Genomic DNA, 120,129 nt, shown 5'->3' on the forward strand with positions numbered 1-120,129 from the left:
ATTTCACAATCAAATATCTCACACCAACCAAATATTTATGAATCTCACTGTCACTTTAATTAATATTTTATTTTTATTTAAATAAAATCATTTCATCACTTTAATTATTTTTATCTATTATTTATTTAATATTATATTATTTATTGAAATATAAAATTAAAAAATTTAATAATTACATATAATTAAATAAAAGTGAAAAAATAAAAAAAAAAAGCTGGACCCTACTAAGAGCTTGGGTCGAGCAAACTCTTCACTTGGGTCGTGCTCGAAAAAAAAAAAAAAAAAACACGACCCAAAAAAGACTCGACCCACCTCGACTCACCTCGACCCAAAAAATAAGCGTCTCAATCACATCACGCTGTCTTCAAGATATTTTTAAAAAAATAGCAATACCCGATTACAAATTTGTAACCGGATATTGTCGTGGTACACAAATCAATGGTGTGCAGTGGTGAATACTTAGATGGAGAGGATATTTAAATGAGATTGATTGGATTATATTCACCACTGTGGATGCCCTAATAATGAAACAAGACGAGCGCATCCAACATGTGTGACCTCACGGGCCATTCTTTAACTTAAATTTAGGGTTTATTGCAACTACACACGCGGTATGCATCATACGTGTGTGTGTTTCTTTTATCCTTAATTTGGAGAGATGATTTTGTCAAGCATTATTTCCCAGTTCAAGATTTATAAATGAAAATATGCACAAAATATAATATTTGAAATTTTGAATTATCATGTGTTTTAAGATTTGTTCTGAAGTCTCAATTTCCTTTAGTGCAAATATAGATAGATTATATATATAAAAAAATATCAGTTAAATTTTATTAATACAAGTACACTGAGTCCAAGCCCACAACCCCTATCACTATCAGGAATCCGAGCCCATCAAGAGGTCGAGAATTCCGAGCTCTGACGCGACTGAAAGATATGAAGATATTCTCGTTAATAGATCAAGGTCCCAATATACAAGATTCGGGTAAATCAAATCAAGATAAGGTAAGAGTCGTAGTCGTCATTGAGATAGAGTCCTAGTGTTTGAAGTCTCATATCTCGGGTAGGACTCTATCTCAGCATGAGTCCTACTCTAACAAGGTAACTAATTAATCTCTTCCTTATATAAATACCATGTATGTCTACGTTTTTACGCTCTCACATTCGCTGCCTACTTCACATTAATATATTTCTCTCCTCCTTAAGTTTACTCCTCGGACTGACTTAAGTATCGGAGGGGTCACGCCAAAAAACTCTGGCGTCCTCTAACCCTATTTATGTCTGTGTAGAGCCCAGAATTTCAACCCGGCCCAATCAGCTATACAGATTTGAAGATCCGTTCTCCAGATCGACTCGAGGTAAAATTTTGGTATCATCATATTTTATTGGTTTTTATTTTTATTTAAATAATTATTTACAAAAACTATTCCGTTGATCAAGACATGCACTTTTATTATTTTAAATAATCACACATTATTGATTAATGATTGCAAACAATTAAAAAACGTGTGAGTTCCATTTTCTAATGTTATTTATTATTCTTTACTATGAAAGTATATATTCTTCAACCTTTTTTCTTGCATCGATCCTTGTCTCGAAAAAACATAATTTAGTGGCAATCATTGGTGCAAACAAATTAAATAACATATAATTAAAGGTCATCACATGCATGCTGCACGAGATAGTTTAAATCTACCTGTTCATACATACAACTTGGTGAGTTGGTATTTGTTTGCTATTAACACACTCGAGTATGTATCCAACCTTAAAATTTAAGGGTCATTATATATATATATATATATATATTATTTATCTATCAATCGTAGTTCACTTTTATGCTCATCTTTATTTTAAAAAAACGGTCACATGTGTTCGAGTTTGATTTACGGTTGTCTCTACCAAATATGTGTGTGCCATATATTCAAAAAGAATTTTGAGTAGGGGTGATGCAGGGGTCAGATTCAAGTAGTCATAGTCAAGTATCCGACATATTTGGTGGGAAAAAAATTACCATAATCAAGTATACGGATCGACTTGGTCCATAATTAAATAAAGTCGAGGAGGACATTTGTATCACAAAATTGACATGTGAGACAGTCTCATGAAAATTTATATATATCCAGTTTATCTCCACACACATATATATTTATATTTCTCGGGTAGGGGGCATCAATAATGCCGATTTTATTGCTAATTTAATGATTTGAAGAACTTGAGTTCGAAAGAGGCGACTAAAGATATACAATACATAAGTGATATTTATAACTTTAATTGCAAATGTTTTCATTGCCAAATTTGGAGTGATCTGCATCTGGGTATGTGCGTTGAGACTGTGGTAAAGGTTTCCCCAGTTGTCCACTAGATTGAAGTGGACACTACCAAGTTAGTGTGTTTCCAGAGTGGTAAGTAGTTGTTTGAGAATAAATCTTGTAGAATCACTGCTTTAGAGACCACTCATTATGATAGATTTGCCGATGTCCTTTTCGGTAACAAAGCTTCAACTTTTGTGTCACCATTTTGATTTCCGGTCGTTAACACTGTACTTTGGATTTTGATAGTGATGTTGCTGAAATCCGATATAGTAGTTGGGAGGTCAGATTTTTATTTGGGGAGCTCGAATCGGACTTTCGAAATCTGGAAGCACAAACAAGAACGTTAGAAGAGGGCGAAAGGTTGTTCCGACGTAGCCCCTCCGACGCTCAAATCAGAGAATAAAAAACAGAGATAATAATGTGTGTAGAGTGAGTGAGTATATGAATGAATAAACAATGAATGAATCATTGTATTTAAAGGAGAAGAATAAAGTCCTGATTTGGCAGGTCTAGATTCTCAGAATCTCGGACAAGATTAGATTAAACCTTTGTGGGCGAGCTTTATTTCTGTGAGCTACTCGTTAATGTCTAAGTAGAAGCTCTCCTAGGCAGGAGCCCGTCTATAGTTTGGATCCTGTGGTAGCTCGGCTCGGCAGCTCGGCCGAGACATTTCCAATCAACACATTACCATAACCTGGAAGGTCGACTCGGTTCATGATGGGAGGTCGGCCACCTCTTTCTGATTGACGAGATTACGGGCGTTTGGGAGGTTGGCCTAGATGACCTCCCACAAGCTTCGCGTGAATGAGGTGATCTCCTGACGGGCTCTGTCATTAAGATGACCTTCTGGGACTTTCTGAATACCTTTGCGGGCTTCGCCTTTTTGGGCTTTCGAGAGTTGACCGAGCCTATCCCCTGGGGTATCAGACAGTCTTGTGTGTGTGATAGGTCTTGAATTTAAGTATTACATGATGGAACTTTGTGTTTAGTCCGGTTATTTTTTTGTAACTTGGGAACAACTTTTGAACATATATTATTGTCTTGGCATAAATCTGGCTGCTGTAAACTTTATGCAGTTCCCTGATATTTTGTTGTTTTTGTTGAGATATCAGAAAAATAAACGAGTTAACATCAGAGAAGAACATAATAAGTAATATCAACAATTGAATAAGATTGACACTAAACCTCTCAAGGATATCATTTATTTATTAATAATAACAAAAAAGACAAGATAATTGAGAATACAAAGTATTTCATTCAGAACACTCTAATTTTAACACTTATTTTCTCTCTACTAATCATAAAACACTACTTAAGAATTCTCACATTAAATCCTCTATTTCACTTCTATACTTGTGATAGTATATGAGAGGATTTCGTATTTTGGTGTGATTTTGAAATGAAAAATAGATGGGTATTTATAGGTGTAGTTTAAGAAAGAAAACAAAAAATAAAACAGCATTACTTACGTAATCAAACCAACCATTTTTTACTAACTTAAATCAATGTGTTAATTATTTGTCAAAGTATTTAGTTGAATTTCATAATGGCTTGAACATTAACAGTTCTCCCCCTCGAAACACAATTTGCGAATTGATCAGATCTAGATGCAGCTTTGCAGTATTCCGACTTCCATTTTGGCAATGAATTGGTCATCATATCATATCTGTTTTCATCTCTATGAATCTTCTCAAGCTTTAAAAACTTTTTATCCAATACATCGTGTATCCAATAATAGCGACATCAATATGTTTTGATCTTGAATGCATTGAAGTATTCCTTCCAAGATAAATTGCACTCTGACCATCAAAGAACAACTCATGTCGATCTTGCGCAAAACTTAATTCCTCTTGGTGCCAAGAATCGATCTTCTCGCTGTTTCCCCAACTGCCACTGCAGGGAGGAGATGATGCGACTAAATCCTCTCCGTTTGTCACGGTATTTGACAAGATCATGCATATACCTCCTGCATCTTTCACCACTTGACCCTTTTGGACTCGGGGACTGATGCCGCGGTCACAAATCACAATTTTCCTGGCCACAGAGAGGATTCATGGTCCCTTCCAAGCACATTGAGCTTGGTGTAAGATTGCTGCTGGAATTACTCCCATAGTATATGAGAGGATACTGCCTTTCCGCAGAAAGGCTTTTTAGTCCTTTGTAGAGCGATGTTCCAGTGAAAAATCTCTATCCATTTTGCTGGTTCGAAACACAGACGACCTTTCTCTACGAGCCCAAGAGTGAGCACATGCAATTAACAATGCAACACTACAAAATTCGCAAAAGCCTAATTCTCATGCCCATTGAGGGCTAATGTAGATATCAGGGCCATCCACGCGAATACGTCCCTCTTCGGCATTGCCTTGATAACGTCGAACGCTCTTTCAATGCATCCACATTTGCAATACATGTCCACAAAAGCTGTCCCAATTACCATATCACATTCAATTACCACTTTTCGCACATTCCTTCAGCACGTAAGGGAACGTAATACAATCAGGCAATAAATCATCGCGCAGCAAGGCTTAATACAAAATCCAGGATTCACACACACCATAAGGTGTTCTTTATTTTCACCGAATTTGCTCTGATCATCGCATTGTACATAAAAAGACTCGGTTTTGGCCCGAGATTGAAGATTTTCTTAGCATAGAGGAGAGAGTGAAGTGCATTGGAGACGGTGCAGAAGAAGAAGAGGAGGCGAGAGACGAGGAAAGATCGATTGGGGGTAAATTCCACGATATTACGATCTATGAAAGGATTTGATTGATTTTCTTACGTGGTCAAATGTTAGTCTCGGACATCGTGTTCTTGAGATCCAGCAGTTGGGATTGGATCAATTGACGCCAATCATTTTGCACAGATTTAATAGAGGTGATAACATTGGACTTTTGAACTTGATAAAAGAAACAAATTAATCATTTATGTACACACTTGATGATACCCTCGGGATAGCCCGGGTTGTGCCCGAGTCATGGACGATTCTTGTGCCCGGGGCATGGACGACCCAGGATACTGGACGGATGGCCAGAATCAGGACAAGTCGGCAGTAAGGGTTCATCAGGAGCCGGGCGGTTGAACTCCTGGGACGTCTCCTCCCCGGGCCACCGGACGCCCGGGCTCTCGTTCAAGCTCCCGGGAACTTTCTACCCGGGCCACCTCGATATGAGCATCGCACTCGAGTATACTAGCAGAATAGGATGTGGGCGACTGTCCCATCTCTGACATCAGGCCGATGGGTTGACAAAATCAGATGGGCTGGATGTGACCAGTATGAGATTTGACATGTCAGAATATAGGGTGTGCTCAGCCGTCCTACTATAATTAGTATGTAGCACGGAGAACGAGATCATCATTACTTCTCCTACTATAAATATCAGGTTTTCTCTTTAGATTTATATTCATTCATTTATTCATTCACACCAATATCACAACCATCACTTGGTTACATTGGTTCTTGACTTGAATCATTCACTGACTTAAGCATCGGAGTGGCCACGCCGGACACCCCTCCGGCGCCCATTCACGTGGTTACCTTATTGAGTGCAGGAAATCCTCTCCGCCAGGGAATGAAGCTTCTGTTTCAGATATCTACATTGCTCTTATTTTCTTCATCATTTTGATAGCAGATCCGGTGGAGCACCCGACCTGCTCACTCATTTCGCCCGGATCGCATCATTGGCTCCGTCTGTGAGAAATTGAGCTCAAGACGTAGATATGGTTTCCATTCAAAAATAAGCCCAACTCTGCTTGGCAAACATACAAGTCCGACCAGCTCGGCACTCAGATTTTACTATGTGGATTTCATATGGGCTCAAAGCTCAGCAGCTATCCCGGATTGGCAAGAAGAGCATTTGCTATGCACTCAGTAGCATACAGCTATATTAGTCACCTAATTTAGCTCAACCAGAGAAGTTTCAGTCTACAGAAAATAAATTCGGATTCAATATTTTCAGGTTAGTGATTTGATTTTTAATAAAACTAATATAGCAGGTGGAACAAAAAAGTTAAAAGCCCGGGAGGTATGATGCCCCGGCACATTCTCTAAAGTCCGGGAGGTACGAGGCCCCGACACATTCTCTTAAACCCGTAACGTACGAGGCTCCGGCACATTATCTTAAGTCTAGGAGGTATGAGGCCCCGGCACATTCTTGAAAGCCCGGGAGGTACAAGGCCCCGGCACATTATCTTAAGTCCGGGAGGTATGAGGCCCCGGCACGTTATCTTAAGTCCGGGAGGTACGAGGCCCCGGCACATTATCTTAAATCCGGGAGGTATAAGACCCCGGCACATTCTTGAAAGCCCGGGAGGTACGAGGTCCCGGCACATTATCTTAAGTCCGGGAGGTATGAGGCCCCGGCACATTCTCTTAAGCCCGGGACGTACGAGGCCCCGGCACATTATCTTAAGTCCGGGAGGTACGAGGCCCCGGCACATTCTTGAAAGCCCGAGAGGTACGACTGTACGAGACCCCGGCACATTATCTTAAGTCCGGGAGGTATGAGGCCCCGACACATTCTCTTAAGCCCGGGACGTACGAGGCCCCAGGCACATTATCTAAGCCCAGGGTTCTCAAACCTGGCTCGAGGCTCCGCACATCGGCCACTCCCAAGTCCCGAGACATGCTCCCTGGCCCAAGGCTCCGCAACTTGGTTATTCATAAGCTCAGGGTTCTCAAACCTGGCTCGGGGCTCCGCACCTCGACTACTCCCAAGTCCCGGGACATGCTCCCCGGCTCAAGGCTCCGCACCTTGGTTATTCATAAGCCCAGGATTCTCAAACCTGGCTCGGGGCTCCGCACCTCGACCACTCCCAAGTCCCAGGACATGCTCCCCGGCCCAAGCCTCCGCATCTTGGTTATTCATAAGCCCAAGGTTCTCAAACCTGGCTCGGGGCTCCGCACCTCGACCACTCCCAAGTCCCGGGACATGCTCCCTGGCCCAAGGCTCCGCACTTTGGTTATTCATAAGCCCAGGGTTCTCAAACCTGGCTCGGGGCTCCGCACCTCGACAACTCCCAAGTCTCGGGACATGCTCTCCGGCCCAAGGCTCCGCACCTTGGTAATTAATAATCCCAGGATTCTCAAACCTGGCTCGGGGCTCCGCACCTCGACCACTCTCAAGTCCCGGGACATGCTCCCCGGCCCAAGGCTCTGCACCTTGGTTATTCATAAGCCCAGGGTTCTCAAACATGGCTCGGGGCTCCGCACCTCGACCACTCCCAAGTCCCGGGACATGCTCCCTGGCCCAAGGCTCCGCACCTTGGTTATTCATAAGCCCAGGGTTTTTAAACCTGGCTCAGGGCTCCGCACCTCGACCACTCTCAAGTTTCGGGACATGCTCCCCGGCCCAAGGCTCCGCACCTTGGTTATTCATAAGCCCAGGGTTCTCAAACCTGGCTTGGGACTCCGCACTTCGACCATTCCTAAGTCCAGGTGATATGAGGCTCCAACAATCTATTTTAAAGCCCGGGAGACATGAGGTCCCGCCATTTTATCTCAAGTCCATAAGACACGAGACTCCGGCATTTCATCCCATCTCTGGGATACATGAAGCCCCCGATTCTTTTACAGACAAACTAAATATTTTCCATGATCGGGCACACAAGACTAATCGGAACAGCGAGTGTGACTCTAGCCCGACTATTTAAGGAGGGAGTGATGATACCCTCGGGATAGCCCAGGGTTGTGTCCGAGTCATGGACGATTCTTGTGCCCGGGGCATGGACGACCCAGGATACTGGATGGATGGCCAGAAACAGGACAAGTCGGCAGGAAGGGTTCATCAGGAGCCGGGCGGGTGAACTCCCGGGACGTCTCCTCCCCGAGCCACCGGACGCCCGGGCTCTCGTTCAAGCTCCCGGGAACTTTCTACCCGGGCCACCTCGATATGAGCATCGCACTCGAGTATACTAGCAGAATAGGATGTGGGCGAGTGTCCCATCTCTGACACCAGGCCGATGGGTTGACAAAATCAGATGGGCTGGATGTGATCAGTATGAGATTTGACATGTCAGAATATATTGTGTGCTCAGCCGTCCTACTATAATTAGTAGGTAGCACGGAGAACGAGGTCATCATTATTTCTCCTACTATAAATATCAGGTTCTCTCTTTACATTTATTCATTCATTCATTCACACCAATATCACAACCATCACTTGGTTACATTGGTTCTTGGCTTGAATCATTCACTGACTTAAGCATCGGAGTGGCCACGCCGGACACCCCTCCGACGCCCATTCACGTGGTTACCTTATTGAGTGCAGGAAATCCTCTCCGCCCGGGAAAAAAGCTTCTAGTATATATATCTACGTTGTTCTTATTTCCTTCATCATTTTGATAGCAGATCCGATGGAGCACCCGACCCTGCTCACTCATTTCGCCCGGATCGCATCAACACTGAAAAAATCTCATGTTTCCCAATAACATATTTGCATTTTGGCTGTCTTAACTTCTTTCCTCACTCTATTATGTAAGTTTCAAATTCACCCTGATAGTTCATATTGGTTTGTGGACAACAACACATATCTTGATGCTCCATGCTCGATCAAAAGTCATCAACATTAGATTATCTAATTAATACTATGTCTCACGTTAATTTCCTGCACTACTGGCGCCTAAGATCGAGGAAAAACAACCAAATTATGAATTATGATTTTTTAACCTCCGGGATGTCTCATCTCACATTAATTCCACCCTGGAGCCAAAAAGATTGGTAAAACCTAGTACAACAAAAAAAAAAGGAGAGAGGAAAAACTGTAAGCCCCTTCAATAGAACATAAAACTAAATGAATCGTCAACACCCGGGCATTGTTTAGATCTCCAATATTCTGATTATAGTACGACGCAGAACCGATAATTGATGTCTATCCATCGTAATCTCCCTGGGAAAACTTATCCTCAGGGAAAAACGTCGCAACGACAAAATTCGTATCAAATTTTCTCCCATTCAACCCCTGTCGAGCTCTTGCAGCACTTTCAATGTCTTCATACTCCAAGAACACCTACACAGAAGAAAATTAACCGTGACAGAGGACAATAACCAGGTAGTGAACCATATCTATCACGCTGGAGTCAGAAAAATTTAGGAGCTGGTGGGGAGATATAATACAGTTTAACAATAATAGAAATGGCCGCTAAAATTTGGAACTTCCAACAGACATCTAAAATTTGCAAATATTTTACGTGGGGCTGAATAAACCCTCAAGTCTCCCCAAGATCCACCCATGTTCACATGTGAAAAATAAATATACATCAACGTTAAAGAAATATTTACCGACGAACAAACAGTAATAACTAACCTACCTTTCCCACACCTGATGGCTCCATATTGGGGAGCGGACGAGGGATGATAACATTAACCAATGTTCCTGTACAAGTAATGTCAAAAGCTGATACCAATATTGACAATAAAAGGTTTTTGGTATGTAAGCATGATATATTTTATAATCAGAAACCAGAGATTTCTGTATCTATGTGCTTCTCGCAAATAGATTGACAGTGCGGCAAAAAATGTAATTAATAGAAATTCAAAGTAATTACCAAACTTTCCACATTCATTTCTCATGTCATATACTATATCTTCATAGTCATCATCATTCTTGAGCTCGTCTGGACTAACCGCTTCTGTTAGGCACACAACCTTGGAAGGTACTAGAGTTGGTTGTAACATGAGTCTCTGTAGAGAAGTTGGAAATTGATAAGAATCACAAGGTTAATCTAGGACTGCAGTTTTAGCAGATAGAAAAATCATAATCATATCAACAATAACAATAACAAAGGAATAACTTAGGCAAGTCATTTAATATGAATTCAATCCTTTAAATGAATGAAATTTGAAAATGATTGTGTCAAATAGCGATGCTAAACAATGGGGTATATAATGAAAGTTCATACCTGCAATGCTATTTGTTGTTGGGCATGCAACAACACACTTTCCTGCTCAGGTTTCAGTTGTGTCGTACCCTGGTTAGCACGCCTAACAGTAAGTGTTTTGTCGCCCATTTTGATCCCGTTAAGAGCAGCACAAGCGATATCTGTCACTGACAAATCCTGATAAACACAAAATGCATATCCTTTAGAGTTCCCTGTTTCTCTATCTTTCACAAGATCAAAACCCCGAAGCGGTCCAAAGGACTCCAGCAGCTCCCTGATCTGTGATTCTGTGAAATAATATGGTAAACCACCAACAAATACTCGGTCAGGACCCTCGAGCCCACCAGCTGATCCTGGTATCAACCCTACAGCCGCAAGATTCAGATTGGGATTAGGTTGACTCGGGCCAAGAGTGGCAGCCATGGAGGGGTTGTAATCACTAGATCTCCTCACTTTAAGTGGTGCTCCCTTAACAAAAACACAAAAAAAAAAATGTTACTTTTAGGCTGCTGATGCAGCAAAGTACAACACGTCATAAAAAAGGATAGGGACGTGGAACCGCTAACGGTAGATTTATATGGTCATAGACACTGAAATCCCAGTAATTTCGCAGTCATAACATCTTGAAAAGTTCAGAGCATATCCATCACCTCAAAAATAATGCCATCCAAAGCCATCGCATTACTAGCCTCTTCAACAGATCTCATCTCCACAAAAGCAAATTTCTTTTCATAGTTAATGTAAACATTCACAACAGCATCTCCTGAAATCAGAAGAGGATAGTGAGAATGCCTTCATCATGTTTCCTCTCAGCATAATTGAGTATAATCGTGTGTTGGTTGACCTGGACCAGCAGCATTGCCTCCAATAGCTGACATAACATGATTAAAGAAGGTTCCTACAGTCTGCCATTATAGAAATATAAGTATGAGAAGGAAAAATATGCAGATGAGCATCAGAAGGGGATGAAAGGTGACTAAAAGGTTAAAGAAATCTAATTACTTACTAATAATTCAAATGACAGAAATATATGAAGTAACATTCCATTTTCTCGTGCTTAAAAATGTGCAGCAAAAATTGATATACTCAAATGATTGCATTTTGATAAATACTATTAGAAGTTTTACAAATCAGACAAAAGTGATAAAAATTAAAAATTGAAGATAAGAGCTGGAATCATCTGCTATAGTGAGGTCCAAATCCAATCACTGAATGACAAACGATAATGTTATGGTGGTGGAACCATAATACCTGTTCATTAGCATAAGGGGGCAGCCCTCCAACATAGACACGCCGAGCATGTCTGGTAGCCTGAAAACATATCATTTAGGAAATGTCTTTGACAACAAAAATAACAAGAATCAAAACAAATGAATAGAGTAATCAACCTGCTGAGTCATTGCCTGAACAGGCATCATAGGGAGTGCTCCAAACTGCCATGAAATCTAGAATGTCAATCTTTCGAAGATAAGTCGCAAAGAAGGAATATGGGAAAAGGTTAAAGAACCTGTCCAGACATCAAAGGTAACATGTTTGGAAACATTCCAGGAATAGCAGAGGTTGTCCCGGGAATTTGAGCTGTGAAGGATGAGACAAGTTACTTTCACACATTAACACAACCTCCTCTTTTCTTCTTATATACATGATACAAGCAAGACGTATCCATTTTATAATATCTTATGTTCAATGATTAATCACACTTTTGGCAGATCAGTAACACAACCAAAGAAGCTATAATTGAAAGAAAAGAATTTTCCAATGACTATCAAAAATGCAAATCCTGATAGAAGATGAACGACCTGAATTTTTCTTCCTTGTACATATAAGCTACAGTAGCCGGCTCATTGTCAGCAGAGTGGGGCTAGAAGCCCGACATTGCCTTCTTAGAACATAACATAGTCCATACAAAACAACAAAAAAACACCAAACACAACAAGAAAACCAGAAAACCACTCAGATTCAATCACTAAGAAATTAATTAAATTGGAAAATAAGAACAGCCAATAAAGGGACAATTCCCAAAATTGTGATGTTGGAATTGAAGGACTAAGTAGGCTTACCAAAATGAAACCATGTATTTTGTACCAACTTTCAACACTATATCAATTGAAAATGGATGTTATCACAATAACAAAATTGTAAAACAGTAGCTTGTGTGTACCTGCTATGGCAGAAGAGACGGCGGAGACATTTGGAAGCAATGAGCCAGGAGGTGCCATGTCGAACCCACTCGTCCTTTTGCTGTAAAGTGGTATAATAAATGGCAACAAACAAGTAAGAGAATGACATTAATTAATGGTTGAGCAAGATTTTTAGACATAAAAGTACCAACAGTTCTTGTTTATCTAGCATGTAATACCATAGAAAATATAACAGAACAAAATACGATGGAAAATTGGAATCTAGTGGGTATTAACTAATGATGTCATTCATCATTCTTCACATTCAACACGATCACAAACTGGTCACTCAAAAAAGTCCGTGATTGGCTCTTGCAACCAACTGAAGCATTCCACACCACAAAACTTAAACAATGACCAGTGAGGCTTAGGGATCTTGACAAATTGGACCTAAAAACTAGTATCAATATGAAATCAGATTAGTATGAGATGACACTCTCTTTCAAAAAATATGAAGTTTCAGACAAGTAACAAAGACCTGAAGAAAAGGTGCCTCAGAAAAGCACCACTACCTCATGATTAAAGTAGCAACAATTATAGTGATACCATCCAATACTGAAAACTCTAATTCCCTGCTCTTAGTGATATAAATCTTCTGTTTTATTTGAAGCAACCATGTCTGTACCAACTGAAAAGGAATACAATCCACTATATAGCCTATTCCAACAAACAAATTCCTTAACCAGACACTTTCACTAAAATAGTTGAATATATCATCACATACCTCAATGTCAAAAAGATAAAACAGTGAATCATGGATGTCATCTTGTCAGAAAGTAAAGGTTAGCTTAGCTCTATATTTTCAATAAAAAGAGTTTGTAGCACACTCTAAGTTTTCAGCATGCTTTGTATCTGCTGTACTTTCATTGTGCCAAAGACTCAACAAATTTAGTGACTCACTAAGAAACAAGATAAATTTCTATAATAAACTACCTTTTCGAGCGTGAGCGAGATCGCGACCTTGATCTTTGCTCAGATCTAGACTTTGAACGAGACCTGGACTTGTGACTGTGTTTATCGTCCCTATCCCCGTCATAGTCTCTTCTCCTGGAAGCTCTAAAGTTATTTAAGAATCAGAAAATAATACCATCCGAATTTCAACCGATAACAAGCTAGGATACTGAGAGCTTGACACAATTCAAGATAAAGTGAATATGAGATGAGATGCAGCAAAGATGGATGGTGGCTAGCCATCAAACATTACTAATTTACCATATTACAAAAATGTGAAATAAACATAAGAAAACCATGATAAAGGATACACAATTTCCCATGCTTAAAGTTAGGATAAGATAATAAATAATGGGATGCTGTCGTGAATTCACAATATAAAAAAATAGACAAGAAACAGTTCACCGGTCATGGTCTCGCCTTCTATAATAGTCATCATCACCATCACCATCCCGAACTCTGGTCCTCTCCCTTCTCTCACTATGGTCCACATGGTGATCTCTATGATGTCGACCTCCATCCCTCTCTTTATCTCTATCCTTATCCCGATCTCTTTCCCTAGTTCCTTCTCTGTCTCGCTCCCTGTCCCTGTGCCGATGTTTATCGTGACCTCTTTCTCTTTCTTTATCTATGCTTCGGGAATGTTCCCCTCTCAAAGTCATTCTGATGGTTGTGTGATTTATGCTGCAAAAAGGGTAGCAAGAGAGAATGTAGAAACAGAAAAAAATAAAGTAAAATATTTTTTAGAAAAAATAGAAAAAAAAATTAGAAAAAATAAGGTTAAACAGTAGTTATTATATTAGCCCAACATAAAATTTAAACAAATGCTTAATAAACTAATAGAAAAAAACCACAATTATGTAAGCAGTTTCTCACATGACTATAGAGCCCCAAGGAGTAATAGGCTGCATAAGTGCCATAAAACTCATGCACTACACGCGAGACAATGCACAGGACTTGCAAAGGGAAGGTGGGAAGGTGCCCTAAAGCATAATACACTAAAATCTAAATATTTGGAAAGAAAATTGTCAAATAACATCATATTTGTATTTTACAAAGTACAGCACGATAGTGAGTGACATCAAATAACTTTTGTTGCATTTTACATCTGACTCGCCATTTCTTCATTAAAGATGTGCTATAGGTATGTTCTTGAGCCTTTAAAAGGGTTACCAAGACTCGTGCTTCATGGCCAAGGGCCTCAATAATATGACTATGCCTATGAGCAATTATCGTGGTTAAAACAAGGGCATTGGAAGACATTTGAAGTAAATTTAAGTGCAAGACAAATGATATTAAGAGTGACTAAATAATTCCGAGGTTTAGATGTAATTGAATATCTACACTTATTTTCAGTTTCGGGACTGGTTGTAATGCTTGTCTTAGTATTAGTGGGCTGCGCACTTTTTTTAGGTAATTTTTGTATTATTAGAGGGTGGCCCATTTAAATGACCAAATTGGCTTTAGTTTAAGCCCATTAGAGCTAGCTATGTTAGGGAGTTCATAAATAGGTTATGACTTGGACAATTATCATAATATTGAACCATTTTTTCCTCCAATATTCAAGTGTTTCTTGCCTTGTGAGCATTCCTCACGTTTTTTTCCTCTAATGAACTTAGTTATATTCTTGAGCATTTAAAGGGTACAAAGACTCGAGCTTCATGGTGAAGGGCCTCACTAATATGGTCTTAATCATGCCTACGACCAATTTATCATGGGTAGAACAAGGGCATTGGAAGACATTGGACATAATTTTAAGTGCAAAAGTGATGATATTAAGAGTGACTCATTCATTTTAAGGTCTAGATGTAGTTTAATTTCTATACTGATTTTCAATAACGGGACGGGTTGTAATGCGTGTCTTAGAATTAGTGCGTGCGTACTTTTTTATGCTTTTTTTTTCAATTATTATACGGTGGCCCATTTAAATGACCGAATTGGCTTTAGTTTAAGCCCAATAAACTAGCTATGTCGAGGAGTCCATAAATAGATCACGACTTAGTCAACTTTCATAATATTGAACAATTTTTTCCTCCAATATTCAAGTGTTTCTTGCCTTGTGAGCGTTCCTCGCGTTTCTTTATCCTCATAGATAGATAAAATTAATGAACTTACTAAGGAATTTCATTCCTTGTCACATTCACAGCCAGATGCTGTAGGTTTGTGTCTTGGTCGTGGGCATCGGATCTAGGTTATTTTGTGATACCATGGTTCGTGAATCTTCATAAGCAGCATTTTCAGGTACGAATGTAATTCAAGGTTTGCTGCTTTCAGTTGATAATATTTCGCTTGAAAAATTTGTTAATATGGCACGTTTTTAATATATTAAACCATTCTTGTACATAACTCTTATTGTGTCTTTCTCAAAACACATTTCCATCATTTTAAACCGAGATAGATATCTACCTATATACTATCAAATGCCACATCTCATATCTGTTCTGCTATGCTTTCGATGGCATGAAATTCAGAATCTAACGTAACAGTTGTCAGCTTTAACAGGAAAATGGAAATAAGCAACATTCTGATTCCAAAATTTTGGGATAATAGTTTTCCTCGTACGTTCTATCATTCAATCAAATGGCCATGCAGTGTCATCAACAATCAACATCTAAAAAATTTCAATCCAATTCCAGCGTTGCTGACCTGTTTGGAGCCTGAACTTGATGAGTGGTACACGCCTGCTGCTTCTAGTGATTCTGCATGTGATGGAGGATTTGAATTTCCATCAATTTCATGACTTGACATCTGCTAACGTAAAAAGATCAAAGAATAATTACTCAGCTATATTGGCATAATTAAAATTTCAGTATAAAGACAAGCAAAATTAAGGTGAAGAAAAGCTAATGTAATATGCTTAAATGTACTAAGTTTCTACTTCAATCAGAACACAACCTCTGACCACGTGGAAGCTATAATTCACTCCAAATAACTAGTAATTAAAAAGTCGATAGAAGTTCTTCAGGGGGGAAAGAAAAGTTAATCGAAGTAAACAGGTAGAAATGACCAATTAACCGACTTTCGTTGCTAAATTAGGACTCCGAATTCCAAAATAAGCTCCAAACTAAGAAGATGCGAAGTGACAGTCGCGGATGCATGTGATATTGCGCGGATTTCATCCCCGAAATGGTTTAAAAAATCAGTTCACATGGAAAAAAATAACAAAAATCACATTGATTAATCATAAACTAACAGTGATACACAAATCCACAAATCGAATGAGAAATAACAGCGTGAAGATAAAAGGGAAACAGAGAACGAGGAAGGTAGTACCTTCGCGAAGAATAACTCGCTGGGAGTGATTGAAAGCTAAGCGCTATACTATTTCCCAAAACCCTAATTTGGTGAAATCAGAACGATGGTAACGGCATAGTTAACCGAAACGATAAACGGAAAAATATAGCCCCCAGAACCATATACCAATTAAATATAAGAATGCTACATGTATCATTTTTTTTATACGTACTCGTTGCGTGCTTGTATAATATTTTTTATAATTTATTTGATTTATATTTAAATGAGAATCAAAATATAATTATAAGAAATAGTAAGGAGCTACAGTGTACTTTTGATATATAAATTAAAAAATAAAATAAAAATAAAAAAATGACCTCAACGAGAATTGAATTTATAACCTAAACCCAAAAAAATAATGATTTTATCCATTAAACCACATATAACTTGCATTAAAGTTTTAACATTTTATTAATATATATAATTACTAAAACAGACCATGACACCAAAGTTAGTTACTCTAAGTGTCTCAAACTTAATAAAGTAGTATTCGGGTCGTTACGGGCAGGATTCTTTAAGGCACGTCTCCATCTCTATACCCAAAAATCATCATATTCGATTACTCATATATTTAATCAGATAAAAAATTCTCTTCGTATCCTATTTTATTCGGGTCGGATATCGGATTTCTAATCGGATTCGGAGAAAATTAACGTCTCTAAATGAGGTTTATAAATTGGATTAAAAATGTGTTTGAGATGACAATTATCATTTCATTTTATTTGAAAAACACTTTCGAAATGGATTTAAGATGGTTTTGTTATTTCAAATGTATTTTGTAATCTTATATGCAACTAACATTGTACATGTAACATGACCTTTAAATTAATTATTTATTTTTATAAACTATGAACACTTATATTACCAATACTTGTTGTAGGTACGTGTGTAATAAATAAATAATTAAAAATTTCTTAAATAATTTAGTCAAATGTTGCCTAAAAAGAAGTTAGAACGTACTTGAACCTACATTCACATAGCACTTAATTTTTTTAAAATAGTTCAATCAAAAAAATTAAGTTTAACTAATTCTTGTAGGCAGACACCTACAATGACAATGAAATCGTGTAATTGAACTAAAATCACCTGCCCAAATATAGGAGAAATATTTTAAAAAAAAAACAAAGAAGAAGATATCTTATCGAAAAAAAATAAAATTGGTAGCGGATATTGAACTAATTAAACTATCTATCCAATGATGGCATAACGATAAAATTGAAAGAAAAACTTGATGTGATTGTCGGTTATAATATAGTAAAATAGTAAAGATTTGTAATTACTTTGTTATAATTGATAGTTATTGTTTCAATCATGTATAATCAATGGAGTTGTTCGATATCTTCATATGGATGAAGGATAAGCAGAGCAAAATGGATAGACTGAACGATTCAAACTCGTACAAAACCAAAGAAGCCGCGGAAAAGGGACTTAAAGTGAATTGGAGTGAGGCATTGTTACGAGACTTCCAAGAGGCCCAACGATCGAGCATGGTGTCTGAGCAAAATGATAATTCATGGAACTCACCGAAGACATGGACGGCACTATAGGTTAATGAGTTAAGACCGGATGTTGGTTCATCTTATAATAAAAATCTGAACAAGTTTGTTATAATAAGAGTGGTATGAAAGCATGAGGGCCAACCAATGATAGTTTTTGGGAAGAAAATTTGGAAGCCTCCCTCAGTCGTCTATAGAGAACTGACTGTCATTGATATAGGAATGGAGATCACACGAGAACATAATCTCTTTATCAACTAAATCACATCGGACTCTCTATCAGCAGTGCATGCAGTCACTCAACTAGAAGAGGAACTTAGTTATGTTGGCACATATGCTTTATATGTCAGACGATCTTTGAGTCAACTCAACATAGTGAAACCACTTTAAACCATATTCGGTGTACGACGAACTCCGTTGCAAATTCATTGACGTATTTTGCTATTTCTCACCTAACTTTATACTATCTAAACTAAATTGCAAAAAAAAATTTATGACATAAAACACATATATTAAAATGAAATAAAATTATAAACGATAAATAATTTTAGATGATTTTAAAAATAAGTATACTGTCAATTTTCATTTCAATAGGGAAAAAAAAAAAAACAGAAGATAACTTTTCAATTATAATACTCTCAACTCCCCTACATCGAAAGTCTGGATTTGTACCACAAGTATATATATCATGTAATTGAGGGACGAACAATTTTATTGGATTTAAAGAATTTCTATTGTGGCCTCGCCTGTTTCATCTCCCGACATTTTCACACATATTCGAGATTGTGATTCGTGTATGGCGTGGATGAAGAAAGTTTTTCGGATAAAATATCTTTCGTCTCGGTTTCTTTCTGTTGCCCTATATTTATTTTTCTTTTTATGTGCACATGCATCATGGCAGCGGCCACCACCGAACAGAGAAGGGCCAAACTCAAAATTTTGTCTCAATTTTTCAAAGCACCTGCATTTTCAGGCTGGCCACCATGAAAGTCTAAAAAGACGAGCCACGCTTGATAAAATATAGACAATACATTACAAATTTTGATAATAATATTAATATAACAAGAAACCTAATCTGAATGAGAATGTAAGCAACCTGCAGCACGCTACCAGTCACCACACACCTACAAAACAATCATGCGCAATGGATCAAATTTTAAGTTACGGATCTTTTGTTTACTTTTACAACATTTGATCCATTCCTGCGTGAATTACATAATTACTTTGTAACCTCGAAGTACAAATCTAGCAAAAACTGAGAGCCCTGATGCGTGCCCATCATATTATTTTCACATGGAAACATGGTTTTAGCCCGTGGAATGTACAAAAATTATGTCACGATATACAGATCAGGGATAAGAATCAAGACCATCCTCACAGATCTGGAACAAGATTTAAATACAGAGTCCGCTGATGTAATATGATTGAGTTTAAATCGAATGCCGAGTTTCAAGGCAATATAAAATGACTTCGAAAGTTAACAAGAACCTTGTGAAATCAAGAATTCATTACGGTTCTGAAACATGGATTTCGCATGCATCTCCCTTTCAAACCTCCAAATGTAATTCAGACCGACCAACAGCTCAGTTATGGCAGCTTCAGTCTTTTCTTGATTTGCAAAATACAGAGTTTGCAGCAAAAGAACGTTAGTTTTCAGAACTGAATTCTGCTGCTCAAAGCTCCTTTCACTCTGCCATTTGGTCATGTTGTGTGCCAATGGTGATAGCCATTTCAACACCTTCTGCAATGCGTCTCGCCACTCGGCTGCAAGAACCGGATCGCTAGCCGAAAACCCCACCCCTTTTAGTCTAGCCCGTAACAAAAATCGAATGCTATCAGGCAGCATTGAATAGAGATCATCTCGAGCATCGGCACCTACTAGTTGTGGTGACTTGATCATCTTTTCCATCACTATGATCACGTTTGCATAGTGCAGAGCCAGTGCAGCTGCCCCTAACGTGGTGGATGGTGGTTTCAAAATCTTGGAATTGGACACGAAAAATCCGCGAGCTTCGTGAGTATTTGGTGGGTATTTTGCCAAAGGACCAGATACAAGCGGAAACAAATTGGAATTTTCGAAAGGATACACTAATGCTGAGGTAGAAAGACTACGAGGTAACGAAGACGTATTGTACCCATGGCCATGGCCAACTCCAAAAACAAGCTTGATTCTCGCAAGAACAGTGAAAATTGATCTTGCCAGCAATTTAGTGACAGTGTCGAAGCTTCTGCACCATAAAGATTTCTCCTTTAGGTACTTAACTTCCTGCCTCTGCCACAAAATCTTCTGCCGAAAATCAATGATTTTCTGCTCTTTAATTCCCGCGTCGTGATCTTTACTGTGCAATGATTTCTGCAATCCATTTTCAAGACCCACAAGTTCATCCATTTCTCTATGCAAAGTGGCGGTAATTGTGACAAATCGTTCCATTTCCTTGATCTTGGACGTCAATTCTTTCGATCCCATAAGCCATCTATGAGGATCATTACCCGAGTTCGCAAACTCATCGAATAAGCGATCAAAGCATCCGAGGCTCGTGTCCTGGCACTTCTTGCTCACACTCGATACAGATTTCGCGATAATCCTCAGGTTTTCAAACATCTCCGCACATACAAGGCCCAATAAGAAGACATCGTCGTTCGATACAATTTTACGAACACCTTCGAGGCATATAGACTCACTGCGGAATCTAGCTGTATTCTCATCCGACAGAGACTCCCATAAATGGAGGATCTTTGACATGATACCCGCAACCTCAAAGGCCAAAACCCCAACGCTAGATTTCTTCATCACGAGCTTGCTTTTCAACGGTGGGGCGACGCGCGCTGAATCAAGGCTATAGGACAGTGTCTTCTTCACCTTGATTAACCATGTTTCAAGAGCCATTAAACCTTATAGCTTAAGCGATATGAACAAACAAAACAAAAAAAAAAAGATTAGAAATTTACAGTAGTATTTCTCCAAGTGGGACAATGGATTTTAGAAGACGAAGAAAGAAAATGATATGAATTTGGAAGGTGCAGAAGAAAAGATAAGATAATGGAAGAGGAGTTTGGTGAGGTGCATGCAGTGTAAGCATTATGGGATGTTGGCAATCAAAGAAATCTTATCAGAGGAGTTCTCCTCTGAACTGCTTAAAAAAAGTAATCGATCTATAAAAAATAATTTTTTTAAAACAAACAATTTTCCAATCAAATATTTGTGACGCATTTGTGTTAAAATACATCTTTAAACATTTTTTATAACACAGAAAATTTTGTGAGACAGTTTCATGAGTCAATTTGATGAAACTGATCTTCTATTTGAGTCACTCATAAAAAAAAATTATTTTTATGTCAAAAATATTATTTTTTATTTTAAATATGAGTAAAGATAACTTGTCTCACGAATAAAGATACGTGAGACTGTCTCGTAAAGACCTACTTTTCTTATAAACACATAGGTTAAATACTTAAACACATTATTGTCATAATTTGGCTTAAAATATTTAATTAAATACTTATAGTAAAATAATAATTTCTCAAATTTTAAAGAGAAAGAAAAGCCAAAAAGAATTTGATGTTCCTCCACTGCAAAAGAAACGTATAATTAATTATCATGAAAAGATAAATACAATTTCTTTAAAAAAAAAAACATATAACTTGCCTCCACCTCTCATGGAAAGTAGGGATATTTATCTTTTTAAATAAAACATTAAAATTTCGGATTGTATTTTATTTATATATGACAAATTACATCTCAAGAAAAAGAAAAAAAAATCTTTTTATTAAATAAATAAAGAATAGATCACATATCTTTATTCGTGAGATCAACACTGTCATTTTACAATAAAAAATACTACTTTTGACGTAAAAAATAATATTTTTCACGAATGACCCAAATAAAATATTCATCTCACAAAATTGACTCATATATCTGTTTGCTCTTTATTGATAAATTAACGTATTCATTCGTTTTTAAAAAAATGAATCAACTAGTCTGAAAGAGAAAGCAATGCCAGAAGACCACATGCACGCTGATGCATTTTCAAGAAATGGGAAATTTTGTCGGATTATTATATTTATGCTGAATCTGTGTGCACTATGCTCAAGTAGTTTTATTATTTTTTATTATCATATTAGAATAAATTGACAGATTTGATACATTATTTAAAAGTTAGTTGAATAAGTTATCCTGATAAGTCAAATTGATTATTTTTAAGAGTATGGTAGTATTTTGATGCATGAATTGTATTTAATATTCATGTAAAGAAATATTTTAGAAATATTAAATTTAACACTGCATAATGATCTAGAAATAAGAAAATCATAGTTAAATTTAACAAAAATACTAATATTTAAATCTTGACCATATTTCATATATTGAATGAATCATAGTTAAATTTAACAAAAATACTAATATTTAAATCTTGACCATATTTCATATATTGAATGAATCATAGTTAAATTTAACAAAAATACTAATATTTAAATCTTGACCATATTTCATATATTGAATGAATGAGCATTCAAATTGAGATGATAACAAGTGCTAAATAACAATAGATCTAAACAAGTAAGAGACGGTCTTACAGATCGACCTGATTGATATGTATTGTTGGGTGCAATAATTGTCCCTGTTTGGTATAGCGATCGAACCGTGGTGCTTGAGCTGCTATGCGGTTTAAAAGATTTGAGTTGCACAATTACTACTAGCGGTAGCTTTTGATAAAGCGGCAAGCGTTCGGTCATACATGTGCAGTGAAAAATAATATTTTAATTAGAAGTATTTTCTATTATCACTTTTTTCATGTAAGTTAGGAAATATATTTGCCCCGTTGCGTTGAATATTAAGTTAATTAGGTAAATGCTTTGATAAAGTTTTCACATTCTTTGGGTAAAAAAAATTAGGAAATATATTTATCGATAAAAATAGGAAAAATATGGTGTATACATATACACGCATATATATAATGTTTACGTGATTTATTTATTTTTTAAAAAATTGATCAGTCCATGATTTTAGAAATACAAATTATTGCAATGGTACTTGTGATGATATTAGTTAATAAAATTTATTATGAATAGGTCTCTTTTGATACGATCTCGCAAATATTTATTCATGAGACATGTTAAATATGTTCATATTTACAATAAAAAGTAATACTTTTAACATAAAAATAAATAATTTTCACGAATAACTTAAATAAAATATTTATCTCATAAAATTATTTCGTGAGATCGTCTCACGTACATTTCTTTTAATTATTATAGGGGCGCATTGCGATGGAATGAAAAAATTATAAGAATATGTTACGTGGATATAATTTATGTCTTTCTACGGGTATCGGTAAAAGGAACTTAAAAAATTACGTACGGATGTTTGTGGAAATAAATTTGGATATTCTAACAAAGATTAGGTGTGGTGGTGGTCCAAATTTAGGCGTATATTCAAGTACATACATACATATATATATATATATATATATATATATATATATTAAATATTTAATTTAATTGATTAAAAATATGAGTATGTCTTTTGTGAGACGGGTCAACCCTACCGATATTCACAATAAAAAATAATACTATTAGCATAAAAAGTAATAATTTTCATGGATGACCCAAATAAGAGATCCGTCTCATAAAATACGATCCGTGAGATCGTCTCACACAAGTTTTTGTCTAAAAATATTGATTCAATTTATAGCACAACCCACACCATCTAGAAAATTACATACAAAATCTTTTATGAATTTGCGGGACAAAAACTATATCCCAAGAAATCTCGCTTTTTATGATTAATAATTGAACAATAAATAATATTTTAAATGTATATATCTTATTTATATACAAATTAATTACATATAATAGAATAAATTTCAAACGAATCAATTATTAAATTAATTTAAAATCAATTGTAATGAATATAAACATACATATATTTTACATCTACTCGTTATTAATTTGATGGTCAACATCAAACAAAGTGCAATCTTATAAAAAAAAAAAAAAAAAAAAAACCCACTAGAATACGACACATGCAAATTGCAATGTTACGCAACAACAATAGTCCATAAAATTGATGGTGTGTTTGAATGGAAAGATTTGAAGACGGGGTCTAGATACATGGATACTTTTATAGATTCGATGGATTTAATTTTCTTCCATCCTATTTCGAACATATTTATTCATCAATGCGATAGATTTCAAATTCTACATAAATCGAGTTATTTGGGAAAAAAAATTATCCATCAAGATCATCCGAATCACTCGATCCAAATACGATCATAAAATTACAGAATGGGTGTTTTTTGTTCGAGTAGACTAATAACATGCAATACTTATTGCTCCATTTCAACCCGGGATGGAAATGGTATATAGTTCAAACCGCATAAAAGTGACCCGTTTTTCCTTGGTGTATAGGAATAAAATGAGATTGTCTTTTGACCTTCTATGGCATTTGAATAAATGTGAGGCTCAATTTAATGTCAAAATCACAATCAATTTCCCCGTGGAATCTTCTTATCTCGCACTCTTTGCCTTGATGGGAACCCATGTAGAGTAAGTGTTCATTACTAGGATCCCACTTCAAAAGGCACTTTCTTGAAAGAATTTTACAACTCCAATGTCCAAGATGTGCTTTGGCACCAGATAATATCATTTCCCTTTTTTTCGGGGTTTTTTTTTTTTTTTTGAGAAATGTATATATACAAAAATATAGATATGAATATTGATTTTGGAATCAGAAAAATCACGCGAGTATGGTGAGTTAATGTTTTTGAATGAAGATGTATTTTTCAAAAAACATTTTATATAAGCTTTATTGTTTATACTCGGGAAGCGATTTGGATCCGCCTTGAGGATCGATAAACCATGTGCCTCTCTATATGTTCCACCACAAGTGAAGGTTGGTTGATCTACCATTACAAGACAACTTGTCCCAAATATTTAGAATTGGAGTTAGAATCATGGAAAGATAAAGATGGTGCATTGAAATCTTTATTGTCACCTGTCGATTAATTGCACGCATCCGTCATCATTTTGGTACAAGGTAAAATTATAAGATGATCCGAACGATCAGTAATTCCATCAAGATAGAATTTATTAGAAAAAAACAATGTTTTTTTTTTTAAAAAAAATAATTGGTATCCAAACAAGATTTGTTCGATAATATACTTATAATAGTACTTTAACAAGAGTCACAATAGACGTGTGAGAACTTACATCGCATCATATTAAAAAAAAAAAAAATTGACGACTCTTTGTCAATGGTGATATCGTGGTGAGGGCTCGGGTCATTCTTGGACTCGGGCGGAAAGAGAACTTACACGAGTCAAATTCCAATTTGATGCAAAGAGAGGAGCGTGGGTAAAATTTAGACAGGGTACTCCAGCCCGACCAAGGTAACCAGGGTACTCCAGGCCCATCAAGGTGACCAGGGTACTCAAGCCCGACCAGGGTACTCCAGCCCGACCAGGGTACTTTCGCCAGGGTTCAGGTAACCCGACCAGTATGGGTCACCATGCATCATTAGCACGATAATCAGTGCCCATGACAAGACCTGAACAGTATGGGTCGACATGCCTACTAACAGATGAAAAGAAATGGGCAGTTGTTAGAGTACAGGGCATGGGCAGTTGTCAGATGACAAAGCATGTGCAGAGCTATCAGAGGACAGGGTATGGGCAGCTGTCTAATCAGGAACAGTGTCCATGCACTATAATCGAGGTCATATTCTCCCCTATAAATACACATGTTTGCTCATTTAAACAGAGATTGCAATCTACTGCATTAAATAAATTCTCTCTCTACTTGGTGAACCTTGTACTTACTTGAGCGTTGGAGTAGCTACGCCGGAAATCCTTCCGGCGCCCCACTGACATTATCTTGTTGAGTGTATGTAGATTGTCTGACCCGGACAAACCAGGCCAGAGGGCCCGGGCAGCCCAGTCCAGAGCATCCGGGCAACCCAGGAGAGAGCACCCGGACAGATCAGGCCAGAGTACCCGGGTAGCCCAGTCTAGAGCACCCGGGCATTCCAGGACAGAGCACCCGGGCAGACCAAGACGGAGCACCTGGGAGACCAAGCCAGACCACCCGGGATCATCCCATCAGGCCAGGTCATACTCATCTTATCATATCACAATAATTTACAGGGAAATCACTCTTCTCTGCTCGGGTAGATTGCCCACCCCAGCTCATCCAATCTACCCGGACATCATCAGTCAACATTGGATGAAATGTTGGCTTATTGATAAGTGCAAGTTTCACACTTAAATTACCTAAGAAAGTGACATGAAAGTTTGCTAAAATCGAGCAGATTTACGTGTACTTGTTTATGTCGTTTGCAAGAATCAAACATGAGTTCATAACTTGTGACCAACGAGGAACTGTGGGACAGAAGCAGACGAGGATCAGCGTACTGCGCGTGGGCTGATCACGCTAGGCGGGCAGAGAATTGAAACAGCGCTGGCCGCGCACAAGCTTAGGAGATGCAGAAAACAGAAACCGTGCAGCGACAGCGCGGAAGTTCGCGCACTTGCGACCGACGCACACCTACAGGGCCAAAATCCTAAATTTTATGGGCCTTTCACGTGTATAAAAAAGGCGAATCCCTATCCACAACAGATAGAGGAGAGAGCCGCAAACACACGAAAGAATACAGAAACATCACAAAGGATACTAGGTTAACAACCATCGACAATTTTGAAGCTAAAATAAATAATAGTGTTTATATTGAAAGATTTAAAATAAAAAGTTTTGAATTTTGAATGGAAGGGAAAAAAATCCGGAGGGAGTTATTCGATATAAGAGGATCTGAAAAACGAATTTCAAATAATATATGTACATATACAATTTCAAATTCATCACAATTATCATTACATTTATATAGATCAAAAAATGATTGGTTTTTAAATTACCCAACATAAAATCATCAAACCAATCAAATAAATTCGAAATACATAGTTTCAAAATAAAATATCTAAAATTTATATTGATTCTATCCAACAATCTAAAATAAATAAGAGTGTACAATTGTACGCACGAAAACATACTAGGTTAACAACTTTGACAATTGTAAAGAACAAATATATTACAATAATCATTACATTACACATAGATTAACAAACAAATGAACATAAAATCATCAAATCAGTCAAATAAATTTAAAATAAACAGTTTCAGAATAAAAAATATATAAAATTTATATTGATTAAATTTATTCAAAATATAATATCCATCTATTAATCCAAATACAACCTAATAACATATTTTAAAATGTCATTTACTCTTCAATCACCATTTGTGAGCTGTAACAGTAACAGTAACAGTAACAGTAACCTGGCTAAGGTCAACCGACAATTATTATTTTCCTTATTAAATCACTTTTGCCTTCAAATTTTTGAAAATCTCTTCTTTCCCACCTTAATATAAATTTTTTTTAAAAAAAAGAAACCCATCTCCCTTACACCTACAACGGTCAGATATCTTGAAACTCCACCACCCTGACTCCATTCTCCAGAATTGTGGCAATTCAAGAATTTTAATCGCTCCCCTAGTTTAATTTTAAGGTAAGCTGTTGAATCTGTGTTTAGTTCCTGTTTTTTTTTTTTAATGTCGTTTTTGTTCTGCTGGGAAAAGGAAAAAATTAACGAATGCTGCAAACACGTTAATTTTCGCATAATTTGAAATTTTAGTATTAATTTTTATGAATTAATTCAGAAGGGGGTAGTTTAGGGTACGGAGAAGGCCAAGGGTTCATGGTGGTGAATATATGATTTTTGACCTGGAAAAAATTGAGCTTTAGTTTGTTGAGTAATCAAATTTCACCAGATGCTTTACAGTCGTTAATTTGAGATGAACTGGGGTAGATAGTCTTTGGTAACATACGTTCTTCTATTAGTGAAATTATCTAGGGCTTTTAATTTAACTTTGAATCATATATATCTGCTTTTGACTCAAGACAAACAGGGTCTAACTTTTTATTAATTTTTACTTGAGTAAATGCCAGCTGAGCAATTGTCACTTCTAACTCACGTTATTCTTGTTTTCATTTTTCTGTTAATTGTCCAGATGAAGGGAATTGGGAGATTATTAAAAAAAAAAAACCAACTAACTATCATCATGCATTTTTTGGTTTCACAACATGGTACATATGATCAAGGCAATTTCAGTTTGCTACTTACATTGCATGGCTTATCAAGGAAATCGTCAAAGAATATTAAGCATTTGGAAATTCATTGGATCAATAAACTCCGATGCTCATCATCATCTAATTGATGGATTAAAGATTACACAATTCAATTGCATAGAAAATCCTCCAAGCCCAAAAGCACTGTTATATGATTGATAGTGATATGGTATGATATCTATTGTGCTTATGACCTACTAATATATGGCTTATGCGGGCAGGTATAACCCCTTTAAAATGTCTATGGGTCAAAGTAATATACTTTCGCAAATGGAAACATCATGTGGAACTCTTCTAAAAGAATTGCAGGTTTACTCGCTGTTAATTTCTCACTTACTTATGGTTCCCATCCTTCCTAATTTCCTTTTATTTACGCGAAATACTGAATTGCCTGCACTTGAGTATTATTATTCAATATGTTTCTGGTAAACTATTCAGATAATATGGGATGAGGTTGGCAAATCTGATTCTGAAAGGGACATAATGTTGCTTCAACTTGAACAAGAATGTTTGGAGGTGTACCGAAGAAAAGTAGATCTGGCTAACAAAGATAGATCTCAGCTGAGGCAGGCGATTGCTGATGCTGAAGCTGAGCTTGCTGCAATTTGCTCTGCAATGGGAGAGAGGCCAGTGCACACTAGGCAGGTAAGGCGGCTGAGAACTTGTAAGCTCTGGGTCATTCGTGTCATTATTTTTTAATGTCATTGAAACAGTGCATATTTGTTCCTTTGGTTGTGAATGTACGAACAGAGTGATTTAGATGTGTGTGTTACAAGTAATCAGTTTCAACTGTCGAATCGCTATTACAAGCAGTCTATAGTATGAGCCCAAATTGACCTCAACCATGAAATATTGTGACTTGAAAATCATTTCCTGAAAACTAGCTCTTAAGACAGACATGGATATGTTACCCCCGCAAAGAATAGGTAACTACAGAAAAAAGAATAAAATTTTGACCCGGGATATTTATCTTACCATTATCTAATGTCTTTTGTTCAGGCTGATCAAAACCCTAGAAGCCTGAAAGCTGAACTTGGAGCCATCCTTCCGCAGATAGAGGAGATGCAGAAAAAGAAATGTGAGAGGAAGAATCAATTTATAGCGGCCTTAGAGGAGCTACATATGATAAAAAATGATATCTGCGGGTCAGAACGGTATACTTTGTGTAATACAGATGTAGATGAAACAGATTTGTGTTCTAGAAAGCTCGAAGAACTGCACAGAGAGCTTAAAGCGCTGCAAGAAGAAAAGGTGTCCTTTATAAATACCTTCATCATTTGACATGGTTTTCTTGTTCTCCTCTGATACTTTTTTGTGCGCGCGCTATTTCTATGTATGTCCTTTGGTTTCAGAGCGCACGTTTGAATCAGATTTCGGACCATTTGAACCTTCTATATAGCTTGTGCTCAGTACTTGGTTTAGATTTTAAACAAACTGTGAATGAGATTCACCCAAGTTTAAGAGATTCGGAGAGCGCAAAAAGTATTAGCAATCATACCTTGCAGCAGTTGGAAACTGCTACACAGAGACTGCAAGAACTTAAAACACAGAGACTTCAGCAGGTTTTTGTATTTTTGCTTAGCGTTATCCCTTGGAGTTATAGTCTACATCATAGTTTGAAACAATTAGTTGACTGCGTGAAACTAACAGTTAAAAGATCTCGCAACTTCATTACTGGAGCTCTGGAACTTGATGGACACACCCATTGAAGAGCAACAGATATTTCAAAACGTCACTTGTAACATAGTTGCTGCAGAAGAGGAGATAACAGAGCCCGAGATTCTTTCAGTCGACTTTATAAATCATGTGAGTCAAGGTTTTTTATTTGGGATTTGTATAAATTAGTATTATTTTCATGGTTACCTTTATTTTCTATTGAGGGTTGAACTGTATGTTGGTTCTGAAAGTAATTCAATTTTGATTGAGTCAGGTCAAGGAAGAAATTTCTCGGTTGGAAGAGTTGAAAGCAAGAATATTAACGAATCTTATTTTGAAAAAGAAAGCAGAGCTAGAGGATATTCATAGAAAGGCACATCTTATTCAAGAAACAGATGAAGCGATGGATACTGTAATTGAGTCTGGTATTTGTTTTTATGTGCAACACAATTGTAAATTTTTCCTTCAGAAGTATGTTTGCATCCTCATCGTTTAGTTTCTTGATCAATGGAAGGAGCAGTTGATGCCGCTTGTGTACTAGAAAAAATTGAGCTTCAAATATTTAGGGCCAAAGAGGAAGCTCTCAGCAGGAAAGAGATCCTAGAAAAGGTTGAGAAGTGGATTGCTGCATGTGAGGAGGAGAGCTGGCTTGAGGAGTATAATAGGGTTTGTTTCTACAACTTGCTGTTGGTTACAAGATGATTTATGACCATTCACTTTCTGAAAATAACTCTTAATTTTGTTCTTCATAGGATGATAACCGCTATAATGCTGGGAGGGGTGCTCATCTTACTTTAAGACGCGCTGAAAAAGCTCGTGTGTTGATCAACAAACTTCCAGGTATAGTTGCACCATGCATTTGTAGAAGAGCCTTCTGTTCTCAGTAGCCCGTAAAGTGAAAAGTGTGGGAAATGCATTTTTGAATTTGATATTGTATTTACAATCGTAGTTTGGTGGAATAGGAATGGTGGATACATTGGCCTCAAAGACCGTAGAATGGGAAAATGAGAAAGGATTAGATTTTATTTATGATGGTGTAAGTATTATCTTTCATCACCCGTAATTTACCCATCCATCTTTAGATTTGTTTAGGCAAAATTTACCTTGGTGTTGTCATTTGCTGTCTAGGTTCGACTTCTTTCTATGCTTGAAGGATATATGGTTCTACGGCAAGAAAAAGAATTAGAGCAAAAAAGACTGAGGGTATGCTTAAACCTTTTAAATATTTAATTTATAGCTAAACACCAAAAGTAATTCATGACTTCTCAAGTAAAAGGACGTTATTAATTTATTACCCGTTCACCATCCTTTTTCATCTCCATTACTAAATCTCTCTCACACTGTATTTGTGTCTATCAATTTTTTCACATCAGGACCAGAGGAAACTTCAAGGGCAGTTGCTGACAGAGCAGGAGGCTCTTTACGGTTCAAAACCAAGCCCCGTGAAGAACCAAACTGCAAAAAAAGGATCTAGATTGTCTTATGGGGGCCCAAGCAATAGAAGACTTTCTCTTGGAGGGCCAATGCCACAGACGCATAAACCTGATCTGCCCCCTGCGAAAGCTACTCCTATTGCTGCACGCACTTCCAAAAATAATGAACGTATAAACCTGGACCGTTTTAGAGACAATGGATTTGCAGCTCTGTCTTCCGGTAAAAAAATTCCTCTGTTTTCAGGTTGTTTCTCCTTTCAGTTCACATCATGGTATTGTCTTAAAACGTCAAGATGTGGGAATAAGGTTTTTGAAACTTGGCAAAAAGTTCTACAGGGCATTTAGCTCGTGTATGGATGAAATGTATTTGTCAAAGACGAAATTCACACGGAGTGTAAATATTTGTTTATTTTTTGATCTCAGGGAGTAGAGGTTTGGACATAGCTGGACTTCCCCTGAAGCTTCATCCTTTCGAAGTATTAAATGCTTGTGAACTTGAGTCACCCATAACACGAAAACCATTCTCTCCCATTTCTTCCACGGATTCATCAAACTCCAATGCAACAAATATGTTGGAAGATCTACACAAAAAACATAGTGAAATGTTGCAGAAAACTCTTCTTACAAGCAACAACACACAGTTCAGTACCCCTCCCAAGATTCTTGCCGCAACTCAGGAAGATAATAGAACTCCCAAAACAATGCCAATCCCTGTACCTTTCACACCCTCAACAGTGTCCATACCAATGCAGACGGGTTTAACACCAGCTCTCAAAAACAAATATATTGGAGAAGAGATTGAATATTCGTTTGAGGAGAGGAGAGCGGGATTCGTACTGCCCAGACCATTACAACCTATGCCTGTGACACAAGTATGAATTATTGAATGTGATACCGTAAACCATTAAGATCGTGCTCATTCTGCATTCGATTGTGTCTTGAATCATGTGGTGTTAGGTCATTTATGTCGTCTTTACGCCACTGTAATAGTCTGTGCAAATGAGCATGGACTAACACGTTGAATTTGCTCTACTTCTATATCCAAAAAGAGTTATTTCAAAAGTTATTGGTCTTTGGATTTTTGGAGAATGCATGTATCTTGTATGTTACAGTGCATGGTAAGATTATATTTACTGTAGAAAAAATTCTTATATATTTTTCGTACGTTAACTACCTATACACATTTGTAAGTTCATAGGTATTGATTTTTTTTAAGGAAAATAAGTATTTTGATTACGATTATATCTAAGTATTTTGATGAGAACCAAAACCAAAAAAAAAAAAAAAAAAAAATTATGTAAAAAATTGAAATGCTTGAAATATGATTTTGTTCACTAAAAAAATTGTTATCTTTGTGAACTATAAAATCTTCTTTTCTGCTGATGCAAAGTGTATAACTACTTCCAGATTTTATTAACGAGCAAGATAAGCTATGCGTGTGTGGATGATCTGGACTAAAATAAAAGATTAGGTTTCTTGTGAGAGGGTCTCACGAATTTTTATCTGTGAGACGAGTCAATCCTACTGATATTCACAATAAAAATTAATACTCTTAGCATAAAAATTAATACTTTTTCATGGATGACCAAATAAGATATACGTCTCACAAAATGCGACATGTGAGACCGTCTCATATAAGTTTTTGCCAAAAATAAAAGATGTTCATAAGTGAAATCATTTAATACAATATGGATTGATTATAAAATAATCGATGAGGTGTGAGAAAAAGGTTGTTGGTTGAAAGGTTTTGGAACCACCCATTACATACACAAGTATCTCTATTTCGTGTAACAATGTCACGTATGTTTTTTTTTTTTGTAAAGCGGACCAACATAATCCACCATAAAAGTGGGGATCGAGTTAATAAAATTTTCATCACCAAATGGAGTTGTTTTATGAAAGATTGAATCTATTTTTTTATTTCTTTTTCGAATTTTCCATAACGATACCACTTATCAGAAACAAACTTATGTATTGGACTCCGGTTAAACCCAGTTCTGATTGGACCAAAGGCCCATTTAGGTATAATGGACTAAAGTTTCCAGTAAGAGGGCCAATACCAAAACCCACACTAATAATTTATTTCCCATCTAGTCCTGGACTTTTCGTTAATTCATAACAACCCCTCAATTTGAAATACTAAATCCACCAAACAGATGGAAACCAGCGAAGAAAATTACGTTCAATTACTTTTCAAAAAAATATTACGTTCGATTAGGGAGAATTGACGATGGGCAAAGATCTGAACGATGTTCGCGAATCTTCAATGAAGGAAGCCTTCACGCTGTTCGATACAGACGGCGACGGCAAGATTGCGCCGTCGGAGCTGGGGATCTTGATGCGATCGCTCGGTGGAAACCCAACGCAAGCCCAGCTGAAGGCTATAATTTCGGGGGAGAAGCTCAATTCTCCGTTTGAATTCCCTAGATTCCTCGACCTCATGTCCAAGCATTTAAAGCCCGAGCCGTTCGATCGCCAGCTTCGCGACACGTTCAAAGTGCTCGACAAGGACGGCACTGGGTACGTCGTCATCTCTGATCTCAGGCACATTTTGACCAATATCGGGGAGAAGCTGGAACCCGCGGAGTTCGATGAGTGGATTCGCGAGGTGGATGTTGGTTCCGACGGTAAGCTTCGGTACGAGGAATTCATCGCTCGGATGATCGCCAAGTGAAGAGGTCCCGTCCCCTTCTTGCAGTATGCCCGATTTCATGATAGCCATTGCTGTTCCTTCTTTGTTTATTCTGTTTTTCGCTTGATTTTTAAGCTGCTAATCAAATTGTTACATGTTCTAGACCAATTTATGCGTTCCTTTCTGGGTGAAAAATTGTTTTCGCATGGTTGTGTTAAAAGCATGAAAAGTGATTCCGATTCCTCTTGGTCGAGTTGATTTTACGTGTAAAAAATGGCGTCTTTTTGCATTCACTTTAAATTTTGTGGAAAATAATTTGTACAGATCAAAGACAGATTTACAAGCATTTTAAAGCCTTTGTTTTTCAGTAGATTTCAGAAGTAGAAGTGCTTAAACTTATATTATTATCCTATGAATTTTTTTCATTATATATAATTATTTAATTATTTTTTGCAGATATATTAATGTGACCATGCCTAAGATTTTGATTATATTTTTTTATTTATTATGCTAGTTTTCAAATAGCATTTTAGTATAATAATTTTTAAATTTACTTTACGTGTATATGATTTAGTGATGTAAATTTTTTTGGCTTTCTTTTAACAAGTTCTTGTGTTCAAAGAATCAAATCCTTTTAAATGTATTAGTAATAAAATTTTATTTATCAACTCAACAAATGAGTCCAAATCGAGCTTGAGCTCATGATCCCTATAGAAGAGCAAGCCCGACTTTTGTTTCCCAGGTACTAACACATGGGATAGGTTAGAGCTCCGAGTTCAGAAACGGGCGATTGACCTTTTCAGCTCCCCAGACGTTGGTAAGCAGATAACTTCAATCGGTATAGAACCTGGTGTACAGGTTGCGGTTATAATAGCTGATTCTTAGACATTCATTCACATGTACTGTATTTCTGCAGTCCTGGTAAAATTCAACACGAAGCTTCATCACAATTCAAGAATTCATGTTTTATAGTAATTCTTGTGTTATGTCTACCTTTCTAAATCTGTAAATCCAAGCTGCACCAAAACTTTATCATCTGAACTTTCGAGCAGTTGTTTATTCATTTGTATGGACTTAAGCGATCTGTCTCTTGACGCCTGAAAAGTTCAACAAGCTTCGGACTTTAAGAATTTATTTGTGCGAGTGTCTGTCTGCTGGACGTAGGTTATATGTGTAATCTTGTATACTATGGCAATTAGCTCATTGTACCCCGGTCACCTGGGCGTACTCAAGAATTCAGAAAAATACCAGACAATTTGCCTTGCCTGGGATTACTCCTCACTCCTTAGATTTCAAGTTTTGAACGTGTTTGTTTAGCAATGAAATGGATTTTGGTGGAAATTTTTCAAAAATAAATTGTGCAATTTTGCTAAACAAATCAAACCAATAAATTTGAATTCAAGGCATATTATTTTTGACAAATAGTTAACACATGTTTTGTGTTAGTAAAAAATGGTTGGTTTAATTATGTAAGCGATGATGTTTTATTTGTTGTTTTCTTCCATAAACTTCAACATATTAATATTCATTCATTCTTCATTTCAAAATCACACCAAAACACAAAATATCTCATCTACAATCATAGTGTAGAAGTGATATAAAACATTTAGCGTGAGATTTTAAAAAGTGTTTATCTTTGAAAGGAATAAGATTTATGGAGAGAAAATGATGATTAAAATCATGGTGTTCTTAGTAAAATACTTTGTTTTCGTGATTCTCTTTATCTTCTTTGTTATTAATAAAGAAGTAGTCTCATTGGGAAGTTTAGAGTGGATGTAGTCTAATTTTGAGATGAACCACTATAAATATTGGTGTATATCTTATCCATTGTTGATATTACTTATGATGTTCCACTGCGATGTTACTTCGTTTATTTACCTGATATATCAACAAGTGGTATCAGAGTGAGGTTCTCAAATATTATAAGATGTCATCGTATGCTCCGTGGTTGCAGCTTAGTCTGAACTTCCACATCATAAAAGATTTTCTAGAGAGTATTAAGGAAGTGGTTATTTTGTATTCAGGCTTTGATGATTAACTAGTTGGTAGTGGTCACAAAAGATGGAGGTACGCGCAAACATGATGATTAACCTTAATAGCTCTAATTATCAACTTTGGAATGTAAGATGAAATATCTTCTATTCGTCACAAAGATGCACTTAACGGTGTTCAGCGAGTCTAAACCAGACAATAAATCAGATGTCGAATGGAACTTTTGAGCATGAGCAAGTCTGTGGGTATATCCGACATTTTGTCAACGACAATGTGTACAATTATTTTGTAACTATACACATACTCATACATTTTGGACGGAGTTGGTGACACTATATGCCTCCAATAGTGGCAACAACAAACTATTCTATTTGAGCAAGTTATTCTAGGTTCAATAAAAAAAAAAGAACTCTGGTCGTAGATCATCTTAACGAGATTCAAGGACTGGTGGAGCAGTTACCAAGTATGATAATAAAACTTGATGACGAGGTGATGGTTCTGATTGTGCTATCTTCATTAGCAGAGTCTTGGGAGACTCTGAAGGTATCACTCACGAACACAGATCCAGGAAGAGTCGTGAGTATGGATTTATCAAGAGTGACATCTTGAATGAAGTGATGAAGTAGAGATCTCAAGGAGTCTTTACCTCACAATCAGATGTTTTGGCTGCTGAGTCAAGGGAGAGAAGCAAGATTAAGAAAAAAATAAATCAGAAGCCAAGAAGAAGCGACTCCTCGGGTAGATATGCCAACATAAAGTGTTATAGTTGTGGAGAAAACATACATATTAAAAAAAATTGTCGGCAACCGAAAAAACATGAAACCGACGATGATCAAACAAATGTCATTGACAAATTCAATGTTGTTCACGAACTAGAGCAGGAGTCGGTAAATTTGAAAACTCAAGTAACTAGTTGGGTGATCGATAATGGAGCAAATAGTCCACGTCACATCTCGAAGAGAATGCTTTACATCTTACACACAAGGGGACTTTGTTGTTGTCAGGATGGGGAATAGCGACTTATCCAGAGTCCTGGGAAAGGGAGATGCGAGCTTGACTATCGTAGATGGCTCTGCACTGATCCTGAAAAACTCCAGGCATGTGTCAGATATGCGTATAAGTCTGATATCAGTCAAAAGACTCGATGAAGAAGATTTTCGCACAACCTTTCGAAACTGGGTGCGTAAGATTTCAAGAGGATCACTTGTGGTCACAAAGGGATTAAAGATTTCGAAGCTGTATGTAGTTCAAGAAAATCATTTTGAAGGTGTGAAACACGCGGATATCGAAAACTCAATAGAGTTGTGGCACCTACGTCTTGGCCACATAAGTGAAAACAATCTTACACACCTTGTGAGCAAGCAAGTTCTGTCTGGCATAAAGCAGGTTCATATGAAACATGGCACGAACTGCTTAGACGAAAAACAAAACATGATATCATTCAAAAGTTCACCTCCTAGCAGAGCCGATAAAATTATAGATTTGATGCACTCTGATCTATGTGGTCCGATGCCGTTGTCGCTCGAAGGAACAAGGTACTGAGTAACTTTTATCGATGATCATTCTCGAAAAATTTGGGTGTGAAACAGTAAAACCAAGGACCAAGTTGCGGAAGCATTCAACAATTTTCTAAACGTTGTTGAATGACAAACAAGCATAAAACTCAAATGTATTTGATCAGATAATGAAGGATAATACATTGGAACATTTGATGAGATATGCAAAAAGAACCGAATTCAAACATCAAACGATGCCACCAAAGACACCACAACTCAATAGATTAGCTGAGAGAATGAGTAGAACGTTGGCAGAAAGAGACAGAAGCATGCTCTCACATGCAAAGACGACTAAGGAATTTTGGGAACTGTTGCATATATATTGAATCACTCACCATGTGTTCCTCTCAATTACGATGTCTGAAGCTAGTGTGGCAAGGTAAAGAAGTTTCCTATAATTATTTATGAGTATTTATGTGTGTTGAATGACAAACAAACATAATTTATATCATCGTCATCATATCACATTTCCACTAGTTGCGATATCGACTACATGAATATTAGTTTTCCAAACTAGTCCATTTTATAACTTGTCATGTCTTAAACCAAAATATAAGATATCATCTTTAATAACATTTATCCAAGTTTTCAATGATCTACATCTCTTTCTACTCATTTTATTAACATGTCAATATAAGATATGTTGGATTGAGGCCGTGTTTGATCTCATATTCACATGACCAAACTATGTTACATGCATCTTCTTAATCTTATATTCTATAGGAGCTACATCTAAATAGTTCATTATCATTTCATTCATAATTCCATCATTGCGCGTTTATATATAGGTATAAACTTTGATTAATGATAGCAACTTGAACTCCTGCGTAAGTCTATAACTTATAGTTCACCTGAGACTAAAATTTCATATTTAAAATGAGATATTGGATTCGAGTCTAAGTTGTAACACTCTTTTTTACCAATTCAAAAAAAAAAAAGAAAAAAAAAGAAAAAAAAAAAGAGAAACATGATGACAACATTAGTAAAAAGTGTCGATTTGAAGTAAAATGGTGTGACCCCTCAGACCTGAAAACGAAAGCCTCATCCTCTTGTCTACTTATATTTCTCCAAATTCCAGCCGTGTTTGCTGCTAATTTGAACTTTAATTCAATGTAAAAGGTGAAAATGGATCTATATCGACTTATATTATAATGGAAGAATAGATTAGCCCTTGTCTTGGAATGAAAATTCAACTTGAAAACACGCTTTTGGTTTAATCGATTGAGCAATTGTTGGTTGAATAAGTAGTTAATTTCGAGTACTAATTATGATATTTGATTAAATAAGGGATTATTTCATCTAATTTTGATATACTTTAATCTGATATTGTTCTTATAGAAAGTTCATTATAAGTGTGTGTTTTCCAAAATCGCGAGCAATTTTCTCGCTCCCCTTCTGAGCACTACAATTCAGAAACCCGGCGGCGGGCGATCCCGTGTCGCTGCTCGAAGATCTCGAAAAGTGCTTCCTACTCCTATTTTTCTGTTAAAAGATTGATGGGTATCATAAGGAGGAGCTTCTTCTTCATAGCTGGAACTGCTTGCGGAATCTACCTTGCCCAGAATTACGACGTTCCCAATATCAAGAAGGTCGTCAATGATACCCTTTTCACTGCTAAGAAAGTGGAGGAAAAGTACCGGAAGCCCGGGAAACCCGGCGATGACGCCGTTTAAACAACCCCTACATAGGTTTACATGGGTTTGAGAGATTTGATTACATGATCCACTGGATGATTCTTTTATGAAGAAAAAAAAAATAGTCTTGTTTTGTGATTCTGTTTTATGAATTTGATTGACTTCAGCTGTGTCTTGAGTTGTAGGAATGGTAACTGAAGAGAAATTGTTTTGAGTTATTGTTCAAATTGGTTACCCGATAAATCGACAAAAGGTTGATGCCATGAATTTTTATCAGCTATATGTGTATATGGAAGAAACTCCTGTAATACACTAACATGATCTTATGATGCGACCTTGCATAATGTGTTGATGAAATGGCACCATGATTTGCAATTGTGTGATGCAAGTGAAAAGTGATGACCATTTTCTAGATTTCTTGGGATAGTCGCTGGTTTTGGTAACATTTAGAATACGTGTATAATTTATCCTGTGGGCCAAATGGCCATGTGATCTTCGTCTGCACAATGCAACGAAAAGAGTTTGCCTTTTTCTTGATTTGTATAGTTATTGGTTTTACAGGTAATGTTTAGAAATCTTGTATAATACACTTGCACTCTATATATTGTTTTTTGTCAAATGGCCAGTATGGTTTGAATTCGTTTAATGCAATTGCCATTTGTTCATTTATTTGGATAGTGGCCAGTTTTATTGGCACACTCTTATATTAAGTCACACCACCTTCATTAATTATCATCTTTTTGCAGGTTTGTCTCCGGCTAAACTCTATCAATTTAGGTATTATTTATCAGTTTTGATGTGCCTTTTAGACTCTATATTTTATTGGATTCATAGTAATGGAAGTCTACTTGATTTGATGAAATGCATCCTGATTAATATTTAAGTTCGCCAGAGTGCATAGAATAATAGAGGAAATGATTTCGAGTTGAATATTTTGTTCCCTCTAATCTTCTTATTTTGCTTGTGTAAATTAGTATAGGGTGGGATTTATTGTAGAAAGGATGTGTTTGACATATTAAGGTTCATCTGATGAGAGCAAAGAGAAATTACCGGTGGTGGACATAGATTTTAAGGTTTTCATTCACCTTAAACAGAGTTGTTAGGAATCCACAAGGTGTACATCTAAACTCTAGGCCGACGGAGGCTCGGTCTTTGTGTTTAGATGCAAGCCAAGGTGCAGTTTTCTTTAAAGCGCATGCCTTGGCCGTGAAATACAAGCGTCGGCCTGCTCTGATCCGACACAAACTTTTTAAAATTCTCTCTCTCAACTGAGTTCACGGAGGGGAAAAAATCTAAGTTCATTGGATCTTCCCAGAGGCTGATCTGAGACAAATTACTCATGGTTTCGAATGCCAACAACCTTATTGAATCAAGATGGAGAGAACGTCGCGTGTTTTGAACTGAAGTTTGTGAATAAAATTTATCTTCATGTTACCAACAATTCAAATCCTTTTTTCCGTGTCTTAAATAATTAGACAACACTGGATATTCCGGAGATGTTCCTTCTTAAAAATAGCCGAATGTTTGAGAATTTGATATTGATATTAGTTAAGAGCGCACACAATATTTCTGTGCATCCCAGTCATGTCGCTGATAAAACCATTTTTCTCATTAACATTTTGATATCATAATGATATAAATTCAGGCAGAATAGAGATGAATTCTGGAATTTTTGTAACTGTGTTTTAAGTTTTATGTCAAAAATTTTAGTTTAAGAGCACATATGTAAATTTGTAAACTACCGGAAGAGAGCAAATAATTTATATTGTATGTTCTCCTTATATTATGTATTGTAATCATTTTATAAACTACCATACGAAAGGAACCAAGTAAATTCTATAGCATGTATATTTGTGGGTTGAAAAGAAATTATGTCTTTCATTTTCCTCCCAAGTTTTCTTTTGTTCTATGAAAATAGCGTAAAACTTGTTTTTCCTCGAATCTAATATAATACATGGGTACATGTAGTGGACATCGGTTAATTTCAACATATTTTTTTGATTTAATTGGACTACTTCAATCGGGCAGATCTTGAATCAGCTTGCAAATACATTCTCAAGGCTGTAGATGCAAGGCATTTAGGTGCACTTTATCTCACTTGCATCATCCTAATTTTGAATGATGATGACAAGTTAAAGACAAGGGCATTTAAATGATTCGTAACATGCAAAAGTCAACATGGCTGCGACGAAGATTGACCTTCGTATCATAAAAGTTTGATTGGATGTTTGAGCCGAATGTGGGTGAAGAATACCAGTTTGAATCAGCAGCCCATCTTTTGCCGAACCTGGGTTTATCCAACATTTCGGGTAGCTAAATAACTCAGTTTTGGGAAGGGATTTTGGAGCCAAAAACGTGAGATTTGAGGCATAATTGGACATGATTTGACTACCCCATTTAACTCCCTTCCCTCCACCTATAAATAGGTCATCACCCCTAGTCATTCCTCACACCAAATTTTCGAATTCCCTTGCTGAAAATCTTGAAATTCCAGCAGCTATCGTAGCCAAAACTCTGCCCAAAAATCGTACCAAAGTAAGGCCAAAAGTCGAGCCGAAGTGCAGCCCAAGTGAAAAGCAAAAAGTAATCCAAGTCTAGCATCGTGCACCTATGTTCTTAGCATCAATATATACTGTACATGGGCTTTTTTAAAGTTTACATTTTCGGATTATGCATGTGTTCGGTTTTCGAAAATAGTCGAGTACAAACTCTGTTTTTTTCTTCTTTCTTGTGATTGTCATATGATTTTGAGCACTGTGAGAAGTCGATTGTATATAAGTGGGAATCCCAACCATGACATGACCCTTACGCGGTGGGGATTTAACCGTTATATGGCCTCGTCCCTTTAGATGAGTAAAAATTAGGGACTGATATCAATAAACCATAGAAAGTAGATAAATCTCAGTGCCTGATAAATGTTACGTATGTGTTATGAATTATATATGAAAGTCACGTGTTTCAAAATTTATGCATGTTTTGATATTGTGCTCGATACGCCTCCACTTGCTGAGTATTTTCCAAAATAATCACCTCCTTACAATCTTTTCCCAAATAAACCTGACTAATAACTCGAGGAGGAAGAGACTGAACAATTCTGGGGATGATGAATGATTAAAAATTTAGATTAAGTTTAAAGTTTATTATGATTATTCGGTTTTATATTTCCGCGTTCAACTCAATCATTTTGATTACAGGATTGAAAAAACAATTGTTATTTTATTTGAATCAACCCTGAGTTTCGGGACTGTGACAATGTGTTTTAACTTACTAAGGTTCATTCGCATGGAGGCTCAGTATTGTGCTAAGATGAAAGCCAAGGTGCAGACCCCAATCACTCAAAATCATATTAAATCGCAACTAAGTTCAAGTGAATTTCTTAGGAAGGAATCAAAATTGTTGTACCATCTTCATATTTTCACTAAACATTCAAATGTTTGTTTCGGCCAGCAAGTGATAGATTGTCCGCAAATACATGGAGAATTAGGATTGAAATTAGATTTACACAAATGAACATTTATCAAACAAACGAAAGCAGATTCACACAAAAAGTAGAGAAAAAGCAATTTGCATTCATAGTTTCACAAACAACATTCACTTGTGATATATTATTATTTATTTATGGCTCACTCAACATTCACATTGAAAACATCAACTCTCTCCTCTTCTTTAATCTTGGGCAGGAAAATCTTGAGAACCCCATTTTTCATCTCGGCTTTGATCTCATTTGTCTTGTACAGTTTCTCAGGAAGATCGATTCTGCTACTGTACCTCTGCATAGTCTCTTCGTCTTCGGACTCTTTCTTGCCCTCGCCTTTGATGACCAGAGTATTCTGCTCCACCGAGACTTTGACCTCCTCCTTGCTCAGACCAGGCATGTCCACACGCAGTTGAAGACCGTCAGCTGTTTCTTTAACGTCCCAGTTCCTTCTTAAGCTAGAAGTTACAGGGGATTCCATAAATTGATCCATCATGTTCAGGATTTGGCTCAGGCTGCTGCGTGGTGAGAATGGGCTGAAAAAGTCTGCATGTGTAGATGGTGGTTGTATTAATTTGATTCCAACGAACACAAGCAAATAAACAGTACCTCACAAACAAACTCAATCACTCGTATAATTCAAAAGCTTACTCTATCCACAACAGCTCGTTCCGTCAAATCGACAGAGGATAACATAGGTTTCATTATACCTCCAACTCAATAAAATTAACCACATAATACCTAGAAATGCAGTTCCGCCGAAATCAAGTAAATGAGGCAATAACAAGACAAAAAAAAGTAACACGAAACAGAGCTTCGAATACACGTAAAGAGCTCCTCACATGGCAGAAGAAGGCATAATTACCTGTAAAGGGCGAGAACACGCGGCGATCTAGTCGACGGTCAACATCCAAGTCACGTTCATCGCTGTCGTACTCACGTACAGCGTTGGTGCTGAAGAATCGTGAGGAGGCGGGCTGAGCCACCGCACACACTGGACGGAGTGACCTCGATAGGATACCGGAAGAAACGAGCTTCTTCAAGGCTAGCGAAGACGCCATCGCCTATGCGGTTGAAAACTTGGAGAAGAAGAAAACTTGCAAAACAGGATAGCCCGAAACAAAGCGAGTGTAGTGCGTGAAGTGAGAGAAGGGCAATGATGGTCATTTATAGGATGGATGGGAATTGTGTGGAAGTTACCAGGTGCGGGAATTCGTCGAGATGGTTCTGGACTCTAGACTGGATAATTTATGGGCCCATCAACTGTTTAATGGGCCTGTAACTGACGAAGGCCTATTGGGCTTTATTGTTGTCAGATATCTGATATGGTTGGACTTTTCCAGGATTTCAACTTTGAAGGCTCTTGGATATTTCAGTGATATCTTTTTCAATTTACGATTAAATCTGTGGTTATTTATAATTCACTAGCAATCTGCAGAGTAGTTTAGGTTAGGGGAATCGAACACATTTTTCTATAAAAAAAACTTAGAACGTCCTGTTAAATATTGAACATTTGTTTCTATTATTTGAAGGAGATATAACTTTGTCACGTGAACTCAAAATAAATACTAAAACCTTCGTATCTTTCCCCGCCAAGGAAACCCCGAAACCCCTTTCCATTGAGATTATGGATAGATATCTGGCAACACAAAAGGTTTCACGCTCAATTTTGTAAAATAAATCTTTCACTCAACCCAATTCATGAATAAATATTGCCAAAAAATATTACTTTTTGTTTTAAATATATATCAAATTGACCATCATCACAAAAATATATATGAAAGATACCTACTATTCCACTAAAATAACTTAGAAAATGTTGGAATTCAAATTTTAAAATGATATAACCATAATAATGATAATATATGTTATCAAACTTGCATTCAATGAGTTGGACTACTACAATTCAATTAACCACTTCGTTTTCATCATTTTTTGTGCCACGCGCTACAGACATTATTTGCTCAACTTTAAGCCAAGATTATTACCTCAGTTGGCACGACTTCTCCGATGCAAGAACCAGTACGGTGCCTTTTCCCCACCAATGTATCGATGTGAGGATATATAATTCAATGAATAAATAACAGGTAGAGGTTTGCAGTATGAGATTAACTACTAAAAGGGCAAAACAACATTGAAAACCGAAAAAGAGATCTTAATACACTTCCATTTCCATGTGTCGCATCAAGGGACAAAGGCTAACGAAAGCCGAATCTGATGCTTGGTGAATCAACAAACAATCGAGGGAGTATCACACTTTTGTAGAGCACAAACTGCTCGAAACAAGCAGATGTTGCTCTGAGTCAAATAAAAAAACTTAGGTTCTATGCATAAAACACACACACACACACACAGGTATCATTATAAAGCTATCCCTACAGAACCCTACTTTTCAACCGCAAGAAAACAAATGTTACCAACTGCAGCCCTCTCAACATCCTTGCTCCATAAAAAAGGTCAATAGTAGAATGGATTTTCCGTTTTCTAACATTCTTAAATAGGAGTATGCTCTCATCCTGGTGGCCTGAATGTAGCTTCTGCTATGAAGAACCCATGTATAAATAATAAATAACCTTATAAATTTTTAGAGACACACCGGAGGTGCAGGAAATGAACTCGGAGGAATATGAAGTGTACTTGACCGCAACCTGTTGAGTGCCCATCTCAGTAAACTAGAAGTTACTCACAATTGCCGACTAATACTTTCATCGATGTTAGGCCATGTATCAGCACGGCTGAACTAATTAAGTCCATGACCAATAAGTGAAAAACAAGCCAATAAGTGAAAAACAAGTCAGGTAAGAAAAGTTTACCACAGGTGTCCAAGTAAGCAACTATCACAAACAAGTGTTTTGATTGAATAACCAGAGTTACCAAATAGATCGGACTCGAATTTGCACCAGAGCATCTAAATAAACAAAATAGAAAAAGCCAAAATCGTGATAATTAGCATATATTTAACACGGTAAATAAACCGGCAGGTTACCTCAGTCCTCACTTTCGTAAAAACAATTGTTCTTCACAGCAGCAGTACTATGAACGAACACATGTTATCTGTTCTTTAAACTACTTGAGATGAGATCAGTTGATCCCATTCCAAAAAGACAATAACAAGCCATGTTTTGAGAGGAAACCATGTAAACTAAATGGATCAATCGACCCAAAGTGCAACAAAAATAGTCATGACAATAAAGTAATACCTACCTCATTTTTCTCCTCTAATTATATTGATGAAAGGGACACGGTATAGTCTCAATAGAGCTGTGAGAACAAAAAACAAGTTCACTCATAATGACAACCGGAATTTGAGACTTCAAATACATACATGTAATTTGGGGGGCATAAAAATGGCTACCTCTTCAGCATTCAGATTTAGAAAATTATCACTACAATCTTTTAACGGACGCGAATAGGACTCCTGGATGACCTCCTGTTACCATGCCCGATGGGAGAACGAGACCTGCTTCTGTCACGGTCTCTATATCTATCTCTGCTTCCTTCCCTTCCATTCCTCGAACTATTGGACTTAAAATCAAATACTCTTCCCCCATCCCGGCTTCCTCTGCCGTTTCTTTCACGAGATCTCTCACGATAACGATCCCGTTCTCGTAGACGATCCCTCTCCCTGTCTCGGTTCCTGTCCCTGTCAGATGAGTCAGTTTTGTGTCTGCTCTCGTATCCTCTCTCTCGTTTCTTCCTCCGTTCTTCAACTTCTTTCTCCTTTGCCAATCTTTCCTCTTCTCTTGCCTTCTCCCTGGTTCCCTGTTGATTGTACACATTCACAAAGTGTATGGTTATGTCTATGTAACTTTTTTGTGTAAGTTGAAACATGACTTGTATCATACGCACCTTATGCTCAGCCAGAAAATCACGAACCATGCCGTAGCCCATATGCTGCTTACCCGTAACATGTGACTGAGTTCTCTCTGCAGCATCATTTGCCACCAGAAAGGAACCACATATCTCACATAGAGCCATTTTTTTCTCCTGTGCAGCCAGTAACAGTTTATCCTGCTGTGGTTGCTGAGTCAAAACTGTCTTCTCAATATTCAGTATCTCGACCTGAAAAGCATGGCAATCAAAGTCAGCAGGTTTAGACCAGAAACTCTTTTAAAACTGAAGAGGAAACAGCACATAATAAAGAGATAAACTTAAAAAGCACCTTTCTCATGAGCGCCTCAGCTTCATCAACCTTCCCTTCCTCACCAAGAGATTCGACTTGTTCAAGTAGGTTTTTTATCTTCTCTTCCAGTATAGACAACTGGTCAGATTTTTCAGCAGAAATCGGAGGTGGAGGAAGGACTTCAACATCTTGTTCAAGGCGTTCACGACCACGTCTAACTCTTCTATCTAAGTCTGAAACCTAAAAGATAGTATTGATTATGGTAACATCTTGTGAATCTATTGGAACATTGAACTTCACAAGTGTTAAATTGGAAACTTACCAGTCTTTCACAAAAGTGGGCAAGTTCAGCTTCAAATTTGGACGCATATGAATCATGTCTTGGGGAGTTCTCAAAGCTAATAAGAGAGAAACACGTCTCATCACAATTGTGGAATAAGACCATATGCATGACTAATAAGAAACATAAAAAGAATAACACCAATGCCCATGTATCCAATGTTTCAGAGTCATCAAGTTAACAGATTAAAGTTGTATCAAAGCATCCATGGACCATCAAACTGCCTCAATAAGTAGTTTGAAATGGAAGTGCTGACCATAGTTGTCAAAGGCGAGCGCCTCTCGCCTTGAGGCGAGAGGGGCCACCAAGCGCGGGCGTTGCGCCTGGGATTGTCCCAGGCGCAACAATTTACAAAGGCGAGCGCCTCTCGCCTTGAGGCAAGAGGGGCCACCAAGCGCGGGCGTTGCGCCTGGGATTGTCCCAGGCGCAACAATTTACAAAGGCGAGCCCAGGCGCGATGAGATTGCTTTTTTCTAAAAAAATTCAGTAACAGAGAAGTTGCATTTTGAAAATGCAACTTCTCTGTTTTTTTTTTTAATATTAACTTAAAATGTAAAAGGCCCAACCCAAACCCTAGCAGCCCAGTTAACAAATTAAATAACAGAAGGCGACAAGAGATGTGCAAACTGCAACAGAATTACAGAAGCCAACAACGTGACAACGTGTTACTTATTATTATGAACTTATTAATTATTTGTTGTTTTGTGTGACATTGTGACTTAATTATTTCATATTTTAATATATTATTCTAAGATAAATATATTTTTTAAAAAAAATTAAAAATGTGCGCCTTGCGCCTCAGGCTCCAGAGCCCTTGTGCGCCTCGATGTGCCTTGCGCCCTTGACAACTATGGTGCTGACATAATTACGGCTACAAACACTGAGAAATAACATAGACGCACTGAGAAATACAATTACGCCTAGGACACAAAAATAAACATACGAAGTCTTGAGAACTCATCCACATATTTTTGCAAATAATCCTTGGGTTCAGGTTTGTGAAGATAGTAAAATAATAAATTCCAACAAGCAGCTAATATTATTCTTCCTGAATACGGCAACATTTTGTGAAATAATTTATCAACTAAGATAACAACAATTAAAAAAAATCAAAGAGAGAGACAAGGTAAGAACTGCACAATGATCTCCAGGTTGTTTATGGTAACCAGTTAATATGCATGATTTTACATTTAGAAAAAAATCAAACGGACATTTAATTCGTTTGAAATGTCAACATGAAGAGGTTCAATATCGAACTATTTTCAAGCTATTCTCCAACTTCCTCAAGTAAATCTTAAAACTAAGCAAGAGCGTAACTGGAAAATCATCATACAAAATATTCTAGATCAATAACCGTTCCTTACCTTTCCTTCAATTTTGGATCATGAATCTTTGGGCACACCCCTGTTGCAAAAGAAATAAAAATGACTTGTAAGAATACTATGGAACTGAATATAAAAATACAAGTGTAGAATAGTTGCAGAAATAAAAGGAAAATCTTCGGTTTATTCACCAAGAATGATAAACAATTCAAATAAAAAATAAAGTATTTTGAACAATATTCAACAGAATTTCCAACTAAAAATTGACATAAAGGGCACGAGGAAATGTTAGAGACTGCACCTAGATCACTCCGAGTGTTGACGAACAAATCATGAGGGCAAAATCGAACCATATAGAATCCACAAACTTCCTTGTCGTCCCAGTTAATTTCTCGGTAATCTTTTCTCTCCTCATCGGTCAAATTACGAGCTGCAAAAACCATGGGAAATTCTTGAACTATCAAAAACCATTCAATTTAGCAACCAGAAGTACAGGATAAATTGAAATGGAACATCTAAAAAAAAGCACAGTAAAATGTTAGCGTTCTGAAAAAACATGGAATCTGTTTAATGAATATAAGTGGGCTAAAAACAAAGCAACTATGAACCAGACAATCAAGATTCAAATATGTCTACTTAATTAGGAAAATATCGATTCACATTCACGAGAATTCCAAACGTAACGCTCCAATTTGGTTCCTTCGTACGCAACCTATGCTCTTCAAAAATAATTGAACAAAAAATGTAACAAATTTATCAAAAAAAAAAGAAAAGAAAAGAAAAAGATGCTAGAAGCAAAAACTATCAAGATAAAGCCACGTCGAATCGAGATTAGAAACATTAGGGTTTTAAATGAAGTTGCATCAAACCTGCGCCCATGAGTTCATCAAGCAAAGCTCTCTGAGCATCCATCGTTGGGATTGGAGAAGTTGAGACTTGAAATGCTAAAAGAAGCAGCAATAATCGAGAAGATCTACAGAAGGACCCAATCTGAAAACCTAAAATCTTCCGAGGTCGATTGAGGAAAGGAGTGTGCTGCGAGATAGGATTTCTTCTAACGAATTTCAGCTTAGGTTTTGTTTGATTCCAGTAACTCCGTACAAGACACGTGTTAGGAATATGTTTTATTTTTTCTTGTGGTGTATGTTTTATTATATAGCGTGTTTATACAATATTTTATCTAATTTATTTGATTTATAATTATAAAAAAATAGTAAAAAATTATATTGTAATTTTGATATATAAATAAAAAATAATAAAAAAAATAATTCAAGTAAAAATTGAATATATAATTTAATATTTAGAAAACAAAGACTCTATCCGCTGAAATATATATAATTTGTATTTAAATTTTAACATTTTATTTATACATATAATTATTTCAAGATATCATGATATCAAAAATTAATTAATCTAAGTGTTTCAAATTTGTTCTGATCATATATCTTTATCTCAATAGTTAGGCCAACACAAAAAAAATTTATGCATTCAATGGGTTCACTTGTGTTTTTCGAATGAAATTCGATGTAAAACATAAAAAACAGTCGGAATTTTAAGTTTTATGTTTTCATTAGAAGGGTTTTTCTTGACTTTCTGAGGGTTTATTTCGATAAACTAGTCTGGACGTTTTTGTTTTTCGATCCACTAATAGAGTTTCTTAGTGTTTTCTTCCCTGGTTTAGGGTTTGATACACTCAAACAGTATGTCAAATATGTCTTTCTATACAAGGAGACGTCAGTTGTAATATAGGATCTCCATGCCCAAAACCAACTTTTCCACTACAGGATTAATTTAGTCGATCACATCCACTCATCTTCGAAATTTTTTGTAAATGTTCTTTAATCTAAGGTAAAAATTTGTGTTAGACAATCTCACGGGTCATATTTGTGAGACGGATATTTTGTTTCGGTCATCCATGAAAAAATATTACTTTTTATGCTAAGAGTATTACTTTTTTATTGTGAATATCGATAGGATTGACCTGTCTCCCAGATAAAGATTTATGAGATCATCTCATGAGTACTCTAAATCTAAATAAAATATTTATGTACTCGTCCACTATCTTTAAGTTCATTCACCGATATATTTTTATTTAAATAATTAAATTACGCCTCAATAACAATTCTTTCATTTTTATAATAATTTTACAAATAAGAATAATAAATAAACAAAGAACTGGACGGTGAACACCATGATGAATCTGAAAAAGCTGAGATCTCTTCCTTCGTAAAACCCACCAATCATCAACCATTTGGACAAGTAAAATAACAATAATAATAATAATAATGACCTAACAAAAATCTCTTTAAAGATGGCGGTTTGTTTCATCCTACCCGTGCAGGCAGTGTCTGCACGGGCAATGAACGGTCCGGATCACTCCACATGAGTGATCCGGGCCCACCTCCATGTAAAAAAAAAAAAAAAAAATTGGCTCGAAAAAATCCGAGCCGTTGGATCGACCCCTGCAGGCAGTGCCCGCAGGGGTAGGGTCGACCGAACCAAAGATGGCCTATGATTTTCCTTCTCCCACTTCAGTAACTTTCTTTTCATCGCTACTGTTCTCATGAATATTTAGCATTTCAAGCAGCTTCTGGTGTTCTTCACTCTCTTGAGCTATTACTTCTTTCGCGGGTTTATATTTGCTGCTAGTAGATTGTTGATACAAAATGCCCCCAACCATGCAAATCAACAACCCGAGTGTTCCCACAAAGGTTGAGTGTTTATCCCAAATAACAAGATTTATCACAACTGTCAGCAGTTTGTTCACTATGCCAAGAACAGTGAACCCCGTAGCTGATATGGCTCTGCGACAAGAGAACCCAAAAAAGGAGATGGCTAAACCAAACAGACACGATAATCCTACAGGCAAAACCACCTGAAAAGAATGCCACTCTGGCTCATCTGAAATTTCATGCTCTATCTTCTTCAATTCTCCCATTATAAGCAACTCCACAGGAAACAACAGCAAGGCTTCAAGATTATTGTACAGCACAAGACCCCAAGTGTCCAAACCAATTGTCATAACCACATGTTTAATGTAAACAAAATCTATCGACATGCTCACCAAATACGCTAATGCCCAGCTATAAGCCATTAAAGTGAACTGATAATCTGTTATGACATAGAGCACACTGCCACCAAATATAGTCCCAAGGGATAACCACGTTTTCAACAAAGGCCAAGGCTGGTGCAAGTAGAGGGTTTCACCAATGGCAACAAATATCGGGACAACCGAGCGAAAAACAATGAATGTGTCGACATTAGCATGTAGAAGAAGTTCACTATTTGTGAATAGGGACAAATAAAATATAAATGCAGCAGGCAAAAAGCGCCACATTGTAAGAAGATTGAGCTTATCGTGTTCTATTAACTTGAGCCAGCCACATATCAATACTCCAGCAGCACTGGTCAAGTACTGCAGCGCTGTTAGAGCTCCAGGGTAAGGAAATTTCATCACAGCCCATTTATTTATTATGGATAACAACGAAGCAGAAATGCAATACCCCGCAGCAATTCCATAAACCGATACTTGCTGCAGCAGGCTGGAATACCAAGTGGATAGAGTTTCAGGAGGAACTGATCGCGCATCTGAAGTGTTTCCATCTTTAGGATTTTCCACATCATTAGTCATTTAATCGGAAGATGTAGAGAATGAAAAGAACCTCCTAATTAACTATAAGCTTGAAATTTATCAACGATTACCCCCAGAATCACATATCCGCAGGAATTTCATCCTCCATTTTTGTGAATATCGTAAAATGAGATTAAAAGCAATTTATCCAGCAATCCTTCAATATTCATCCAAAACATCAATTCAGTCCCCGGCCCATCTCTCTAGTTATTTCAGAGTCCGCTAACAATCATCTTAAACTGAGTTCTGAATCAATTCACTCCAATATTTCTTTCCAATTCAGTCCATTTCCATTCAGTTTGAGCTATAGATCACAATTAAAGAAGAAAGTGTACCTCAAGAGCCGCAACGAAAATGTATTCAGTATCACGCGCCGCCAAACGTCAATGACTCCGTCACCGGAAAAAGGAAACTTGGACGTTGGATCTTCCAGTCAGATGGTGCGCCAAAGTTTTTGGGCAACTGCTGGATCTGGTTTATTTACAACAAACCGTCTCAACTACTCCTCATTTCCATTTTACCCCCATACACCCTTAAATTTGCAATTAAATCCCTCCAGTTATATTGCTTCAAGCAAAGGCCAAAACCCTCGTGTTAATTGCTCTCTCACTATTAAAAATAGTTAGTATAATTTATATTCACTTTAATAATAATTTTGTGTGTAACATATGCTCTTGACATGAACAAAATCTTATCTATTTATATGAATTATACAAATATTATATATTCAGTTAATCAAGTTATTTTTTACAAAATATTTAATCATTGGTATTTTCGATGGGAAATAAATAAAAACAAACTTAAATATTTTTTAAAAAATTAATGTAAAGATGGCTGGATACAAAATAAATACCTTTTGAATGTTCAAATTGAACTACACAAAAACTCATGTGAGATGGTCTCACAGATAAATTGTGTGAGACAAATATTTTATTTGGGTCATCTATGAAAAATGCCATTTTTTATGCCAAAATTAAGGTTTTTTTATCGTAAATATGGACAAAGTCTATCATCTCATGAATAAATATATGTGAGATCATCTCATAAAAAAAACCTTCACATTGAACTATAATGTGTTTGTCGAGCTTTAATTATAACTAGTATATGCGATTATTTTGCTTTGGTAGAGAAGATGTGCGGTTAAGAAGCGATAATAGCTAGAGATCAATCCATGGAATAAGTGATAACTCCATGAAACAAGAAACTCTTGTTGATTAAGATAAACGAGTTAATAAGTGAGAATAGAGAATCAGTTAAAATATATGGAAGAAAATCCACCAATTTACGTCTTCTTTCCCTTGAATATTGTAAAGATCAATCCATCAACACCGACTGCAAATATAGAGTAGCATTTGTTCGTGTGTAGATTGAAAAATCTGAAGTTCTAACAAAGATATCCGTTCGCAATATTTCTTAAAGAAGTGTAAATACCAATCTTGCATCAAAGAAAACGAGTATATATATAAGAAAACAAGGAATTTGCGCATCGGCTTTTTCAAGAATATGAAGTTCTAGGCAACAGGCGAAGATTTCCAATCACAGGATCTCTTGAACATTCTGTAAGGGACACTGATAAGGCCAAATCTTACAAAGATTTTAGGGATTTGATTTGATAATATTTGCCCTTATCTAGACTTTTTATCCTAATTATGAGCTTAATTTAATTAATAATTGTAGATTTGAATAAAAAGTGAAAAGTGTTTAAATTGATAGAGAATATAAATTTACTAGATTTCAAAGGGAACAAAATATCAGAAAAAAGGAAATTAAATGCTCTTATATTCTATTCCTTGATGATATTGAAATCTTGGAAAAATCTATGTAAATCTTTATAAATATCTTATTTACACTTTCTTTACTGGACATGGGCTTAAAAAGGAAAGGAATGAGGAGGCCCATTAAGAAGAATAAAAGGGCAGAAGCGTACAAAAGAAGAGAGGGTTGCCATAACAGAAGCACAGAAGGAGACGAAATAGCAGAACAGCGCGGAAGAAAGAAAAGAAGGGAGGAAGAAGGAAGGCAAAACCAGCGATGAATTCCTCACACACGCTACAAATCACAGAGAATCTCTTTCCATTCCTTCTTAATCATGTTTTCTCCATTGACTTTAAACAGAGACTTACACTTTTATTTTAAGTTTATGGAGTAGATTTTTATAGACTAAGACCAGGATAGGGCCGAGACATATTATTTTTTGATGTTTTGAGTTTAATTCAATTAGATTATTTATTTTATTCATTGATTGATGTCGTTTATCACGTGTTCTTTTAATCTGGCCAATTAAATAGAATATTTGTTGGTTAATCTAAAACCGGAAGGCGATAGATTAATATTTGCTTCGCACATCAATCAACACATGGTTAAATTGACTAGAAATAGTATTCGATTTCAGTGTGCGACTTTAGGTTGAAAAACTGGAATTTCACAGCAATCTAATGCGGTTGAATCTAATTAAATTCAGTTAGAAATAATTGGACTGTTAGATTTAATTAGGTTTATTAATTCGAAGAATCGTTTAATAAATAATTTTGGGAATTACGTCGTGAATTAAATAATTAATTTATTGAATATGAATTTGACACGTAGATTATAAATTGTCTCGGTACCGTCGTGCGCCTTAGTCGTTTTTAAATAATTTGAATTTTCGTCTAAATTAATAGTTTGGATTAGTTTTGCTTTAGTTAATTTATTTAAATCGTGTTATTTAGTTTTAATTAATTTATCTCTCATCATTTGAATTTTATTAGCCTGAATTAGGAAAAATAATTCATATTCTAGTAATTAAACATCGATCTCTGTGGGTACGATACCTGGACTCATCTCCAAATACTATTACTTGACCTAGTCCGCTTGCTAGATTTATTCCCAACCGAAATCGTCGGTCAAGTTTTTGGCGCCGTTGCCGGGGATTGAATTGTTTAATATTAGGATTTATTATTTTCTTGAGATTAGGTTTTTATTTTATTTTGTCGATTCTACGCATATTAGTACGTTTGAAGTTTGTTATTTATTTTCAGGGATTATCTTACTGTGCATGAGCCGTGCTAAAGGAAGAACAGAATTGGAGCCATTTGATCCAGAGATTGAGAATACTTTTCGATGGAGACGTAAAGCACAAAGGGAGAAATCCTCAGACTTTGACGTGGAAGAACAATTAAAACAAGAGGAGAAAGTTGAAACAGCAGGGATGGAAGTAATGGACAACGAGGAAGATGATCGCACTGTCTATGATCTTACTAGACAAACTACTGGAGGTTATGGTTCTAGTATCACTCGCCCTACTGTGGAAGCAAATAATTTTGAGTTGAAGCCATCCATCATTCAAATGATACAATATCAAGTGAGATTTGGAGGATCGCAGACCGAGGATCCTAATGCACATCTGGAGGGATTTCTATCTATCTGTGACACAATCAAGTTCAATGGAGTGAGCACAGATGCCATAAGATTGAGACTATTCCCCTTCTCTTTGCATGGTGAAGCAGCAGAATGGCTTAGAGATCTACCAGCTGGTTCTATTACTACATGGAATGGTTTGGTGGAAATGTTCATGAATCAATATTTTCTACCCACCAAGCTAGCACAACTGCGTATGGATATATCATCTTTTCGCCAGAAGGATGGGGAGACATTACATACAGCTTGGGGAAGATTTAGAAAGATGTTGAGGAGGTGTCCTCAACATGGTTTCTCTTCATCTGAACAAGTTCAGATTTTCTATAACGGAGTAGATCCTTCTGTGCGTTCCATGCTAGATGCGGCAGCCAATGGTAGCTTATACAAGAAGACTCCACGAGTTGCACTTGAAATAATTTCAAGTATGGCTGAAAATAGTGCGGGTTGGACAGATATTAAACGAGAAAAGAAGGCTGGAGTTCTTGAAATGGATGTGTTGAATGCACTTACTGCTAAGATTGATGGGTTGGCCCATCAATTCTCTCAGCTGAAATCAAATCAAGCAAATCAGGTCCAAGGAATAGTCATCGAGGAACAACCCATTTTTGATGAAGAAGCAGTGAATTTTGTGGGGAATCAATGGAGACATCAATCAAATCCATACAGTTTCACATACAATCCAGGATGGAAGCATCACCCTAATTTGTCTTGGAAGAATACGGAGAATTCCCTTAATCCAACAAATATTCCTCCACTGCCCATTCCTCAACAAGTGAGACAACAAGGATTATTGGTACCTGCAGCACCTCCAGGATTCAAGCAAGAAGATCAACGACCAATTTATGAGGATTTTATGATGAAACATATTGTGGGAATGGAGACGAGACTGCAGAATCATGATGCTATCTTACGAAGGTAAGATGCTCAAATGGGTCAAATAGCCAATCAATTAGCAAATCGACCCCTTGGAACACTACCAAGTGATACTGAGAAAAATCCGAAAGGAGTGAATGCAGTGAGTACAGTGATCAAGGCCGAGGAAGAGGAGCCAAAGAGGCAGAATTCTACAGATATGGAGGCAAAGAATGATGGAGGAATGAAACCAAAAATGGAAGATGCTAAGGAACAGAACACTCAGACTACACGGAAGACAGGTAAGAAAGGTAAGGATTTTGATTCTAATGATAATATTGATATTAATACACTTCATTTCCCTCAAAGAGCAAGACAACTACAATTGGATCAACAATTTTCAAAATTTCTTGAAGTTTTTAAGAAATTGCACATAAATATTCCTTTTGTAGAGGATTTGGCTCAAATGCCTTCTTATGCTAAATTCTTGAAAGATATTTTGACTAAAAAGAGGAAACTTGTTGATTTTGAAACTGTTAAGCTTTCTGAGGAATGTTCAGCTATTTTGCAAAATAAATTACCTCCAAAGCTTAAGGATCCAGGTAGTTTCTCCATTCCTTGCACTATAGGAAATTCTAATTTTAACAAGGCATTGTGTGGTCTTGGTGCTAGCATAAATATTATGCCTTATTCCTGCTTTGAGAAATTGGGGATTGGAGAAGTTAAACCAACCACTATTTCCCTTCAACTTGCTGATAGGTCTATTAAATATCCTAGAGGGGTTATAGAGGATGTTTTGGTTAAGGTTGATAAATTTATATTTTCAGTTGACTTTGTTGTGCTAGACATGGAGGAGGATCGTGAGATCCCCCTAATTTTAGGTCGTCCTTTCTTAGCTACTGGAAGAGCTCTCATAGATGTGCAAAAAGGTGAGTTATTTTTGAGGTTGAATGATGAGAAGGTAACTTTTAATGTTTTTCGTAGTATGAAATATCCTGGATCTTCTGATTGTTATAGAATATATGCTATTGATGATATTGTTGAGTGTAGTATGCAGGATACTTTGATTGAAGACCCACTGGAAAAGCTTTTGGTTAGCCCAAAGTCCACGGAATCCAGCAGAGAAGAAGTGGAGGAATGTATGAACTACTTGGAGGGATCAAAGCCTTTGCCAAGATCGGTGAATTCGAAGATTGGGGAGCTTGTACATATTCCAAAATCACTTAAATCTTCCATAGAAGAACCCCCATTCCTCGAACTCAAACCACTTCCTCCTCATTTAAAATATTTATTTTTGAAGGAAGAACATAAACTGCCAGTAATTGTTTCGTCTTCCTTGACAGGTAATGAGGAAGATAAGCTCTTGAGAGTGCTGAAGGATCACATATATGCCATTGGATGGAGCATAGCTGACATCAAGGGAATAAATCCATCCATGTGCATGCACAAAATTTTAATGGAGAAAGAGCACTCTCCCACCACTCAACCTCAAAGGAGATTGAATCCAGCTATGCAAGAGGTCGTCAAAAAGGAGGTAATCAAACTCCTTGATGCAGGTATGATCTTTCCTATATCCGATAGCAAGTGGGTAAGTCCTGTGCAGGTTGTTCCTAAGAAAGGGGGAATCACTGTTGTTGAAAATGAAAATAACGAATTAATCCCCACTAGAACTGTGACTGGGTGGCGTGTTTGTATTGATTATCGCAAATTGAATGATGCCACAAGAAAAGATCACTTCCCCTTACCTTTTGTTGATCAAATGTTAGAGCGTTTGGCAGGTCATGCTTTCTATTGTTTTTTAGATGGTTATTCTGGATATATGCAAATCCCCATAGACCCCGAAGATCAAGATAAGACCACTTTTACTTGTCTCTATGGTACATTTGCTTATAAAAGAATGCCATTTGGTTTGTGTAATGCTCCTGCTACTTTTCAACGTTGTATGATGTCGATTTTTCATGATATGGTTGAAAAGCATATTGAGGTCTTCATGGATGACTTTTATGTTTTTGGTTCTTCCTTCGACTCTTGTTTGATTAATTTGTCAAAAGTGCTAAAGAGATGTGAAGAAACGAATCTTGTACTTAACTGGGAGAAATGTCATTTCATGGTAAAGGAAGGAATTGTCCTTGGTCACAAAATTTCTGAAAAAGGTATTGAAGTGGATAGAGCTAAGGTAGAAATCATAGAAAAGCTTCCTCCTCCCACTAATGTCAAAGGAATTCGTAGCTTTATTGGGCATGCAGGTTTTTATAGGCGATTTATCAAGGATTTCTCGAGTATTACTAAGCCTTTAACTAATTTGCTAATGAAAGATGTTCTTTTTGTTTTTTCTGAAGATTGTTTACAAGCTTTTCAGGTATTAAAGCAAAAGTTGACCACCACGCCAATCATTGTCGCACCAAATTAGAATCTACCTTTTGAACTCATGTGTGACGCAAGTGATATTGCTTTAGGGGGTGTTTTGGGGCAAAAGAGAGACAAATTCTTGCATGTAATCTACTATGCAAGCATGACACTTTCAGGAGCTCAATTGAACTACTCCACCACAGAAAAAGAGTTGCTGGCTGTTGTTTTTTCTTTGGACAAGTTTCGGCCATACCTTGTAGGGAGTAAAGTGATAGTCCACACGGATCATTCAGCTTTGAAGTATCTCTTAAACAAGAAGGATGCCAAGCCAAGATTGATAAGATGGATCCTTCTACTGCAAGAATTTGACATAGAGATCGTGGATCGCAAGGGGACTGAAAACCAAGTTGCTGATCATCTATCGAGATTGGAGAAGCCCAAGGAAGGTAAGTATGTAATTAGAGATGAATTCCCTGACGAGAAACTTTATGGCATCTCTAATTTACCATGGTATGCTGATTTTGTTAATTATTTGTCATGCAAATTTATTCCTTCTCATCTTACATATCAGCAGAAAAAGAAGTTCTTTTCAGATTTAAAATATTATCTTTGGGAAGATCCTTTTTTGTTTAGAATTTGTGCAGATGGCATTATTCGTAGGTGTATTCCAGCGGAAGAGGTAAGTTTTATACTTTCTCATTGTCATAGTGGTCCAACTGGAGGACATTTTGGGGCAAGTAAAACGGCCACAAAAATCCTTCAAGCTGGATTCTACTGGCCTACACTGTTCAAGGATGCACACACTTATGTTTTGAATTGTAATGAATCCCAACGTGTTGGTAATATTTCAAGGAGACACAAAATGCCATTGAATAATATTTTAGTCTGTGAATTGTTTGATGTGTGGGGAATTGATTTCATGGGGCCATTTCCAGATTCCTTAGGAAATAAATATATTTTGGTGGCTGTGGATTACGTATCCAAGTGGGTGGAAGCAAGTGCTTGTAGAACCAATGACTCTAAGGTTGTGATCCAATTTTTAAAGAAAAATATTTTTGCAAGATTTGGCACACCTAGAGCCATTATTAGCGATGGGGGAACACATTTTTGTAATCGCAATTTTGAATCTCTTTTGGCTAAATATGGGGTCACGCACAAGGTGGCAACACCTTATCATCCTCAAACCAGTGGTCAAGTAGAAGTGTCAAATAGGGAGATTAAGAAAATTCTTGAGAAGACCGTTGGATCTTCGAGGAAGGAATGGGCTAGTAAATTGGATGATGCGTTGTGGGCATATAGAACAGCATTCAAAACCCCTATAGGAACTTCCCCTTTTCGTTTGGTCTATGGAAAAGCTTGTCACCTTCCTGTTGAATTAGAGCATAGGACATTATGGGCTACTAAATTTTTGAACTTTGATGTGCAAGCTACAGGTTATCAGCGTCTTCTACAACTCAATGAGCTGGAGGAATTTCGTCTTGATGCATATGAGAATGCAAAAATCTACAAGGAAAAGACAAAGAAGTGGCATGATGCAAGGATTGTGCACAGGGAATTTGAGTCTGGACAAAAAGTTATTCTTTATAACTCTCGTTTGAAACTCATGCCAGGTAAACTTCGCTCCAAATGGTCCGGGCCTTTTACTGTTACTGAAGTTTTTCCCTTTGGTGTTGTAGAAATCCGTGGAGATTCTGGAAATCCCTTTAAGGTGAATGGACATCGACTGAAAATTTTTCATGGAGGAAATGTGGAGCAAGAAGAGCCGAGTACTCCTTTGCACGATCCAACCTAATCCATAAAGGGAGTTGTCTAGCTATAGACAAGAAATTCAGCGCTTGCTGGGAGGCAACCCAGTGATTTATTTTATTTCGTTTCATTTTATTTTTTTATTTTTTACTCTATTAGGTTAATTCTCTGTGATTTTGGTGTGTGTAGGGAATATTGGAATGAAGGAATATGATTTAGATTCTGGAAAAGCTAAACTGTTGAAATAAAAATTTCCAGCACTGAGGAATTCTACCATCCCCATGTAACAGTCCATGGAATTTAAAGCAACACTGTCAAGGAAGTGTTCTCTTGCTATTCTGCATCCAACTTTTATCTTTTTGAATGACATGACACTGAGGCAGTGTAAATCTAAAGTGTGTGTGTGTGTGTGTGTGTGTGTGTGTGTGTGTGGGGGGGGGGGGGGATTTGATTTGTGTTTGTTTCACGTCACCACACTTAGCATGTGCTTCAATGTTTAATCCTCGAGCATGAAATTTTTTTTTTTGGTTATTCTTTGAGAAACCTCATTTGTGATTACATGACACACTAATTGACTTCCTAGATTTTTTATCACTCGAGAGATTGAATCACACCTAGAATTGATTCAGATGAGCTGTAGTTGTAGCCGAAGGATTTGAGCACAAACTAGTTTTGTATCATGTTTTGAGACATCATCTATGCACTTTGAGTCATACTTATATGAATTAATTGTGAATTAGCAAGAGGTGAGCTCATGAAAGAAAAAAAGAGAAATAAAAGAAACAATCTAGAACTTGTCTGATTATCTTTCGAGGCGAAAATATGGAGGAGAATGACTTAGGGATGATTTAGGCGATCCTTGGACCGTTTGAGCCTTTCGAGCCTACCCAATGTATCATTTATATCCCTAGTACCCCATTTTGAGCCTATAAAAAATCGAATGAAGTGTGTCAAAGACATACAGTTTGCCCCATTCATATTCCTTCAAAATCCCACATCAACTACCCAATTTTAGCTCATACACTATTCCTCTACCTTAATTTTGAGAGAAATAAACTCTTTAGCGCTTTAAAATTTTCAATAACTCTCATGTGTTGATTGATAAGAAAAATTGGAGGAGTTTGAAAAAATCATGAAAAATGAGAAAGTGATTGATGAAAAGATATATATAAAAGAAAAAGGAGGAGGAATGAATGTTGTATGATGTGGTGATTGAAAAACCTAAAAGGGAATGTTGTTGAAGATCGAAAAAAATATGGGGGAATATGAATGAAAGTACAAGGAAGATGAAAATGTTAGGTGGATGAATGGGGAAATTCCATAAGGGAAGGAAGATAAGAGATGAAGGAGTGCGCTGTATGATTAAATTGTTTATTTTCTCCCATTTTGAATCTCCCTACCTTTATTGTAGCCGTGAGCCGTGGCCTAACGTTATAAGCTTAAAAAGACCTATTGACCGGGTCATATTCCTCCAACATTTAGTGGAGAAAGGTATGAAAGACAAGTTTATGGAGAGTTTCTTTATATAAAAAAAAATTCAGAAAATATGAGCATTCCTTGAACTAAAACACCTTTGAGGAATATGAGTTTTGACCTCCACACTACACACGTCTCATTATCTTGATCTTTTCTAGTGAATGCTTGAGTTTTAAAGTTGCAATGAAAGTGAATTTTATGATTTTTGACGTGTGATCTTTTGATTGAGTGTGACGGAATTTAGTAGGTTGAAAAGTATTGATTAGTGTCAATTTTGTGGTGAATCATTGAATATTCCTCGATTATATTTTTATTCTCTGATTTGCTCGAGGACGAACAAAGGCTTAAGTGTGGGGGGATTGATAAGACCAAATCTTACAAAGATTTTAGGGATTTGATTTGATAATATTTGCCCTTATCTAGACTTTTTATCCTAATTATGTGCTTAATTTAATTAATAATTGTAGATTTGAATAAAAAGTGAAAAGTGTTTAAATTGATAGAGAATATAAATTTACTAGATTTCAAAGGGAACAAAATATCAAAAAAAAAGGAAATTAAATGCTCTTATATTCTATTCCTTGATGATATTGAAATCTTGGAAAAATCTATGTAAATCTTTATAAATATCTTATTTACACTTTCTTTACTGGACATGGGCTTAAAAAGGAAAGGAATGAGGAGGCCCATTAAGAAGAATAAAAGGGCAAAAGCGTACAAAAGAAGAGAGGGCTGCCATAACAGAAGCACAGAAGGAGACGAAATAACAGAACAGCGCGGAAGAAAGAAAAGAAGGGAGGAAGAAGGAAGGCAAAACCAGCGAGCAATTCCTCACACACGCTACAAATCACAGAGAATCTCTTTCCATTCCTTCTTAATCATGTTTTCTCCATTGACTTTAAACAGAGACTTACACTTTTATTTTAGGTTTATGGAGTAGATTTTTATAGACTAAGGCCATGATAGGGCCGAGACATATTATTTTTTGATGTTTTGAGTTTAATTCAATTAGATTATTTATTTTATTCATTGATTGATGTCGTTTATCACGTGTTCTTTTAATCTGGCCAATTAAATAGAATATTTGTTGGTTAATCTAAAACCGGAAGGCGATAGATTAATATTTGCTTCACACATCAATCAACACATGGTTAAATTGACTAGAAATAGTATTCGATTTCAGTGTGCGACTTTAGGTTGAAAAACTGGACAGTAATCTAATGCGGTTGAGTCTAATTAAATTCAGTTAGAAATAATTGGACTGTTAGATTTAATTAGGTTTATTAATTCGAGGAATCGTTTAATAAATAATTTTGGGAATTCCGTCGTGAATTAAATAATTAATTTATTGAATATGAATTTGACACGTAGATTATAAATTGTCTCGGTACCGTTGTGCGCCTTAGTCGTTTTTAAATAATTTGAATTTTCGTCTAAATTAATAGTTTGGATTAGTTTTGCTTTATTTAATTTATTTAAATCGTGTTATTTAGTTTTAATTAATTTATCTCTCATCATTTGAATTTTATTAGCCTGAATTAGGAAAAATAATTCATATTCTAGTAATTAAACATCGATCTCTGTGGGTACGAGACCTGGACTCATCTCCAAATACTATTACTTGACCTAGTCCGCTTGCTAGATTTATTCCCAACCGAAATCGTCGGTCAGGCACCCACATTGGTATTCAAACTCGTTGATTTGAACACCAATGTGGTGTTAATAACAATGTGACACCCACCCACTTGTGCATTGTAATGTGGGCGTTCAAATGTTGACCGTCCACATTATTTTTTTATATATATTATTTTATTATTAATTTTTAAAAAGAGTGAATGGGATGAGCCAAGCATTAATTAAATTTATTAATATTATATATATGTATAATATTTAGTTTAATAATGTATGTTAATAATTAAATAAAGATTATTTAATTTTAAAAATATTAATAAAAACATATTATTATTTATATAAAATAATAATAATTTAAATTTTGTAAATAATTTGAAATTGAATCTATGTAATGTAAAATAAGAATGAGATAAATGATGACAGCGAGACTTATAAATAATGAATTTTAATATTAAAATGAATGTGATATAATAGATGTATTAATATAATGTGTAAGTGGCATGTGGACCCTACGATTTTTGCTGAGATGGTGAGTGTTGTAACAGTAACGAATGCGGATACCCTAATAAATCAAAGCCTCAAGACATGTAAACCTGCCTCCGTATTGGGCTCCACCAACTTCTTCACCCCTTTCAAAGTGATATAATATACCAAGGCCTCGTTTGGTTTGTGTGATTGGATAACTGATTAAAAAAAATTTAAATGATTATTTATACAAATATAATGATAGTTGATGTAATGTGATTAAATATACAGTGTTTGGTATGAATAATTAGAAAAGTGGGATAATTAATTTAGTGTTTGGTGTGATTGATTATAAAAGTAAAAAATTTACAAATATACCTTAATTTCCAAAAATACCCTCATTTAAACCTTCTTCTCATATCTACTCACAAGAAACTAAAATACCCTCATTTAAACCTTCTTCCCATACCTTGGCTGATTGTGAGGTGGAAATTAAAGCGGCAGTAAGCTCTCTTGGAAAAGGTAATGTATTTGCTTTTGCATCTCATCATTCTGCCCCTAATATGTTAGGTGATGGTATAGGGAAGGTGGATATAAACATTGCACAAGGGAAGATAAATATGAATGTTCAATCTTCGAAGACAATGAAACGCAAGTTGAATGGTTTAATGACCAACAAAAAGAAGCGGCTTCAAATTCCAGACGGTAACAACACATCGTTTGAACAGTGTAGCTCCCAGTCATCTTCTTCCCCTCTTAAAATTTTTAGGCAAAAGTACACGTGAACTAAGTATGTATTAGTGTTTTGAACCTCGCTTTTGGCTTTCATATGGCTTTGTAATGTAGCCCTATCTATGTATTTTGGAAGTGTGGTCAGGTTTGTAATATATGTATGTTGTTTTTGTATGCCTCAGTGCATAAGAAGCTACTGCCCCTGTTAGAGGTTCAAAACAAAAATGGAATGCTTCACCTACTGTTGCAGTTAAATCGTTGTGGAAGCATTGCTATTGTGCCTTCAATCCTTTATTTCATTATTGTTTTCTTTGTATGAAGCCTATGTCTTTACGGCTCTCAAGATTTGCTTTGCACATGTAATCTTGGTGACATGAAACACCGACAAAGGATTAAAATCGAATAATACGAAACAAATCATGGGTAGTTGCACACCATACGTCATTCACACCGACAAATGATTAAAATCCAAGAACATGAAACAAATCATGGGTATTTGTTCTTGAATCCCGTTCTTCAAATATTGCAGAAAAATTACATGTGCAATGAAGATCAAAATAAATAGTATGGAATATAATAAAATCCTATACATATTTTTAACACACAAAAATACAGAGACATGAAGATCAAAATAAATAGTATGCTACTACTTTTCCACTAAATAAATCATGCCTGAGGAAGATGGAATCAATCATCGAGATTCATGGCTTTCAATTCTAAAAAAGCACAACTAAAACCAAGCATATATTTATAAATAAATATGAAAACAATATATATATATAAAAGAGTTAAATGAAGACACAAGAGAACAACAAATTGCAAACAAAATACTTACATTCAAGAGTGGCACAAAAATACAATATTGTGTATTTCCAAAACTACATGGTTTGTTCAACATAATACATTCACAATCACAATATTGTGCAGTTTCAAAACATTACTACCTGCAAACCTTACCAAAATACCATGTCATACTGAGCCGCTGAAAAACTTTGCGAATATCATTGCATGGTGGAAGAGCAGTTATCAAAAGGCTGTCATGAGCAATTACAAATCAGACATTGTTGAGAAGCCAACACAGCAAAGAAATTCTGGCCTCATCTGGAAGACTAAAGAATAGCTCTAAGTAGTTTGGTCTGTCAACTAACATTGCTGCAGCTACAACTCTTTCGTTCATTGCGAGTTCAGGAATCCTCCCCAAGGCATCAAACACCTCCTTATTTCCATTTGACTTCCCATCATCTCGGCCACCTCGCTGTCCTAACTCGGATAGTTTGTCAACCAATTTCTCTGTGAAATAATTAATGGCATCAACAAACTGATCTTCGCTTTGTGATTGGCGCTTGCGTTTCTTGCCGCTTACCTTTTTGCTACCAAAATCATTGACCGATGGATGGTTGGTTGCAGAAATAGATTCTGCAGCTTTTTCAATCCCATGACACATATTTTCCATGATAGTATCCATTTGAGGTGGGTCAATTTGCAGTGGTGGGTTGGTACTCATGTTCAAAACAGCTTGTACAGCAGCTGTAAATCCGACGGATCGCTCTCCAGTGGCACGATCATTACCAAAAATCTCACACCAGTCATTAAAATACGGCCATGACTTGTATCGCATCGTACGGGTATTGTTATCACTCTGTATGAAAAAAAAACAAAATGTTACTGATCAAATAACTACATTTCATGTATGAAATTACGATGCATCAAATATCATATGTAAACTTAAATAAACTTGTATTCTTCAATTGCAGAATGTCAGAAACAAATTGCATATAAGAGTTTGTAAGATTAGTGTCATTTGATTGGAAATAAACACATAATATTCACATTTACATATATACAATAACCTTCACAAAGACGTCCCATGCTTCGTCAGTCGCATCAATCGTTTTTTCTGTTTCATTCCACCCAACTCCACTTCGGCTAAGCATAGTCACTAGAGTACCATAAGTTTTTTTCCACACATGGATTTTTGAATTTATGTGGGGGTTGCCTCGTAAATCAGTGTTGGGAAACACTTTTCTCATAGCTTCCTCAAGAAAAACCAAGTGCCCAGCTCGAAAACCATTTTCACTTTTAAATCCTCCTTTCATTGCATCTTTCAAAGATTGAATAAAGACTTCCTCTTCACGGCTACTCCACACACGCCTACTTTTGTCTGATTTCTTCCCTTTTCCAGGTCCAATGTTGCTAGATGCTCCAAACTCCATGACTCTGTACAATATTAGTCAATACTCTGCAATGAGAACAGAAATGTTTGTCTTATTTTTGTTTGGAATACATTTAACTAACTCATGCATTTGATATTCAGTATAACAAAAATAACATAAAAAACTGAATAATGTCAAATAAAATCACATTATGTCTTGTACAACAAAAAGCAAACCAAAAAGTATCTCACAACCATTCATCAATTCTTCACAGAAGAAATCAAACAACATGTTCATAATTATGGCATTCGTTAATTGTGATACATCGACATGGCCAAGTTATCTCTCCACATATCCCAAGCTGCTGAAGACTCCATGTTTTCAATGAACTCATCTTCTATTTCTTCATTAGAAGCTCCCGATTCATCTTCAAATTCTTCGAGTGGATCGTCGGGCATTTCAGATCGAATAAAATTATGTAGTATCATGCAGGCCAAAATCATATGGTTTTGAACCTGAAGAGGGTAAAATGTGGGACTCCGAAGAACAGCCCATCGTTTTTTCATTAAACCAAAAGCCCTCTCAATAACATTGCGTGCACGACAATGCTTGGAGTTGAAATATTCCTTATAATTTTGTGGTCCACTATTAGAATTCACCCAATCATTAATATGATAACGGGTTCTTCTATATGGGGTTAAGAATCCTTCTACGTTTCCGTATCCATTGTCACATAGATAATAGCAACCTGTCATCATTGTAAACAATGAGATTGGGATCAATGTTATTCAAAAAAAATAATAATTAAATTTGAAGTTATTGACAAGAACATAATTTTTAAATTTTTATTTGTATCATAATATTATTGATGTATTGATGGTACAAGCAAAGATCACATTTTGAATATTACCTCTCGGAATCTTCAAACCATCTTGTCGATTCATAGAATCTCGGAGAACCCTCGCATCTGCTGCTGAACCTTCCCATCCAGTTAATGCATACACAAACTTCATATCACGATCACAAACACCCAAAACATTAACTGCTATCGTCCCTTACCTTGTTCTATATTTTGGCTTATCCATGATTGGTACATGAACATTGATATATGTACCATCCAGAGCGCCTAGACAACCCTGGTAACAATGCAAATAAAATTCGCTCCAAGGTATATCGATGTAAAACCTAAATAGAATGTCTTTGAATAATAGCATACATACCTTGAACCATTTCCATGTTTCGTTCGAGCAAGTCTCATCCACAGGAACCGGCTTCGCAAGAAGTATTGTGTGTAGCATTAGAATTGCTTTAAGTACTTCATGGAAGTGAGTGCTTACAGTGTGGCCACTTCGTAAATAGTCGTGTCCAATTATCCTATTCTTTTTATGATGTGCTAAAATAGACAAGAACATCGCAACCTTCTCCTCGACTCGGACATATCGAGAATCTAAAATCCCACTGACATGCCTTACCAAGTAACATAGCCTTCCGAATGCGTTTCGACACATCCTTAAGTTCACAACACACTGCACATCACTGGCTTCAATAATCCTATGCAAGTGGTTTACTTGAGTACATATTCTTTCTGCCACATTGTATGAAATATCTGTTCGGACACACCTACGCTTACGTCGTGCTATGAGCTTCTGGTAATACCGTGTTACAAGACTCAAGAACACAAATGAGCATCACTGTTTGATATAAAAGTAAAGCATCTTGGATATAATAATCTTCTCCATCCATGGCAGAAGCAGCATAAATGTTTCTGCCATATGATTAGTAAATGGAATACAAATTGAATGAACTTGGGTACAACGCGTAAACACTTAGGCCATTTATTTCCTTTAAACTTATAATAATCCCTTCACACTTTGTTTCTGGAAAATTATATATCATGTCGCATTGGTATACATGTAGATTGTTGTTTGAGACTATAGGATTTGAACATAATGCAAAAGCACTGAATCTTTAACCATTCAACCAACAAAATTTATCCACTTCCTTAAATTAATTTTAACTTACTGCGATAAGAAAATATAATCTAACAAAAAAAAGAAGGATTTGTAATAAAAGGGCGAGGGAGAGGATAATACCGTGTGTATTTAGATAAACAAACACCATACCATCAAAATATACAATATCCTAAAATAAATTTAGATAAACAACGTCAATAACTGAACTTTGAAACAAAAAAATATTACATCAAAGCACAGAAAAACAGTTCTTATGTTTGCCCAACATGGTGTATCGACAAATCAGAGAAAACACAAACAAAAATTTTGAGCATTTTTTCGAAAAAGAGGTTATTGACAGCAAATGTTTCGAAAAAAAGATGGACAAATTAATTATTCTTCATCTTCGGATAATTAATTGTTGGTCGGTATTCATAACAACAAACTTCAAAACAAATAATGGTTAAAATTCTTGAACAAACTAAGCATTGTCATGAAGATCGACACACTTACCTTGGTCGATGCTCGCTACAGTGGTGGTGGGAGGAAGAGGGAAAATACCGCCTTTTTTCCCTGCTGAAAATTTCTTGCCGCTACTGACTCTGGAATATTGGGAGAAGGGTATTTATGTAAAGCTATTTTGTCTCATCTGTAATATTGTTGACTAGGATACTAATCAGTTGGCTGGGCTGGGATGTCTTCTCCTTCAAAATTATGTATTTATCACAAGCCCAAAGATAAAAATGGGCCGGTCAATCAGTGAGAAGAACAAATGATCACAAATGATTATGAGACAATCCACTTGTTATCTGGCAAACCAAACGAAGCGCAAATGTTAAGAATCTTATGAGATTGTATCCATAAAAAAAATGATTTTTGTTAGATGGATTTTGTGTAAAAACAATTTCTTCATCTAGAAAATCAACTTTCGATACAGTTTATTAAATACTTTAGCTTTTGCGATTCAAAGATACATTTTTTTATACTACGAAGTAATGGTAACGCATCATTCTGAGTCCATTAATTTCCCACCTCACGCTGAAAAGTGTAAGAGTTGTTATTTTAACAAAAATTGTATTCTCTTAATTGTTTTAATGAAGAAACAAGTTCAGACAAACCATGAAGAAGAAACAAGTAAAAGACAAACCATAAAGCAAAAAGGAACACAAGTAGGGGCAATAACAGCACGGGGAGACTGCCCTCTTAAATAATTTCCAAATTTATTGAGTTTTTGTAAAAATCAAGTTTAGAATTCTAATAAATAAATAAAGTCGTCTTTTCTTCAGTTTTCCGGACCTACCAATTGATAAAATATCCGAAATTTGGTATGTTAGTCCCGACATGAAATTTGAGACACTATGTAAACTACGGCTCAGAACATAACAAAGCAGCCAAATGACAATTATCCGCGAGGCGCTGCCATCTGCTGTTTCTTTATCCTTTCATCGTGTTTCACCATGCTGAATCGAAAAAACAGTAATTAGACTATGTCTCCATAATAACGGCAGCAATAAAACCATGCACGGTCTTCTACTCGATCAAAAAGGTTTTTTCCTAGGTAGTTTGTTACCTGATGTCATGAGGAGTAATAAATATCCACTGGGATCCTTGTGCCAAAGCAAAATCCAGAATAGCATCTAGACTGATTTTTCTGCTGACAGCATCCTGTGGATCGAACCAAGATAGAAAGTATTGAATTACAGAACCCCCTTTTTTCCCTGTCCAATAGCAAAGAAGCTACATACAAATTACGTAATAGTGGCTGAGTAGTGATACGTGGTAGTTGCAAGCTGATGTTGCAACGTCATATTTCCTTAACATTTTGAGATAAGATAGTATAACCGTAACTATTAGAAACATTAAAAAACACCATACTGATATGAAAGGCTTCCAAGTCCATGCAAAGAATCCCTTTTCACAATATGGAATATCACGTGGTTTTACTCTTTGGCAATTGTATAATTGGAGACTACTAGTTCAAATAGTATATGCTTACTTCAGACAAAAAAGATTAATCACACGCCCGGATTGGCAGATTATATGTTAGCAGTGTTAAGGTGAACTATATCAGCATCCTGATTGGTGAGCGGCTCGTTTCGATGCTTTTAGTCATTGTGAAAGGTGATAGCCAGGATTGACATCAATGATAATGAAAAAAAATATAAATATGAAAATGAAGAATAAGATATCATGAACTAAATAGCAAGAAGAGCACCCTCCAGGAAAAAAAAACACAATCCAATTGTTTTCCCCCTCTTAACTGTCAGATTTTTTGTAGTTGTAACACACACAAAGATCTGATCTCCACGTGGTTTTAATGTTAGAGAAGATAGATTGTTAAACGTACATATAGGAAATTATAGTTTTCAGTCAGAATGCACACCATAAATACATCAAATTCATCCATTGCACGGAATGGGGCTTCTGTCATCTCGTGAAGGGCAAGAGCAAAACATAATGTTGAAAAGGAGCGCTCACCACCTGTTCAAACATCAAAGAGCAAAATTACCACACGATTTTCCAGTTGCCAGCTACAGGTAATTTTCTTTCTGCAATATTCTAGTGTGACAACCAGGTTCAAACCCAAGAAATCGTGCTTCGGTACGTAGCATTATTAGGTTCCTTCATAAAATGTGAGAAAACACCATTCATAAAAAGGCTCAAATGGTCAGTCTATTCTTCACACACATTTATGCAAAATGTCAACTAAAGTAAAACCCATCACCAACAACAAAAAAATTGCAAACAAAAGCATATCCTTGAGGAAGAGGCCTACCCATGTATCATTAGCACATTTAGTTTACACAGGATTCTGAAGTTTTTAAGAACGAATATAATGCTTGTCCACACATTTGATCTTTATAAAGGATTACATTACAGTTTGAAAGTGATCCTTACAAGTGCGGTAAGGTGTAATGCACTCTTACCTGAAATAACTATTTATATTCCAAATTGCTCATTGAACCTAGCATCTCATTTCTTTATTAGGTGAATGTGGGTTCATTTGACATTTATCACGAGGCCGATTACTTACGGACTTAGAAACTTGAAACAATCAACAGCTTTTATGTAATCTTCTGCTAAGGAGATGGATGCCACACATTTCTTTGTGAAGTTGCATGAAACTTAACCAAGATGTTCACTCAACCATTCAAATACAAACTAGATGGGAAGATGATAATTGAAAGTTTCAACATCTAACACTACCAACTACAACTCCACATTTACCACCACCGCCAGCAAGAAGAACTCACCCGTAATTCGAAAAACAAGAGTAAAATGTACAGGACTTCTCCTAAAAAAGAAACAGTAGCATTAATTTCTATTCTTCTTGCCATCAGAAAAGATGAGTGATATACAATAGAGCCAAACCTGAAAGCCCCCTAGTGTCACGTACAGAGCTGGTTGATGCATCTTGAGGCATTTTTACCTGATAGGACAATAAAAAAATTGGGACACTTTTTAGCTCTTAGACCGGTAACCCACTAACTTATAGCCAATCGATTTTAGGAAAGCAGAGATAACCCTTTGGATTAATAGTAACACGACATATTCAGTCAATTTACCTCCACTGAGAGGGTCTGTTCTTCATAATTAACTCGGATTTGACCGCTGATCCCTTTTTTTTTCAAGTGGCCATTAAATCTAACAGGAAAACTTGATATTAGAATCTGGGGAAAAAAATTTCACATAGAAAGAGTCTCTTTGGATGAGGAAAAACTGCAAAGATAACACAGGCCCTACTGCCATGTTAACTGGCGCTTCAAAAGAGTCGCATTCCTTTCAAATTTGCTCCACCTCAGCTGTAACGCTTTATCACATGCCTGAAACATAAGCAGGAAACAAAAAACTGAAGGTAGGCCAGGAATAAAATCCAAGTGGAAAAATTGCGAAGTCAAGTACCAGAGATCATTATCAATAAATATCCAGTAATCAAAACAAGGTATCAAGAAACTTAAAGGTTCAGATTCATAACTCTATGAAAGAAGGCAAATAAGGAAAACATACTAGATCAAGCAACACTATGAAATTGAGTGACTAGTAAGCAACACGAAATAGTCCCACTCCCCTGTTGGATAGCACATCAAGAATGAATTTGAAAAATAGACATTTCTTTCCATTGCACCAAAACATATTGAGTTAGGTGAGCGATAAAAAATTCAAAAAATAAGGAAGAAACGAGCTTGGTGAAGGATTTTACAGGAGAATAGCCGTCTCTTTGACATCATGCAGATCAAACAAGATAAATGAAGACATTTTCTCTTAAACTCACTTCTATTTTTTCTCGAAAGGCTTTGTATGTTTGTTGCTTTCTTGATATCCGACGCTCTTTTTTCTCATACAACATTCTGAGATCATCAATGGATTCTGAAAATCTGCAAAGTTCTTCCAGGTTTATTGTATTTAAAAATTAAAATGAATTAAAATGTTGAAAATAGTATACCCAAAATGTTTACCTCTGGCTCTCACGCTGAAGTTTTTGACTCCACCTTGTCACTTGAGCACTGAGTTGCTCAGGATTGCTCTCTTTGCAGCCTCCTAGAGCTTCAATTTCACTTTCAGGGCAGATGATAGACGCTTTGTTACGATCGTCCTGCAATTTCACCACAAATCAGCATTAGGTTATTTCTGGAATCACTCAGTCACATGGGTTGTAAAAACATAAACTGTCTCGAAAAAAAAGGCAATGTGCAGAAAAAAATTAGTGGTTATGTGCAGACTGCAGATGAATTGTTTTAGTTCTGCAATGCATATGTTACCATGCCTCGCAGTGAATTACTATAAGCAGGCCCATATTTCCGAGAATGAAGAAGCTGAATACAAAAGTTGTAATTGCAAGCACTCTAAGTAACATGATGAAACTTAGAGGGGACTTATGTTTCCCATGCGAGAATATAAATGCACCTTACAATTCTGTTCAAGTTCCCGATACTTGGCCTCCGCATTTTTTAGGTCGGAAAGGACTCTAGTATTCATCACTTGCTCAAAATGTTTCTTTTTCTGCAGGACACCAAAAACTCTTTAAGTAATTGTGGCCTAAAATAGAAACAATAAGCAAATGAATGAGCAGGGTTAAAGGGATGAACTGCTTCAGCCTCATGTAGAGTGGTCTCAATAGTCATTACTTCCTTCTCTGTTTCTGCTAACGCATCAATTTCTGATTTCGCAGACTCTGCATTGTAAAACAATGCAAATGAGACATGTAAGGAAAGGGTGATCAATAGAACTCAGTAGGGCATGAGACGATAATGCAATCACCACACAAATTTTCAAATGAAATTCTGAAATCTTTAGCTTTAATCGCTGCTTCATTCACTTCCATCTGAAGCTTTTCTACAAAAATTTCCCCCTCTCTTATCCGATCTTGCAGTTTCTGCCATCATTTCAGACAATGGAACAGTAAAACAAATCACACAATATAGCAATTTGACAGACTTAAAATCTACATTCGTGCCAACTAAAACTTCAGATAATAGGGTAAACAAACAAATGGTTTAATGAGTTTTGAGCAACAAACAGATATCTCTTGATGAAGCTCATCCACGGTAGATGAAGGTGCAGAAGTTTCTTCTGAAGATATTAACTTTTTGACATCCTGCAGTTCAAATTCCTTTGACCTATAGTCCCGTTCAACGTTGATGCGCCTCCTCTGAAAGAATTTAAGCAGTAGATAAGAAAGGGTCAACCAACCATTTTGAAATATCCAATACTAGAATCCCCAATTTGCTGATTCACATTTATTATTGAAAGGTAATTAATTTTGGTATATAGACTGGTATTTTATATAAAATAAAGGTAGTGATTCGCTTGAAATATCAAAGAAATGGTTAAGCAATTCAGAGAAACCACCATAAGGATATATCACTGTCAATATCAGTTTGAGAAAACTTTTGAATTTTTCATGACAAGTCATAATTGGGTGCAACGAGCAAACACGTGTAAGTAAAACAAGAGATACACGTTCTTTATGACCAGTATTATATATTAAATTTAAAAGTTCCCTATAGAAAACAAAATTGGAAAAAATAAGAAAAACCTTTTTAGGGTTCTTTTTCACCACCATTGGGGGCAGAGCCCAACACAAAACTGTCGTGGATGTACTCGATGAAGCCTAAGCATTGTCGTGGAACATTTCTACCTAAAAGTCATTGACCACTAAATTACGAGTCTCATGACCATGTACTCGATGAAGCCTAAGCAACAATCTCAAAGCAAAACTACACTGTTTTGCTCCCACAGAGTACTCCAGCCGTCAAGCGTGATATTCACATAAAATCCTGTGATATATGGAGCCTTTAGCTGCTTTAATTTCATAAGTGTTGGCTCTGTTAGAAGACTAGGCTTGTAAAAATATTATTTGCAGCTAGAGTGTTTTCGATATCAAGTCTCAAGGGAAACTAGTTCCACTGGTTTTTCCATGTAGAGTTGTTACAAGAAGTAGTTGGCAGAAAGCATGCTGATGAAAGAATTCTCGAGAGGAGGCATACCTTTAGACTGCTTAATTTGTCCTGAAGATTCCCCAACTCTGTCTCCTTACTTTGTTTTATTCCCCGGCCTTGTAGGATGTGCTCTTTTGCTTCTAATGCATCTTTTTCGAGATTTTTGATCTGATTGTCAAAGGAACCACAAAGGCGACCGGCTCTTATGTTTTTGTTTGGGGGAAGAATAGTTTGGGCTGAACCACGAGAGAACCTGCAATGGAATCTGTGAGATTTATGAAGAGAATGTGGAGGTGAGAATCTCTTATTTCACTTTAAATAAAATCTTAATATAGTGTTATACTTATAAAATGCAGAAAATCTAAGGCTAACAACCTAATCTATCCAAATATTTAAATTACAATCAAAGGATAAAAGATTTAAGCATAAAACAAATTATCTGATATGATCTTATCAGATTCTTATAGAATTCTTATCGGATCTTCAACACTCCCCCTCAAGTTGCGTTGTATATGTTGATCATGCCCAACTTGGATACCAAGTTTTCAAAGATTGGTCGGTACAAGGCCTTAGTTAGAATGTCTGCAACTTGTGCGTGGCTAGGGACGTAACAGATTTTCAAATTCCCTTTCTCGAGTTTTTCACTTATGAAATGACAATCGACTTCAACATGCTTAGTTCGATCATGATGGACTGGATTCTTGGCAATACTTAGCACCGCTTGGTTGTCACACTTCAGTTCTACTACTTGATGCCCCTCGACTTCCAATTCTGCCAATAACCTTTGTATCCATATCCCTTCGCATGTACCATTGGCCAAGGACCGAAACTCGGCTTCTGCACTGCTTCTTGCTACCACAGGTTGTTTCTTGCTCCGTCATGTTACAAGGTTACCCCATACGAATGAGCAATACCCAGATGTGGATCATCTGTCAGTGGAAGATCCTGCCCAATCAGCGTCACTGTATACCTGTATGTTTCTTAAAGCTGTCTTCTGGAAGCATAGTCCCTTTCCAAGGGATCCTTTGAGGTACTTCAATATACGAAAAACGGCATCCATATGTTCTTCAGTTGGATTGTTGATGAATTGGCTAACAACACTTACAACAAATCCAATGTCAGGTCTTGAGTGAGATAAGTCTATCAGTTTGCCCACTAATCTCTGGTATCGTCCTTTGTCGATCATTGGACTTTCCTCATTCTTTCCAAGTTTTATATTTGGATCCATAGGAGTATCAACTGGCTTGCATCCCAACATCTCAGTCTCTTCCAAAAGGTCAAGGACATATTTTCTCTAAGAAATAAAAATTCCATGCTTTGATCTGGCCAATTCCATTCCCAAGAAATATTTCTACTGCCCTAGATCCTTCATCTCGAATTCTTTTGAGAGTAGTTGCTTGACTTGAGTTATGTCTTCTTCCTGGTTCCCAGTAACTATAATGTCGTCAACATATACGATGATAACAAAAATCCTGACTGGGTTGGAATGCTTGACAAACATAGTATGATATGATTGGCACTGTGTGTATCCACTTTCTTTCAATACTTTCGTGAACTTGTGGAACCAAGTTCTGGGAGACTGCTTTAAACCAAAAAGAGATTTCTTTAACCGATAGACTTTATTGGCTGTTGTCTTGGATTCGAATTCAGGTGGAATACACATGTAGATCTCCTATTCTAGATCCCCATTTAAGAATACATTTTTGACATCAAGTTGATATAGGGGCCAGTCTAGATTTGCAGCAATAGATAGGAGTACACAAACCGTATTTAGCATGGCGACAGGTGCAAATGTCTCTTGATAATCAATCTCGTATATCTGAGTAAACCCCTTTGCTACTAATCTTGCTTTATATCGTTCAACGCTCTTATCAGCCTTATGCTTGATTGTGAAAATCCACTTGCAACCAACAGTTTGTTTTCTAGGAGGAAGTTCCGTGATCTGCCAAGTGTTATTCTTCTCAAGAGCATGTATTTCGTCAAAATCTGCCGCCCTCCATTGTGGATGTTCCAGGGCTTCAGTGATGTTGATGGGACCTGTACTTGGTCTAAATTCACAACAAAAGCTCGATATGCAGGACACAATAGATCAAGAGAGACAAAATTACTAATACGATGTTGGGTGCAGGAATTGATTCCTTTTCTTAATGCAATTGGTCTATCATCAATATCATGTGAGTTGGAGATTGACGTACCTTGATTGTTTTCCAGAGGATCTGGGATTGAGGGAGTGCTCTTGGTTTGCTGATTGTGTGTTTGGCCTTGATAAGACTTCCTACGTGTACAAACATGATCAAAAGGGAGAATTTGAGAATGATTTGGTGGGATAGTGTTTATTGGGTCTAGATCATCAAGACGTATTTGAGATGGGTGTATAGGATCCAGATTCTAAAGGTCATTAATCACCTGCTCCCCTGAGCTGAGGAAGATGGAAAGAATGGTTCAGACTCATTGAAGGTGACATCCATGGTATTGTAGAATTTTTTTGTGGTCGAGGAATAACACTTGTACCATTTTTGATTGGATGAATACCCCAGGAAGATGTATTTAACTGAACGCGGGTCAAGTTTGCTTCTGTAAGGAATGAATATGCACAAACGATTCACATCCCAAGACACGCAATGGAATATTGTGCAGTAAGTGTGAGTTAGGATAGATGCTAAGGAGAGATTGAATAGGTGTTTGGAACTTAAGGACTCTAGAAGGCATTCGTTTTATTAGGTACGTGGCTGTGAGGACAACCTCACCCCAGAAATGATGAGGAACATTATGTGTGAACAATAAAGATCGGGCCACCTCAAGGAGATGGCGATTTTTCCGTTCTGCGACACCATTTTGTTGAGGTGTATCAACGCAGAAGCTTTGATGAATTATTTCCCGAGTGGTTAGGTAGTCTCCAAGAACTGTGTTAAAGAAGTCTCGAGCCCGATCAGTTCGTAAAATTAGGATATTAATTGTGTACGTATCATAGCGGAGAATGTTTTAAAAATTGTAGACGTTCACTCTTGTCTTTCATAAAAAAATACCCAAAACAAACGAGGATGATCGTCAACAAATAATAAGAACCATCGAGTACCCGTAATGTTTTTGACACGAGAAGGACCCCAAATATCGCTATGTATTAGTGAAAAGTGTTTTGATGGTGTATATGTCTGTGGTTTGAACGATGTGCTGGTATGTTTTGAAAATTGACAAACATCACAATGAGGTAAATGAGAAGTGTTGTTATTCACTAATGATGGAAATAGTTTCTTGAGATACAAAAATTTGGATGGCCTAGACGATAGTGCCATAACAAAAATTTGTTATCTCTAAAGGATTGGACTGCGGAAGTATAATGGCCAGAGGCATTGGAAGATAGGGACTCTAAGGGCGACATCATCTTTAATAGGTAGAGACCTGCACAACACTCAGTATTGCCAATCGTCCTCCCCGATTCCAGGTCCTGAAAAACACACGAGTCAGTCGAACAATTGCAGAGCAATGCAAGTTCTTATTCAAGGCACTGACGGTCAACATATTACAATGAAGTGCGGGAACTAATAATACGTTATGTAAACATAATTCTGGGGATAACCAAATTGAACCCGAACCAAGTAATCTTGTACAAGAACGATCTGCTACTCGAACTGATTGAGAGACCCGTAAGGGGCAATATGATGTGAAAACATTTGCAATTGGCTGGACATATGGCCTGATGCACCAAAATCTACTATCCAGTAACTCGATAAATCAGTCTGTGAAATAAGAGTAAGGGGAATATCACCTGGAATAGTTGTGCTACCCGTTCCGATGACAGGTGATGGGGAAGGTGTCGTATGCTGGGAGAAAAACTTCTGGAGAACATCCAATTGTTCCTTGGTGAAAAACGCTGCGGTAGATGAGGGCTGGTTTCCCATCCACTGGTTTCTCATGTATCTTTTAGCAGCTATAGATATTGTGAGTTGATTTCTCGCAGAATTCACACCAAGGACGTCCGGAATCATTTTTCCTTTTGTGTTGTTTGGAGGCTGTCCGTGACTAAATCCTTGGTGGGCCGTAACATAAGTAGGTGATGAGTTATTTTGGCGTTGAACGACAAAGGCAGAGCTATCAGATGATTGTAGTGATGAGCCCAACATCACTTTGCGTCGACTTTCCTCCTGGCATACCACTGAGAAAGATGCGCGGAGGTTAGGCAGTGGCTTTGTGCTAAGGATTCTGCCTCGGACGTCATCGAAGTTATTGTTGAGGCCCATGACGAACTTGAAGACTCGTTTGTTTTCAATAACTGATCTGAACAGCTTCTCGTCTTTGGAGCATTTCCAATCATGCGTCTCGGTCGAGTCGATGATTTGCCAATTGCGAGTAAGAGCAGAGAAATACTCGGTCAGTATGGAGTCTTCTTGTCGGAGATCGTGTACAACCGATTCAATTGCAAAGAGCTCAGCCATACTGTCGCTGCATGAATAGGATTCACGGGCAGCGTCCCAAATCTCCGAGGCAGAAGGATAAATAAGGAAATTCTCCCCAATCTCAGGAATCATTGAATTGATTAACCACGCCATAACCTGGTTGTTTTCAGCCTTCCACGTCTTGTAGTTTGGATCGGTGGATTCGGGGCGTGTTGCGGAACTCGTGAGGAAGTCTTCTTTCCCTCGGCCGCATATGTACATGAATACGGACGGTGACCAAGGCAATAAATTCTTGCCATTAAGTTTATGGCAAGTGATTGAGAGGGCCGATGCGTCGCTCACGAGTTGTGGAGTAGTTGCCGGAGTCGTGGATTCAGAAGTTTTGTCATTGATTGGCCGCTAGCTCTGATACCATGTGAGATTTATGAAGAGAATGTGGAGGTGAGAATCTCTTATTTCACTTTAAATAAAATCTGGATACAGTGCTATACTTATAGAATGCAGAAAACCCAAGGCTAACAACCTAATGTATCCAAATATTTAAATTACAACCAAAGGATAAAAGATTTAAACATAAAACAATTTATCCGATATGATCTTATCAGATTCTTATAGAATTCTTATCAGAATCCCATTTGGATTAGAGCCGATACCATATTGGAGCAAATTAGAGAACTCGCATGCAGAGTAAGAAAGTAATTTGAACATTCAGACTGAAAATCATGAAAATACTGTTACACTTCACTAAAACAAAAACAAGGAAAGAAAAAACACTAAACTTAAAGTTGAAATGATGTATGATGAAAATAAAAAACATTGCATTGACTACAAAGATCAGAAATCTCTAACAGTAGCAAAAGAATTGTCAGTTCCTGAACATCATGCTAATTCGAACTCCACTATAAAATATATATTTTGTTATTTTATGATGTTTGCACTCCCAAGGAAAAAGATTGAGCTAACAGAGAACCAGAAGTTTGTATACTTAGCTATTGCTAATATCTGAGAAAATAATAATCCCAGAGCTGGTGAAGAGTAACAAATGCAACAAAAATTCAGTCTCAATATCAAGCAATCAGAACAGAAACAGTAGTAAAACCGTAAATACGACCCATGATATCTTTAAGAACTCTCAGCACCTCCTAAATCTTATTTGTAAATTCCATCATAACCATGTTGATAGACTTAAGCGGTACAAGAATTCTTATAAATGTCACAATTACATATCAAGAAGCATGCAAAGTTTGATTCACTATCATAAAACAAATAAAAAAGGTAACATCTAACAACAGGTTAACCTTGGTTTCTGGAATGAAAGAACAATGACAAAAATCATAATATTCAACCGTCAGCTGATGGAAGTATGCGAAAAATAATCTGAGGTGTGGATATTGGAGAGTCGAGACGACCGGCTATTATAGTTGGTGAGTGGTATAAACCAGCTCCTAATTGGTCTAAGCTGAAGGTGGGTGTTACGTTGGCCCACCTTGCTTGAATCTCTAAACTGGAAATGTGATTCTTCTGTGATGACCGTTATTGATCATCAGGCTCTAATCTTACTTAATTTCACTTAGCTTGTGGAAACAACAATTTTTAATACAAATATCTCAATTTTAATTCTCGAAAAATAAATTTTAATACAAATTTCTCAATTCTAATTCTCGAAAAATAATTATCACTTCTACTTATGTTCAGATAAAACAGAGAATGAAAATTCGGAGCCCAAACTTAGCATTAAAAGAAAACTTTAAGCTGGACAAGCAGCTGAGGCTGAACACAGTTACAAGCGGATGACTTCTCCCAGGAGAAAGAACACAAATCAAGCTTAATAATTTGTGCAGAAAAAACTAAATATAAACCAAATTGAACTAAAATAACAATAGAACTGGGTAGTCCCCTAGCTGAGAACGGTTGAGACCAAAAACTTCGAATATAAACGAACAAAAAATATTCTGCTAGACAACAAATTTCTCTGCCGGGAAGTTAACTAAGATAAAAGTATGATTGGAAGAATAAAAATATGAAATATCTACACGTGAAGCAAGTCTATACATCCTTCTCAACACTTTGGAACTAAACCCATAAACCAAGTCTAACAGGACTTCTGACTGGTCTTTGCTAAAGCTTCTCAACTTTAGCCTTGCTCTCCCAACTACCTATATGAAACCCTCGATAAATATTTAAGGGCAAGAGTAAATTGTCAACCCATCCATCACAAATATCAGAAAACTTATAATATTAACAATAGTAAAAGCTTATTTTAAAAGCATACACAATATAATGTATGAATAACTGAGCTTTTTAACAGAAAAGAGCACGATTTTGAAAATGGAGTTGAGCATAACACGTAATACATGTTGATACTTCAAGTCCCACTGCTTCACATTTAAAATGTTGTTGACTAGGAAACATTAATTTTTTATTACCATGATGCTATTTATTTCCAACAATATCATTTAGCCATAAAAATTTTAGCTTCACCGGAATATAATTTGAATTTGTACAAATATTATTGATATTTTCTAAAATAACTTCATTAAAAGTCATTAAATATTCCTTCAACAAAAAAATTCATTACATGTTTTTTCACCTATATGCGCATGGCATGTTTGATCTTTAGTTATATTTACATACGATCTCAAAATATTATTTATCTTGCTTATCCAGTAATCAGTGTTCTAAAACTCGGGCTAGGCGGCTTCCTAAGCGATAGACGCGGCCGGACCGCACTGTAAAGGTGGACGCTAGGAGCTCCTAGCCGTTTAGAGTGTTTTTGGGAATTTTTTTTTGGCTTTTAATTTTTGAAAGCCCAAGTAAACCAGAACATGACATAAGAAATAATTATAAGTTTTTGCTTTTGATTTTTTGGGATTGAAAGCTCAATTAAAACCACGATTCGTTGGCTTACGTTTGCCTTAACACCACTCTCATCTTCTTTGTCTGCTTACTTTTGCATACATAAGAAAATCGAACAAGGCCTTAAAGGTAATTTTTTCTTTATTTTGATTACTCTCGCATTTCATATTATCCTGACCCGCCTTAAGTAGAAGAACCAGGAGGAATGAATCAAGTGTCAACTGGATTTCAACAAAATTTAGGCAGAAATTTATTCTTATAATCATTACAAGTCTCTTGATACCATGGAATCCGCCTAGCAACGCCTAGTCCACGTCTAAGCTTTAGGCGCTAGTCGTAGCGCCTAGCGAATTTTAAAACTTTGCCAATAATTATGGGAGTTTATCTTACATTTTATTTGACATGAAGTTATATTTCGTTTTACATACATAAAGTTTAACTCACCAAAAGCTTAAAAGCATAACGAAAGTAGTGGTCTTGCAAGACAAGATGATAATGGTAAGGTTCACGCCAATTATGAAACCAAATGCAATTCGGAGTGAATAATTGTTCCATGGTTTAGAAAATTTTCTTGATTTGTTTACTGTCTATTTCTACCCCTCAAAGATTATCAAAATAAACAGTTATAAATTTTGCATGATGCAACACGACACAAATTTCTTCAATACCTTTTATGCATTAGCTAACCGAAAACTTAGCAATTCTTAGAATTGTAAGAGTAGGAATAAAATTTCTATTTTCAGGAGTAAGGACCTAGTGCATTGGAAATTTTCTAATCTTATACTCACTGCCGAATCACTTAGAATTCAATTGGTTAAGGAAATTAATACTTCAAATTCAGTATGCATTTTTGTCACATGATATGCTCCCAAAACTGGCACACTTGCTTTGGTTTCACTTGTCTTCACCAGATTTCTTCTCTTTTGCCAACTTCTTGACTCTTCCAAAAGCATGATTCTACTGTTGCCTTGTCTACTAAACTGATCTCCTAGATTCTTTTTTCTTATGCTCACTTGTTTCTTTTGTTTTTGTAGAGAGATTTTCACATGATTTCGCACCCTTATATATTCTGTTATATCTTAATAGTAACTAGAAGGGGTCAACGCCAAGCCACTCACTCTCTCACTAGGGCATTGTTCTTTTTAGAAAACTGACCAATATAATCAACAACAGGACTCACGTAATTTTAGAAAGTGTGCAACAGAAAATAAATGAAGCGCTTAGGTTATCTTACATCTTGTACCCATCAGACGTGTAAACCTCTTTGAGGTTTGATATCCTTTGATCAAAAGCAACTGTTTTACCAGTATCATAATCTTTAACAAGCACTTGTCTTTCACAATGACCCTATAAGAAAAATTGAACATTAAAAAATTGTTGACAATATGTCAAAACAAGAAAAACACAGATCAGAGATGATAACAGTATCGCAAAAAATAGAGCGGGTTTAAAAGTGCAGACCACATTCTGCAATAACATAAAACCACAATCCATTCAAAATGATCATATTGTTGAACACGCATTCAATTTATGTTGCATGGATACGGGTACGGGTATCGTATCGAATAAGATACGTATACGACGATACGACAAATTTTGAAAATATAAACACGATACGGCTAGGATACGACAATTATTAAAAAATATATAAATATTATATATATAAATTTAGTATTAAAAATTAAAAATTGTAGAGATATAAATATTTATATAAATATATTGTAGAAATATGTTTAAAAGTACAGACTACATTATGCAATAACATAAAACCACAATTCATTCAAAATGATCATATTGTTGAACATGCTTTCAATTTATGTTGCATGGAAACGGGTACGGGTATCGTATCGAATAAGTTACGTATACGGCGATACGACAAATTTTGAAAATATAAAACACGATACGGTTAGGATACGACAATTATTAAAAAATATATAAATTTAGTATTAAAAATTAAAAATTGTAGAGATATAAATATATATACATGTTTATGTAAATATATACAATGTACATCTTCAGAGTAGTGATCTAAAAAGAAAACAAAATCAAATTTTTTTGCCGAAACGTGTCAACGGCATGTTATCAGCATGTCCGACTGGTCAACCCTAAAAAAGTGAACACAGATTTTGCCGTATCCGATACGCATATGCGCGTGTCATGTCGTATCCGTGGCCGATACTTTTAAGGTGTCCGTGCTACATAGCTTTCAATTTTTAAAATATGCATAGTGCTGCAGCATACACGTCACAAATATAAGAAAAGTAAAACAATGATAATTTAGATAAGAACCAGGCTATCCACTGGAGAGAAAAATTAGTCTAAACAAGGGACCCGAAAGAAAATGATAACTTTACCACATCAACCAAGACATTGAGCACCGTTGGATTGACAGAATGCATAATTGAGAATGCAGTGGGATGGCTAGTCTGAGGAAGCATGTGTCTTGGAATGTTCATTCTATCAACAGACAAAAATTCAGCTGTTTAATAAGGTTCATCGGCTGAACTTGACAGGCAATTGATTGCATAATGCAAATGTGTCCAGCTTGTTACCTTGGTCTGGCGAAGTCATATATGATGATCTGTAAGTGGTTATAATTTGCTTCCCTAGCACATGCTCTTAAAACACGGGAATCTTTATGATTGGTGACAATAAAGGCATTGAGCAATATGCCCACTGCACTTTCGATAGCAATGGACCACATGTCCCCATGCTCCAATTTCTGCAATTAAGCAAAATAAGGGATCAAGAATGCTAGAGATAGTACTATCTCTAACATAATCACAGCACATATTATATGAATCCCCATGCAAAGACTGACAAATCCAAAGGCAAAATTGGCCAATCTATGAAGCCAAATCTAAGCTGATATCATAAAACGTATAAAAGAACTCATAACACTGGTATTGGATTTTAATTCCTTCTACGAATCAATGGATATGATGACTTAACATAACATAGTGAATCATCTAATCATCAAGGGAGATGTAACCAAACTGATTCTATCAAAAGGCTAAATCATAAACAAGGGAATCCAGATTACTTGGAGAAACACAATCCATACAACAAAAAAAGCTCGAGATCATTAGTTATAGTCTTTACTGGAAGAAAGACATGTATCGGAAAGGCTATTTTATTGAATGAATTATAATGAAACGATCCATCAGAATATATAGAAGGTTTACCCAATCAAAATACTATCTAATCTAATCTAATTTGAATTTAAACATAAAGGTTAAAATGTTATCTAAACTACCAACGAATCAAAGAATTATCTTATCAGCTAATTTATGCATTTTTTTATAAGAATTGATATTTTATTAAATACTTAATATATTTTAACTACAATAAGCGGACTAGTAATCCATTCACAACAAAATGATAGACAAGACCCTAGCCCTATCAATAATATACAAGAGTTCAATCTCTCGATAAATCTGATATTAAGACATTCTGAAAGTCTTCAATCCAAGTAGATATTTGGATCTTATTCTTTTATAAGCACTATTCCCTCGTATCTTCAACCTTGTCAAAAAAAATTTATTTCTCTCTATCAACACAAAACAACATATGTCATGATCCACCACTTTCCAAAAAATTTCTCTCTTGCCAAAAAACTATCCAAGATCTGAATCGAATAAATCTTGCGTTGATTTCAGCACCACCAAACCAATCTTAGTTCTTCTAAATCTCTCACCCACAACCCACTCGTGAATGTACAATGAATTAATATAAAATCATGTGTCTCCCTGTCATTCCGACACAACACACACCAATTTGGGCACAGAGCACACGAGGGGGTTATCTCTTTTGCATCAACTCCGAGGTCGGAAACTTACCCAGATAATAACGCACTCGACTCACACAATCACTCATCAATGGTATGAGAAACGCCTATAAATACCGGTGATTGAGGTCCCTAAGCACACAACTCATAAAAAAAATACCAACATATGTCATGATCCACCACTTTCCAAAAAATTTGTCTCTCTTGCCAAAAAACTATCCAAGATTTGAATCGAATAAATATTGCGTTGATTTCAGCACCACTCAAAGAAATATTTGACTGAAAAGAGACATGACGTATCCCCACCCACACTCGGACATCATATACCCTTTCAATCAACCCGATCCTATCTAAGTCTCCTAATAACGCACTCGACTCACACAACTCCTCATCCCTCAAATATTCCCAATATCCAACCCCCAATATTTTTGGGTCAGCACACACCTGCTCTCAGGCAACCAAATGACTGTGATTCACCATCATCTTCATCCCAAAGAAAATCCCTCATAATCTTCTTCATCGCCTCCGCTATAACCTTTGGTACCCTAAAAATAGACATGAAACACATCGGCAGAGAATTCAAAACTGCTACAATCAATGTTAACCTCCCACCTCTTGACATAAATTTTTTCTTCCAACTTGCCAACTTCTTTGACAACTTAGTCAGAATTGATTCCCAAAACGATATTTTTAATGGATTCCTTCCAAATACTTGACTCTCGGGATCCCGCAATCACTCATCGATGGTATGAGAAACGTCTATAAATACCGGTGATAGAGGTCCCTAAACACACACCTTATATGAAAAATAATAAATATACACCATCTACAGAGTGTGTTGGGTGCTTAGAAGGCTTCAACCATAAGGAAATCAGAAAACTTACAAATTCTCGATGGCTAGAGGCAATGCTCGATCCGCTTCCGCATATTGTTTATCATGTTCATATATACGTAGAAACATGATTTTGAGAAAAAATTATGACATTATGTACCACACCAAATTTGTTGAGTTAACTCTTCTGCTTCTTCTTCACAATGGAGACCCAACAAAGCATTTTTTTCCCAATTGATTTTTAACCTTGACATATTACAAAAAGACCTCACAACTTCCACCAAAAATCTGACACGATTCTCCTTCTTGACAAAGAAAAGTGTCATTCGCAAACTGAATATGAGTTATCTCTACATTATCTCTACCCACATCCATCCTTCTAATTAAGTCCATGGCCTTGGCCTTATCAATCAGCCTTCCCAACACATCCACCACGATATTGAACAAAAACGGGGACAAAAGATCCCCTTGTCTAAGCCCTTTTTGTGCTTCAAACTTACCCCTTGGCATCCCATTAATCATTGAAAATTACTAATTTGAGACACAACCCTTGATCCACCTTCTCCGTATCTCACCGAACCCCATCTACATTAATACAAAATCCATGAAATTCCAATCCACGTTATCATATGCTTTTTCAAAATCAACCTTCAAAACCCACCCCTTCTTCCTCTTCCACCTTCCTTCTTCCACTATTTCATTAGTAATAAGACAGCAGTCAAATATTTGTCTCCCCTCAATGAAGGCATTATGAGATTCTGATATTGTGTATAACAGAACTTTCTTCATCCATGCAGATAACACTTCAGCTATTATCTTATACAGACTAGTAGTAAGACTAATAGGTCTAAAGTCCTTAACCTTTGTGGAATCTTGTTTCTTTGGATCAAACATATAATATGTCTCATTAGTAATACCATTTATAATACCCCCTTCAAAAAACTCACTGAAGACCTCCATTATAACTCCTTTAACAATATCCCAGCAATTCTGAAAAAAGGCCAAGGTAAATCCATCCGGTTCCGAAGCCTTACAACCATCACACTCAAACAATGCCTTCTTGACCTCATCTTCTAAGAAGGGTTCCTCAAGCTCTAGACTCAACTCAATATCAATGGGGCACCACTCTACTCTTTCCATACCCCATCCCTTTGTCTTTGGTTTACTGTACAATTCCTCGAAATATTTAACTATGATACTATTTGATCTTCATCGATGGTAACTGACCCGTCATCCCTTTCCAATTTATTGATGGTATCCTTACTCTTTCATTCATTCAAGGGAGAATCAAAGAACTTTGTACTGTGATCCCCTTCTTTAACCCATTTGAACTTGGCACCCTAGTTTTTCAAAGTTTAGAAAAGAAAAAGAGGGGGGAAATGAAAGAGTAAGAGAGAATACATGAAAATAAAGAAAGGAAGAAAAGAACCAGGGCCAGAAAATTTGGATTTCATGCCTATAGGTTGACAAAATAACATAACCGTAACCATTTGGGACACCATCATATATTTTAATGAAACAAGTGTTCACCACAAACACACAATAGCACTAAATAGTAATGAAGTCAAATGGGATGAAGCATGCAATTCTTTCTCCCATGCATTACCACATGTACACCTATAGGGCCAATAGGTGGGTTACTGAATCGTTGATGATGGCGTTCAACTGCCTGCAAAAGATTGGACACTCGACCTCCTCCAAAAGCAGTAACCTGCAAGAATAAGGTGAATGATTCCAGTAAGCCAGTCTCTAACTTTGAATAAAAAATTTGCCTACAAGAATGGCGGCATTGAAAATACACAAAGTCAACAGTACCCATATATCATTCATAAAAGAGACGTGCACAAAAGAAGATAAAATGAGCACGCTTGTTCAAAATATGTTTATAAACCTTGTTTGTTTGATGCATTTGGAGCTCGCAGATACGAGAAGAAACTTCTCGATGGCTTCTTTCAGCATCTTCAATCTGAAGAATTGATTATCACAGTACATGAATCATGAATTCCAACTTATTCTATACAAATATATATAAGCTTCAGACAAGGAAAGGCTCTAAGAGGAACAAATATCCAGATCCACAACTGAAAGCACTAAAATATTCTTCGGAAACTCAATTGCTAAACCAACAGGATATAAAAATATCACAAAACAGGTTTATAATAATTGTTCACCTTTTTCAAAGTAAGATAGTCTATTAAAAATTTCTTGCTTTTACCTTTTTCCTGCTGGTATAGAGTGCACATGTAATATCAAATAAAAGATTCAAGTGAAGAACAGGAGTCATGAAAATGCCAACGAGATACCTGATTGGAAATTTTTTCAACATCATTTTCTATCATGGTTAGCATTTGTATTATTGCATCCTCCTCTTCTTTCAATCTAGATATAACCACTTCAATCAGATAAAAACAGCAGCAAAGGATGGTGCGTACAAACAACATATCCACATTGCACTTCACTAGAAGTTTGAAATATTACCTTTCCCAGTTAACATTAACTTCATCTAACTTAACTTGGAGAGACCTGAGTCTTTCCTCCATCTCATTTTCTTCCACCTATGGTAAATCAGATATAATGTCATTTTTTTGCAGGCCATCGTGGTATCAAAGAGGAGAAAGTACAAAATAACAAGATAAGATGTAACATTAGCTAGCATTAAGGACATATTTCATGCATATTGCCCCACAGCAGAAAAGCATGAACCAACATGAAGGCAGATGAATTCAGCAACACATAGTATTTGGTTGACAGATGCTTCACTAGAAATTATTCAACGTCAGAAAATTAGATAAAAATCCAACACGCCTAAAAAAGGTTATAACTTTCAGCAAAAGGAAAAAAAAGCAGTCGACACGCCCTTCTCACTGTAATCCCAGATAACTAACTTGATGATCTTAAATGAATTACCTCGAAAGAGAAAAGAAAAGTCAAAACAAGCCTCAGAAAGTCATAAAGGCTCCATTATATTTATAAATGTGCTTCTATGTGATATGTAGCTTATTACTCATTACAACTCAAAAGATGACCACTCTAATTCCAGTACCAGTCCAGAAAGAATTATTATATTTTCATTTTCCATTTTCTTTTTCTTCTATTTTGCAATTTCTGAATGGAATTCTTTCACATATATGAAAGAAGGAATGACCTTCTAAGAAAGAACAAATTCATCCCATAATCTTTCACAAAAAATTTGAGCCCCGCCTGATTAGCTACATGATCAGTAAAATAATATTGAGCTCAAATTTTCCATTATCATACTAACTAAACAAAAAGTAGGGTAGGTAGATAAACCTGTGTACTTCTAACATGCTGTTCATGAAAATCATGAATCTGTTGCTCAAGAACTTTGACCTGCTGAACCATCTTCTGAATGTCATTAGTCCTACGCTCTCGTTCACCTTCTAGTTCAAGCTTCTCCTTCAGAGCCTAAAAATCAAAACTTTACAGGATTAGGATGAAATTAAAAAGCCTGACCCCGCCACAATTTGGATTTGGGTTGAGCAAAATCGCCAAGTATGATAACAGAGACTATGAGCAGTTTCTCAAGAGATATGATAAAGAACTAGGTGATATAAATAAGGTTTCACAAATCCAACTTGAGATGAAGATATAATTTCCAACCATGGCATATTGACAATTTTCTATAGACTTAGGCCTACTAACCAAAAACACAAACAAAGATTTTCCTTGCCATGAGGCATGAGGGAAGAATAGAAACTGAATAATAGTAAAGAAAATGAATTTAAAAAGGCAGAAAATGAGTTATATTAAACTTTAAAACTAGTGTAATTATAATACAGCTAAATCACTGTCCACCATAAGTTACATACACAACCAGACAAACTTCTACAAAACTATAAAATGACGATATAGAAAAACCATCATACCATTGAAAGACTTTGTTGCAAATCCTCCTTCATTCTCCTTGCTTCCGAAGTCCTTTCCATGATATTTGCTATTTGAGTTTTCTTCTTCGCCAATTGATCACTGAATTTTTCAATGATAAGCTGCAAATCAAGTAAACTGCTGCTTGTCAGTGGACCAAACATTTCCATCAGATTCCATGCAGCCTCTCTGCTTGTATTTTTTATTATTTGGCATAAAAATGGGTTCATAAGCAAATCACACTTTGGCATTTCATATCTAAGGATATAACCAGTTCCTTAAAAATAACTATCTCCGTGAACATAATGCTAAGGTAACCTTCTCACACTAAGTTTGTCCATTGCAAACTCAAGGAGTAAGTCATGGCTGAAATGTAAGAACTCCTATGTAACACAGATACTCAAAAAAATTGAATTATCGGACACGGATATGACTACGACATGCAAATACGCGTGTCGGATACGGCAAAAGTAGTGTCGTTGGCTTTTTGGAGGTTTGACCACTCGGATACGTTTTAGACACGACGAGGCTATGCCATAGATACGGCACAGATACATTTTTTCGGATATGCTGGGGAAAAATTGCAAATATTTAAAAGTTTTATGGCTTAACAGCAAAAAAGTTGAAATTTATTAGGTCTAATTGGAAAATAATTAATAAAAAAGAATCAGGCTTTGGGCTTTTAAAGCCCTAAATTTCTAATCGATCTTTTTGTCTTTAATATTCTGATCAGCTCTCTGCTCGGCTCTCATCGTCTCTTCACTCTTCTTAACTCTGACGCCGTTGCTACACTTTCTGCCGTCACCGACGCCGAAGCTCGTCGCGTGTAAGCCCTAACTTATTGTTTCTGAGAAATGATCGTCGCATGTAAGCCCTATTTCTGGATTTGGTGTTTTAGGGTTGACTTTTGGAAAAGGAAGCACTCGAAATTTAAGCATTTCTCGATTTCAGAATTGGTCAGGGATTGGAGCTTTATTTGTTGTTGATGTAACAGAGCTCTTTTATCTTTTAACTAGTTGCCGATAACTTGTCCGTCTTTTGTAACCTTTAACTCCTATATATATATATATATATATATATATATATATTAATGATTATCGTATCCTAAGTTCCTAACCGCATCCGATCGTATTCGATACGATACCTGTATCCGTATATATGCAATATAGAATAACCATAAAGTTAACAAGAATGGTGTGGTAGACTTGTGGTCCTCCGTTTTCCCAATCCAAATACCTATAGCCCCCAGCCAGTAGCTAGCTACCAGTCTCCCTCCCTCGCTCCATGCCAAGTCCTACCTCCTGAACCTCCAAACTCAACAAACTGAAGCCACCACAAAATTTTCTCAGCCTCTCCATTCTAACTCTTTGCCACCCCCTAACTAAGCTTCCTTCCAAACACTACCAGAAATCCTCTCACCATAGCATCTGTCAGCCATCTATATCCAATCACAACACACACTCAAATGATGATAACTAGCACGAAGAGGCTGAAGAACATTGATTAATATGAAATGAATCAACTCCTTAAAAAATGAAAGGATGTTTTTTGATTGATTAAGTTGTTTAACTTTAATGATAGACCAGAAATAAAAAATAATAAATAAATAAATAAAGTAGCAAACTCATGAAAAAATCAAAATATGGCTATCATAATTATAAATGTTTTCTACTATAATTGATTGTTACCAAATTTAGAGCATTTAGAGATAGGATAATATAACAAACAAAAGTAATCCATCAATCCCTACTCAACATGGCCTAAATTTCAGGCTAAAAATTCTTTCAACATTTCTTCCCACAATTTATCATGCTTCAGAGATTGTAAACAAGATTTATGGTACTATAATTTAATACGCTTAATTAGATACATAGATATAAAAAAAACTTCAAGAATTCTCAAGAGAGTGCCATAAATCAACTTACATGCTGTTCATCAATTTTTTCTTGACATGTTAGTACCCTTCCTTTCAGCTTCTCAATATTTTTTTGTTGCACATCCAGTTTCCTGTCAGCTTCATATACCCATGACCAAGCGAGTTTCTTCTTCAACAACTGCAGCTGATGCGATATCTCTTCAACAAATTCCATGCTTTTGATTTTTTCTTGCAATTCATCGAGTTCTTTCAATATTGGCCTCAGTGTTTCTTCCAGATGATTGACCAGTGCAGTTGCATCATTTAGCTGCTTTTCAATACCTTTTAATAGGTCATCCACTTGTTGAAGAAGTGTGGCCTTGAAAAAGAACTGAAATTATTGTGTTACTTGTCAGGAAACAATTACACCAACGTCTTAGCCACCAAAAACATGAGAGAACCCAAACCACTTGTCAGTTGATCAAAAATGAACAGACAAAATTAAGAACAAGCATACTATCAATGAATCATGTATATAGAAAGGTTTGTAAAGTTTAACCACCTTGAGTTATAATTCGAAAAGCAGATTTAAACTTCCTACCTTAAACTTATCTTTCGCATTCCCCGAATGCAAAAATTCTCTGCTCTTGTCCTGACTCATGATCACACATGGATTCTCTACATCAATCTGCACCGCCAAAACAGAACACAATTAAAACACATAGGACTAAGAGGAAAGAGAAATAAACCAGAATGAATAGTCATGGCAAATCATTAGTAAATAATCTAGAGCAAAACAAATTATAAAACACAGTTTTGCCAACAGCCAATGGAATTACTCGTCTATTCTTAGTGGCAAAAGATATGTTCCAGAAGCAATAACAATTATCACCAGTCAATCACCACATGCATACAAAAGTAAAGGATCCCAGTATGCTCCTTTTATTCCCATTATTCACTCTATTTGGAGCTCCAAAACACAAATAAAGTCCGAAGAGCGTCCCCCTCAATTTTCTCTTTCATCGATTAGTGGGGGTAGTGAGCGGCTAGATTGAATCCAACCGCCCCAGCCCCCTCATTGTAAAATATATATATTATATTTATAAATTTTTATATAAAAGTAAAATAAAGTCATAAAATATGATCTTACTTCAATTGTTTTTAAATCCCAATTCGTAAACAAGAATTGAAAATTTCCAAATTATAAATTAGAATTGGCAAATTCCAAGTCTCAAATCCTGAATCTCTTCTTGTCCCATGCAATCAACCATCTAAAACCAATATAATATTCTTGCTATGATTTTTAGTTCTCAAATATACTAGACTGCTATTATATTTTTATACTCTTACTACCGTGTTCTTTTACATCCCATTTGTTCGTAAGCATTTCACTGATTCTGTCAACCTTCAATTTGGTTTATCATATAATTTTGTAAAATTTTACGTGTTCTCATTTGCGATATAGCTATGGTTTGATAAGTTTTTTATCGTTTGTCTGGTCATCCTTGAAATTCTAGGAATTTTGTTCCGTTCTGTAAGTGTATTTATATTTTTAACTAGAATAGTCCAATCATGTGGTTTTATTTCATAGGTTTTGAAATGTAAATATTGGTGATATGTTGTATACTCATATTGTCTAATTTGATTTCAATATTATCAGGAATGATTGGGGATTTTTTGTGAGTTTTCTTTTTCTGTATTTGTTTTAGTTCATATAGTCAAATAGTTTGCTGACTGGATAGTAGTATTTGATTTGGTATGAGCATATTGCTCTAATAATTTTTAATTTTCTGTTGCTTTTGTTTTTGTTTTTGACATTTGTATTTTGGAATCTATGAACGATTAACTTAGTTTGCATAGTTTTATTTGATTATTTAATCACCGTTTAAGTCTCAATTGGCTTGTGTAGCATTGATTTTAGTTTAAGAAAATTAGTTGTGACGACGGTACTAATTATTTGTAATTTGTAATAAATGTAGTATTAGAAATTTTTGATATTCTAGTTACTTCTAATTCTTAATTAATTTATTATAAATTAATATTTTTTATTTTTTTTACACTAAAATAAGATTACCATTTAAAGACCAATTTTCTTATAAATATATGTCAAAAATAGTAAAAATATGTTATTCTGCCATTGTTGAGTAAAGCTGAAACACTGTATCTATGCTTTAAAGTTTCTTTTCAAATGATTAATAATTTTGGGGAAAAAAAGGAACTTTTTCCTAGAATCATCATACATAAAAATCCAAGCCGATGTTCAAAGGTTTTAACAAAAGTATATGGGGAGAGTGAGAGAGAAAAAGGTTGAGTGACAGTGACATTCGTAAACATCACCAATGAACAAATTCAAAGCAAGCTACTAACTCTTGCAAATATAAAAGAGACTGTTAACACTCACATTGAAGTGTTCTATGATCTCACGAAGATCCTCTTTCTTTGAAGCCACCCGTCTTCCTAGAAAGGAATAAACATCAGAAATTACATAAGAAATGAACCTGTGTAACTGCTTGCAACTAGAATGGCAAAATATAAGGTAAGGGTCCCATAACAAATAAAAACAAACAAGAACCGCAATATTTCAGAACAAAATAAAGATGATATAGTACTAGCAACAGATTGATGAATACGGCCCAGACATCAGAACCTTGAGGGTACTAATGTACTAAAGTGGTGAAATAGAAATGGGTTTATACCTAACTAACAGGACTATATTTTCCCAATCGACAAGACATGCTACTTACTTTCTAATAGCATATAAGGAGAAGGGATAGCTTTCAATTACTATTAATTTCGACAACAGGTACAGAGTATATTTACATTGTCACTGCCTATTGTAAATATAAATATGTGTGCGTGTTCGTAAGTTATATGCAACTAATCACTGCAGGAAGTAACAAGAACCATCAAGAAAAGAGACGATTTTTTAGCACTGGTATAACTTCCTGAAATTGGTGGATGCAGATCCTTCTTCATTAATATGAAGCAGTTTGCTGTCGTAGATATTCAAAGTGAAGAAGATAAACGTCTTATTGAATAAACCTCGAGAATTTTTTAAAGCAATGGAACTGGTTGATTCTGAGATTCTACGATCCACGATTATGATGTCTCCATATATTTCTGGCTTAAAAGCATCTTCTCCTTGATTTTTTATCTCAGCTTGAACAACAGCATAGCTGCAAATTAATCAGAGCAAGTAACATCAACCAGAGTCATAAGACAAAACAAAATATAACCTCTAAACTATCTGAATAATTTTAGAAGTATGCCACTAAACATTCTGGACTTTTTCCTAACTAGTGTAGCTTTCATTTCAGTTAGCTATGTTCAAAAGTCTGCTTGATGAATGTTGATGAAGAACTTGACTTGAAGTGCTAGATCACCCAGGGCCGACAAATGATGGTAACAAAATTAAAAGTGAATTAGGAGGCATCCAAACAAGAATAGGTCCACGGTGTGGAAGCTATAGAAAACAACAGTGTTCCACAGGTTAAATTCCAAGTTGGTTGATAGCAACACAGAAGAATGTCATTATTCGGTTTCGCTTCATATAATAGGGGATGAAAGGAATAGTGGAATAAAATTGCATAAGAAGCTAGGCGGTCTTGAAGGAACAATTGGAAGATAGAACTTCATACTCCAATTAGCGAGTCCACACCATAATCTTTGACCCTATAAAATTAGAAATGTTTTCTAACCAACTAACGTCCTGAAACGGAAACATAGAGCTAAAGTAGTTATCACTCATAGGCACTCATAAAAATGCAAATCCCAATTACAAGTAAACCCACATTTACGGCTGCAATTGAAAATAATACCACCTATAGAGACCATCAAAAAATTCAACCCGACAAAATGGAAAATTTCTTCCATGAATTTGGAGTGGTCAATCCGAGGACTAAAAATATGTCCCAGACCTGTCCTGGGTGCCAGAAATCATCATGTGTGTAACCATTAGAACGACAGATCTATATAAGAATGGCATGCCTATATACAATATTAATAAATTTATTCTAAAAATGAGAGGCACCTACCCTCACGTCTAGTAAAATTAAAACGAAAAAAAGTTCTTTGAACTGTTGAACTTGACAGAAAGCATAACTGAATAAATACGTGTGAAATACCTTAAACCAAATAATTCAAAATATCAATCTTCTATGCACTAAACAACTCAAATTCAAAATCAAATTAGTCAATTTAAGTTAAAAATTAAACTGTGCCAGTAAAACATAAGCCCACTAAATGCAATTAGCATTTCGTGCAAAACAAAAACACCAAATATCTTAAAATTTTCAAAATAAAAGCTTTTTCTACATACAATACCACCTCTCTTAGAATGCTTATTAAATAACTTAACATCAACGCTCATGAAGATACCTGCAGCCTGTCTTGATAAAATCCTTCAAAGTGTTGGCTCTCTGTGTTCCACGAGCACGGCTCCCGAATGCAACGCATAATGCGGTCAGAATAGCACTCTTGCCACCTATAAATTACAAATAGAATTTTTTTTAAAAAACGCCCAACTTTTCAATGATTATAAACTTTGCAAGCAATCAAAAATACCGAACAGACGTGTTTGTGTGCGTGAGATAGAGAGTAAAGGTAGAGCGCTTACTTCCGTTTTGGCCGGTTATAAAATTGACCCAATCGCCGAACTCGATTTCCAGATTGCTGTGGCACATAAAATTCTCGAGTCGGATTTTGGATATGATTCCAGCCTGCGAGCGGTTCGGCGGGTGAGTCCGGTCAGAGAAAACCCTAGCCTCCGCCATCTGATTTAGCGGTATTTAGGAACGCATTTTACCTAGCCGAGAAGAAGAAGAAGAAGAGGAATAGTCGAGGAGTCAGTACGATCACACAGCCTTTTCTCACGCTCCCTCTGTTGGCGCGTAGCACGGATACCTTCGGAAGAATGGCGGGACAATTTTGTTAAGGCCATGTTTGGCAAATACTATCATAATTGGAAGGTTAAATTTAACGTTGTGAGGAGGGCAAAATGGTGCGTGGTTAAATCCCAGCCGTCAAAACTTGGACAGGCCCCGTGCGAATAATGGGCTGAGCCCAAATCGTAGTTGAATACACACTATGCAAGGGAATAATACAAGAGACAGTTCGGGCCTAGATTATCTAATGTTTACTAAAATGAGTAATATAAATTTTAAAAATATATATATATATATATATATCTGTCAAAAAAAATTTATATATATAAGAAGAATATGTAATATGTGGTGATAAAATATGTTGTTTTGATTTGATTTGTATGAATAGGATTAAGTAATAATTTTTTGATGTTCTGTCCAAAATATTTCTTAGATTTTTTAATAAAAAAACAAAAAATAATAAAATAAACTCTTCAAGTCATAATGCAATTTGTTTCCCAAAAAAATCGACCAATACTATATGTGCTCCAAAAAAGTCCAGATTTTGTGTATTATAGGTCACTCTGACATTGAAAAGAGTCGTTTGTCGAAGCGTGCGACTTCAAATTCGTTTAAAAACGAGAGATTTTGTCAAATAAATCATATTGATCAAAAGAGAAATCAATTTCCAGACGTCTTTGTGGATGTGGAATCGCAGCATTCGATTTGTTAGACACCATGTATGAAGTTCTATGTTCTGCCAGATCTTGGTGAGTTTGGGGTGGTTTGTTTTTCAGACAAGGACCGGTGAAATTATGGAAAAAAGTTGAAGAACATTTTTGGAAAATGGTTTTCTATTATGACTATGGTAATAAGCGTGATTGACAAACAACCAAGGATCCGTTTTAACCCAAGTCCACTTTTTTCCTCCCCCGGCTTAAGTATTTCGTGAGCCAATGAAAAAACGAGAAAAACATGAGATAATTAATTTATTGATCATGGGATATCACCCATAGTCCCATAATTTGTTTAATTAATTCATTTAATACACATTCCCAAGCAATCATAATAATTAATGCACCGACACACGCGTTACGTTCTTGTATAATATTTTTTATAATTCATTTTGTTTATATTTAAAAGAGGATCAAAATATAACTTTTTACAATTCATGTAGTTTATATTTACATGAGGATCAAAATATAATTATAAGAAATAGTAAGATATTACACTATAATTTTGATATATAAAATAATAAATAAATAGAAAAATAAAAGAATAAAAAAATAACATCAATAAGAATTGAACATATAACTTAATTTCTAAGAAACAATGACTCTATCCGCTGAAGTACATATGACTTAAGTTTTAGCATTTTATTAATATATATAATTATTAAAATAGACCATGACACCAAAGTTAGTTATTCAAAGTATCTCAAACTTAATAAAATCATATAGATAATATAGATAACACGAAAATGCTCATAATTTTAATTTTGTTAATGAATAATGTACCTAAATATCATTCATCCAAATAAGACGGGTTTCTTAGACTAACATTTGTTTATTTTAAAATGACATTTGAAAATGAAGTAAAGATATATATTATACATTAATAATTGAAATTGTTTCAATTAAAATTTGGCTAAATTATACACGAGCTTTACTTTATACGCTTATGTTTCACTAAAACAAGATATATAATTGGCAACAATATCAAGGTCTTCACTGCTAAACCTCTGAATTTTCCTCAGATAAACTACAAATTCTGCAGAGAAGTCTTTAGGAAACACAAATAACAAAAATTAGAAGTAGATAGCAGATCAAGCAAGAGCTGCTGCACTCCTAACTCAGAAATGGCTATCAAATAACTGAATAAAATAGAAGGCTTCTTCTCAAGTAGCGAACAACTCTTACCAGCAAATACAAGATATGCGGAAACCCAAAAAATCATAAAGATCAACGATACCGGCGTAGAGACAGAGTCTGGTTCCTCTTCCAGGTAGCTCTTCTTGAAGGACGAGCTTTGTGATGCAGATGGCCTTTTCCTCGGAGACCCCTGAACTTCTTTCCAGCAGATGTAAGCCCCCGAAGCTCCCTGTGTTTGTGGACGGGATCGCAGATCCAGTTGATCCTTGGGTCTTTCCGGATTGTCGTATGGGCTGGATCAATCAGAATAACTTCAAAGTACTTGTATGTTGAATCCTACATCATTAGCAGTTAGCACACAATATTAAATGAGTATCTGAAGATGTATTGAGAAAACGGAGCAGTGTTAACTTGACACGTGCCAGAAACAACTTTGATAGTCCTTAAATGACCAACACACTGGCACCAGGATAGAATTCCTCAAGGCTAGTTCGGTCGCATCTACGTGGGGCAAAAAGAAAAAAACACAGCAGTGTTAACTTGACAGGTGCCAGAAACAACTTTGATGATCATCAAATCACCAACACACTGGCACCAGGATAGAATTCCTCAAGGCTAGTTCGATCGCACTATGTGGGGCAAAAAGTAATCTCCCAGTATTTGCACAAGCAGATTTTACTTGAGATTTTAGTGCACCATGACGCATCGATAATGTTCCAGAAAACAAAATAAATGAATCTAATTAAATGTTTTTAAAGTGTGAACCTCATTAATCCAATACGAATTCAGAACCCTCAGGCCACCCAGTTTCCTCCCTGCCCTCTCCTCCGCAACAGACCGCTTGCTGCGCTGGAATTTCAGTTGAGTAACACCCTGGTTAGTGGGCTTACCATAGACAATACCTTTCGGCACTGGCCTCTTCCTTCCACCACGTCTAACACGAACACGGTAGATCACATAACCCTGTAGGCATAAGTCAGCCAAATTACACATCGGAAATAAATGATAAAGATATTCATTAATGCTATAATAATAATCAGTAAACTTCAAAAAGGGATCACAGATGAAGTATTCTGATCAGACCTTAAGACAGATGTTGAATTTTAAAAAATCAGACAAGAAGAAAAAAAACAGGCATGTAATATCTGCATCACAATCAAAACATTTTGTAACTCCTAGGATCCAAGTGACTAAAAGTCAAAAGAAGCGCAACAACTCCTAACCTCAATATTCCTACATTGACATTAGTTGTTTCTCACAAGACCCAAGAAATGTTAAAAAATTGACAAGACTGAACGCTTTAAAAAAAATAAGAATGCCAACCACAAAACTACTTTTCCTACCGCAAAAACATGCACCTATTTTTTTCAAAAAAACTTTCAAGTATACACGATTATCACTAATAACATGACACATAAAAGAACAGATCCCATAATTATGATTGGACGAACGTCATCACTGCAAGTTTGCAACAAGCACGCCAGAAATGTAGTATCCTAAGTCAGAGCAAAGACAAAGAGAAACGAGATAAAATAACGAGAGCAGTCAGATACACACTTGCTTGGCCTTGTAACCGAGGCGTCTGGCCTTGTCGGGACGCGTGGAATGCGTAACACGTACAACAGCCGGAAGCTGACGGTACTCCCAGCATCTAACCCTCAGCAAGAACCTCATCACATCCGATTGCTTCTTCTTCCACAGCTCCGACACGTAAGTGTAGGCACCTGCAGAAAGACCACAGATAACCCAAATCAATCAGCATTCCAACCGATTGGAAACCTTAAATGTGACATGAGAAGAGAAACATGATCACATTAATGGAGGTCTAGGTCCTGGGGTTTTGGGGCTAAACGTACCCATTGCACGGCAGCTGAGTTCGGAGGAAGATGATGACGACCAGCTGAAATTAGGGTTTAGAGGATAGCTTCGAGGTTGTTGTGGGCTTAGCTGATTGGTGGGCTTGATTAGTTAGTGCAGCCATCCTTCTAATCGATCGAATTATTTTTCACGGTGAAAATCGAATCGAATTAAAATCGATTAATTCAGTCTGTTACCAAATAAATCGATTGGTTTTTTAAAAAAAAATTGTAATTTTACTTTAATTATATATTTAATTTTTTAGTATTACAATCTACACAAATGCATAAACCATAAAATCACACAAATCTTAAATGTATAAATTTTGTTTGAATACAATTAATACATATTATATTGATTTTAAAATTAAAAAATAAAAAATATATATAAATTGATAAATTAAAAAAATTATGAAATAATAGTATTTATTATATCGGTTAATTCGGTTAACCGATTTCAAAATTTTGAAAATCGTAACCGAACCGAATTAACCGATATAACCGAATTTTTTAATTTGAAAATCGAATTTCTGAAATAATCGAACCGAATTTCCGAATTGGCTTGGTTCAGTCGATTAATTCGGTTCAACCGAAATCTTGCTCGCCCCTACTTCTATGTGCAAGAGGATCCACCTAGGCCACAAATTATTTACAAAACGTCATATTTTTAGTAATGTACAGTTCATCAAATCAATTATAATTTTATAACTATCAATTTTATATTTCTCTCTAAAATAATGTAATTAATTACTAATTTTATTGTTAAGTTTTTGTAATACATTGCTGAAAAAATCTTTCAAAATATACACATATATTTGATGATGTAATTTGTAGGACCGAGTGCTTACCGCTTTATCAAAAGCTATAGCTGGTGGTAATGGTGCAACTCAAATCTTTTAAACCCCACAACAATTCAAGCACCATGGTTCGATCGCTTTACCAAGCAGGGCCAATTATTCCACCCAACAATCTCCCCCCAATAATTGCACACCTTGCAATCAATGGGAATCGAACCCATGACCTTGGCCCTGATACCAATTGTAGGACCGAGTGCTTACCGCTTTACCAAAAGTTATAGCTTGTGGTAATGGTGCAACTCAAATCTTTTAAACCGCACAACAACTCGAGCACCATGGTTCGATCGCTTTACCAAGCAGAGACAATTATTGCACCCAACATAATTATAACTTTTAACAAATATATTAGTTATTTATTTATATGATTTTTTTACGAAAATAACTAAAATTTATCAAAAGAACATACTTACATATTAAAATTTATTCAAGGAGAGATATATGGTTAAAAAATATCATACACCAATTCATATCAAACTAAAATTGATATTTTGTTTAAATTATTTAAAGGTAGACAAAATGTAAAAATTGTAAATTGACCATTATATCATTATTTTAAATAAAAAGAAGTGGATCATCTTCTTTTATTTAACTTCAAGCACCTTTTTTCACAAATAAATTCACTCTTTTAAAAAAAAATTAATACGATTTAAGGAGGGGTTTTGGTTTTTTATAGGAACTCAATCCTTTTCCGCAATTGAGAGAGAATTTTTTGTTGGATTAATTCTGTTTATGTAGCTTTTATGTGAATGATTATATGTCGAAGGTTGTTGGTTAAATTGAGCCCAAAATGAATTGTTCAACTAATGTTTCAGGTTGTTGGATTTCAATGTATCTAATATATTCTATGGCCTCTAGATCGCGTGATATCATGTTCTTTTTTATTTACTTTCATTACAGAAAATAGAAAATAGTTCTGAAGAGAAATTGGAGGATTATCTAAAAAAAACACATAGATTTGGAAGATCTGGACTCGTTCTTAGGACGTGTACGTTTCCGCTTAAGTTTTTAGTCAAATTCTTAATGAATTTGTATGATAGATTATGTGGTTTAAATATTTTCTCAACAAGTGGTATTAGAGTCACTCATACTTGAATCATTTAGATTCGTTTAAAATTTAGATATTTTTTTGTTCTTGAAATTTCTTTTATATAGCTTCGTATTTGAAAAATATTTTGGTTGAAAACAGATATTTTAAAAATTCAATTTGATAAAGAGATTTTGATTGAAAATTTTAAGGAATTGGTATAAAACTTCGATTTTTTATCTAGTTTTTGTTTTTAAAAAAATTATAGGAAAACTGAAAATCCGGGTAAAACTTTTCGCCAAAACCACGTCCAATAGTGGCCTAGACAGACGCATGCGCGCAGGGTAATTTTGTAGGGGGACCGCATGCCCAAAACAGTCGTAGACATGCATATGAGCAGTTTTGGGGAGCCTCGCGTGCCAAGTATGTTTTGGACAGCAGCAGGCGTACATGGGTGCCCCAGTTCGCGGCCCACCCAAAATATTTTTTTACGATTGAGTTTATTCGGTTTAAGTTTACATTGTCAATTATTCAAATAATGAAAATGTTATATGTATTTTAAAAGAGATTGATTGAAATAATATGTCGCCAAATTGATATATTTTGTGGAGATTAATTTTATTTTGAAATACAAAAAGATTTTGATATATGATATGATCTTTCCAAATGAATTGTAATATTTAATATAATTACATATACACTTTTTGTAGTAAACATGTGATTGTTGTACGATTTTTCATTTGAATAATAAATCAGCACAAATGAAGATTGTTATTTGATATGAAAGTTGATATCAGTGTTTGACTATTGTGTCATGATATCACTTACAAGTTAATCTTTTGTCCAAAGATAAAATATTAATGGAGTGTTCGATATCATTTTTATGAAGTTCACATTATTTGAATTTATTGATTATTTTATTTGGATATTTGATTGAGCACATACATTTGGCTTTTGTTCTCTAATCAGATTTGACTTTCTGCAAATATTCATCCCAACATAAATTATATTTCTATGTAAAATGGCTCGAACTTTGAATTATGGCGAGATAATTTACTGATAACTCTCAGTGTCGTGGATTTGGACATGATGATAATGGTCGACTCTCCTCCTGCCATTACTAATAATAGTATCTCTTATGAAACGAGAGAGTTTGAAAGGTGGGAGAGGTCAAATCGCATGTGTGTAATGATCATGAAGAGGTTTCATTTCAGAAACATTCAGGGGCACAATATCTAGTGACATTGCTACGGGTAAGGCTTTCCTTCATGAATTCGAAAAGAGGTTGTCTAAAATCGAAAAATATGAAATTGTTAAACTTCTGACAAGTCTCGTTTCAATGAGGTACACGAGTAAAGAAAACAGAGAGAGTACATCATGGAGCGTCTCGTCTTGCTTCAAGGTTAAAAGCCCTGAAGCTTGACATCTTTGAGGACTTACAGGTGAATTTAGTTTTTATATATCTTCTTCCACAGGTTCAATCAGTTTAAAGTGAGTTATAATTGTTATACAAAAATTTGGTCTTTAAACGTGCTCATCTCGCACCGTATTCATGTAGAGGAAATGTCGAAGCAAGACAAGAAAAAATATTTTCATCATGCCTCTACCTCGAAGGATAAAAGAATCTGCAGATACACGGCCTCTGAAGAAACAATCAAATAATCTTAGTGATTCTCAAAGTATTGGTTGTTTTTTTATGTAGCAATGACGAGCATATAAAGAAGCAATGTACAAATTATCATATTTGACGTGCTAAGAAAGTTTTACTTGAGGTCAATTTAACTTTAATGCAAGCTCACTACGAAAACAGCTATGAAAACGATGTGTAGCTTTCGGCCATCGAAAATTCCCACCATGGTTTATTCATGGGGAGCTGGTATTTGAGAGAGCTCATCGATTCACATAGTTGTCCAAGTACCAGTAGAAGATTCGGCAACTACCGTCGCCCCCACTTCTTCAGATGGGAACTCATAGATTCTTGTTCAACAACTCACATCAGTGTTTTAAACAGGATTGCCTAAGAGCTTCATCTACATTGGCGACGGAAACAAATTTGAAACAATAAGAAAATTTATATTATTGTTGAAGACTGAAATATATTTGGATCTTTTTGAAACATTTATTGTACCGTGTTTTAGACGGAATTTGGTTTTTATTTCTGCATTGGACATATTCAGTGATTCTTATTAAATTGAAAATGAAATATTCAATTTGTTTCATGATTCAAAATTGCTTGTATAGTCATAGGCTGATTTTGATATTGGAAGATTGTAGAATCATAAACCTCATAACTATATTTTTATGTCTTTTGTTCATGCATTAGCTAGAACGGCTAGTTCTAAGACAAATTGTAAAAGTAATATTACAACTTCTCTTATTGTTATTTCACATGTAAATATATCCGAATTCTCACTCATACTCTCGAAAAAATGTTCCAATTTATATAGTTTTAAATTCCAAGAATCAAATTAACGATCACGAACAATGATTCTATAAAAATTCGGGCGTGAGATATACAGTTTTTTATTTTTTACTTTTTTTAAATTTTTTTTTAAAAAAACTATATCTCTAATCTAACAATCATGAATACATCCAGTGTGTAATTAATGTAGTATCAACTTATCTAATTGCCATTAAACTGCAACTCTAAAAAACACTTCCAACGTTTCACAAATAGTGAAGTCCTATAGTTCTTATGGCAACCCATGGACAATATTTTTGGTTTGTATTAACAAATGAAGATACCTGAAAAACCACCAAGGCACATCTAATCTAATTTCCGATTCTGTTGAACTACATATGAATTTGCCATCACACTGAACAAATACAATACATGTTCATATAGAAAAATCACATTTTTTTACTAAAATATATGAAGCTTGTCTCATTAAGAATCTTTTGTTTTGTATTATCTACAAGTTACATAAACCTGTCTTCCAACTTCAAAATTTTTAGAAAATGAAAATAATTTATCAAGTTCGTTGATGGCTCCGGGGCTGAGGGACGACTGCTATTGTTTTTTGTTGCTGACACCCTTCCTATAGAAGACCGATTTACTCTATGGACAACATGCATGGATTCCCCACATTAGCCAGCCGCTTAGACATGGGAACTACTGACAAACCCCAATCCACGCCAACATGCGCTACAATATCGGGTTCGATGATTAAAGATTGTACAAAGAATCACACAAATTTAAGGCAGACTCCGTTTTCTTACATTGGTTGCTGGGCAGCAATTGTTGCTTATGAAGTTTGAAACCAAAGCGTAAGTAAATAGAGTAAATGGTGTCGATGGATAAGCCTAGTGCTTATTCGTCTGGTGCAAATAAATGACATTGCTTGTTATTCAAGTCACCATCCCGGAACCTACTTGCTTTTAATCCACTACTGTCATCTAACTAAAACACCTTTTAATTTGGTTTAAAAAAACCTTTTAATTAAATAGCCTCAGAACATTCGTGTTAAGCTTTTCACCAAAGCCAGATGTCCCCGTCTACACCTGTCTGGATGTAAAGTATAGAAGCGTTCAGTTATATATTTAAAAACCCTATAATTTATTTAAACATTAACTCGATTAGGTTGTTCTTGATTGTAAATAACCATTACAAAACAACTCAAACCGACAATCCAAAATTGGAATGAAGTATAGTAGGACCATACAACTGATATACGTGCTACACCATATCCAACCTTCTGTACAGAAGCAACTTTCATACCTCCGTCCTGTTATCTCATCATCAAAAGATCAATCAAACAAATACAAGACCAATGAAATTCGATGCTGACAGTACCATAAATTTTTTTAAAACTACCCAAAATTTTTGGAGTTCCGGGAACAAGCTGAAAAGCCAGTTGGTATTTTGGTCAAGGAAAAGGCACTGCTCAACTTGGAATGCTAAAAACTGTGTGCTTAACAAGAGTAATTTCCCTCCCAGGTCAATGAGCACCAGAATTTGAACATACGACAAAACGCTAGACCACGACAATAGCAATCTTTTTTCAAAGACGAACTGGGAAACCATAATAATTCAACCCAAAAATAATGGGACGTGCATATTTCAATGGAGGGGGTGATCAAGGAACGGAAAGTGAAAGAGTCAGCTTCATGCACCAACGCATAACCTTGTTTGAAAAAAGAGAGGCTTTTGCATGTGAGTAAACAGAGAAAAAATCAACTATCAAGATCACATCAACAGATACAGCTTCAACGTGTGGGCCAAAAAACGGTATTAGGACACCATAAAATGCCAGTTAACATGCCAGACATTTCATTTTCATAGTCGACTTGGTTTCTTAGGTCACCTATAATTTGAAATGAATCACAAAACAGAAGTACAATTTGAGTATGAAGCTTAAGGCAACCACAGAACAAAAAGACAATGGTAGGCATTAGACAATGATTCCAGAAAGTGACCATGGCCTCATCAGGAGCATCAGGAGCAATTTCATCTGGTAATATCCAGTCAAACATTAGGATGACATTAATTTTCCAATTAAGTTGCAAAAACATAAATTATGTCCCTTCTTTGGTAAGGGGCACAGACCCGAATTCTCAGGTCAGTTCATAAAAAACTCTCACAAGTAGAAAACAGCAAAATATTAACTCCGTAGCTTCTGCTTAGATATGTTTTGCCAAGTAGATCTAATGGATGGAAATGTATCATACACTAGAGTCTAAACCCACATTCTCTAAGAGAAGTACCTACATAGAAACATCCATTTATACCAATTGTTTTGCAGCACAAAGCCTCCTCCTGCAATCAGTCAGTCGTTGAAAGTTCAAACAATCAACCAACAAACAAATAAAACAAATCCACGCCTGCACTCCCATATAAAGGGGGAACACAGGCTAATGTCAAGAGGCAAAAACATTCCGAGGGAAGCAAATTGAATGCTCAAATACTATATCAGCACAATCACAGCACCTGCCTTACACGAACTAGGAAAAGAGATCAGAGAGTTAAAGAATGAAATTCAAATGGCGGTTGATAAGAATTTGTCAGATATTAAACATACCACCTGGGAACATACAATCCAAGACGTGCTCAGTCTGCTAAGATAAGTAGAGGTAAACATCAGCCTGCTTTCAAGTGTGTCAGGAGCTACAACCACTAGGAACAATCATAATTACAAGGAACAGAAGGCATAAAACTAAAACAGAAGCATGTCTAATAAAGCAGGCACAATGCAATCACATGGGTAATAGTGAGATAGACCAACACAAAGGTCAGCAACCAGAAACTGAAGCGTTCAAATATGTAGAAATTAAATTTAAGATAAAGCAAATAAAAACGTCAACAGACAGAATAGTCATACAAAAAGCACAACGAACAGAAGATTTTGTGAATCAGTAGTCCACCAGATGGCTGAATGAACAGAACCTCTCGCAACTCTCTGCAAATGTTAACATTACATCAAGGTTATGTGAGTCCCAAACTTCCAACAAGTAAATCATGGCAAGAGATAAGAAATCAGGATGAGAAGTGCTCCAACAAAGGGCCTGTCAAAATATTGCACAACGACAAAGAAATGAGTGTTATAATTTATTAAATAATCACTACAGCTACTTGAAAAAAAAACAAGCACGCATGGTAAAATTATATCACACACAAATACTATCTCAGAGGGGCCAAGACTCCCAACAAATGGTAGAGTAGATGCCCATGGGAACACAGATAGTTGTATCAGTCAGAATAGGCTATCTGCACAGACTCAAACATTTCACATGAGGACAAGAATCTATTATCCATGGATTAACAATTTATTTGGTTCTATTGTTTCCTAAGACCATGGCCAGGCATGACTCCCAAGCAGAAATTTATTTGTTTGCTTGCAGAAAATAAACTCGAACTCAATCAATAAAAAATGATTCGAGAAAAGGAACAAAGGCTCGTAGGTTCAGAGGAAATGTGATAAGACCATTTGATTCAGTTTATCTACGACTGTACACTAGGATGTCAAAACATTAAACCATTAACTAAGTGCAAGTCTAATTCACATCTTACATTTTACTAGCAGTGTTAATTATACAGCCATAGCATTTTTTAACCGTTGCTAATCAGTACAAGGCCAATATACCGTTGTTGTTAATCAGCACAAGTCAAATATACCCTAGTCCAACGCATATGCCATACAATGATTTCAGAGACAATATCATAATCACGAGGATAACCCTTAGCAGTTCCATTTCAGACGGCTATCTAATGAGATATCACTACCTGACGTAACCTGTTCCCATAATTGGCTGGCAAGCATGTGAAAAAACACAAATCAATCAGATATTGTGGCAATAAGAACAGAAGGTGAATTACTCCAATATGAATAAATTGATGAGGTGCTTACCTCCGATTTGGAAAGTGATCTTCATTGAACTAAGTCATCATTTCATTTCTGCCATGAAATTCTCATATTCAGCATCCTTATTGTAGTTATTTTTCTCAGGAGCGGATGGAGGGGGCGGTGCTGGAGGATTTGATGCCCAAGGAACATTACTCAAGCTATGAGAGGGGTCCACGGTCAACTGAGGCGTAGTAGGAGGAGGGAGAGGAGGGACAGCCCCATAATAAGCCGGATATCTATAAGGAGGTGCTGGGTATGTAGCTTGAGCATTTGGTGGCATGGAACCCATGGAATGACCATATATAAAGGTTGGGGCAGACTGAACAGGTGTATTGCTCTGAGATTGCATTCCAGGCGGGTAACTTTGCTGTGTCTCACCAGCAGATGGATAACTTTGCTGAGTATCACCAGATGACATAGCCTGTAACGGGGCGCTAGAAGCAGCTGGTGGCATTGGCGGTGGATGATATTGCATTCCAAACGGAGGAGGGGGTTGGCTTGGAACAGGAGGATACACGGCTGAACCTGGAGGTGGAGGAGGATAATGAGGATAAGAAGTATATAGAGGTGGTCCAGGTGGAACCCATGAAATTTGTGCCGCAGTATAGCTCCCAGGTGGCGCACCAGAAATTGGACCACCGACATTGTATTGCTGGGATGGGTAGGTACCACCAGGCTGATTTGGTGCAGGATATGGGGGTACTGCTGAAACTGGAGGTCCTGGTGGCACTGTTGGCTGAGGTGGTTTGCCAGCTACCCTCACAGCAATAGTCCTCCCATCTAATCTGTGGCCATTCATGCTTGCAATGGCATTATTAGCCTGTTGAACATCAGCATACTTAACAAATCCATAACCTTTACTCAGACCAGAGTCACGGTCTTTAATAACCTTAGCCATCACAATTTCACCAAAAGGTGAGAATAAATTTATCAAACCATCATCATCAAAAGTGGGCGGTAAGTACCCAATGTATAGATTTGTTTCATCATATTCCTTTGGCTTGAGTATATTAGTTCCCAAAGCAGCTTGTGTTGTGTTACTTGAAGTATGTGTACCACCTGCCCAAGGCGCTCCCGAGGTACCGGGTAGGGCAAGCGTTGCTGAGCTTTGCTTGATTGCGGACTCTGGACCGGTTCCTCCCAATTCTGCCAAGAAGTTTTGATATTCATCATCCATTTTCTTGCCTGTGGTATTCTTCACTGGGCAATCAATTGTAGGATGCCCACCATCACCGCATATCTTACAGAGTACATCGCTCTTAAAAGTTGAGGTTCGAGAAGGACATGCATATTGGCGATGTCCAGGCTCACCACACAGCCTACAAAATTCTTCATCCCTTATGGTGCCATTCAGGGCTGCAAGCTCCCTGAGTTGCTGCCTCTTGTGCTCATTAAGAACCTCATCAACAGGCTGCAAGAGCTTCTCCACCATACCCGCAGCAGCATCAAGTGAATCCTGAGTCTCGGCCTCCACCAACACATGCAAATCTTCATTCTCTGAAGGATCAGGCTTCAAATCCCTCTTCTGTTGCAGCCTACCCTCCTTTATAGAGCCTTTACCCCTGATAACAATCTTTGCTCCTGTCTCTCTTTCCATCCTCTTCTGGGTGTTTCCTCTCGGACCGATAATCAGCCCAATAAAATTATAACCAGGGTATTCCTTCATCGGAATATAGAGCTTCTTATAAAGCTTCGGCGGCCTATAATCCGCAGGTGGCTTAAAGGCCGGATTCTTCTTAATAATCTGTGATATTATTTCTTGCCTCTCCCTATTCAATTTCTCACGGGCCCGATACTCCCTAGTGTTTATCCTAATGCCCAAGTTATCATAAACAGGCTCAGGAGAGGGTGACCTAGCGCCCTCCGGTCTATCGTCCAAAAGCATACCAGATTGCAATTTACGACTGATTTCAAGTAACCTACTATTCAAAGCCTGAACCTCGGGATCAAACTCAATACCCCCAGTGAAATCTTTCATAAAATCAGGCAACTGAACCACGGGCTTGGGTTCATCATCTGCCCACCTGGATCTCCGCTTCCTCCCTCCAGTACCGTTATTGCCATCACCACCTCCGTCATTCCCAGCACCATCGTTGCTCGACTCACTCGGAGGAGGGTCCCACCGGGACCTCCTCTTCCTCCGGCTAGTGGTCTCTTCCTCGCCACCGGAAAAATCCTTGTCGGTCCCGCTGTTTGTGTTGGTCAGCCCGTTTCCTGAAATCAACTGTTTCGGAAGATTCAATTTCGATAGACACTCTCCTACCCCAGGATCTCCGTTCTCGGGAAACAAAATCGACGAATCGTGAGCTTTCCCTAGGGTTTCGTGTTGATGATTATCGAGGTAATTGCATAACTTATCGTCCGTATGAGGCGATTGAAGCTGGGATCGGAGCTGTGACTGCGGCGGTGAATCCATATAATTGGATTGAATGGTGTCCATTGCAGAAGTAGAGAAGAAGGGTTTAAGATTGAGAGTAGTGGGGTTGCGACGCGGAGACGAAAACATAGGACGGGTATGAAATATAAACTTGGAGATTTAGGGTTAGATTCGGATCATGGGTCCCGATCCGATTCCCCTAACCCCTGGGCCCTGTTATGTAAATGATAATAATAAATATTTTACTTTTGCTTGTTTGTTTCTTTTTTCATTTTTCTTTTTCAGACGAAATATTCGAATGATATTTTTAATAGAACTCTTATTAAATACAAAATAATTAGAGGACATTTATGTATTTATAATCATAAGAACAAATCATATTAGATATTTAATAGTAGGAGTTAGAGAGAAATACAAGTCCATTTTACATATATCAAGTCGTGAAAATAGTCAACCAACACTTATTTTATGTGATCCAAATCTAATTCATTTTGATATCTCAACATCAAATTTTTAAAATTTTTTTTATCTTTATGCTTATGTATTTTCTTGTATAGTACAAAGTAATCCGGTGCATATTTCGCGCACGTGTGAATATCTTAAAGAAATGGCAAAAACTTATGTGAGACGGTCTCACGGGTCATATTTTTTTAGACGGATCTCTTACTTGGGTCATCCATGAAAAAAGTATTACTTTTTATGCTAAGAGTATTACTTTTTATTGTGAATATCGGTAGAGTTGAATCGTCTCATAGATAAAGATAGATCGTCTTACTCCAAAGAAAAATATTTGACAGCAATATTATTATTTTTACTTTGAAATATTTGAAATCGTTTTTTTTTTTGAAAATATGACTTAAATCTCTCCATGTACCTTTTATTTTAGGATACCAAAGTGTAAGATCCACACACACAACAAATCGTGCCGGGAAATAACTCAAAACGGCAAAAATAATTCAAATTATTGATAAAATTATTTATTCTCGAGATCGTCCGAACACACGAATAGATAGATACTTAAATCGATCTAAATCAATCATTCCGGACCATACTCAATAGGCCTCTTAACCACATACGGCCCAATTTTCCAATTGTCTCGATCCTTACACCCGTCGAGTAAAGCCGACAACTCGTAGGGCGGAGCATCGGTGGCAAGCCACTGATACACATAGAAGATGGACTTGCTGCAGCCTTTATGAGGCCCAGTAGAGGTTACCTCAATGTAATCACAGTACCACCCGTGATGATCCCCTGATCCATCAGAAGTCACGTTCGGCCTGCAAATGGGTGACCCAATACATGGGCCTAGGCCCGTGAAGATGTCGGTGTTGGACCGCTCAAAGTACTAGTGTTTCGGGCCCATTATCCCCCAATTCCTGAGATTTGAAATCCAAACCGAATTGCCAGTTGAATCGCCCAAAGTGACGGAGATTTTGGCGTCAGTTCCTGCCTTTATGACCGATCCGGTTTGAACGCTCAGCGTGTACACACATTCATTCTGCTAAATGCAACACAAGATTATTCTTTTGTACATACAAGAAACATCAGACATAAATGTTTCAAATTTGGAATACGGCGTCGGGGGTTCGAGACATAATCGTAACCAAACCATCTCTCAACTCAAAAAAAAATAAAAATTAGAGGACATGAGAACACGGTTACCTAGCCGAAACATGGTTAGAACAACATTTACTAATTGATTAAAGATCACGTTGTTATAGTTTGAAAACATTTTTAGCTCACAAACATATATTTTGCAGATATAAAAGATCCACCTCTAATCATCATAAATGGCTCAGATTGAGATCCAACAACATATATCATTCATGATCATGTTCCAATACAAAGGATCACTGATTATAAGAAATAATGTAGCACTTACAGACGAGTCAGCCGCACATGTGAAGACGAGAAGGAGCAGCACAAGTGGGAAGAATTTGGGAGTTGTCAACTTTTTAAGATAGTGGCGGTGATTTCTATTGTATTTGCAGAGTAATTTATAAGCATCGAGATCAGAACACTACTCCAACTAATGGGAGCCTAGCTCATGAATTAGTACTTTAGGCACTATCGATGCCTGGATACTCCAATGGCTCGAGTTTCAGTATTATAGGATTTCAATTTAATTTGAAGTTTTATTTTTGTTTTATTTTTAAAATAAAAGGATTGTTTGAAAAAAAGGTATTTTGAGAAAAAATATTGGTATGTTGTGAAATACTGAAGTATCCCAAAGTTATATTATTTTATGAGACGAATCAAGTTAATTCATACTTAAAGTGAAAAGTAATATTTTTAGTATAAAAAATAATATTTTTCTATGAAACGGATCGAGTTGGAAACATGTCTCACAAAATTAACTTGTGAGACTTTATCACATTACCTTTTGTGCAATATACATGTGTGGCATTCTTTTTCTTTTAAGATTAGATATCTTGTAAGACGGTCTCACGGATCTTTATTTGTGAGACGGGTCATCCTACCGATATTCACAATAAAAAGTAATACTCTTAGCATAAAAAGTAATACTTTTTCATGGATGACCTAAATAAGAGATTTGTCTCACAAATACGACCCGTGAGACCGTCTCACACAAGTTTTTGCCTTCTTTTAAACGGTAGTGCCTAGTAGGACATTCTAATCTAAAAAATATAAATAAAATTTTCTAGTGGGACCCACGAGCCACCATGTAAGTGTCTTGAAAAACTGTATAACAGATGTATTTTGTGAGACAATCAATTTGATTCATGATTAAAGTGAAAAGTAATACTATTAGGCTGCGTTTGGTTGCAGGATAAAATAAACTAATGATTAGTAAGTAAATGATAAAGAAAATGATTGTTGTAGAAATGTAATGTATGATAGTATGTTTGGTAAGATTTTTAAGTATAGGATAATTTTGAAATTTTTGATGAAATGACAAAATTGCACTTCCTCTTTTATTTTTCTTCTTCCACTCCGATGGCGGCGGTCCGGCGGTGGTCCGACGGCGACGGCGGTGGCTGTGCGGCGGTCCGGTGAAGGCTGTGCAGTGGCGTCCGGCGAATTTCCGGCGAGGGCGACGGCGGCGAATGTCCGGCGAGGGGGGCGGCGGCGACAGTCCGGCAAGGGCGGCGGCGGCGGTCCGGCAGCCGAGGTGGTTCAATAGCGGTGAAGGAAGAAGGGTAATATTGGAAAGAGAGTAGGGATAGAGGAGGGATTAATAATCCTTCGGAGGAAGGAGTTATTATTTAATCACACATAATACCACCTAATCACTTGTAGGAGAGATTGAGCTGGATAAATAAAAATCGTACCAAACGCAGGATAAAGTGTGATAAAATAATCAATCCTACCTAATCCTATCTACCAAACGCAGCATTAATATAAAGAATGATATTTTTCATGAATTGGATTGGATTTAAGACTCGTCTCACAATCTATATATGTATGTATGTATGCCTAATCTGTAACAAGTCAAGGTAATAATCACAAAAAATCAATTTTTAATTTATATATTTAATGAACATGACATGATGAATTATATGTCTCTGTTATTTATCCATTATCCCGACCCGACCTACAAGAGTGGGCCAAAAGACTTATATGTGGTTGCAAGAATTTAATTACATGTAAAAATCGACGACTCGAGTGCAAATTATAACGTAGAACTGGTTGTAAAAAAAAATCGTTGCAAATATTTTCCAGTTTATCGTTGTCGACAAAAAATTGAACGAATTGTTATTTGCAAGCAGGCCTCCGGGGAGTTGTAATCAGACATAAACAAATATTTTATTTTATGGCCCAAAAACAAAAGGCAACATGTTCATGATATCCTGTTATAAATACAAATATCAGGTAACAAGCAGTAGGACTCAACACAAGAAATTTTACAATGCTTGGTGACTCGATCTATTTCCAATCAACATCCATCGGGTACAAGCACAACAGATCCTGTAGTTTTTCGGCTCTCAAGATCAGAATGTGCTTGTGCTGCCTGGGATAAAGGGTAAGTATGATTTATACGAACACGTAGTACGCCTGATACTACGTTGGCAAAGACTTCTCCAGCAGCTTCGAGCAGTTGGTCTCGAGTAACATTGTAGTGCATCAGTGTAGGCCTTGTCAAGAAAAGAGATTTAGCTGCAAGAGCCGACAAAGGCACTGGATCTGGAGCACCTGATGCCTGCCCAAAGCTGACCATGTATCCAGCAAATTTCAAGCATGCCAATGAGCCCTGATTACATAACACGACATTAGATTCTAACAGGGAAAAATAAGTTCCAACGAGATTTATGCACGGTCTTGTGCTGCAGTACCACAAGCTTTTAAAACCAAAGATCTTTAGTAGTGTTTTTTCAGTTCAAGAATCTGGTAAACTTTGACCAAGTGATCATGGCGTGTGATGCTACAGAAGTAAAAAAACATGAAGAAAGGGAGATATGACCTTGATCAACCTTACTCCATAGAAATATCGTATCCTGATTCTTAACGAAGTTTATGCTAACGCAAACTGCAAAGGAGAACCCCCAAACCAAATGCATGATACGTGTTCAAAACCCCAGATACATAATATCGATTCATCGTCCAAGTTCCAGGGGCGTGAATTCGCATTTGCATAATGACCATGGCCTTGGAAACTAAAACCAGAATCCAGCTGAAGAAATGAGGGTTGATTTTGGAGAGAGGAGAGTGATCACAATATCAAGAACTGCTCATGTTTGGAATGCCTGGATCGTGGGTATAAACCTTTTTGTTTGATTAGGATTGAAGTAAAAAAGGGCACTAAAACTGTGCAGGAAGCCCCAGACTTGGCCAAGTCCATGAATCATACTCAACTTGATCAAAAGTGAAATGCATTCTAACTCACATTTATCACCTGCGACCCAAACAAATTTCGGCGACAACATAATCCTCTATTAACCGTTCTAGTATTTCAATCTACAACTAAGAACGCACACCCTTTACCTCAAAAGTGTCTTTTCCAACCGAATCATAGACAACCTCAACACCTTTCCCAGATGTAATCTCTTGGATACGGGTAACAAAATCTTCATCCTTGTACACTATGGTATGGTGACACCCATCTTCTTTTGCTTGAGCCGCCTTCTCTTTAGTTGAGACAGCTCCAATTACTGTGGCGCCACATGCATTTGCCCATTGGCACAACAGAGACCCCACTCCACCAGCAGCTGCATGAACGAGGACTGTGTGTCCCAGTTCAACCTGTAAAAAACACGAGGAACGCTAGATAAAAACAGAAAATCTGCATAAAAAGGGATAAAATAAGTGCTGGTCTTATAGAAAACATAAAATCATGCCACTTTAATTGTATCACTCAAGCATATCATGCCCCTCGAATAATGCCAGAACAAAATTAAGACGAAGCTGCAACAAATTTTTATCAGATAATTGGTACCAACCAACGTAATAAGTAAAAAACACAAGAATACAAGATTGCATCTGGCTGCAAGAATTGTGCTATGAATTCTACGTTTTTAATCAATGACGAATTTATCCCAACATTTAAGATGTACAGATGTCTCGATGGAGTGAAAAAAAAGAATTTCAAATCTTTATATTACACAAATTAATCTATTTTTTTCTTTAAAAAAAATTTAAACCATTTGATGGATCAAAAAATAAGAACTTCAAATGCATAATCGAATCTATTGATGAGAAAATACAATAAAAAAAATTCAGCATCCACTTCTTGCCTAAATACCAGATAACAAACTAAAAGCTTTGGCAATGATAATCTATAGAACGACTTACTTTGAAGCATCGTCGGACAAGAAACTGAGCAGTCATTCCCTTGAGCATGATGGCAGCTGCAGTGGTGGGATCAATAGAAGGAGGCACCGGAACCACTTTGTCCGCAGGAAGAATCTGTTCCTCTGCGTAAGAACCCATTGGATTACCAGCATAAGCGACGAGATCTCCCACTTTTCTACCAGTAAGTCCGGGTCCAACAGCAGTCACAACGCCGACACCTTCCATACCTATCATCAAACATTTTAAGATAACTTGGCGCTTAAAATCCATAATTCAGGAGCAGGTTGTGACGATAAATGATTATCTGTGTTGTTAATGCATATTCTTCTATGAAAACAAATGAAAACTGTAGCTGTTTCAAATAGGAACAAAAAGCTAAAACCACTGATTATGTTAATAATTACAGAGTATCTCTTGCCAAGTATGGGGTCAAAAGGTCATTTCACTAACTGTACCAATCTGTAGTGATTAATATTTGTATCAAACAAATTCTTATAAAAAAATATATATTCATGTCAGCCTATAATAGTAAAGAGAGGAGAGTGAATTGGACCTGGGGTGAAGGGTAATGTTGAAGCCTTGTAAACCCCTTTTCGAAAATAAACATCAATGAAGTTAACACCAATGGCCTTATTTTTCACTTTAATTTCTCCATTCTTCGGTTCACCTATTTCCACATCTTCCCATTTGAGGACCTATCATTCAATATTAACAGCAGTAAATTGTAGCATTTTATAAACTCTACTCCACATCAATACTATCAAAGATCAGTATTCATTCTACCATACAAAGAAACCCTTTGCACTAACAAAAATTGGGTCCTTCTAAGTGAAAATGGTAACCAGGAGTCACTCAAATTTGAGTTCAATGTTGCTGATTCAAGTTCGACCTACAACTTCCAAGCCACACAATATAACTAACTTTAAGTCGCATCTTAGTCACTGGCAGAATTTAAACCTCATAGGTGCAACATACTGCAAAGGCAGGCTAGATCCCCCTAAGATGACAAAGACCTCCTGCTCAGCTACATATACCTACACCAGTAATTGAACCCAGAACCCTATGATGATAAACATAAAACATCCCTTATTTTTTTAATTGCAGATTAAGGTACATAAGTGGTTGCATCATCTAATTATATGCAGTGATTGGAGACAAACAAGGGAAAATGCGGTCTTGAAATCACGTTGAGAAAACAAAAATAGACATCATCGCATCATTTAAAAAAAAAAAACAAATTTCCATAACTATTAAAACACCAGGTGTTTCAGCAACCCTTAGAAAATGATTTCAACAAGTGAAATAGGCAGACCATCTTTTCCAAACAAAATGATTTCAGTTCATGCCTAACATGAAATGTAATTCCCGAACTCCAAACATTTTACGCTAAAAAAAGACACCCTCGAGCCACTTCCGAGATGAACTGTTCCAACTTCCAAGAACCACAAACTCAGCCACTTCGAATGAGAACTACATCAGATTTCCTTGTGCAGCGATCACCCACCGATGAACGGACAAATTCTCAGTTTAGCTCCAAATCACACTCTATCAGCCCTTCTCCCCCCTCGAACTAGGGACCTCTAAGAAATTGTTCCGACTGTTCTCCTCCACAAAAGCCAAGAAACCAATTTTCACGAAGCATATACTCAGTCCAAACACAGAGACAGTGTCCCAGTACAACAAACTATAAATCTCATAAAATGTAAAGCAAACCAAGAAGAAAGAAAGGAAGAAAAGAAGGGACACATACCTCGGGTCCACCTAACTCATGAACCCTGATGGCTTTCACCATTTTAGATTCTGTAGTTGCAGAGACGGAGAGGTCTCTCGCTTGTGTCTTGAATGCAAAGGGAGAGGTTTGGCAAAGGATCTCCGTTAGCCTATTGATTGAAGATCTTGCGAGAAAACGAGTATCTAAATGGTGGAGCGATTGGCGAACTGTGGCAGCCTGACCCATGTATGCATTTCTCCGGATGGCACTTGTCAATGTGATTTGTTAGACAATCTGATTAGTCCAAAATAAATACAAAGCTAATATATTTATTTCAATTCAATTGAAACAATAAAAAATGAATGCAAATTCGAATCCCTTTGACGCAAAATTAAATCAATGAAACACAAATTTTCTGTAGTTCTACATTTTTCATTGTATATAATATAAATAATATAATATGATTTTGGATGGTATTTGTTTTATTTGGTTTATCAGCATTTTGTTAGTTCATTCTCTCACAATTTTGTAGTAATCATGATATTTTATTTGGTTTTGAGTTATAGAATTCAATTATAAAGTTTTCCATTATAAAAAATAA

The 120,129-nt window shown here is 36.3% G+C and overlaps 12 protein-coding genes, 3 long non-coding RNA genes and 1 pseudogene across 22 annotated transcripts; 5 read left to right on the plus strand and 11 right to left on the minus strand.

The window, feature by feature from the left end:
• Positions 1-9,059: 9,059 nt before the first annotated feature.
• On the minus strand, positions 9,060-16,743 carry LOC142524081 (splicing factor U2af large subunit B-like; annotated as a pseudogene).
• Positions 16,744-19,519: 2,776 nt separating this feature from the next.
• Positions 19,520-21,204, minus strand: LOC142525182 (protein PSK SIMULATOR 1). Its single transcript, XM_075629366.1, has one exon. The coding sequence runs from the start codon at positions 20,993-20,995 to the stop codon at positions 19,586-19,588; it is 1,410 nt and encodes a 469-aa protein (XP_075485481.1). The 5' UTR covers positions 20,996-21,204; the 3' UTR covers positions 19,520-19,585.
• A 6,316-nt stretch (positions 21,205-27,520) lies between these two features.
• On the plus strand, positions 27,521-32,433 carry LOC142525379 (65-kDa microtubule-associated protein 3-like). 4 transcript variants are annotated; one of them, XM_075629659.1, is made up of 13 exons: positions 27,521-27,662; positions 28,504-28,591; positions 28,721-28,927; positions 29,282-29,533; positions 29,635-29,844; positions 29,933-30,088; positions 30,213-30,369; positions 30,456-30,604; positions 30,691-30,778; positions 30,901-30,974; positions 31,067-31,141; positions 31,312-31,591; positions 31,795-32,433. In XM_075629659.1, exons 2-13 carry the CDS (start codon positions 28,520-28,522, stop codon positions 32,247-32,249), a joined length of 2,175 nt encoding a protein of 724 aa, XP_075485774.1. In that variant the 5' UTR covers positions 27,521-27,662; positions 28,504-28,519; the 3' UTR covers positions 32,250-32,433. The 4 variants fall into 4 exon arrangements, with proteins under 4 accessions (XP_075485774.1, XP_075485775.1, XP_075485776.1 ...); XM_075629660.1 differs by having other exon boundaries at positions 30,213-30,363; positions 30,453-30,604; XM_075629661.1 differs by having other exon boundaries at positions 30,213-30,363; positions 30,459-30,604.
• Positions 32,434-33,501: 1,068 nt separating this feature from the next.
• On the plus strand, positions 33,502-34,171 carry LOC142524543 (putative calcium-binding protein CML13). Its single transcript, XM_075628576.1, has one exon. The coding sequence runs from the start codon at positions 33,602-33,604 to the stop codon at positions 34,043-34,045; it is 444 nt and encodes a 147-aa protein (XP_075484691.1). The 5' UTR covers positions 33,502-33,601; the 3' UTR covers positions 34,046-34,171.
• Positions 34,172-38,880: 4,709 nt separating this feature from the next.
• Positions 38,881-40,066, plus strand: LOC142525504 (uncharacterized). Its single transcript, XM_075629818.1, has one exon. The coding sequence runs from the start codon at positions 39,048-39,050 to the stop codon at positions 39,222-39,224; it is 177 nt and encodes a 58-aa protein (XP_075485933.1). The 5' UTR covers positions 38,881-39,047; the 3' UTR covers positions 39,225-40,066.
• A 2,668-nt stretch (positions 40,067-42,734) lies between these two features.
• Positions 42,735-44,313, minus strand: LOC142525674 (heat shock 22 kDa protein, mitochondrial). Its single transcript, XM_075630031.1, has 2 exons — positions 43,526-44,313; positions 42,735-43,206 (listed from the first exon to the last, which is right to left on the minus strand). The coding sequence occupies exons 1-2, from the start codon at positions 43,719-43,721 to the stop codon at positions 42,809-42,811; spliced, it is 594 nt and encodes a 197-aa protein (XP_075486146.1). The 5' UTR covers positions 43,722-44,313; the 3' UTR covers positions 42,735-42,808.
• A 496-nt stretch (positions 44,314-44,809) lies between these two features.
• Positions 44,810-49,548, minus strand: LOC142525673 (uncharacterized). Its single transcript, XM_075630030.1, has 8 exons — positions 49,315-49,548; positions 48,747-48,875; positions 48,488-48,527; positions 47,106-47,181; positions 46,823-47,023; positions 46,510-46,722; positions 46,016-46,422; positions 44,810-45,921 (listed from the first exon to the last, which is right to left on the minus strand). The coding sequence occupies exons 1-7, from the start codon at positions 49,355-49,357 to the stop codon at positions 46,057-46,059; spliced, it is 1,068 nt and encodes a 355-aa protein (XP_075486145.1). The 5' UTR covers positions 49,358-49,548; the 3' UTR covers positions 44,810-45,921; positions 46,016-46,056.
• Positions 49,549-50,619: 1,071 nt separating this feature from the next.
• On the minus strand, positions 50,620-52,426 carry LOC142524633 (GDP-mannose transporter GONST3-like). Its single transcript, XM_075628678.1, has 2 exons — positions 50,945-52,426; positions 50,620-50,748 (listed from the first exon to the last, which is right to left on the minus strand). Exon 1 carries the CDS (start codon positions 52,074-52,076, stop codon positions 50,955-50,957), a length of 1,122 nt encoding a protein of 373 aa, XP_075484793.1. The 5' UTR covers positions 52,077-52,426; the 3' UTR covers positions 50,620-50,748; positions 50,945-50,954.
• Positions 52,427-64,464: 12,038 nt separating this feature from the next.
• LOC142525658 (uncharacterized) lies at positions 64,465-64,973 on the plus strand. Its single transcript, XR_012815120.1, has 2 exons — positions 64,465-64,514; positions 64,575-64,973. It is a non-coding gene; the product is annotated as an uncharacterized LOC142525658 (long non-coding RNA).
• A 630-nt stretch (positions 64,974-65,603) lies between these two features.
• LOC142524824 (uncharacterized) lies at positions 65,604-69,647 on the minus strand. Its single transcript, XM_075628939.1, has 3 exons — positions 69,343-69,647; positions 66,575-66,963; positions 65,604-66,363 (listed from the first exon to the last, which is right to left on the minus strand). The coding sequence occupies exons 2-3, from the start codon at positions 66,935-66,937 to the stop codon at positions 65,779-65,781; spliced, it is 948 nt and encodes a 315-aa protein (XP_075485054.1). The 5' UTR covers positions 66,938-66,963; positions 69,343-69,647; the 3' UTR covers positions 65,604-65,778.
• Positions 69,648-69,999: 352 nt separating this feature from the next.
• LOC142524157 (structural maintenance of chromosomes protein 6B-like) lies at positions 70,000-97,839 on the minus strand. Of its 2 annotated transcripts, none has more exons than XM_075627959.1 (28): positions 97,494-97,839; positions 97,256-97,361; positions 95,921-96,054; positions 95,280-95,335; positions 93,480-93,566; positions 92,949-93,269; positions 91,026-91,145; positions 90,430-90,564; positions 89,617-89,693; positions 89,442-89,517; positions 89,030-89,104; positions 88,745-88,849; positions 85,072-85,241; positions 84,874-84,976; positions 83,754-83,866; positions 75,318-75,522; positions 74,348-74,479; positions 74,089-74,203; positions 73,917-74,002; positions 73,735-73,830; positions 73,287-73,423; positions 73,103-73,205; positions 72,574-72,653; positions 72,396-72,474; positions 72,202-72,259; positions 71,213-71,310; positions 70,400-70,494; positions 70,000-70,289 (listed from the first exon to the last, which is right to left on the minus strand). In XM_075627959.1, exons 1-28 carry the CDS (start codon positions 97,648-97,650, stop codon positions 70,232-70,234), a joined length of 3,177 nt encoding a protein of 1,058 aa, XP_075484074.1. In that variant the 5' UTR covers positions 97,651-97,839; the 3' UTR covers positions 70,000-70,231. The 2 variants fall into 2 exon arrangements, with proteins under 2 accessions (XP_075484074.1, XP_075484073.1); XM_075627958.1 differs by having other exon boundaries at positions 75,318-75,534.
• Positions 97,840-99,466: 1,627 nt separating this feature from the next.
• On the minus strand, positions 99,467-101,588 carry LOC142525411 (large ribosomal subunit protein eL15-like). The gene is made up of 4 exons (XM_075629699.1): positions 101,468-101,588; positions 101,169-101,335; positions 100,377-100,574; positions 99,467-99,947 (listed from the first exon to the last, which is right to left on the minus strand). The coding sequence occupies exons 1-4, from the start codon at positions 101,469-101,471 to the stop codon at positions 99,702-99,704; spliced, it is 615 nt and encodes a 204-aa protein (XP_075485814.1). The 5' UTR covers positions 101,472-101,588; the 3' UTR covers positions 99,467-99,701.
• A 6,007-nt stretch (positions 101,589-107,595) lies between these two features.
• Positions 107,596-112,216, minus strand: LOC142523627 (splicing factor-like protein 1). 4 transcript variants are annotated; one of them, XR_012814786.1, is made up of 3 exons: positions 109,693-112,216; positions 109,569-109,594; positions 107,596-108,850 (listed from the first exon to the last, which is right to left on the minus strand). XR_012814786.1 is itself a non-coding variant. In XM_075627330.1 (2 exons), exon 1 carries the CDS (start codon positions 112,193-112,195, stop codon positions 109,730-109,732), a length of 2,466 nt encoding a protein of 821 aa, XP_075483445.1. In that variant the 5' UTR covers positions 112,196-112,216; the 3' UTR covers positions 107,596-108,850; positions 109,693-109,729. The 4 variants fall into 4 exon arrangements, 2 of the variants coding, with proteins under 2 accessions (XP_075483445.1, XP_075483444.1); XR_012814785.1 differs by having other exon boundaries at positions 109,569-112,216; XM_075627330.1 differs by lacking the exon at positions 109,569-109,594.
• A 1,175-nt stretch (positions 112,217-113,391) lies between these two features.
• Positions 113,392-114,176, minus strand: LOC142524911 (uncharacterized). The gene is made up of 2 exons (XR_012814988.1): positions 113,949-114,176; positions 113,392-113,564 (listed from the first exon to the last, which is right to left on the minus strand). It is a non-coding gene; the product is annotated as an uncharacterized LOC142524911 (long non-coding RNA).
• A 660-nt stretch (positions 114,177-114,836) lies between these two features.
• On the plus strand, positions 114,837-115,388 carry LOC142525388 (uncharacterized). Its single transcript, XR_012815062.1, has 2 exons — positions 114,837-115,044; positions 115,087-115,388. It is a non-coding gene; the product is annotated as an uncharacterized LOC142525388 (long non-coding RNA).
• Positions 115,389-115,815: 427 nt separating this feature from the next.
• On the minus strand, positions 115,816-119,824 carry LOC142524624 (uncharacterized). Its single transcript, XM_075628665.1, has 5 exons — positions 119,568-119,824; positions 118,371-118,512; positions 117,818-118,044; positions 117,011-117,268; positions 115,816-116,279 (listed from the first exon to the last, which is right to left on the minus strand). Exons 1-5 carry the CDS (start codon positions 119,772-119,774, stop codon positions 115,965-115,967), a joined length of 1,149 nt encoding a protein of 382 aa, XP_075484780.1. The 5' UTR covers positions 119,775-119,824; the 3' UTR covers positions 115,816-115,964.
• Between the last annotated feature and the right edge of the window lie 305 nt (positions 119,825-120,129).

Source organism: Primulina tabacum, chromosome 14 (assembly GCF_025594145.1).
Source record: "Primulina tabacum isolate GXHZ01 chromosome 14, ASM2559414v2, whole genome shotgun sequence".
Classification (NCBI taxonomy): Eukaryota; Viridiplantae; Streptophyta; class Magnoliopsida; order Lamiales; family Gesneriaceae; genus Primulina; species Primulina tabacum.

Coding starts and splice junctions, on each gene's coding strand:
- LOC142525182 (XM_075629366.1), bottom strand. CDS start 20,995: ATGGCTCTTGAAACATGGTTAATCAAGGTGAAGAAGACACTGTCCTAT.
- LOC142525379 (XM_075629659.1), top strand. CDS start 28,520: ATGTCTATGGGTCAAAGTAATATACTTTCGCAAATGGAAACATCATGT. Junction 30,605..30,690: donor GGCTTGAGGAGTATAATAGG/GTTTGTTTCTAC, acceptor TGTTCTTCATAG/GATGATAACCGCTATAATGC. Junction 31,592..31,794: donor ATTTGCAGCTCTGTCTTCCG/GTAAAAAAATTC, acceptor TTTTGATCTCAG/GGAGTAGAGGTTTGGACATA.
- LOC142524543 (XM_075628576.1), top strand. CDS start 33,602: ATGGGCAAAGATCTGAACGATGTTCGCGAATCTTCAATGAAGGAAGCC.
- LOC142525504 (XM_075629818.1), top strand. CDS start 39,048: ATGGGTATCATAAGGAGGAGCTTCTTCTTCATAGCTGGAACTGCTTGC.
- LOC142525674 (XM_075630031.1), bottom strand. CDS start 43,721: ATGGCGTCTTCGCTAGCCTTGAAGAAGCTCGTTTCTTCCGGTATCCTA. Junction 43,207..43,525: donor CGTGTTCTCGCCCTTTACAG/GTAATTATGCCT, acceptor CTACACATGCAG/ACTTTTTCAGCCCATTCTCA.
- LOC142525673 (XM_075630030.1), bottom strand. CDS start 49,357: ATGGATGCTCAGAGAGCTTTGCTTGATGAACTCATGGGCGCAG. Junction 48,876..49,314: donor TGATGAACTCATGGGCGCAG/GTTTGATGCAAC, acceptor TGGTTTTTGCAG/CTCGTAATTTGACCGATGAG. Junction 46,723..46,822: donor CTGAGGCGCTCATGAGAAAG/GTGCTTTTTAAG, acceptor CATGCTTTTCAG/GTCGAGATACTGAATATTGA.
- LOC142524633 (XM_075628678.1), bottom strand. CDS start 52,076: ATGACTAATGATGTGGAAAATCCTAAAGATGGAAACACTTCAGATGCG.
- LOC142524824 (XM_075628939.1), bottom strand. CDS start 66,937: ATGGAGTTTGGAGCATCTAGCAACATTGGACCTGGAAAAGGGAAGAAA. Junction 66,364..66,574: donor CATGGGACGTCTTTGTGAAG/GTTATTGTATAT, acceptor TTTTTCATACAG/AGTGATAACAATACCCGTAC.
- LOC142524157 (XM_075627958.1), bottom strand. CDS start 97,650: ATGGCGGAGGCTAGGGTTTTCTCTGACCGGACTCACCCGCCGAACCGC. Junction 96,055..97,255: donor TTTATCAAGACAGGCTGCAG/GTATCTTCATGA, acceptor ATTAATTTGCAG/CTATGCTGTTGTTCAAGCTG. Junction 73,424..73,734: donor AACTTGAACAGAATTGTAAG/GTGCATTTATAT, acceptor GTGAAATTGCAG/GACGATCGTAACAAAGCGTC.
- LOC142525411 (XM_075629699.1), bottom strand. Junction 100,575..101,168: donor TCGGTTACAAGGCCAAGCAA/GTGTGTATCTGA, acceptor TTATGCCTACAG/GGTTATGTGATCTACCGTGT. Junction 99,948..100,376: donor ATTCGTATTGGATTAATGAG/GTTCACACTTTA, acceptor CTAATGATGTAG/GATTCAACATACAAGTACTT.
- LOC142523627 (XM_075627330.1), bottom strand. CDS start 112,195: ATGTTTTCGTCTCCGCGTCGCAACCCCACTACTCTCAATCTTAAACCC.
- LOC142524624 (XM_075628665.1), bottom strand. CDS start 119,774: ATGGGTCAGGCTGCCACAGTTCGCCAATCGCTCCACCATTTAGATACT. Junction 118,045..118,370: donor AACATTACCCTTCACCCCAG/GTCCAATTCACT, acceptor GTTTGATGATAG/GTATGGAAGGTGTCGGCGTT. Junction 116,280..117,010: donor TTGGAAAAGACACTTTTGAG/GTAAAGGGTGTG, acceptor TTATGTAATCAG/GGCTCATTGGCATGCTTGAA.